Here is a 113255-nt window from a genome sequence, read left to right on the forward strand (position 1 = left end):
GTAAAGATCAAGAGTAAATACCTCTAAGATGCATTAGATATACTATTGGGCAAATGAATAAATTCCATGGCTTTCTGTTTTTGTTTTTTGTCTTTTTTGCCATTTCTAGGGCTGCTCCGTGGCATATGGAGGTTCCCAGGCGAGGGGTCTAATCGGAGCTGCAGCCGCTGGTGTACACCAGGGCCACAGCAGCACTGGATCCGAGCCACGTCTGCAACCCACACCACAGCTCATGGCAACGCCGGATTCCCAACCCACTGAGCAAGGCCAGGGATCGAACCCAAATCCTCAGGGTTCCTAGTTGGATTTCATTAACCACTGAGCCACGACGGGAACTCCGGATGCCTATCTGTTTTGGACTGAATCATGTCCTCCCACAAGTTCATACGTTGAAGCCCCTCACCGCCCCCCAGCCCACCCCACCAGTGTGACTTTTGGAGATTGAGCCTTTAAAGTGGTAATAAAGGTTAAATAAGATCATAGAGGTGGGCCTCTAATCTAACTAGTATCCCTATACGAAAAGGAAGAGACACCAGGAATGCTTGTACTCAAAAGAAAAAGGCCTTTTGAAGACACTGCAAGAGGGGCCTTGGGAGAAATCAAACCTGCCGACACTTTGATCTCGGACCTACAGCATCCATAACTGAAAGAAAATAAACTCTGTTGTTTAAGCTGCCCAGTCTTTGGTACTTTGCTATGGCAGCCTGAGCAGACTAATACAGCATCCTATAGGCTGGTTCAAATGATGGAGTTTCCCAAACAAGGTAGATGGAAGTTCAAATTATGTGCCTAGGAAACCTGCCAGAAAAGTGGCCCTGGTCCCAAGAAGCAAGTAACAAAGAGGTGTATGAAGAGTTTGAAACTGTTTCATAAAATAAGCATGAAAAAGGTAATGTTTTAAAAATATTTTTAATATTAAAATTTGACATTCAACTATTTCATATATATTCCTTTATCTACTTAAGTTGGCCAAAAAAAAAAAAACCAAAAAAACTTTTTTTTTGTTGAGCTTTTATTGGGGGAAATGGAAGATTATCTTGAAATTAAGTTTTCTGGAAATATAACAATTATTATTTAGCATAGGTGATCAGTCAAATGTTAGAATGAAAATGATTGTGTGTAGAATTCAGTTGAGTTTGAAAGAAATGCTGTTTGGATAAATTTGGTGGGAGTCGATCCTGTAGATATATAGTTATAAATAACTATTTTGGGTTTTTTTTTCTTTTTTTGGCCACACCCATGGCTTGTGGAAGTTCCTGGGCTACAGCTGCAGTAGTGCCAGATCCTTAACCCACTGTGCACAATGGGAACTCTACAACTAACCTATTTGTTTTAAAATAATACATTAAGTTAGAACTCTCTTCTTTATCCCATGCCCTGACATCAGTGGTCACTGCTTTCTGGTTCCTAGAAAATGCTGTTATTCACTGTGTATAAATGGAGATGTCTAGTGATATGTTGACATGTCTTTTTCCTTTTGGTGTGTGTGGTTTTTTTTTTTGTTTTTGTTTTTTATTCAGAAAGCATATGGATATTTCTCATCCTAACAAGTTACAGGTAGTCCCAAATTATGCATTTCCTTGAAATGTTTCTGCTGAAAAAAAATCAGTCTATTCCCAAGTTCCTCAGTGAAGATGTCACATTAGTGAGAAAGGACTTCACTATGATCTTGGACATGCTCCAAGGTGAAGACACATGAATCAGTGATTACAAACACAAGTTTTCTAGGCAAGTTACCTCTATGACAAAACTGACAAAAATGCATGCATATATGCTCTTCTTCAAAGTTTCCCTGACAGGGAAATTCCTACCCAAATCAGAAGCCACTGCATCAATCCAAAGAGCTTTTCCTGTGAAAAGGTGAAAACTCAGAAACCACAAGATGCAAAAAAAAGAAGGAATATTGTTGCCTTATATTGAAATCAACATGAGATGCATACAAAATAGGTAAGAGGCTATAAACTGAAGCATGAATTTTGATCAAAGTGGGGTTTTAGGTGTACGTATGTTCCATGTAAATGAACTCTAGCTGCTTACCAGTTCCCCTTGGTTCAGAGAATAAAATGATACTTATGTAAAGGACATGGGTCATATGACTAAGCATCTAGGGGGTCTAAAAGAGGTTGAACTACAGCACCCCCACACCACTCGCTTTTCTAGGGGATCCCAGTAACAACTCTGATAAGTTGCTCTGAGTATCTCTACCTGCAGCACCAAATATAATGCTGTGTATACAATAGGTGGCTCATCAGTGCACATTAAACCAGTAAGTGCCTTGTCAATGCAGTTGTGGAAACAGGGAGAAGGATGGGTCCTGGGAACTTAAATTATTTTTGAACATTCAGGTGCTTCTGTAGTACATATAGAAGAATGTGGAATGTATAGAATTACAGGCATTTATGAGAAAATCGACCAGTATATTAAATTGAATAAGATGTATGCGGCTGGAAAAATGATCCTCGAGTATTTATCAATGGCGTGGGTATCAATCCGCATGCTCACGTAGCTGCTCCTCTGGCTCTTCCTCCGGGGGGAGCTCCTCTCTGAGGCCAGAGTCAGCTGCACCATCATCCTGTCGGGCTTGTCTCCATTGTCAGGCGTGTAGTTGCCCAGGTCGTTCACCTCCCCGTCACTGTAGCTGCCGTCCAGCAGGACTGCACGCGGCTGAGGCAATCCGCAGGTGCAGGGCAGCTGCAGACACAGCAAACCACACATTGGGATAAGAGCTCAGCATCTTCTCTCAGAAGCCCTTCCCAAGACGTGGAGGGTGCATAGTGGCGGGTATCACCTTTTCCTAGTATCTTTTATGGAGCTGGGAAAATAATGGTGGCGCTGTAAACATTCTACAAGAGCAGGTGCCCGTTTTTGACTGGAGTCTACATAGCAACTGTTAGGAAACATCATGTCATATCAGAGACCCACAGAAAGGTTCATGATTAGATCCATCCCCGTGTTCTCCCTGAGATAATATTTTCATCAGGGCTCATATCAGTTTATTGGAGTTCCTGTCGTGGCGCAGTGGTTAACGAATCTGACTAGGAACCATGAGGTGGCCGGGTTCGATCCCTGGCACCGCTCAGTGGGTTAAGGATCAGGTGTTGCCATGAGCTGTGGTGTAGATCGCAGACGTGGCTCGGATCCAAGGTTGCTGTGGCTCTGGTGTAGGCTGGCAGCTACAGCTCTGATTGGACCTGTAGCCTGGGAACCTCCACATGCCATGGATGTAGCCCTAGAAAAGGCAAATATATATACTTACAGTTATTAACTGTGTGCTTATGCATGTATGAGTTAGAAAGATGGGGTGGCAATTTGAAAGGTGTATATAGCATTATGGGTTAGCTTCTCCATGGCTTAGTTTTTCAGGATAACTGTTGAACTGCAGGCAGGAGGTAAAAAGGGAAACCAGGTGGGAAGGAAGATGATCAGGGGAGTGATGGAAGATATATAAAGTCACATGTGAAGGAAAATTTCCTAGAACGGAGGATGTGCTTCCCTGGAAGTGTGTGTGTGTGTGCGTGTGTGTTTACGCAGCATGTATTATAGTGGCAAAAAATGGAAACAATATACTATCCATCAATAGGGGGATAAATCCTGTTACGTCCAAGCCACTGATAATTATGCACCTGTTAAGAAGAATGTTGTGGAAAGAGAAATCCTGGGAGCTTCTTTTATGATACCTCCATGTTCATAAATCATTTGTTCTACCATGATTTTTTTTTTAATCACTAAACTACCAACACCGCCAAGATTAAAGGTACCACATCTTGTCAGCAGCTCCTGGTATAGGGTAGGTGCTACATGTTTGAATAAATGAAAAGATGTAGCCCAGAGCAAATTTCACACTGTTTAAACACATTGTTTTGTTTGCTCTTGAGGAGAGGGTGTCATTACTGCGCTTCGCCGATCAGGTCCAACCCTAGGCTAGTCCAGCCCCGCCCGTGAGCAGACACTTGCGCTCATGATGGAGTCACCTTCTCCTGCGGCTTCCGCTCCTTCCGCTCCTGCACGGTGGTCAGGTAGTTGACGGCCGCGTACTCCAGCACCGAGAGGAACACGAACACGAAGCTGACCCAGAGGTAGATGTCCACGGCCTTGATGTAGGACACGCGGGGCATGGAGGCGTTCACGCCCGTGATGATGGTGGACATGGTCAGCACCGTGGTGATCCCTGCAGACAGTATGAGAAAGAAGCACGGGTTTGCTGTCACCAAACCCACTGGAGGGCTTCCTGCCTCTGCTCTCTCTCCCTCCTGCTCTTCTGGCCTAGAGTGTCTCCATCCCTTCTCTGTCTAGGAAACATCTGCTGACTTTCCAGTTCCAGCTTTTTTTTTTTTAAGTTCTGTCACTCCACCTCCTCTTGCTCACCCTCTGCCCCCTCTGTATCCCTGCACATTATCCCAGCACCTGCACCACTGCTCTTCCACGAGAGCCCCAGACATGTTGGCAGTAAGACATTTCTTTCCATTCAGCTCTTTAAGACAAAGATTGCGTATATACGAGCAGGTATGTATGTTTCTTGCAACTCCTCCAAAAAAGGAAAAAAGTGCACTGCCCATCAGCTTTGTCAACTTGAGGACTCAGGTGAATTTTACCAAAGATGATGTTAACCTCATTTATGGGAGACAGGTTTTTTTTAACTAGAATGTTTATTTATTGAGCACACTGTTTAAGCTACAGAACAACGGTTAAAGGATAGGGCATCTGTCAGCGGAAATTTCCCAGAGATTTCAAATTAAGCTCAGAACATTTGCTTGGCAAACAACAAATCACAAGGGATTGAGGTCATGGCAAGGGCCAGCTCCAATCCAGTTTCATGAAAACCTGGTGCATCACCCTCTCCCTTGAAGTCCCTGAAGTCTGAACAGTGGTGATGTGTGTGGAGTGGGTGATATATTTAAAGCAAGAAAGAGAGTCGATGGTAAATAGCTCTTGATGCAAGGCTGGTGCAGATTCTCAGATTGGAGTATGTCAGACTTACTGGGGGAGCTTGTTCAAAATGCAAATTCCTGGTCCTTGCTCAGAGATTCTGATCCTATGCATGTAAATGAGACCCAGGATTCTTCATTTTGAACAATTCCCCCCCGAGATTTGGCCACAAAGGTCCCTTGGGCCACCTTCTGAGAAGCCCTGTTATGGAATGTGACTTCCTTCTGTAACTGAGCAAAGAAAGCATCACAGATGAGGACCAGCCACCCCAGAATTCAGTGCTCACAAGCCCAAAGGTGAGCTGTTTGTGGGGGTGCCTGAGGGGAACTTTGCTACACAGTTGGTTTTTTTTTCATAGATTTTTTTTTTCTTTTTATAGCTACATCAGCAGCATGTGGAAGCTCCTGGGCTAGGGGTCGAATCAGAGTTGCATCTGCTGACCTATGCCACAGCTGTGGCAATGCCTGACCTACTGTGATCCTTAACTCACTGAGTGAGGCCAGGGATTGAACCCGAATCATCACGGACACAGTGTCAGGTTCTTAACCAGCTGAGCCACAACAGGAACTTCTTTCATAGGTTTTTTTTTTTTTTTTTTTTTTTTTTGTCTTTTTGCCATTTCTTGGGGTGTTCCTGCGGCATATGGAGGTTCCCAGGCTAGGGGTCAAATTAGAGCCATAGCTGCCGGCCTACGCCAGAGCCACAGCAACGCGGGATCCGAGCCGTGTCTGCAACCTACACCACAGCTCACAGCAACGCCAGATCGTTAACCCACTGAGCGAGGCCAGGGATCGAACCCGCAACCTCATGGTTCCTAGTCGGATTCGTTAACTACTGTGCCATAACGGGAACTCCCTTTCATAGGTTCTTAATGGTAGCATTTTACCTGTGAGTGAATAACTTGACATTGTTCCAAATTATAATGGCAACAGAGATTTAGGACCCATTTGAAAAGAATGATTTTATCTGTAAGGAATTACTTGTATTTTCAGATGTCCAGAATGCGCACTTGAACTGTTTCTTACCTAAAGGGACTCTAGCAGGCACGGCTCTGCGGTCGATCCAGAAGGACACCCAGGACAGCATGACCATCAGGGTGGCAGGAAAGTAGGTTTGGAGCAAGAAGAAGAAGATGTGGCGACGCAGTGTGAAGTTAATGTACAGACGGTTGTACCAGCCTGGGGGAAGATAAGAGAACACGCAGCCTAGCCACTCAGCGCCTTCATAAAACTAATTTTATTCAAGGAATCATAAATGCCTTAGACACTTCCCTGGAACCTTGCCATACCTTTATAAAGCGGACCTGAGAAAAACCATGGGAGAGAGTGATATGATAATTCACATCACATGGGTGAGCCCATCTCAAGGAATCTTTGGCCCCTGTCCTACGCATAGAGGGAGCCCCTTGAGAAGGCCTGTTAAGACTCTCATTACTCAAACTATGGCACAGAGCCCAGCAGCATCACTCTCACTTGTCACTCGTTGGAAATGCAGCCTCTCGGGCCCCACCCGAGATCTACTGAACATTCTGATTCAGAACCTCCTTCTAACACTCCTCCCCACACGATTCATATACACCCTAAAGCTTGAGATGCTTGGATTTAACAACCCCCTTCAGATTTCTTTATGGGGGAAAATGTGTTTGAAGTTAAAATACCAAGCTAGTTACAACTCTGCATCTAGGAACAGCATGAGTGATCACAGGTCTGTGGTCTATGCTTTAGCTCCACTGGGGTGTTCTTTACAAGGAAACAATATGCATGGAGGAGTTGAAAGGAACAGGAGAATAATGGAAGGAAAAGGAAAAGACAGTATAGATAGTATCAGCTTGATGTGATGAAGGCTAAAAGTCAATGGGGGCTTTGCAACATTAACTGGAAAACTTGGCATCCAGGACAATTATGGTTACATAATGGTTACAATTATAACAGTTCCATTTTCAGCAAGTATTGCTGGGAAACCTGGACAGCAGCATGCAAATCAATGAAACTAGAACACACCCTCACACCATGCACCAAAATAAACTCAAAGTGGCTGGAAGACTTAAATATAAGACAAAACACCATCAAACTCCTGGAAGAGAACACAGGCAAAACATTCTGACATCAACCTTGAAAATGTTTCCTCAGGTCAGTCTCCCAAGGCAATAGAAATAAAAGCAAAAATAAACCAATGGGACCTAGTCAAACTGACAAGCTTTTGCACAGCAAAGGAAACCAAAAAGAAAACAAAAAGACAACTTACAGAATGGGAGAAAATAGTTTCAAATGATGCAGCTGACAAGGGCCTAATCTCTAAAATATACAAACAACTTACACAGCTCAACAGCAAAAAAGCCAACAACCCAATTGAAAGATGGGCAAAGGACCTGAATAGACATTTCTCCAAGGAAGATATAGATGGCCAACAAGCACTTGAAACAATGCTCAACATCACTGATTATTAGAGAAATGCAAATCAAAACTACCATGAGATATCACCTCACACCAGTCAGAATGGCCATCATTAATGAGTCCACAAGCAACATGCTGGAGAGGGAGTGGGGAAAAGGGAACCCTCCTGCAGTGTTGGTAGGAATGTAAGCTGGTACAACCACTATGGAGAACAGTTTGAAGGTACCTTAGAAAATTATACATAGAACTACTATATGACCCAGTCCCACTCTTGGGCATATATCTGGACAAAACTCTACTTAAAAAAGACACATGCGGAGTTCCTGTCGTGGCGCAGTGGTTAACGAATCCGACTAGGAACCATGAGGTTGCGGGTTTGGTCCCTGCCCTTGCTCAGTGGGTTAACGATCCGGCGTTGCCGTGAGCTGTGGTGTAGGTTGCAGATGCGGCTCAGATCCCGCGTTGCTGTGGCTCTGGCATAGGCCAGTGGCTACAGCTCCGATTGGACCCCTAGCCTGGGAACCTCCACATGCCGCGGGAGCGGCCCAAGAAATAGCAACAACAACAACAACAACAACAAAAAAAAAGACAAAAAAAAAAAAAAAAGACACATGCACCGTATGTTCATTGCAGCACTATTCACAATAGCCAAGACATGGAATCAACCCAAATGTCCACTGATAGATAGGAAGATGTGGTATATATACAAAACGGAATACTACTTGGCCATAAAAAAGAACAAAATAATGCCATTTGCAGCAACATGGATAGAACTAGAGACTCTTCATCTGAGTGAAGGAAGTCAGAAAGAGAAAGACAAATACCATATGATATCACTTGTATCTGGAATCTAATATATGGCACAAAGGAACCTTTCCACAGAAAAGAAAATCATGGACTTGGAGAAGAGACTTGTGGTTGCCAAGCGGGAAGGGGAGGGAGTGGAAGGGACTGGGAGCTTGGGGTAAATAGATGGAGAACGTTGCCTTTGGGATGGATTAGCAATGGGATCCTGCTGTGTAGCACTGGGAGCTCTGTCTAGTCAATTATGATGGAACACATAATGTGAGAAAAAAGAATGTATATGTGTATGTGTAACTGGGTCACCATGCTATACAGTAGAAAAAAATATATATACAAAGAAATTAAAAATAAAAAATTTAAAAAAATTTTTTTAAAACAATTATAACAGTTCCAGAAAGTTATTATGGAGGTGCTGTAGACAGATGTCTGGGTCCTCCCCAGATGCATATATATAACCCTAACCTCTGTGTAATGGTTATCTGGAGGTGGGGCCTTTGGGAGATGATGACGTCATGAATGGGATTGGTGCCCTTATTTATTTATTCATCTCTCTTGCTTTCTAGGGCTGCACCCATATGGCTGAATCATATGGAAGTTCCCAGGCTAGGGGTCTAATCAGAGCTACAGTGGCCGGCCTACACCACAGCTCACGGCAACACCAGATCCTTAACCCACTGTGCCATTGTGGGAACTCCAAATTATTGCCCTTATAAAGCAGGTCTCAGAGAACTCCCTAGCCCCTTCCCCCATGTGACAACACAGCAAGTCTGTGAACAAGGAAGCAGGCTCCCATCAGACACAGAATTTGCCAGCATCTCGACCTGGGACTTCCCAGCCTCCAGAACTGTGCAAAATAAATTTCTGTTGTTTAAATACCATATAAAACAATGGTATTTTGTTATAGCAGCCCGAACGGACTCAGACAAGAGGGAATGTCACAAGGCCAAGGGTAAAAGGGATGGGTGTCTTCCAAAGAACCAAGCCTGGTGGGTGATGTATGCAGAGCTAAGAGGAGTGGGATGGCCCTACGTTAGAAGTGAGCGGTGACCTCTGTTGCAGATCAGAGACTTAAAAGGTGGCACTTCCCAGGGCACTCAACCATGAGATGTTCTAGCAGCAGAAACTTCACAAATGTTAGAGCTAAATCATCTTGAGAGGTGATTAGTCGAGAAAGAGGCAAGGGTCTGAGTGAAGCTCAGCTCTTAACCTCAGCTGCCAGGAGGAAGCCCACAGTGCGTGCCCTCAGGCATTGGCAGGCGGCAAGCCTGCCCAGACCCTTGGTTCAAAAAGCAACCACACTGCACACAGGGAAGGACCAGGAGTTCTTGCACCACATCTCCCAAGAGGGTCATAAGAGGGTTTATGCCAACTGTATAGCAGGAAGGGACTGATTAAGAAAGGATCATTCCTGGGAGTTTCCATCATGGCACAGTGGTTAATGAACTCGACTAGCATCCATGAGGACTCAGGGTTTGAATCCCTGGCTTTGCTCAGTGGGTTAAGGATCTGGTGTTGCCATGAGCTATAGTGTGGGTTGCAGATGCGGCTCGGATCCCTAGTTGCTGTGGCTCTAGTGTAGGCTGGTGGCTACACCTCCAATTGCACCCCTAGCCTGAGAACCTCCATATGCCATGCGTATGGCCCTAAAAAGACCAAAAAAAAAAAAAAAAAAAAAAAAAAAAAAAAGAGCATTCCGAGGGGCTAAAGCCAAGAGAATGTGAACAGGAGCAACAGTCCTGAAACTGTAGTTTGTTGCCTGTAGAAGAGAGAATTCTGAGAGTCCTATCAGAGTGAGATGCCCGCTGCTAAACTGGCAATAGGATTTTCTCAAATAGACCTCCCCACACCTCTCATGTTGGAGCCCCAACTAACATTTTCTAGGTTCTCACCTCTGATGCTTTGGTGGCATCAGAAAATCAGCTCCACACCATGTTCACCACCCTCTGGACTGAGTCCCACTTTTGGTTTCAAATGAAGGTGGTACAGGCTCTGCTCCCTTGACAACCAGGTCCCAGGCTTCCAGAGATAGAGGAAGGCCCGCCCCCTCCCCTAGCCCTGCCCCACCTGTGCTGCTGTAGAAGGCCAGTTTGGTGGTGGTGTGGAACTCTTGGATGAGGAACTGGGAGAGTGAGATCCGCTCATCTGTCTTTAAGGAGTCATTGCCTTTCTTCCAGTACAGCATGAGGTCATCTTCTGTGTAGGCATCTGAAAAGAGCCCAGAGTGTGCCCATCAGAGGAAGCGGTTTGGCAGAGCTTGGACCACAGGGCAGGGACAGAGAGAGCTAGAGAGACCTGCGGCTAGCCCCTAATGCTGACTTCGCCTTGCTCTGCCAGGGCGTGGTGTTTAACTTCTGTGTGTGGGGGTGTGTGGGTGTAGTGATGGGTGTCCTCAGTTGTACCTGAGCATCTGAACCACCCCCTGCACTCACAGTACCTGTTCCTGACAACTGCTGCCAAACTTGCTTTTGCCGGGAAATTCTTTCTTCAGTGGAAAACTTATTCAGAAGAGCAAAAAAAGAGATCCAAAAGGAGCTCTCTGGTGGACTGTGTGTATATGTGCCAGGCTGGGGGGCTTGGAAGGAGCCACATTTGCTGAGTCCTCTGCCCCCATCCTTGCCCTGAGGACCTGAGAAACATCCAGGTTCCTTAGAACCAAGTTTAAAACCATTGCCATGGGTGTTATTAAACTGGTCAATTATGGAAATAGGAGGTTTTTGCCTGCAAATTTGTTCCTGATTTTAAAAATTACCTGGGACTTAGCCTCTATTTATTTGTCTTTTTGGGCCACACCTGCAGCACATGGCGGTTCCCAGGCTAGGGGTCTAATCAGAGCTGCAGCTGCCAGCCTACACCACAGCAATGTGGGATCTGAGCCACCTCTGCGACCTACACCACAGCTCACGGCAATGCCGGATCCTTAACCCACTGAGCAAGGCCAGGGATCAAACCTGCATCCTCATGGATGCTAGTCAGGTTCATTTACACTGAGCCATAACAGGAACTCCCTAGCCTCTATCTAAAAAGTCATTTGGGGGAGTTTCTTGGTGGTCTACTGGTTAGGACTCGACCCTTTCTACTGCTATGGCCTGGGTTTAATCCCTGGTCTGGGAACTGAATTCCACATCAAGCTGCTGCATCCCACCAAGATAGACAGACAGACAGACATTTAAGAAGCATAGTCATGGGAGTTCCTGTCGTGGCTCAGTGGTTAATGAGTCTGACTAGGAACCATGAGGTTCCGGGTTCGATCCCTGGCCTTGCTCAGTGGGTAGAGGACCCTGCGTTGCCGTGAGCTGTGGTGTAGTTTGCAGATGCGGCTCAGATCCTGCATTGCTGTGGCTCTGGCATAGGCCGGAGACTACAGCTCCAATTAGACCCCTAGCCTGGGAACCTCCATGTGCCGCAGGAGTGGCCCTAGAAAAAGGCAAAAAGATAATAAATAAATAAATAAAAAGCATAATCATGAATTAGGAACACATATTGCTCCTGGTAACTTACGAACTATGTGGGGACGTCTGAGGACAAGTCTACTCACAGCTCTCAATTTCAAGCGAGCACGTTTGTGTGTCCAGTGGAAATCGGCTAAAGTCCATGTTGCACATTGCGGTCACCGTGACCCTAGAAAGAAAAAGACAAAATCCAAGTTTGCGGAGGTTGCAAAACACTAGTGCAAAATGGTAAAACAGATAAGGCCGCTGCTCCCTCCCAATATAACTGCCTCCTTCTTATAATTCATAAGCAGTGTGTCAGGATTTAGAGAGCCAAGTAGCTTATGAGTGATACCCACACTGGAGTACTCTTGGGTGTTTACATTTAATCTCAGGGTCAGTGTGGAGCAAACAATGTCTCCACTAACTGCCACTGTATGCAAGCATTTTAGAGAAGTAATGGGCTAAATGGATACAACAAGGTGAAATCACAACTCACCTGCTAGGGTTTCTTCAAAGAAACCCCAGGAGCATGTATTGCTCTTCAATTTTAGATTCTTTCAAGTTCTCCTGTTCCTTGTTTTTGTTTTGTTTTGTTTTTAGGGCTGCACCTGCAGCATATGGAAGTTCCCAGGCTAGGGGTCAAATCAGAGCTACAGCTGTCACAGCAATGCCAGACCTGAGCTGCATCTGTGACCTGTCCCACAGCTTGCAGCAATGCTGGATCCTTAACCCACTGAGTGAGGCCAGGAATCAAACGTGCACCTTCACAGACACTGTGTTGGGTTCTTAACCCACTGAGTCACAATGGGAACTCCCTGATTGATTTTACTGATAATCAGTATTTGTGTACAGTATGTTAGAAATAATATCAATGAAGCACTTAGACCAGTTGCCATATGACACTTTTTGATATAATGTTGATTTTTTTGTTGTTGATAATAAGAGCTACTAGTAGACACAGGTGTTTTTAGTGGAAAATTCCATCGGAGATCACAGTAATGGAAAAACCCTGGAAGATCTTACTGTATCAATATGCAAGTGCTTGCTGGCATCTAATGGTTTTTTTTAGCATTTACATGAAAAAATAGGCTCCTGCATCAAAGAATAAGCAAATATAGATCATTAGTCATTGAAGAAAGCTCTCCTGCCCACTATGGAATCCCACGGCAGGATGTGATTAACAGTCACTGGCTGCTGTTACATACTATTCTTCAACCACAGAAGGCTGCCTATGTATACATTGTGAAAATTATCTGGATAATTGGTGGCCAAAAAGAAACAAATCAATTTAAATGGAAATTTTAAGGAATAAGAATTTCTTGAAATGAAATTATCCAAATATTTTCCTTACTCCATTTGAATGTTGGAATGAGAAGGATTTTGTATTGTTAGCAGCTGGGCAGTCTTATCTCCCCTGGAAATACTGATATACGGGATGTTTCTGGTGGGGGGTTGGGCTGGCCCCTGACTTGGAAACTAATGGGTGGATTTCTATTTCTATGGGCACAGCAGCAGCATAACCATGCCTGATGCCACCACCATCAAGAAAGAAACTAAGGGGAGTTCCCATTGCAGCTCAGCAGGTTATGAACCTGACTAGTATCCATGAGGATTCGGGTTTGATCCCTGGCCTCGCTTAGTGGGTTTAAGGATCTGGCTTGCCATGAGCTGTGGTGTAGGTTGTAGATGCAGCTCAGACCCCATGTTGCTGTGACTGTGGTGTAGGGCAGCAGCCACAGCTCTGATTCAACCCTTAGCCTGGGAACTTCCATATGCCACAGATGTAGCCCTAAAAAGCAACAACAAAAAAATAAAAAGGAAAGAAAAGAAACTAGGAACTAATCTTGGGGACACTTGGGACAAACTTTGGGAACATGAAATGTCAAATGCAAACAGTGGTTGCTATGAACAAAAGGATTGAATAGCCTTTCCTCTTTGTATCAGCTGGTAAAGGAACAGTTGTTTTTAGAATCACAGACCTCATCAGACTGGTTCTTGGCACCCTGACTTGACACTTTTCTTTCTTTCTTTTTTTTTGGCTACAGTGTGCAGCAGCTTGATTTGGGATCTCAGATCCCAGACCAGGGACTGAACCTGAGCCACAGCAGTGAAAACACCAAATCCTAATCCCTAGACCACCAGGGAACTCCCAGATACTTTTCCACTTGTAACCTGCACATTGCACAAGCTCAGGGTGGTGGAACCTACCCATGTTTATTTTTGTTTCCTCCAAGACCTTTTAAATTGTTTCACCTAGAGGTTCTTCTCTTGTCTTGGATGGAAACTTAGCAGGCCCTGTGATTTTCCTGCTTATTCTCATGTAATAGGCAGTCAAATTCTCAGAAGTGACAAAACATATCTCAATTCAGAAATTAAAAGAGGGAGTTCCCACTGTGGCTCAGTGGTTAACAAGCCCAACTAGCACCCGTGAGGACACAGGTTCGATCCCTGGCCTTGCTCAGGGGGTTAAGGATCCAGTATTGCTGTGAGCTGTGGTGTAGGTCACAGAGGTGGCTCAGATCCTGTGTTACTGTGGCTCTGGTGTAGGCTGGCAGCTGTAGCTCTGATTCGACCCCTAGCCTGGGAACCTCCATGTACTGAGGGTGCAGCCCTAAAAATACAAAAAGACAAAAAAAATTAAAAGAATTTTGGTCCAGGGTATTAATCAACACTTCAAACTTCAGGAGTTCCCGTCATGGCTCAGTGGTTAACGAATCCGACCAGGAACCATGAGGTTGCGGGTTCAATCCCTGACCTTGCTCACTGGTTTAAGGATCCGGCATTGCCATGAGCTGTGGTGTAGTTTGCAGACGTGGCTCGGATCCCAGGTTGCTGTGGCTCTGGCATAGGCTGGTGGCTGTAGCTCCGATTAGACCCCTAGCCTGGGAACCTCCGTATGCCGCAGAAGTGGCCCTAGAAATGGAAAAAGACAAAAAACAAAACAAAACAAAACACACTTCAAACTTCATTCACACTGAGACTTCTGCTTCCCCTCTCCAGCTAAGGCACAGCTGGCATTTAAGTGGTCATTGTCTGATCACCTCCAGCACAAATGAAGTAAGAGGGAAGGTGGGATGCTTCTCTGGCTTCAGGTGGCTTCAGGCTCTCTGGGCCAGTTAAAGCTGAGACTTTCCTTCCTGGTCCTTCATTTCCACCTATGAGCACTTCCATCCTCCAGCAGCACCTCCTGTCCCATCCACTGTCCATTCCACACACACTTAACTATTTCCAACATCCTGGGAGTGTAGACCGACTCCACCACAGCCAAATTCCTCCTGGCTCTCGCCCTCGTGGTTAGACAGTTCTTTTCTCTGCCTTGAACTGCAGTGTCTGAACTGAAATGCACCATCAGCACAGCCCAGAGGGAGTAGATCACAGTCAGTAGCTGAGTCATTTCCTCATGAAGGCCTGTAGCCCATCTCCACATGTTCTCCCATAGGGAGGTGGGCACCATGAGTTTCTTTCTTTCTTTTTTTTTTTTTTTTTTTTGCCTTTTCTAGGGCTGCTCCCTCGGCATATGGAGGTTCCCAGGCTAGGGGTCCAATCAGAGCCATAGCCGACAGCCTACACCGCAGCCATAGCAACTCTGGATCTGAGCCGCGTCTGCAACCTACACCACAGCTCATGGCAATGCCAGATCCTTAACCCACTGAACAATTCCAGGGATCAAACCTGCAACCTCATGGTTCCTAGTTGGATTCGTTAACCACTGAGCCATGACTGGATCTCCACCACGAGTTTCTAAAGTGGGCATTCAAGGAAAGCCCCATTGCCATGTCTATGTTCAAGGAAAGCTTATCCAGGTCAATGCTTAATGAGCAATTAAACATTTCTAAGGCTACTGCACAACAAGAGAATATAGCCAATATTTTATAATAACTGTAAAGCGAGCATAGTTTATAAAAATCTTGAATCAGGGAGTTTCTGTTGTGGCCCAGCAGTAACGAACCAAACTAGTATCCATGAGAATGCAGGTTTGATCCCTGGCCTTGCTCAGTGGGTTAAGGATCCAGCTTTACTGTAAGCTGTGGTGTTAGGTCGCACACTCGGCTCAGATCCCATGTTGCTGTGGCTGTGGTGTAGGCTGGTAGCTGCAGCTCTGATTTGACTCCTAGCCTGGGAACTTCCACATGCCATAGGTGCAGCCATAAAACGCAAAAATAAAAACAAACTCAAATTGCTATGTTGTATACCTGAAACTAGTATAGTCTTATAAATAAATTGTGTTAAATAAGAAAATAAAGGAAGTATTTCTAAGGCCTCTGAGCTCATGAGATTTTATCTTTTATATTTTCAAAGTGATACTCAAAACACCATTTAAAATCATCAAGTGGCCCTGGGTGCCCATAATTTCTCAAGGAGGACACTGGTGAGAAGGGACATAAAACATGCTTGAACTGGCCAGGTGAGGTAAACAATTTTTTTTTTCTTGGCCATGCCTGTAGCATGCAGAAGTTCCCAGGCCAGGGACTGAACCTGTGCCATAGCAGCAAACTGAGCTAGGGAACTCCACGAATTTTTTTTAACCAAAGTTCCAAAATGGGAATCAGAGAAGTAAATGGAGGCAGGCCTTTGAAAAGAATACATTATCTATTTCTCTGACTCCTACTCGAGAAAGAAAACTTTTATGAAACACTTAAATGTGAATTATAATGCACAAGGCATAAATCATAAGTACAGCATGAGAAATTTTCCCAAATGTATATTCAAGACCAGATAATTCTTCCAAATAATTCAAGACCAAAAATTCCCCAAATGTTTACTCATGGGCAGAGTTAGATTTTCTGCATGTTGAAAAGTTAGCAGCTCCTGGAGAGTGAGAAGCAGATGGTTCAAAGCTAAAAAGCAAACCTCTGGGGTGTTGACCAGTGATGTTCTTGGTTGACAATGATTTGCCCTTCCTCCCAGGCTTCCTGGGTACCAGGACCCTGAGGAAAAGAGGCCCAGAAGGAGGCCAGGAAGGGAGTTCCCTTTGTGGTGCAGTGGGTTAAGAATCTGACTGCAACAGCTCTGGTGGCTGAAGAGGCACAGCTTCAGTCCCTGACCTGGCGCAGTGGGTTAAAGGATCCAGCATTGCAGCATCTGCAACATAGGTCACAGCTGGAGCTTAGATTCAATCCCTGGCCCAGGAATGTCCATAGTTCATGGGTATGGCCTTATAAAGAAACAAACAAATCAATCAATGGAGACGGCCAGGAAGGGGCCCACCTGAGGCTGTAGAGCACTTTGCCATCGGGCTGCACCCGCAGCATCACGTTGTCTGTGGTGGTGTCGTGGATGAAGGAGCGCTTGGAGTGCACAAAGAACATGTCGGGGACCCAGATCTTCTTCACCAGCCGGCCGTCGAAGGTCATGCTGAGGTTGTTGGTGCTCGGGAAGGACAGCCTCTCGTCCTTCCAGTAGTGCCTCAGGTACAGGGTCATCGTGAAGTCCTGGGGGCCAAGGGCAGAGAGAGGGGACCCTACACATTGAATGGCTGGGTGTCAACAGGACATCCTGTCCCCCATCACCTGGCCAGAGAGTGAAACTGAGCCTTTAGTCCCTGGGTTTGCTGCCCAGGGAGGGGAAAAACCTACAGGAGGGGACCTACCAACAGGCTATATAGGGGGTGGCCCTGACGCCCCACCCCATCACTTGCCTCCACTGGAGAAGGCTGCTACCCCAGCCCCCACACAGGGCCAGTGGCAAGTGCCCAAGGCAATGCCTCTGGAAGCAGCCCTCAACCAGGCAGTGGGGTGGAGGAAGGTTGGGGAATAGTAAGTGACCCAGCTCCCTGGCCCCCCTAGATTGGATGACCAGGAGGGCCAAGTCCCATGGAGATCTGGTCTGAAGACACAGCCCTTTTAGCCTCTTTCCCACCTCCTGTCTTACCTCCCCACCCTCTTGGTGTGTTTTCTGGGATCACCTCCCAATAAACGACTTGTACCAGAATGCTCGTCTCAGGTCTGTTTCTTAGGGACACTGAGCTAAGACAAAATCTGGTAAGTCAAGGAATTGTTGACTGTTCTATTTTTATCTAAACCCACTAAAAAAGAAAAAAGAAAAAGGAAATGTTTGCTCTTTCTGCATTTTCACAGTCAGACCCAGAATCCACAGCAGTGGCACAAATGGGTGCATGGACCCTGCTTCTTATGTTGGAGAGGCTTAGCCCAGCGAGCATATCCCCAGGGCAAGAGCCTAGACAGTGGGGTGGGGAAGATCACGCCTGTCCTCTGGCTCTGTTTCATATCAGATGGGTAGCTGTGTGCAAGCGTCTCCCTGAGCCATCTGTAAAACTAGTGAGGGAAACCCCACTGCCTGGGGAATTGTGAGACTGGATGAGTCCTTTTGTGCAGAGCTCCTGGCCCAGCATGGCCCCCGTGGGAATGCCCCCACTTGCAGCCCTGCTCAGAGAAGCACTTACCATGTCGACCTCTGAGATGCTGTCCAAGCTTCCACCTGCACGTCCACACCAACAGGAATGGCCGGGCCTGGGGACGGGGCATGGCAAGAACATTTATTGTTTTCACTTGAACTTTGACTATGAATGACACAACCATAGGGAACATTTTCCCTGGAACCTCTGTGTCTTGTCACGTGTGAAGGTTTGGTGTCCTCCATGCCAGGCTGAAGTAAAAACAGAGACAAAAGGCTGGCTCCCTGGATGATTCCAGTTAAGGTAAAAAAAAAAAAAAAAAAAAAAGTTTTGGTCTGAATCATCCAGATGCTTCTGAAACCATGAGATTAGTTCATCTTTGGTTACACACGCTCATCTAAAGGTAAGATAATGAAGATTTAGGTCAAAGTCAGGTCCCGTCAAAGGCATTACTCTATAACTTGAGTATACATACATTTTTGTTTTACATTTACTTCCTGATTTTGCACCCTCTTTCATCTTGGAAGCCAGTGCCTATGGCCTTGAGAAAGGCATTGTTTGGTAACTCGGTACCCAGAACCAAAGTCGAATTCAGAATATTAGCTAAGCCCACAGATGTGTATCTTTGTTACCTAATGGAGTAGCTTCCACAGGGGATGTGATCCACTGGGGTGAATATGAAAATATTAGATTTGGGGGGGGGGACATTTCTAGGCCATAAAAACTCAAATATTCACAAAGAGAGAGAAAAAGAGTTCCCGTTGTGGCTCCACAGCAATGAACCTGACTAGTATCCATGAGGACGCAGGTTTGATCCCTGGCCTTGCTCAGTGGGTTAAGGATCCAGCGTTGCCGTGAGCTGTGGTGTAGATCGAAGAGGTGGCTCGGATCCCACGTTGCTGTGGCAGTGGTGTAGGCCGGCAGCTGCAGCTCCGATTTGACCCCTGGCCTGGGAACTTCCATATGCTGCGGGTGAGGCCCTAAAAAGAAAAGAGAGAAAAAAAGTACACGAAGGGAAGGAGACTGCTGGCCCTCTCCTCCCTGCTTCCAGGCATGCAGGGCAGGCATGGAACACTCTTGGATCAGCACCAAGTGAAAAGGTAGGTTTGGCTCCAACAGCAGCCAATTGTGGATGCAGTAGGGCTGCCCTTTCAGAACCTACTTATTCTTTGGGCAAAGTGCCTGTAAGAAATAAAAGGCATGAGAATGATTTTTGAAATATTTCTCTCCCCCCCATCCCGCCCCGCCCCAGGGGAAATAAAAACATAAGGATTAAAACACCGCTTGACTCTAAGAACGCTGAAATATGGCAGCTTGCAGGCTAAACTTCCAAGGGCTTTGGCATCCCTCAGCACTAAATCACTATTTTCTCAAACTATTTTCATTTAATTAAACCCAGCAGACCACACTCCGCCCTCAGAGATGGACCCAGAGTTCTGTCTGCCAGCTTCTGGTTGAGAACAAATTTAGTCTGAGATTGCTATTTCAGAGCATTGGCAGGAGGCAGCTCTGGGCTGCAGCTGCCCCGTCTTCCCCTCGCCTTCCCCACAGCCAGCTGCTGGCCTCCCTGGTGCTGAGCGGTCCTTTTCGGGAACAGTGGCAGCTCGGCTGGCCTGGTCTGGTCACCAACCCACAGGCACATGTTCAGCAGAGCCCAGGGCAGGCCAACCAGGGCAAGAGCTCAGGCAGCGTGAGCTCAGGGCTTTGTCCACCAAGCACAACCCAGACAGACCTGATCAGCCAGCAGCAACGCTGGGTGGTCCCTTGGCTTGGTTTCTGCCCACAGACAGACAGATGGACCTGTAGAAAGAAGACGAGCCCCAAGAGTGCATGCCTCATACCTCCAAAGCCAGGCCTCATGCTGAAATCGTGGTCGTCTATCCTCAGGAGCTGTTCTGATTTCGTCAGGGGCGATTTGGTGATATCCGGGCTTCGTTTAAGAATTGGGCTGCAGGGAGGGGGAGAAGGCAGGTTAATCACATATCCTAATTAAGCCAGATAAAACCCATTTGCCTTCAGACTTGGTCTTGACGGGTTTGATGGGATGGGTTATTTCTTCTTTTAAGCTGTTAAGAATCCTCTCTTCCGTCCTCCAGCTCTCTGGATAAATGAACCGACCCAGAAGGTCCAAGACAGAGATTTAGAAGCATGAACGAGGAGCTTTAAAAATACCAGCGTCCAGGCCCCACCTCCCAGGTGCTGGATTGGGTGGTCTGGGAATGGGGACTGCACATTGGTGTTTTAAAAAGTTTCCCAGATGATTTGAATGTGTAACCAAGGCTGCTGGTCCTGGGCCTACTTAATTAGTCTAAATTCCCCCCCAAATCTCTTCAGCCATTGTGGGCAGGTTTGAGCTGGAAGGGAGAGGCAGTGAGTGTGGGCTGAGCTTGGCTGCCTTGGATTTTGTTGACCCATTCGGAGGAGGAGCATGGACTTGCCCTTGGGTCAAATGCCAACCATCCTGGCTCTCTGGGAGGCAGCTTCTTGTGCTTCTGCTTCCGAGTTGCACCTAGGGCCACTGTAATTTATTTTCACTTTTTCTAAATAGGCAATATGTTTGCAGGGTTTGACAATTTTCAAAAAAAGGAAATGCAGTGAAAAGTTGTCCTTCTACCTCTGCCTCCATCCATCCCATCTCCCCATCCACTGGTACCTGTCTTACTGGTTTCTAGTCCATCCATTCAGAGTATCTCATAGATACATGTAAATGCAAATATGTATTCTTTGATCTCCTATTTTGTCCAGTTTCATTGAGATAAAATTAACAGGTAACATGGTATTAGTTTTAGGTGTACAACATAATGATTTGATACATGTGTATCTTGTGGTAAAATTATTACCACTATAAATGGAATTAACATCCATCACTCACATAGTCACACTTTTTTTTTTTTGTCTTTTTTAGGGCTGCACCCATAGCATATGGAAATCCCAGGCTAGTGAATTGGGTCAGAGATGCAGCTGCCAGGCATAGCCACAACCACAGCAATGCCAGATCCTTAACCCACTGAATGAGGCCAAGGATCAAGCCCAAGTCCTCATGGATACTAGTCAGGTTTGTTACTGCTGAGCTATGGCACAAACTCCATAGTCACAATGTTTTTCCCCTTGTGATGAGAAACTTTATTTATTTATTGTCTTTTTAGGGCCACACCAGCGGCATATGGAGGTTCCCAGGCTAGGGGTCTAATCCAAGCTACAGCTGCCAGCCTACACTTCAGCCATGATAGATCCAAGCCGTCTTTGCAACCTACACCACAGCTCACAGCAACGACAGATACTTAACCCACTGAGCGAGGCCAAGGATTGAACCCGCAACCTCATGGTTCCTAGTTGGATTCATTTCTGCTCTGCCATGATGGGAACTCTGAGAAACTTAAGAGCTATTTTCTTGGCTGCTTTCAAATATATAATACACCATCGTAAACTGTAGCTATTGCTGTACATACATGCAGTCACTGCTGTACAGTGCAATGTGCATGCTGTAAATTATATTCCCAGGACTTACTTATCTAACAACTAGAAGTCTGCACCTTTCCATCCGCTTCCCCTATTTCGCCTACCCCGCACCCCCCACCTGGCTTCTTCACCTGAAACAAGGTGAAGCGCTGTGACCTGACAAGGGGTGCCCAGCGCAAATGAGAACATGTGTGTGCGATGAGCTTTTCAAACTAAGGTGGAACACAAACGGAAGAAGCCATTGTCGCCTCTGAGCCAACAAGGACGTTTCCTTCTAAAGGAAGGAAGTCTCTCTCTCTCTCCTCTCTCTTCTCTCTCCTCTCTCTCTCTCTCTCTCTCTCTCTCTCTCCTCCCTCCCTCCCTCCCTCCCTCCCTCCTCCTCTCCTCTCTCTCTCTTCTCTCTCCTCTCTCTCTCTCTCTCTCTCTCTCTCTCTCTCTCTCTCTCTCCCCCTGGAACCGGGAGCCCCCTCCTGTCTCTTTCTTGGCTCCCCCTTCCTCTTGTCCCCTTTCCTCTACTTCCTGCTCCTTAGCGGGGGGGACTGGGGGAAGGGGAAAGTTAGCGGAGCGGGATGGGAGCGCTGGTGCTGAAAATCTGTCTCTGAGCTGTGGGAAGAGCCCTTGCAGATGCTGCGGATACTGCGCATGCGCCCACAGACGTTGTCTGCCTTACTGGAGGGCATCTCTGGGCACTCCTGTCTTGACACTTACTATGAAAATTAAAAATAAAGGCGTCCTAGAGAGTCTAGATACTCAAATCAACAAAGCATACTTCACCTTCCAGATTTGCTTCAAATCTAACTAGCATAAAACGTGAAAGAAAAAAAAAAAAAAAAACCCAACCATGAAGCAGCCATGCATTAATTCAGCTTTTTGAGGAATATTTTCTCAGTACCCACAGGAGCAGGGACTGGAAGATTAATTGCTCAGAAGGCCTGATTTTAAAAGATCTGACCTAAATGTTCTCCCCCACTGAAACTGATGTCACTCTTAACCTGAATCTACCATGAAGCTGTCAGTACGGAGAGGGACATGTTGCCCCGTGGAGTGTACTTGGGCATCCTTGCCCTGGAGCTCAGGGATTCAGCCAAATGGGTACTGGCAGGAGATGAGAGACAGGGGTTATTCCTCCTGCTTTCCCTGCTTTGATGCCAAGGACTAGCAATGTCTGTGTAGCTCTGGGATTACAGATAATCACAGTATTTTCAATTAAGCTCCCATAACACAATTTCCCCTTCATGCTTACAGGTGGTCATGGCTTCTAGCTGTTCGCAATGCCGGGCGGCATCAGCCTGGCTGGCTGCTTCCCTGAACCCTGCCCACAGCTCTGCAAACAGTCCCTTTATTCAGTTACTGGTTAAGCCCTTTTGAGTATAAGGCTGTTTTCTGCCAGGACGTGACTGATGCACATCAGGGCTGATGTGTAGGGATTATGTCAACGGGGGCAGAGTAGATCTGGGATCAAGGTGAGCTCTACAGGAGCAGGTTTCTGGAGTGGGGGAGGGCTAAGGCAGGAGGGAGGGCTGCCCTTTGGGCTACAGGCCATCATGACAAATGGTCAACAAGGGCAAGGCAAGGCTGCAGGCCACTGAGAGCACAGTCCTTTTCATCTTCAGCATCTTGTGCAGAGCTAGGCCCCCGCAGGTTCTCAGCACATGTTTGTGGACAAAGAAAGGAATCAGCCCCTTAAATGGGGGCCAGAAAAGAGAGGCAGGAAGGACCCAAAGAGAAGGTAGGAAGGAAAATCACATTTGGCCCTGATCTTAATTGTGGCTTGTGGCCAGCCTGAAATAGAACTGAGCACAGAAAAAGGTTTGTCAAATTCTGAGATGTCACTGCCTTTGCCATCATGAAGCTTAGATTCTAGCTCAAAAAAAAAAAAGACTGATAAATAGGATGCCTTTCTATTGTTGTTTGATATATATATATATATATATATATATATATATATTTTTTTTTTTTTTGTCTTTTTGCTATTTCTTTGGGCCGCTCCCGCGGCATATGGAGGTTCCCAAGCTAGGGGTCCAATCTGAGCTGTAGCCCCCGGCCTACGCCAGAGCCACAGCAACGCGGGATCCGAGCCACGTCTGTGACCTACACCACAGCTCATGGCAACACCGGATGGTCAACCCACTGAGCAAGGGCAGGGACCGAACCCGCAACCTCATGGTTCCTAGTCGGATTCGTTAACCACCGAGCCACGACGGGAACTCCCCACTGTAACTTGCTTTTAATTCAAGTTACAATACAGCATGAAATATTTTTCATGTCATCAGCATCTTTTTGCCAGCTGAGGTGTGATTTTTTTATGTGTGTGTCCTTTTATTTTAGGGCTGCACCCATGGCATATGGAGATTCCCAGGCTAGGGGTCGAATTGGAGCCACAGCCTCTGGCCTATACCACAGCCACAGCAATGCCAGATCTGTGTCTTGTCTGACACAGCAACACGAGATCCCAGCCTCATCTGCAACCTACACCACAGCTCATGGCAACACTGGATCCCTAACCCCCTGAGAGAGGCCAGGGATTGAACCCAAATCCTCATGGATGCTAGTTGGATTCATTAACCACTGAGCCATGATGGGAACTCCTGAGGTGTGATTATTAACTTTGAAATGAAGTGTGACACACAGCAAATACTAGGGATAACTAACACTGCTTGAGTACTTACTCTCTGCCAGTTACCACGCTAACTATATTACATGTATTAACTTGGGTTGGTCCTCATAACAGCCCCATGAAATAGGCCTTACCGTTGCCCCCATTTTATACACAAAGATACTAATACACAGAGGGTTCGAATAACTTGTAAAAGTGTTGGAGCCAAGACTTAAATCCAGAGGATCTGGCTCCAAGGCTTGGAGGCAAAGGTGGCCACAGTGTCTTCTTGAAAGCTCTGGCTCCCCTTGCGTGGAATTTGGGTTAGATATGGAAGGTCTGAGCTTATTTTTCCCCTCACACAGAAGCCAACATGGACCTTGCGCAAAACAGGTGCCCATCACTTATTAAATTTTTTTTTGAAGGGGGCGAGGTACCTGCGGCATACGGAAGTTCCCAGGCTAGGGGTTGAATGGGAGCTATAGCTGCTGGCCTATACCACAGCCACAGCAATACTAGATTTGAGTCACATCTGCAACCTACACCACAGCTCATGGCAATGCAAGATCCTTTACCCACTGGGCAAGGCCAGGGATTGAACTCGAATCCTCATGGATACTAATCAGATTCGTTAGTGCTGAGCCATGATGGGAACTCCAGGTGGGCATTTTTTAACATCTGTTTTATTCTGTCCTCTTGGAGAGAATGAAAACTTCTGACTTATGGTACTTCTTGATATTCTCTTATATTTTTTTAATTTTTTTGTCTTTTCAGAGCCACACCTGCAGCATATGGAGATTCCCAGGCTAGGGATCTAATCGGAGCTATAGCCACCGACCTACATCACAGCTCTCGGCAACAAGGGATCCTTAACCCACTGAGCAAGGCCAGGGATTGAACCCACAACCTCATGGTTCCTAGTCGGATTCGTTTCCGCTGCACCACAATGGGAAATCTGATATTCTCTTATTTAGTTCCTAGTCAGTTTGTATGTGAACAACGTTTTCTCAGGACATCTCTCAGAGGTTAGACAGAGCAGAGATGGGGGCCTGTGAAGAGCAAGGGGTCTGCCAGAAAGCTCATTCAGCTAATCACAGAGCCCCTGATAAGTTACACATCACTTTTCTGATTAATTCATCTCTGATAAAGAACTTAATTTTGACAAGGAAGCAACAACTAGTTAATGAACCATATGACCCAGCAATTCCACTCCTGAGTATATAGCCATAGCCAAAAAAAGCCCAGAAACACTAATTTGAAGTGACATGTACCTCAGTGTTCGTAGCAGCATTATTTACAATAGCTAAGATATGGAAGCAACATAAGTGTCCATCAACAGACAAAGACGATGTGGTCTATATATACAATGGAATAGTACTCAGCCATAAAAAGGGGGAATTTTGCCTTTTGCAACAACACGGATGGATTTGGAGGATATTATACAAAGTGAAATAAGTCAGAGAAAGACCAACACTGTATGCTATTACTTATATGTGGAATCTGAAAGGTAAAACAAACTAGTAACTCTAACAAAAAAGAAACAGATTCACAACTGTAGAGGACAAACTAGTGGTTACCAGTGGGGAGAGGAAAGTGGGGGAGGAGCAAAATAAGGGTAGGGGATTAAGAAGTACAAACTATTATGTATCAAATAAGCTACAAGGATATGTTGTACAATACAGGGACTATAACCAATATTTTATAATAACTATAAATGGGGTATAAATTTTAAAATTATGAATCTCTGTATGGTACACCTATAACATAATATTGTAGTCAACTATTCTTCAATAAAATAATTTTTCAAAAACTATAAAATTTGGTTGTGATGGTTATTGTACAACTATAAATATAATACAATTCATTGAGTAATAAAAAAAAGAGAAAGAACTAGCTAACGAAATGCTCTTGCTTTTATGGCCTGTGTTATAGCCAAAGAGAGAAATCCTGCATGTGGTCTAAATCACCTGGATGTCACCCTTGACTCCTCCCTGGTTCACACCCTCATCCAGGGCCTTGGAGAGCTCTGGCTCCATTGCTTGCATGTGTATCTGCTCATCAAGGTGCCCTTCTGGATAGGCCAGCAGGAGCCCTGCCCACCCCAGGCAGTCAGCCCACCCTGGTTGAACCTCCTCCTCACCCTCTCCCCAAGTCCTGGCCTTTCTGTTCCCACTCCCTCTGCACCACCCTCTCTCACACGGGAACCAACAGGCTTCCTCATCCTCTAGCCTCACCCCACTCCAATCCTACCATCATACCAACCCCATGGCATGGAGATCACAATCATGCCACTTCCCCTCTTAAAACCCTTCACCCTCAAAGTAAACTCCATGGAACTTGGGCGCATAAGGCCCACAATAAGCCTCTTGCCCACCTTCCCAGCCTCAGCTCCCATTCGGCCCCCTCCCTCCACCAGGCCTTTGCTCTTGCCATCCCAGGTGTCTTCCCCCTATTCTTGCATTCCCAGATCAATATCACCTCCTCCGGGAAGAATTCCTGGGCTTCCTTCCTTCCCTCTGAAAGTGGTGCTTCTCTTCTTCACAGGCCTTTATTAGAATGCATGGCAGGGGGCTTTCTGTGCTCCATGCTGGAGAGACTCTATCTTATATGTCTCTGTAGGCCCAGCTCCTAAGAGTGTGCAGAGCTCAGATTTTACAAAGATATGCATGAAATATGGAAAGAGAAGAGCAAACCCACAGATATATTCCAAAAAGTTGAATGGGGCCATGAGAAATGTCAGGAGGCCAAGGTCTAAATAAGCTGAGACTCAAGAAAGGTGCGAATAACAAGTAGAATTTTTTTTTTAATGTCTTTTTAGGGCCACACCCTCAGCATATGGAAGTTGAATCAGAGGCCAGGGGTTGAATCAGAGCTACAGCTGCCAGCCCACACCACAGCCACAGAAATGCAGGATCTGAGCTGCATCTGCAACCCACACCAAAGCTCATGGCAACGCCAGATCCTTAAGCCACTGAGTGAGGCCAGGGATCAAACCCAAGTCTTCATGGATACTAGTCAGGTTCATTACTGCTGAGCCACAACAGGAACTCTGCAGAATTCTTTAAAGTTGTATTCTGAGCCAGGAGAGTCAATAGAAGGAATTATGCTGCTTGGAGAAGATGAGGCAATGTTGACAAACAATTATAATAAGGTGATGATTCTGCTAGCAGAATCCAATTTTGTTTTGATATTCTCCATCAAAGCCGATGGTCTTCAAATTGGAAACAGAAGAGTGAAAAGAATTAGTTGCTGCCCAGTGAGGTCAAAATGACAGCCTGAGATATTCTTACTCAGTGTTTCCCAGGCTTGATCAAACATTGGGTTCACCTGAAGTGTTTAAAGGCTCCCAGGCCACGCACCAGACCAAGGGTGGGACCCAGTCATCAAGAGCTTTCAGACCTTCTCAGCCAACATAGAGAACCACTGTTCTAACTTTTTAAGAAAACTCAAGTTTACAGACACAGCTGAATGACAGCTCAAGAAATTGAAGGATTCTGCTATAAAAAAAAAAAATCTGGGAAATAGTAGAGAAGCCAGAAGATGGGGGATGAGAAGGAGGCATTCTCTTTTTTTTCTTCTTTTTAGGGCTGCATCTGCAGCATAAGGAAGTTCCCAGGCTAGGAGCTGAATCAGAGCTACAGCTGCCAGGCTATGCTGCAGCCACAGCAATGCGGGATCCGAGCTGTGCCTGTGACCTACACCACTGCTCATGGCAATACCGGATCCCTGACCCACTGAGCCAGGCCAGAGATTGAACCTGCATCCTCATGGATACTAGTTGGGTTCTTAGCCCCCTAAGCTACAATGGGAACTCTGGAAGGAGGCTTTCTTGATATTCACAAAGAAGAAAAAAGAGTATCATGGAAACTACTGAGGTTAAGCTCCAGGTTGATTCCTGGCCATGTTCTAGAACTTTGATTACAAAGACATTACTGGATCCCATCATGTCAATAGAGTGTGAGTTTAGTGTGAGTTCAGATAGAGAAAGACACCCTAAAGTGGTCTCCTGTCCCTGGGTGGGACCTCCATGTTGGCAGATGAAGGGATACAGTGTCACTGTCCTCAGAGCAGACAAGGCCTCCGGGGCTCCAGGTGGATGAGGGTCTGCAAAGGCTTTTTTTTTTTTTTTTTTTTTGCCTTTTCTAGGGCCGCTCCCACAGCATATGGAGGTTCCCAGGCTAGGGGTCTAATCAGAGCTGTAGCCGCCGGCCTACACCAGGGCCACAGCAACGTGGGATCCGAGCCGCGTCTGCAACCTACACCACAGCTCACGGCAATGCCGGATCCTTAACCCACTGAGCAAGGCCAGGGATTGAACCCGTAACTTCATGGTTCCTAGTCATATTCATTAACCACTGAGCCATGACGGGAACTTCTGCACAGGCATTTCTGATCTGTGCCATTCCTGGGATGGCATAAGTGAGGCTCAGGATCTTTATGGGTTTATGAGCTTTACATTAGTCAAAGCACTTTCACATACATAGGCCCACTCAGTCTTTACAGTAACTCTGAGATGGTAGACATAATCGACTCCACTCTACAGAAGGAACAGACTTGAGGATGTCCAGCAACTTGTCCAAGGTCATGCAGGGAGGATGCGGCAGTGCCAAGTCCCAAAGCCAGGCCCTCTTAGTGTTTGAGTCTGACTACCTGCTCTTGTCCCTCTGTCTTGGGTGCTTTGGTGATAGATTCTCTGGGTGGCCTGTTCATGTCCAAACCAAAACTTCAATGGAAATCACCGTGGACCTACACCCAGGGCTCCATCTTACCCTATGGGAACATGAATTCAGGGCTGTGACAGGAAGCAGGGTTAGGGGTTAGGAAGTGGGCACTGAGGGGGTGTTTTCTATAGATGGCCAGGGCACACTTCACTGAGAAGGTAACAACAAAGCAGAAGCTGAGAGAGATGAGAGAATGACCTGCTGATGCTGGAAAAGAGTGGTCCATGCAGAGGCACAGCAAGGACAAAGGCCATGAGGTGGGACTTGCTTAGTGTGGCCAAGCTGATTGAACAGCAGAAGGGAGATGGGACAGGAGCCCCGCCCAGACCAGCTGCACTCGCTGAGCTGAACACAGACTAGACCCTGGGTTTTCCACACCAAGTGATGCTGCTGTGATGTTTGCATACCCTGCTCTTCTGCACATGTTTTTGAGGCAATGACCTGGTGCAGCACAAGGACCCTGGAAGTCAGGGAGCAACATACTGCCGGAGCCCTGGCTTTTTTGACCAATGAGAGAACACGGCATGTTCCTTCTCTCTCCAAGTGCTATGAAATAAGGGGTTGGGCCACAGGGAAGCTTTGAGACCTTTCCAGTCTATTCCAGAAGCATCATCTCTAAGATGGTAGAAGGACTTTACAGATCTAGTCCTACTGGCAGGTGGCCATATGGAAAGGGTCAGTCCACTGACAGAGTCCCACAAATGTGGTTTTGGTTTCCACATAGACCCACCAGTTTGGAGTGTGCATGAATGAATGTGTGTGTGTATTTAACTTTTATTTATTTAATGTATTGTCATTGTAATGTTATTTACATTGCATTCTTTTTTTTTTTTTTTTCCTTAGGGCCGAACCTGTGGCATATGGAAGTTCCCAGGCTAGGGGTCCAATTGGAGCTACAGCCTATGCCACAGCCACAGCAACACAGGATCTGAGCCACGTCTGTAATCTACACCACAGATCACAGTAATGCCAGATCCTTAACCCACTGAGCAAGGCCAGGGATCGAACCCGCTTCTTCATGGATACTAGGTAACTGGATCCTCTCCTTAAATGTTGCTCTTCCCAAGGCTCTGTCCTCTGTTCTGATCTGATTTCATGCTATACACTGTCTTTGGGTCACCATATCCACCACCATCTAGAAGGACTCTCTTTATTTATTTATTTATTTTTACTCATTTATCTTTTTGTCTTTTGTCTTTTTAGGGCCACACCCACGGCATATGGAGGTTCCAGGCTAGGGGGTCTAATCAGAGCTACAGCTGCCGGCCACAGCAATGCAAGATCCAAGCCGCGTCTGCAACCTACACCACAGCTCATGGCAATGCCGGATCCTTAACCCACTGAGTGAGGCCAGGGATCAAACCTGCAACTTCATGGTTCCTAGTCAGATTCACTTCCACTGCGCCACGACAGGAACTCTGGTTTTTTTGTTTGTTTGACTCTCTTTAAATCTACATCTCCAGGCCCCAGTACTCTGCTGAGCTGCAGACTAGAGGTCTTCCTGTCAACTGGACAACCATCTCTTGGTATCATGTGGGCACATCTAGGTCATGTGCTCATACTGAACTCATCACCTTCCCCGCTCCCCCGAACCTACTTCTGCTCCTGCTTTCCTTCCCTGGCACCACCCTCTACCCAGTACTACAATCCAAATACCTGCTGGACTCTCACCCCGTCTAATTCTGACAGTGCTCTCTCCTTCAAGCTCTCATCCATCTTCCCCATCCCTGTCCATCCCACCAACATTATCCTAGTTCAGGCTCTCACCATCTCCCATCTAATCTACAGCAGAGATGCTAGCTTACTTTCTGTCTTCCTCTGAAGCCAAACTGTCATCCATTCTTCCCATCCTTCTGCCAAATTGTCACCAGTGCCATTTCTCCAAAATGGAAATCAGCTGAAACTGTTCAGATTCTCTTTACCATCAGAGTAAATTTGCATTCTCTAGGACGACAAAGCAAGTATGATAACAGTGCTTTGCTTCTGGTAGAATCAGTTTCCCCTCTTAGAGCCTGAGCCAGCATTTGCCCAGGGGCCTGTGGTATAGACAGTCTGTATCTTCATTCCTCCAGGGAGGAGAGTAAGACCATGAATATTGATTCATTCTAGAAACATTGCCCAATGCCCAGGTGTTCTGATCTTTACCCAGCATTGTTTTGTGAAGGTAGGTCTCCCGGGATGTGCCTCCCAAGGAGATCTTGGGAAAAAACATAAATTATAGGCCAGGGCAGAGACTAGAGCAAGGCAAGAGAGACAGAAAATTCACTCTCGGGTCAGGCAAGGGTCTCCTTAAATTTTACATCCCAGGCACCTCACTGGCCTCACCTCCGTTTGTGTATATATTTACCTTGCTTCCCGTTATTAGTATGAATCATGAAAAGAGCCTGGATACAAATTACCAGCAGTTAATGGATTTAGAGTCTGGCTGAAAGTGAGTGAGCCCTTTAAAAATTTAGGCTACATAAAAATAAAAACCTGGCTGAGTTCACCAATCTAGAAAGCAATTCTGCCAGTTGTAATGGGGCTTTAAATGTTCCTGGGTCATTTGACCCAGGAGGCTTCCAGGAGTCTCTCCTAATTAAATAATCATGTATGCAGACAACTATCCTTATATACAAAGATAGTCATAGAGAATATTTACAATAACAAACAGAAAGCAACTAAATGCCCATAAATAGAGGAAGATGCTTAAATGGTGGTAATTACACATTATTACACATTGCAGTGCAACCATTCGAATGATAATTCTATAGACTTCAAATAAGTAAATATGCAGACAAAATCATATGAAATGCAATAAGGTTATAAAACTATATGCATAGAATAATCCCAGGCTGGTTAATATTCAATATAAGCTTGGGGGGGGGGAAAGACTGGAGGAAATACACAAAAATGTTACCGAGATTATTTCTAGGTTTGAGAATTATGAGTGACTTTTGTGTGATGAAAAAAAATTTATTCCTATGGCTTTTAAAATTATGGTCATAAAAGTTTTTCATAGTAAAAATGAAAATTCTTTTAAGCAATTTTTAAAAGAACATTTTTGGAGTTCCCATCATGGCTCAGTGGTAACAAACCCAACTAGTATCCATGAGGACACCTTGCTTAGTGGGTTAAGGATCCAGTGTTGCCGTGAGCTGTAGTGTAGGTCACAGACACGGCTCGGATCTGATGTTGCTGTGGCTGTGGTGTAGGCCACCAGCTACGCTCCAATTAGACCCCAGCCTGGGAATTTCCATGTGCTGTGGGTGTGGTCCTTCAAAAAAAAGAAAGCAAGAAAATAAAAGAAAGAAAGAAAATATTTCACTCTCCTTTCAATCTTTGGACATCTCTTTATCATTAGTATTTACTACTAGGCTGCCCCTCTAACTTTGGCTGGGAAGAAAGGCTGAGAAGTTTTTGGTGACAACCAATAGGATTTGTTGCTGTTGTCTTTAATCCTTGCAAGCACATTTGGTTCGAATCATTGCTATGGCTGTACTGCTCTACAAATTCCACAGTTTACCCAGCAACTTCTGACTCTTGACAGTAACAGGACACATGGCTTGTGCATAGCTATCTCTTTCTGTGCCATGGTTCACCACAACCACTGGAGAGTTCAGCTCCCAGCTTTGTGATGTTGCTAAAACAGCTTGAAACAAGGGCTGTGAGTCGCAGCCCACTGTTCCTGGAGCCAATGTGAGTGGAACTCTCTCAAACCCAGAGTGGGGATAGACTCTCAGCCCTCCCACTAGCCCCAGACTCCAGAAAGCTGGATTTCCTTTCACGTTAATTGATATTTAGGACCTCTCTTCGTATTTCATCCAGAGATAAAGAAAATCATTTTGGACCTCAGACTGATAAAGAACCAAGAATCAAGAATACTCTTGCTGCCTCCATCTCTTCATCAGTAAAAAGAGAGAGAGCTGGATAGATGGGTTCCAAAGGTCCTATTTTATTGAGGCATGTCAGGCAAGCAAGTGTGCGGGCGTGCATTCCCATTACCAGCGCTGTCACAGAGCCACCTAGGAGGCTGAGGCTGCAGGGATGGTCTGGCTCTGTCTAAGCATGGGCTGGGACAGCCAGGAAGGCAGGTACTGCACTGGCAACCAGCAGCAATGGGTCCACAGGCAGGTCCATCCCTGCACGCTCCCCGTTTACCAATGGGAAAGATTTAAGCATGTTCCTAGCCATACAGCTTGAAGAAAATTGTTTTGTTCACTTTCAGATGATTTTAAAAGGGACCCACAAATCTAGCAGAAATAATTAGAACTCACAGAATCATACTCACTAACTAGAGGGCCGATTGGTTATTTGAGAATTCCTAAATTTGTTTCCACCTAGGATGCAAACATCCAATAATTGCCCTTTTTAAAAAATGTGCATTTACTCTTTTTCCCCAATCTATCTTTCACCTAGGACAATTCATAAGAGATTTAAGAATAGGCAATGACAGCACTGTATCAAACCTAGCACTGTATCTAGCATCATTTAAAAAGAAAACATAACCCTACCCTCCTCATAGGAAGGGGGGGAAGCAGGAGAACAAAGGGAAAAGGAGGGGAAAGGCATCCACAGGAAACACCATATACTGGAAACGATTCTAGAACAAAACCAGAAGCTTGATTTATGCACCCTCATCCCTCAAATCCTCTGTCCCAAAAAGTCACTCACCTGCCTTTCTTTGACATTTCCGGCACCTCTCTTTTTTGCCAGTGCACTCTGCTTTCAGTAGCCAAAACCCATCCCCACCACAAAAGGAAAACGCCAGCTTTCATATTCTGGACAGCCAACATGGGTATCCAAATCCAAACCGTCCTCTCTAGAAACAGCAAAAAAAGGAAAAGGATGTTCTTTTTCTCTCTTAGGACATTATTGGTCTGTTCATTATTAGAAAGATGTTTGCTCATGCCAAAAAAAAAAAAAAAAAAAAAAATCAACCCACAGTCTGTAATCTGGAGAGCAGGAGAAAGCAATTTCCACTAAACCTATAAATCCTCCTACGTCAGATGTCAGGGATTTTCTGAACTGAGGTTGAAGTCCTGTGTCTCTGTCGGACAATTATTTTGGTTGGTCTAAATGAGTCCATCGTCGGATGTGGTGATTGCATGAGTAAAGGTCTGTCTTTTCTGGTCTAACGAATAGAAGGACGTAAAAACGAACCAAAGCAGTTTCCAAAAGGAGAAATGCCTGAGGTGCTGCACTGCTTCTTATGCCACGAAAATGAGCTCCTCCTTGGATCTATTTTTAGCTTCTAGCCATTATTATTTGCTTTAGCTGAGGGCTGGATTTGGACAGCTCTCTGCCCCCATTCCTTCCTGCGGTTGAATCTGTAGAAGTTGGAGCTCTGGACCTGGGCAGGTTGTTTGACTGAAGTTGGGAGGGCTGGGGGGGGGGGGCGGAAAGGAGTCTTCTTTTGGTCTTTGTTTGCATGGTTTGAATGAAAAACTCCTGTCATTTGTACGCTTCATATTGTGGACCTCATCAGACTTCCATGTTTGGAAAATATCAGTAATATATTAACAACAGCAATTAAGTCTGCATTGTCTATTGTTAAAAACAAGACCGCTGGCCCCAAACACAGCTGCTTATGCTAAGCTCCACTTCACCAAAACAAGATAACTTCATTAGCTTCAGCTCTCCCAGAAAAGGAATCTTATACCATCAATCGGGTGTCACTTGATGAGCACTGGTTCTGCAATCAGCCTGGCAGACCTCTGATATTCCCTAAACCAACCTGGATTTTACCTAGTGTTCCTGCACCCTTCTGCCCTATAACAGTCTTTTATTTCGTACAGCTCCTTGGAGCTCCTTTCTTTTTGCTAGCTTGTATGCAACCTGATTCATAGATTGTTGAATAAAGTCAATAAGATCTTCAAAATTTACTTGAATTTTGTCTTTTAACACTGTAGATAGTTCTTGTTTCCCTTTGATGCTTGCTCAAAGACTCTGCTGTAATATACAGGCCAGAATTTGTGTCTTCAACAAAGAAGGAAATCTCAGAGCCTGGTGGAAGTGGGCAGCAGTGTATATACTCCAAACTAATGGCTCTTCAAAACTTGGCTGAAAGGACTGTATAACTTTCAGGGCATTTTGGTGGATGGAGTCAGGATTTCTAGGACTCTTTTTGGCTGAAAAGCAGTCAGCTTCATCAAACTGCTAAGCCAAGATTCAACAGAACCAGAATTAATTACATAGAATGCAACCAACTGATGTAGGAAATTTTACTCAAGTTATGCGGACTATTATTGATCTGTTCCAATGTTCTATTTTCTGGATACGTAAAGAAGCCCTTTCTCTTTCTTCTTATGCTATCTGTAATTCACAATAATTTTGTAAGTTCTGCTGTTGCAAACCAAAATCAAACATTCAAAAATGATATATGGTGTACAGTGGGAAAATAAAATTAAAAAAAAAAAAAAAATGATATATGGGAGCTCCCGTTGGGCTCACCAGGTTAAGAACCTGACACCGTGTCGGTGAGGATGTGGATTTGATTCCCTGCCCTTGCTTAGTGAGTTAAGCACCTGGCGTTGCCACAAGCTGTGGCGTAGGTCACAGATGCAGTTCAGTTCTGGCATTGCTGTTGCTGTGGCATAGGCCGGCAGCTGCAGCTCCAATTTGATGGATATCCCAGGAACTTCCATATGCCTCAGTTGTGGCCCTAGAAGGGAGGCTGAGGTGGGAAAGATATATGAATCTCACTGACACAATTCCTCTCCTCCAAATTCAGAAAATCTTACCCAATATCCTTACTTCATGGCAATGGAGTGGCATAAGTTTATTAAGATTATGTCTTCCCTTTCACCAGGATATAATTGAAAGACTCAATCACACAATCACAGCTTTGCTTGAGTGGTATAGTTGAGAATGATGCTCAGTTAATTAAGTGTGACAAGGTCCTTTTTTTTTTTTTTTTTTTTTTTGTCTTTTTATGGCTGCATGCTCAGTATATGGAAGTTCCAGGGCTAGGGGTCTAATCAGAGCTGCAGCTGCCAGCCTAGGCCATAGCGACAACAATGCCAGATCTGAGCGACATCTGTGACCTATACCACAGCTCAGGGCAACACCAGATCCTCGACCCACTGATCGAGGCTAGAGATTGAACCTGCATTCTCATGGATACTAGTCGGATTTGTTACTGCTGAGCCCCAACAGGAAATCCATGACAAGCCATTTTAAAGAACAAGATTGGCTGTACTTAGAAAGCTAAAGGCCACAAATTCCTCCTGGGAAAACTGGCCTGGGACCAGTTTATATGGTTCAGCCAAACAGGTAAAGAAAGGTCATTTCCAGGCAGGCCCTTGTGATATTTTTTGAAATCTCAGGAAAAGAGAAATTCACATAAGCGTATAGATACTGCAGGTAAAATTGGGTGGAGTTTCTTGGGCTTGGTTTCCTGGAGTTGGGAGAGTACAGGGGAAGAAGAACTTTTCCTTTACCTTTCTAGGTTCTTCTGGCTGGTTTAAGAATTAAATTGAACATGAGACAGATTAACAGGAAAAAAAAATGAAACAAAATTTAATAACATATTCATGGGAGAGACCCAGGAAAACTGAGTAGTTCACTAAAATGGCCAAAATAGCTCCCCTTAAATATTACCTTCAGCTGAAGACAAAAGAAGATGCTGGGGGTAGTGGTTTGAAACTGCAAAGGGGAGGAAGGCCATTGACAAGGAGATGGAAAAGCAAATGTGTTTGCTAAACCCTTGTTTGCCGGCCATGCAGAGACAATGGGACACAGGAGAGGAATTTTAACAAACAGATTTTGCTAGGTTCCTCCCTACTTACACACTTAGTTTGTATGGTAGTTACCATGGTGACAGCATTGTCCTCTATCTACATTCTTTTAGGCATTTAGGTGGAAGTTCAAGAGTTCACGCTGAGTCCTCCAGGCCTTGATGATTTTCAGCTCAGAATAATCTACATGCCAAAGTGAGACATTTGGGGGTGGCAAATTTTACTCCCCGATAATAGCAGATAAAATTGCTTTTAAAAGTCAATCTAGGGAGGATAATGTGAGAAAAAGAAAAGTTTTACTATACAGCAGAAACTGACAGAACACTGTAAAATAACAATAATGGAAAAAATAAAAATCATAAAATTAAAAAAAAGTTCATCTGGGGTTCCCTTGTGGCACAGTGGTTTAAGGATCCAGCGTTGTCACTGCTGTGGCATGGGTTGGATCCCTGGCCCAGTAACTTCTGCATGTCATGGATGTGGCCAAAAATAAAGCCCAGTCTAAGCTTCCTGAGAATTTCCAGACTGAAGTTAATTTGCAATCCTGCAATGCTCTTATGACTAGATTTTGCAAAGCAAGCTGAAGGAGGTCTCTCTGGTGAGTGAGCACTCTTGATGCACCACCTAGCTCAGTAACCACCAGACCTAAGGCAACCAGCCTTTTTGATAAGCAAGAATAACCTTTCTTTGAAATCATGTATGATCACAAGGGAAGTGAGACTATCAGGAAAAAAATGTCAGATTTTGAAATGGGCAAAAAAGATTACTGGGTGTCCTTTCAATAGAAGGCTAAGCCTTGTCCAGTGGACACTCCAGGGATTTTCTAATCCTCTAGGGATATAGTTTTGATTGTCTTTGACTAGGCTATTTTACAATTCTGTGAAAGGCAGATGTTAACATGTACAAAACTGATGGTAATATATATCTTTCCTGTCCATGGCTAGGTGAATTATTCTTTTTGTCCACAAGAAATATAAACCTCTATAAATCAAACCCTCATTTGAACCAGTTGTAACATCTTGCTGGTCCCTTCACTAATTAATGAGTTAAAGTCTTTGACACATTCATTTTACAATTTTATGTGGTGTGTGATGAGATCCTCTAATATAATAAGCCTAAAGTACTTTTTTTTTTTTTTTTTTTTTTTGGTATTTTTAGGGCTAAACCTGTGGCATATGGAAGTTTCCAGGCTAGGGGTCAAATCAGAGCTGCAGCTGCTGGCCTACACCACCAATGCGACTAAAAACGCAAAAAAAACAACCAAAAAAAAGCCAAAAACAAAAATGTTTTTGGCAATTTTTTTTTTTTTTTGAACCAAACCTTCCTTTCCTTTTACTCAGTATTCCAATCTCTTACATTTTCTTCCTCAATCACAAAGCCACCAGGGTAGTAACTTCTGTGGAGAAAGGACGAGGCAGCAGTCAGGGCTCACTTACTTTCTCATTGCTTCTTCCAGGCTCTTCTACGGTTCCCTGGCCTCCAGCCTTCAGAGCCAGCCAACACTCCATGCCCAAGGCACTCACTGACTGAGAAGATCAACTTCAGACACCTCCCAATGACCCCCAGCTCACAGCAACTGTTTTCAAGTTGCTCCCTCTAGAACACTCTTTAGCTACATGCCACCAATTACCCCCTGGCTCGGAGTTCAGTGCCTAAATGTGGTCCCCCAGCATTGCACTGGACCCTGCCAGGTGGGAAATTAGGCATAAAGGAAAGAACAAAAGAAAGGAATCTGTTGAAATGACCAGAAGAATTCCTGATACAACTCACGGCATTGCCTAGGCTACAGATTAAGCTGCGCTCTAATCAAGACAATAACAATAACAACAACTAAAAAAAACCCCAAAATCAAAACAAAACAAAAACAAAAACAAAACAAAACAAAGCAAGACATTCAAAGATCAACAAACAGGAGAGAACACTGTTTCTTCCTCTTGTAACTGTTCAGAGGCTGATGGTGCCCTTTCTTAGTGTGCATCGTCTTAGATGCATGGTTACATTTGGGTTGCCACTGTGACAGTGGCCAAGGCCACTGGGAGAAGCAAAGAGAAGACATGAAAGGCAAGCAGTTTCCTTTTAAGCAAGTGACACAAGAGCTGTACTCATCACTTGTATACTTGTATTCACGTTCCATTGGCGAGAACTTGGCCATGTGGCCACAGCTAGCTGTGAGGAGTCAGAGAAATGCAGTCTCTGGATGAGTCACCAAGTGTCTAACTAAAATGACATCCCTATGGGGAAAAAGGAGAATAAATTTGAGGGAACAACAAGCAGTCTGCCAAACTCTCCAACTTTTCTTTCCATCTTAGGCATCAGGTAGCAGTGACTTGAATCCCAACTTCTATTCCTCTAAACCCCTTTTACCAGGGTTTCCTGAGCCCCTTTCCAGGAAAGGCCCATTTTATATGTAGAGTGAAACATTCCATATTAGTCAGAGCATCCAGACTAGAGAGAGAAGGGACAAAATGTCAGCTAGGAAGTTCCCGTTGTGGCTCAGCGGTAACAAACCTGACTAGTATCCATGAGGATTCGGGTTCGATCACTGGCCTCGCTCAGTGAGTTAAGGATCCAGCGTTGCTACGAGCTATGGTGTAGGTTGCAGACAAGACTCAGATCCCACGGTGCTGTGGCTGGGGTGTAGGCCAGGAGCTGCAACTCCGATTCCACACCTAGCCCAGGAACTTCATATGCCACTTTTGCGGCCCTTAAAAAAAAAAAAAAAAAAAAGTTACCTAGACCATTAATATGAGGCATATCAAGAAGGCTGTGGTATTAATGGTGAGTATCCACAGTAACCACCCCCATTCTATGTTGCTATTTTAATTCAGGTCAGAGTCCCTGATCCCTAGGTCTTTTAAAGCCCATTTGTAATGTGCTCTCTGTCATTCCCCTGTTGCCCCTTCCTTGTTGAACTACCAATTGCACTAAAAGCACTTGGATTATTTAATCCAAGTTATTTAATATGGCAATGACAATAGGCTATCTGGAGACTGCCCACCATATACACTGAAATTTTCATGATTGGGAGGAAATCCAAATTAACAAGAAGCTTCAGGTTACCTGGAAGTAACTTTTTTACAGGGTAAGTCTTGTGATCTGAATATACCCAGCCAAGTGTTCCATAACTGCTCCAAAGATAAATAGATGACCAAACTATGGTCATGTGATAGCAGAACTTAATTTTATCGATGCATATCTTTCTATCACAAGCTTGGTGCCTGACGCTTGGTAGAAATCAATAAACATTTTCTGGAGTTCCTGCTGTGGCACAATAGGACTGGTGGTATCTCTGGAATCCTGAGACACAGGTTCAATGCCCAAAGGGGTTAAGGATCTGGCTTCAGCTCAGATCTGATTCCTGGCCTGGGAACTTCAAATGCCATGGGGTAGCCAAAAAAGAAAAAAAAAAAAAATCTGCATGGCTATCTATGTCTAGGTTCTTTCTTCCCTTTTCTGCATAGGGATGTCCAACTATTCTAGCACCTCTTGTTGAAAAGACTGTCCTTTCTCCATTGAATTGCTTTTGCTTCCTTGTCAAAGATCAGATGACTGTATTTATGTGGATCTATTTCTGGGCTCTCTAATACTACACTGTTTTGATTACTGTCACTTTTTTTTGATTACTGACACTTTTTAGTAATAATCTTTTAAGACATGTTGGCTATTCTGGGTTGGGTTTTTGTTTGTTTTGTTTGTTTTTGTTTTGCCTTTCCATATAAACCTTAGAAGCAATTTATTGATATCCATAAAATAACTTGCAAGGATTTTGATAAGGATTGCGTTATATCTGTAGATCAATCTGGCATCTTAACAATATTGAGTCTTCCTATCCATCAACATTAGACAGGCTCTCCACTTATTATGTCTTCTTGATTTATTTCACTATATAAATAAATGAATTAATAAATACCCCCACAAAGACTTCATATTTGGAATTACTTCTGGACTATCAGGAACCTGAATCATACAGTACAGTTTTCTCATTTTCAATATTTTCTCCTTATGAATGACTAAGGAGGCAAACTAACATTTTTCTGAGCACCTATATCCAATAGGTAACTTGAATGTGTTCTCTCATCCAACTGCACTGCCACCACCCTCGTCCAGGCAGCATCAAGTCTTCACCGGACCACTGTAATAACTTTTTTTATTAGGGCCGTGCCCGCTGCATATAGAGGTTCCCAGTCTAGGAGTCGAATCAGAGCTACAGCCGCCGAACTACACCACAGCCATAGCAGCTCGGGATCTAAGCCACATCTGTAACCTACACCAGCGCTCATGACCATGCTGGATCCTTAACCCACTGAGCGAAGCCAGGGATCGAATCCGAAACCTTAGGTTACTAATCGGATTTGTTTCCACTGCGCCACAACAGGAACTCCCTGTAATAACTTTTTAACCAACCCTCTGAGTTCATGCTTGCCCACCTGCCACTTACCAGTTTATTGTCTCTCAGCCTCTGGAAAGGTATTTTGTAAACATTATTCACATCTGCAATCAGTTGACTTTAAGGAGTCACCCTTAATAATGTGAGTGGACCGCATCCAGTCAGCAGAAAAGGCCTTAAGTGTAAAAACCAAGGTTTCTCAGAATAAGAAGAATTCTGTCTGAAGACTCCAGATCAATTCCTGCCTCTGAGCACCAGCCTATTGTTCTGCCCGACAGATTTTGGACTTGACACAATTATATAAGTCAATTCCTTAAAATAAATAAAGAGATAGACTGATGATGGATGATAAATAGATAGATGGATGATAGATAGATCTATATCCTACTGGTTCTATTTCTGGAGAACCCTGGATGGTAGGCCTAAGTACCTCAAACTTACCCTGGGGGCCTACCTGGAATGCTGCTTCCTACTTTGCAAGGCTTGTTCCGCTTCTCTCTTTTTTTTTTTTTTGGTCTTTTTTTAGGGCTGCCCCTGGGGCATATGGAGGTTCCCAGGCTAGAGGTCAAATCACAGCCATAGCTGCCAGTCCAAGCCACAGCCACAGTATCATAGGATCTTGACCTACACCACCACTCACACCAATGCCGGAATCTTAATTCACTGAGAAAGGTCAGGGATCAAACCCATGTCCTCATGGATATTAGTCAGGTTAGTAAACTGCTGAGCCATGACAGGAACTCCTCCTCTCATTCTATGTTTCAATTGAGCATTGCCTTTTCAAAGAAGCCCTATTTGACCATCCTATCTAAACAGATTCCATATTTTTTCTATTTACTTTAAAAAAGTTGTAACTACTTGTTTATTGTTAATATATATCCCCAAGATTTTTAAACATTAGTGAGGCATATCCGTTTTCCTCATCACTTAGAACATTAGTTGGCTCACAGTAGGTTCTCAATAAATATTTAGTAAATGGATAAATGAACCTATTACATGACCAATGTTTTTATTTCCTACAGAAGATATGTATAAATATACTTACTTTTTTCCTAAGTTTATGTTGAAATATTCTAAAATATCGTAAGCAATTTCAGATGCTTTTGTATGAACAGATTTGGGGAAATCTTTAACAATGTGTGAAACAAAAATCACTAGTATTGATTTAATTTTCAAACACAATACCATAATTGTCCCAATTTTCTCACCTTGAAAATTCATCCAAATACAAACCATCCTCTTTAATTCATATCCTCCATAAAAACCTCTCCTGATCACAGTAGCTCACTCTAAGCCCCTTTCTCTGTGTACTGATAGCACTTATTCTGTACCTCTTAACTTTAGCATTTAATTATCCACTGCCTGAAATGGATGGCCACTTGTTTCCCATTTACTGTATGTCTTCTTTCTCTGAGGACAATACAAATGTCATTACTGTATCTTATTCCATCTTTTAATCAGATTAGCACCTAGCACAAGACTGAATACTGTTGGCTGAAAAATACATTCCTTTTTTTTTTTTTCTTTTTTTTTTTGCTATTTCTTGGGCCGCTCCCATGGCATATGGAGATTCCCAGGCTAGGGGTCTAATCGGAGCTGTAGTCCCAGTCTACGCCTGAACCACAGCAACTCGGGATCCGAGCCTCATCTGCAACCTACACCACAGCTCACGGCAACACCGGATCGTTAACCCACTGAGCAAGGGCAGGGATTGAACCCACAACCTCATGGTTCCTAGTTAATTCGTTAACCACTGCGCCACAACGGGAACTCCTGAAAAACTACATTCCTTTTGGATTCTTCATTTCTCATAATTATGGTCAAATAAATATTTCATGAACACTTAGACCATTTATCCTGTGATTCTCTGAACAATCCCTCAAACACTTGGCCAGAATCCGTGGGATGCTGGGCACCTTGGGATGCTGGGCACCTTGGTCTCCTTCCTGTGAGGCAACCACTACTTCCTGCTTTGGCAAGCTCTTTCTACCAGGAGCCACCAGGGGCTTTTAACATGTGGTTTTCAGTTTAAATTAATTAGAAGCTATGAATATAAACTAGCAATGAAGAATCAGTAAGAAGAAACATATATAGAATCCCCCACCCTTGAAAAAGAGAACAAAGGAAGGCAGCACTAATGATTTCTTTCTTTTTTTTTTTTTTTTTTTTTTTTTGCCATTTCTTGGGCCTCTCCTGCGGCATATGGAGGTTCCCAGGCTAGGGGTCTAATCGGAGCTGTAGACGTCGGCCTACGCCACAGCCACAGCAACACGGGATCCAAGCTGCGTCTGTAACCTACACCACAGCTCATGGCAACACCAGATCCTTAACCCACAGAGCAAGGCCAGGGATCGAACCCACAACCTCATGGTTCCTAGTCAATTTGTTAACCACTGAGCCACGAAGCACTAACTCCCAGCACTAATGATTTCTATTTTGTAAAACTACCATAGTTTGCCATTTTACTTATTTTTTATTTTATTTTATGGTTGCACCTGCAGCATATGGAAGTTCCTGGGACAGGAATTGAATCTGAGCCATAGCTGAGGCCACAACAAATATTTAATCTACTGCACCTGTCCAGGAATTGAACCCGCACACCTCTGTATCCACCTGAGTTGCTAAGTGGGATTCTTAACCCTCTGTGCCACAGCAGGAACTCCCATAGTTTACTATTTTAGACAACTTGAATTTTTCCCTCTACCTAGCTAGAACTAGAAATGGGAGGAGCACTTATGATGTACATGGTATCTTCAGCCCATCCATGGACCTCTTGGATGACCTTGGATGTGTTTTGGCTAGTTGTACGACAAAATCTCACTTGGAGATAACTTCTCTGAGCTACAGATCCATCTTGGATCATAAGTATCATAAATATCATAAATATCTCTAAAGTACTGTGTCATTGAAAAGAACATCAGAGGAATAATAGGCAATAACATTCTCAACAAGTGACCCATGGAATGAGTAGTCAGTTTAAAATAAAAAAATAGTCCAGGAGTTCCTGCTGTGGCTCAGCAAGTTAAGAAACTAACATAGTATCCATGAGGATGTGGCTTTGATCCCTGACCTCGCTCAGTGGGTTAGGGATCTGGCTTTGCCACAAGCTGCGGTGCAGGTCGCAGGCGCAGCTCGGATCTGATGGCCTAGGCCAGCAGCCGCAGCTCTGATCCTACCCCTAGCCTGGGAACCTCCGTATGCTACAGGTTTGGTCTTAAAAAGAAAAAAGAAAAAAAGTCCAACTTCGTTACTCTCAACACTGTTTCAACCCACACAATGGACTGGGTGGCTTTGGGGAAACTGAGGAGAGTTCATTCATCCATGTAATTACTGTATCTGCAAAAAATGGAAGTTTGACTCAAGCAGGTTTAAACAAAAATGCATTATCTCACCAAACAAGAAGTCTAGGTGACAGGGTTGCTGGGTTTAGTGGTGTCACCAAACCCCCAGGTTCTTTTCTTCCTGCTTTCTTTCTTGAGTCTGCTTTTCCCTCTGGCTGTCTTACAGCTGCAACAGGGCTGCCAAGAGCAATAAGTTCCCTCACTCAAATCCAGTAGGAGAGAAAGAGGGAATACTTCTTTCCAGGTCATGGAAGATAAGCCCTACCCTTCCATCTGACTGGGCCATGTAGGTCCCAAGTCCATCCCTGGACCAGTTACCTTTCCCAAGGTAGAACAGGCCCTGATTGACTTAGATTAATCATGATCCTCTTCCGGACTGGAAATGGGGCAGATGCTTGAACAAAACCAAGTTTCCCACTCAGGAAGAAGGAAAACAGGGTGAAGGCTGGCTCAGCCACCTGGGGGGGCTCATTGCCTACCACAGGTGTGACACATCCAGAGACAGTGCATTCATTGTGTACCTTTGCTGCTCTTTCCAAATGCCCTGGTGGCTCCTGGGATCAACGAAAAGCAAACCCATTTTGGAAGACTTTGGGAAGTGTAGCCGCATGCATAAATGGCTTTAGCCATACCTTTTCTCCACACAGAAATATCAAAATTATGACTGCAATCATCTGAGGAGAAAGGAAAGAAGGCAGGCTCTTCGGGGGTGTTACCTTTGAATTACACTGCAGTTCCTGTGGGAGAATCAGTGCAGCCCTGTCGCCCTCTTCTGGAATCACAGCAAAATTGTTTTAGGTAACTTCACTGGTTTCCAAGTCTGTTTTAACCCGCACACAGGCTTCTAGGTTCAAGTAGAACTTCGCAAAAAGTCGCCTAGTTTATTGTTGATGGACTTTGATATGCTTATCACCGCTCCAGAGAAGTATCTGTGGAGAAAAGAGGAAATACCATGAGATCAGACTAGGTCTAAAGCTACAGTAACCATGTGGAGCCCTGGGGGTGGAGGGCAGAGGTCTGCTGTGATGGAAGAGAGGGTGTGGATGTGGGGTCCCCTCAGAAGCCTTACATGGTTTGAGGACTGAATGTAAAACACAAAGGCTTCTTTTGTTGTCCCCAAAGCCAACCCAACTACAGAATACTTGTAGTTTGCAATTGAATGGTCCTCTGGCATTTACAAAACCTTTTACATCTATGATACATTTGGTCCCAAGAATGAGCTCTGGGAGTTCCACTGTGGCCCAGCATAAATGAACCTGACTAGTACCCAGGAGGACATGGGTTTGATCTCTGGCCTTGCTTAGTGGGTTAAGGATGCCATGAGCTGTGGAGTAGGTCAAAGATGCAACTCAGAATCGGTGTTGCTGTGGCTGTGGCGTAGGCCGGGCTGCTGCAGCTCCAATCCAGTCCTTAGTCTGGGAACTGCATAGGCCACAGGTGCAGCCCTAAAAAGACCAAAAAAAAAAAAAAAAAAGAGCAGGGGCAAAAAAGAGCTGGAAGCAGGCATAGCAGCAAGGAAACTGAGGCCCCAAGACACTAAGTTCTTTTCCCCAGAACACATGGTTAATAAATAGGAAAATATGTGCCTTAAATCTCAGGCCCTGTGCTTTTCCATTGACTATATCCTTTTCTCCCTTTTCGACTGGTCTGTAAAATGATTTTATTATCCTAACATGTTTCCCAAGGCATTTTGATGACAACTCAGATCTTTTACTTAATTAGTTCCAGATGATTCTCTGCTAATTAGAGAAACTGATTCATTTGAATGAACTAGAGGGGTTTTGGGCAATGGTAAGAATGAATTCATTGACTGAGAAGCCACTTTTGGCACTGTTCAACTCATAAAGAAAAGAAAGAATATAATTTAATTTATGACAAAATAAACAACAGGGTAAAACTGAATGCATGGGTAATTGTGCAGCAGAAAAAGATAGTTGTGCAACATAACGTATTTCAGGGGTAGAAAACATTCCCTTCTTCTGTTCTTGGTTCTTTGGCTGGTCTAATAAGTAAATTGATAAAAGGCAAATTAGCAGGAGGAACTAAATCTAATTTTGTAGATACAAAAAAATTTGAGATCTAAAGGTGACTTGGGCAATTGAGGCTTATATGCCATCCTGAGTTAAGGAATAGGAGAGGGGCCTAGGTGTTCAAAGGAAAGGAAGGTAATTCACAGGAGATAAGAGAGTGGGTGTTTGATGATCAGAGTTCTGGCCTGCCATGCAGATAGTTATATTCAGATAAATCTCTGGTAATAACTCTCTTTCTGGGCCAGGCCACCTATCTAAATTTTTTTAGGTAGTTAAAGGAGCTGTAAAACCTTCTCCAGGGTCTGCTGGGTCTTGATTGCCTTAGGCTCAAAATAATCCACATGCCAAAGTGGCCTCTTTGGGGGTGGCCTGTTCTGCTCCCTTTCGCTATTTAAGTTTTTTTCCGCATACCACCATCTTGGCTCACAGATTAACTTTGGTTGTGTATAATTTCTTTCTTTTCTTTTTTTTCCTTTCTTTTTGCTTTTCCTTTCTTTTTTCTTTTTATGGCTGAAGGTGCAGCATATGGAAGTTCCCAGGCTAGGGGTCTAATAGGAGCTGCAGCTGCCAGCCTACACCATAGCCACAGCAATGCAGGATCTGAGCCTCATCTGAAACCTACACCACTGTTTGTGGCAATGCTGGATCCTTAACCCACTGAACAAGGCCAGGATGGAACCCACATCCTCATAGACACTAGGTTGGGTTGCTAACCCACTGAGCCACAACGAAAACTCCAATGGTTGCATATAATTTCTTAAAATAAGTAAACATAAACTCCATTTTTTTCTTTGAAACTGTTGAAAAATTAAAAAAAAACAAACAAAAACCCAGCAAGCCTAAGGCTGTATTTTATTTGTTCCATGTTTTCAAATGACTTGGTTCTTTGCTTTGAGGGGAGAGAAACCACTGGAAATCTTCAAGAGTCAGTGACACAAAAAATTTTTGTAGATTTGTGGCCACCTTCTGCCCTCTGAGGTTTAGCGTTAGGATTTCTCTGGGCACTTCTGCAATCACCCTGACTCTTGCTCCATTCCCCCCACCTCGCCGCCAATCTGGGATGCGAGCATCACAGTATATGGAGGATTGCAGTCTGGGAACTCCCATCTCTTTAATATACAGTAGTGTGTATCTGTTAACTCTAAACTCCTAATTTATCCCTTCCCTCTGCTAGCAATTTTTAAATGAAAAAGAAGAAAATCTGAGCTGTCCCCATCTTTCAAGCTGCCGTTCCAACTCAGTTTACCCAGCCTCTCAGACAGAAGGAGGTGGAAACTGAGGGGCGGAGGTGTCTGTAAGGAGCAAGGCCAGGAGTTCCCCTTGTGGCGCAGCAGAAATGAATCTGACTAGCATCCATGAAATATGGGTTCGATCCCTGGCCTTGCTCAGTGGGTTAAGGATCTTGCATTGCCGTGAACTGTGGTGTAGGTTGATGACATGCTCGGATTCCGCATTGCTGTGGTTATGGTATAGGCCAGTGGCTGCAGCTCCAATTCAGCCCCTAGCCTGGGAACTTCTATATGCACACGTGCAGCCCTAAAAAGCAAAAAAACAGAAGCAAGGCCAAACTGTCCAGGCACTGAGAACAGAGACATTCAGTTAATGACCAAATGGACTTGAGTATGGAGATGATCCCTTCTTAGTATTCTGTGCCATGGGGCATCTCTCACCTCAGCTGGACACCATGCTGTGTGTCCTAGGAAAGGCAGCTGTGTGTAGGAGGTCATGGCATCTGTTCCAGCAGGTTGGTGGTTTTGATTGTTTTGCACATACAAAGTTTACACTAAGAATATGGCTGACTCAGCCATCTCACTGCAAACTAGGAAGGCCAAAATGAGAAATCATCAAGCTTTCAGGCAAGCTTTCAGCTTCCTTCTGTTACATCTAGTAGAAAATGTGCCAAAGAATTTGAATATTGCAACCCTCCCACGAGGAAATAAAGGCTGTGGATGAAGGCAGTTACTGTTAAGTGGGCTGCTAAGAGGAAATATAATGACATCTTCTTAGAAAGGCAGATGGCACAATAGTTAACAACTCAGATTCGAGCCAGTTCTACCTTGGTTCAAATTCCAGTGATGCCATTTATATCTGTGTGGCCTCTGCCAGGTAGACCCATCCAGACCTCAAATCTTCATCTGTAAAATGGAAATGATAGCAACAGTACTTACTTCTTGGGGAGGTAGCTGAGTTAATAAAAAAAATAGTGCATGACACGTAAAATGCTCCACTGTAGTCTCTCGATCAAAAACGGTATGAATTTGTCAGAGACACCACTACCTTGCTCTTAGAGCTTTAAGCTAACATTCTCCCATTTGCTCCTCACAACAACCCTAGGAGGTAGGCTAGGTAGGAAATAGTGCCTCCGTTTTACACATGAGAAAACCAAGCGCCTGAGAACATTTCCACTGTAAAATGGAATGATTAATAGCCCATCAGGAGTGGCTCATCTCTAACATGTAAACCTGCATTTTCATACCAAGCCTATTTTCTTCATCTGACTGCAGCTGATAGATAACAACTTTTTAATTTTGTTTTATTAATTTTTTTTTCTTTTTCAGCCTCATCACTGCATATGGAATTTCCCAGGCCAGGGAGTGTATCCTACGCCACTGTTGTGGCAATGCCGGATTCTTAACCCACTGCGCCAGGCCAAGGATGGAACCTGAGCCTCTGCAGCAACCTGAGCCGCTGCTGTCAGATCCTTATTCTGCTGCACCACAGTAGGAACTCCAAATAACTTCTTTAAACTGCAGGAATTATTTATTTTTGCTTCATCCTACCTACTTCTACAAATGCCCTCCTCATCCCTGTGTCCACCCAAAGCAACTTCAAGTGTATGTTCACCATTTCTGGGCTTTAGTTCAGTAACTTCTCCATGAGCATGTTTCTGTGTCAGGCCCACACTCATACACACACACCTGCCAATTTCTTTACTTACAGGTTATGAAGTCATTATTTATTTATTCAAATTATTATAATTTTTTTGGCCACACCTGAAGCATGCAGAAGTTCCCAGGCTGGGATCAAACCCAAGCCACAGCAGTGACAACACAAGGTCCCTAACCTGCTGAGCCATCAGGGAACTCCCTAAGTTTTTTTTTTTAACTTTTTTTCAATGAACTTATTACATTTGCAGTTGTACAATGATCATCACAATCCCCTAAATTATTTATTATACTTGTTATAAGAAGCCTTATTTCTCCAAAGTGGAGACAATCCAAATGCCTGTCACAGGAAAATGAAGAAATCATGATTTATTCAAACAAAGGGATACTTCTCAGCAGCAAATAGGAATGAAATACAGAGACATGTAACTACATGAATTCCTCTCAAAAATGTTATGTTGGCATTCCCATTGTGGCTCAGCTGTAATGAACCCGACTAGTCCCATGAGGATGCAGGATACTAGTTGGATTCATAACCCGCTGAGCCACAACAGGAACTTCCACAGTGTTGTTTTTAAATGTAATCTTCTTTTTTTTTTTTTTTTTTTGTCTTTTTGCCATTTCTTGGGCCGCTCCTGCGGCATATGGAGGTTCCCGGGCTAGAGGTCGAATCGGAGCTGTAGCTGCCAGCCTACGCCAGAGCCACAGCAACGCAGGATCCGAGCCGCGTCTGTGACCTACACCACAGCTCACGGCAACGCCGGAACCTTGACCCACTGAGCAAGGGCAGGGATCGAACCCGCAACCTCATGGTTCCTAGTCGGATTCGTTAACCACTGCGCCACGACGGGAACTCCGTAATCTTCTTTTTAAAAATTATTATTATTAAGAAAGAGGGAGTTCCCATAGTGGCTCAGTGGAAAATGAATCTGACTAGTATCCATGAGGATGCAGTTTCAATCCCTGGCCTCGCTTAGTGGGTTAAGGATCTGAAGTTGCCATGAGCTGTGGTGTAGGTCGCAGATGTGGCTTGAATCTGACGTGGCTGTGGCTGTGGCATAGGCCAGTGGCTACAGCTCTGATTAGACCCCTCACCTGGGAACCTCCATATGCCACGAGTGCGGACCTAAAAAAAGGTGAAAAGAAAAGAAAGAATCTCCAGGGAGTTCCCGTTGTGGCTAAGAGGGTTACGAACCCGACTAGTAGCCATGAAGATGTGGGTTCAATCCCTGGCCCCACTCAGTGGGTTAAGGATCTGGCATTGCCATGAGCTGTGGTGTAGGTTGAAGATGCGTCTTGGATCCCGATTTGCTATTGCCAGCAGATGCAGCTCTGATTCGACCCCTGGCCTGGAAACTTCCATATGCTGCAGCTGTGGCCCTAAAAAGTGAAAGAAAGAAAGAAAGAAAGGAAGGGAAAGAAAGAAAGAAGAGAGAGGGAGGGAGGGAGGGAGGAAGGAAGGAAGAAAGGAAGAAAGAAAGAAAGAAGAGAGAGGGAGGGAGGGAGGAAGGAAGGAAGAAAGAAAAGAAAGAAAGAAAGAAAGAAAGAAAGAAAGAAAGAAAGAAAGAAAGAAAGAAAGAAAGAAAGAAAGAAAGAAAGAAAGAAAGAAATGAAGAAAGGAAGAAAGAAAGAAAGAAAGAAGAGAGAGGGAGGGAGGGAGGAAGGAAGGAAGAAAAGAAAGAAAGAAAGAAAGAAAGAAGAGAGAGGGAGGGAGGGAGGGGGGAAGGAAGGAAGGAAGAAAAGAAAAGAAAAGAAAGAAAGAAAGAAAGAACCTCCAAAACAATAAACCCCAGCTACTTATCTCACTCTGGTATCGTTCTTATTTCCAAAGCATATATATCATATTTGCTTACCGACTCAATTTCTTAGAGAGATTCAAACTCAGAACAAGCTCTCCTCTGCTCTGTGTCACATTTACATCCTTTCAGCCCTCCAGACATCTCAGAATAACACAATATTGTTGACTTAGAGGATGGGTGACTCAGGGCAAACCCATCCCCACTCCTGGGAAAGCAACTAAGACTGTGAATCCCCTTGGAGGGAGCATCTTGCCCTCTTGAATCTGATAACCAACCTCTCCTTAGAGGGTTGGGTGGACAAGCCATCTCAGCCTCTGGAGAGAGCAGCTCAGGGAGTGGTCCAATCAGGTAGGGCAGCCAGTGGGAACGGGAGCTTTGGAACTCCACAGTCTATCCCAAGGAGAATTGCCTTAGATTTGCTGAGGCCATTGCTTGCCCCCAACATCAGCAGAGTTGAGGGAAAAGGGAGAAATTCTACCCTATTCCAAAATGCACAGTGGTGGGGACTCAGCGCCCAGGTCCTATTTCTGGGCACAGAAACATCCCAAGTCTCTCTGAACTCAGTTGTAACAGAAGCTCCTGGCAAAACACAGTGCTTTAGAAAGTTCCACTTACCTCTGATCTGCCCGCTTCACACTTGAGATAGAACAGGAAAATGTAAGCATGAGAGGCAGGGAGGGAGGAGGCAACGGCTACACATTTTGTCCTCAGATTTGACCTTCCCAACAATTCTCAGCTGGTGCTTTATGGAAACAAGTGGGTGTGTTGCTGGGTGGTGTGGCAGAAACTTTTCTACTCTAAGTTTTCCCTTTTCTTCCAGAATTCTGTTTTTGGCTAGGTATATACCTATTCAGAATAAATACATTTCCCAGCATTCTTTGCAGGTGAATGTGGCCAAGGGACCAAGTTCTGGCCAATGGGAAGGTGTGGCAGCCTCCTGGAACTTAAGGGGACACCTTGAGCATGCTGCTTCTTCAATGGCAGAAACGATGGCTTGAGCTCCTGCCACCATCTTGGACCACGAGATCAAGGGCCACACTCTATACGCTGGAAAGAGCCTGAGATTTCAGTCCCTGAGGACAGCATGGGGCAGAGTTGCTACATCATCCTGGGACTGCCACTCAAGATGTCTTAGGAAGCTAAGCTTGTGTTGGGTTTTTTTGGTTTGTTTGTTTTGGTTGTGGGAGAAGGTTGCTGCACTCTTGGCATGTGGAAGTTCCCAGGCCAGGGATAGGACCCATGCCACAGCAGCAACCCAAGCTGTTGCAGTGACAATACATGATCATTAACCCACTGCACCACAAGGGAAGTCCTAAGCTTGTATTCTTTTACTCGTAGCTGAGTATAATTGAAATTGAGGTAGGTTACATTCAGCAAATCACTGAAAGCAAATGCGTACATCTGGATGGCATTCAGTGACATCAAGCAAATTTTTTTCAAAGAAATGTTCCTGAGGCCAGAAACACACTCTAGGATGCTCAAAGGGAAAGCATGATTCAATGATGAATCCTGAGAGGTGTGAGCCATCTTATTCCATCTTCAGAGGGTTGCATGCAGTACCAAAGTCTGGGTATTCACAGGTGTTCCCTTGGGTCAGACGGCTGAGAGGAAGAAATCTGCAGCCAAAGTGAGAAGCCTCAACCCAGGTTGTATGCTGTCACAAATTTCCTGTGATTTGAACTGGCAGAAGAGGGTATCTGGGCCAGCATTTTCCTTTAAAAATTAGCATCTAATATCATACCCATTATTCAGTCTCTCTGACTCTGTCTTTTCATCAGCAAAATGAAGCGTGAGATGTTCCCCTAGAAAGATGGTCCCCCAAAGTTCCAGCAGATCCATGACGAAGTTTTCATCTGTTCTTTTGAGGAAAATATCAGGATAAAAAAGCAAACTGAAAGGATTTTATATTCTGAGATCAGGTCTTCCTACATTTTCAGGGTGCAATTTTTTGTTGTTTTAGAAATGATTGCAGTGATAGATGGATGTGCATTTTGGGTTGTGAGGTGGTTTTAAATGTTTTCATCTGGCAAAGTTAACAGATGCTCTTCCTCCCCTTCCTCCTATTCCTTCTCTTTCTTCCTCCTCCTCATTCCCTTTTCTCCTTAGTCTACTTTCTGTTTTCTCTGGGTCTAATAATGGGCTGACACATGACCTCACTCACTCTCACATCCACCCCAAGTGGCCGGAATCCCCATCTTTTTTTTTTTTTTTCAGATGATAGAGAAACTAAAACCCAGAGAGATTAAGTAAATTATTCAAGGTCACACCTGGCAAAATGCATTTACTTAATCTCCAGTTTCTTGTCTCCATCTTGAACATGAATAAGATACTGCAAGAGCTAACAGGAAGGGACGTGATGTAAATAAAACATCTTTTTTTAAATCATAAAGCTATAGGAGTTTTCTTGTGGCACAGTGGGTTAAGGATATGACACTCTCACTGCAGCAGCCCAGGTCACTGCTGTCATGGGTTCAGTCCCTGGCCCATGAACTTCCACATGCCTCAGATGTGGCCAAAAAGGAAAAATAAAATTACAAAGCTATAATGCAATATCTTTGAAACAATTTCTCTACAAACAGAAGGGTTAAAAAATTTTTTTCAAGTAAAAAAACATACCTGTGGATGGAGTTCCCATCGTGGATCAGTGGTTAACGAATCCGACTAGGAATCATGAGGCTTCGCGTTTGATCCCTGGCCTTGCTCAATGGGTTAAGGATCTGGCGTTGCCGTGAGCTGTGGTGTAGGTCAAAGACATGGCTCAGATCCCTAGCTGCTGTGGCTCTGGCGTAGGCCGGCAGCTACAGCTCCGATTAGACCCCTAGCCTGGGAACCTCCATATGCCGTAGGTGCAGCCCCAGAAAAGGCAAAAAGACAAAAAGAAAACAACAAAAAACAAACAAACAAACAAACAAAAACCATGCCTGTGGAGGTGGATCAAGATGGCAGAGGAGTAAGACGTCATGCTCACCTTCTCCCACAAACACATCAAAAAACACATCTACATGTGATAACAACTCACACATGTTGTTGAGAACTTAAACCTCAAAAAAGGGCAAGAAACTCTTGACATAACTGGGAAGAACAAAAGAAAAAAAGAGAGAGAAAAGGAATCAGGACAGGGCTTACATTCCCGAGAGGGAGCTGTGAAGGAGAAAAGGAACCCACATCCTGGGAAGCAACCTGACTGACAGGGAGATAAGCCAAGACCTCAGGAGGGACCTCAAAAGCGCCAAGAAAAGCACAGCAGCTGGACTGAAGAGGGCCAAGGTGAGTGACAGCCACACAGATCATCTGCACCACCTCCCGGAACACCACAGCCTGAGACGCTCAGGCGGGGGCTGGGCGCTGAGACTCAGGCTCCAGAGGTCACTTCCCGGGAGAGGACTAGGGCTGTGTGGGGACAGCCTGAGAGGCTAAGGAGTGCTGTGCAACAGGTGGGGGAGCAGTGTGCTGGGGAGTGGAACGCCACAGCAGAGGGAAGGGGGAGCAGGTCTGGGGCTGCAGGAGAAGCAAGGCACCACTGTTGGGCGGGGGCGGGGGGGGGGGGGAAACGACCATAGGAATCTCCCACGCATGCGCAAGGGATCTCAGAGGGTGGGGCAGCTCTGGTGCAGGTTAAGGGTGGGGAGATGCCAGTTGCTCAGGCTGTGGGAGACCAGAAGCTTCTTGTGCAGGCTACAGGTGGCTGGACACCTCTTACGTGGGCTAAGGGCAGCAGGGGCGTGTGTTAAGCGGGATGTAGTGCCTCTTGCGTGATCTACAGGCAGCAGGGATGGACCGCAGCCATCACCATGGAGGGTTGTATTGGAGGCTGGAGGGAGGCATGGCCTGCCACCATTGGGGGCCTGTGAGTGGGCTCCACCTGTGGCCCTAGTCACCTCGGGGTTGGCGTAAAAAAGAAGAGGGCACTGCAACCAAGCCCCACATGTTGTTGCTCTCACTCCCCCAGGAACACACCCGCCCTGCCGCTGCAACTGCCATATGCTCTGGGCAGTGCCTTCCCAAGACCCTACAATTAGGAGCAGCTGGTGCAGCACCTCCTACGTGGGCTAAGTGAGACAGGGTGCTTCTTGCGTGATCTGCAGGTGGTAGGGGCAAACCACCACAGTTATCTCTGACTCCAGAGGTGGGCATGGCCCACCACTACTGGAGATTCCTGAATAAGAACCACTTGCAGACCCAGCCACCTCAGAGGGCACCACAGAGGAGGACATTGCAACAGAACACCACCAGTTGTTGCTCTCACTCCCCTGGGAGCACGCCCACTCTGCTGCTGCCACTGCCAAATGCTCTGGGCAGTGTCCAGACGCTTGATCAAATGAAAAAACACAAAAGCAATATAAGAGATCTATGGGATAATATAAAGCAGGCCAATCTACACATAATAGGAATTCCAAAAGGAGAAGAAAAAGAAAAGGGGGTTGAAAATATTTTTGAAGAAATTATGTCTGAAAATTTCCAAATCTAAAGGAAACTGAGATCAAGATACAGGAAGCACAGAATGTCCCAAAGTTGAACCCAAATAGGCCCACACCAAGATACACTATAATAAAAATGGAAAAAGTTGAAGAGAGTATTCTAAAGGCAGCAAGAAAGAAAAACAAAGTATGAATTATGAGGGAACCCCATAAGGCTATCAGCTGATGTCTCTACAGGCCAGAAGGAAGTGGCAAGATTGATGACTGATTGATTGATTTATGAGGGGCAAGCGGATCCACTTTTAATACGGAGTCCGAAGGAAAATCTGATTTTGCCCCACAAAACCCACTCCTCCCAGTTGATTTCGGTTAATGCATTTCAGAATTTTAAGTAAACAGTTGCTGCAGTTGGGTGAGGGTAGCCTGGGGTCCATCCACCAGGAAGCACTGTCATTATCTGCAGTGCCATCCAGCTCTCAAGGGGGCTATCAGCTTGGGTATGCTCTGTAATTATTTCAGAGCTCCAGTTTGCTTCAGGCGAGTCAACAGCTCCCCTTTCTCATACATGCATCCCCCTATACACTCTTTACTGATAAAGACCCGGGGTACCATTCTGGCTCCTGTGAACTGTTGCAGATAATCTTGAATCTTGTTAATGTCACTGGTGGCTGTGATACAGACAAATTCCAGAAGCCCTTTTTTGAAGGGCAGTTGGCTGAGGAGCTCCTGGGTCTTTCTGCAGAAGGGGCAGGTGGCTTAATGAAAACTACCACCTTCCCAGGCTGGATTTTGCTGTTCACAAATGTTTGAGCCATGCTGACAGGTGGCTGCCTTCCAGGAGGAAACCTCAGCTGCAGATATTGCTCGGGTGTAAAACCAAGATATATTTAATGTTCTGAAAAGAAAAAATTTGCAGCCAGGAATACACTATCCAGTAAGAATATCATTTAAAGTAGAAGGGGAGAAGTTCCTGTCGTGGTGCAGGGGTTAACAAATTCGACTAGGAAGCATGAGGTTTCGGGTTCGGTCCCTGCCCTTGCTCAGTGGGTTAACCATCCAGCGTTGCCATGAGCTGTGGTGTAGGTCGCAGACGCGGCTCGGATCCCGCGTTGCTGTGGCTCTGGCATAGGCCGGCGGCTACAGCTCCAATTAGACCCCTAGCCTGGGAACCTCCATATGCCACGGGAGCGGCCCAAGAAATGGCAAAAAGACAAAAAAAATAAAAAAATAAAATAGAAGGGGAAATAAAGAAATTCTCCAAAAAACAAAAGCTAAAAGAGCACAGCAATACTAAACCCATTCTAAAAGAAATATTGAAAGGGCCTCTCTAAATAAAAAAAGAAGTAAGAAGACATAGGAGCAAGGGAACCACAATTGGAAAACAATCACTTAAATAAGCTAGCATACAGATCTAAAAGAGAAAAAAAACAAAAACAAAAAAACAAAAAACCACTGTAAAAGCAATGATCGACACAAGGAACAGCAAAAGAACAAACATGAAGATATTAGAAAAGGACTTAAAAATCATAGAATGTGGGGAAGGAAAGTAAGAAATATAGACTCTTTTTTTTTTAATAATGTGTTTGAGTCTATGTGAATATCAGACTAAAGCAAGCAGATACAGAAAGGGGTTAACATACTTAAAAAACAGGGCAACCACAAATCAAAACCAAACATTACATTCACAAAAATTAAAAAGAAAAGTACTCGAGCACAAAATAAATGGAAATCATCCAACAAAAAAAGAAAGGAACAAAGGAGAAACATAGAATCAACTGGAAAACAAGGTTTAAAATGGCATAAATACATATCTATTAATAATTACTTTAAATGTCAATGGACTGAATGCTCTAATCAAAAGACACAGAGTGGCAGATTGGATAAAAAAACAAAAACCTGCAATCTGCTGTCTACAAGAGATTCACCTTAGGGCAAAGGACACATATAGATTGAAAGTGAGGGGATGGGAAAATATAGTTCATGCCAGTGGACAAGACAGGAAAGGAGGAGTTGCAATACTTATATCAGACGAAATAGACTTTAAAATGAAGGCATAAAGACAAAGAAGGACACTATTTAACGGTTAAAGGATCCATTCAAGAAGAGGCTATTACAATCATCAATATATATGCCCCTAACATAGGAGCACCCGGATACCTACAACAAATACTAACAGACATAAAAGGAGAAATTGATGGAAAGACAATCATTGTAGGAGACTTTAACACCCTACTCACATCAATGGGCAGATCCTCTAGATAGAAAATCAGTAAGGCAACAGAGTTCCTAAATGACACAATAAAAAAGTTACTTAATCGATATTTTCAGGACATTACATCCAAAAATTCAGAATATACATTCTTCTCAAGTGCACATGGAGCATTCTCAAGGATCAATCACATCTGGGGCACAAAGCTAACCTCCACAAATTTAAGAGTATAGAAATTATTTCAAGTATCTTCTCTGACCACAATGGCATGAAACTAGAAATCAACCGCAGGAAAAGAAATGAGAAAAAAACTAACTACATGGAGACTAAACAACATGCTACTAAAAAACCAATAGGTCAATGAGGATATTAAGAAGGAAATTAAAAAATTCCTTGAGATAAATAATAATGAAGACACAACCCCCCAAATCTATAGGATGCTGCAAAAGCAGTGCTCAGAGGGGAATTCATAGAAATACAGCCTTGCTCAAAAAAGAGAAAAATCTCAAATCAACAACTTAACCTACCACCTAAATGAATGAATTAGAAAAAGAAGAACAAACAAAACCTAAAGCCAGCAGAAGGAAGGAAATTATAAAGATCAGAGAGGAAATCAATAACATAGAGATTCAAAAAACTATAGAAAAAATCAATCAAACCAAGAGCTGGTTCTTTGAAAAGGTAAACAAAATTGAAAAACCTCTGGCCAGACTCACCAAGAAGAGGAGAGAAAAAACCCAAATACACAAAATAAGAAATGAAAAAGGAGAAATCACAATGGATACTGCAGAAATACAAAAAAAAACATAAAAGAATACTATGAACAACTGGATGCCAACAGATTTGACAACCTAGAAGAAATGGACAACTTCTAGAGACTTACGGCCTGCCAAAACTGAATCAAGAAGAAACAGATCAACTGAACAGACCTATCACTAGAAATGAAATGGAATATGTTAATAAAAACACTCCCTACAAATAAAAGTTCAGGGCCAGATGGCTTCACAGACAATTCTACCAAACATATACAGAGGAACTTATACCCATCCTCCTTAAACTCTTCCAAAAGATCAAAGAAGAAGGAGCACTCCCAAAGACATTCTATGATGCCACCATAACCCTAATACCAAAACCAGACAAAGATACCACCAAAAAAGAAAACTATAGGCCAATATCTTTGATGAATATAGATGCAAAAATTCTCAACAAAATTTTAGCCAACCAAATCCAACAACATATAAAAAAGATCATACACCACGACCAAGTGGGATTCATCCCAGTACACAAAGATGGTCCAACATACACAAATCAAACGTCATACATCACATTAATAAAAGAGAAGTCAAAAACCGTATGATCATCTCAATAGATTCAGAAGAAGCATTTGACAAGGTTCAATATCTATTCATGATAAAAACTCTTACCAAAGTGGGTATAGAGGGAACATACCTTAAAAAAAGTTTTGTATAATAAAAGCATTTATGACAAACCCACAGCCAATATAATACTCAATAGAGAAAAGCTGAAAGCCTTCCCACTAAAATCTGGAACAAACAAGGATGCCCACTCTCACCACTGTTATTCAACATAGTATTGGAAGTCCTAGCCACAGAAGTCAGACAAACGAAAGAAATAAAAGGTATCCAAATTGGAAGAGAAGAGGTAAAATTGTCACTGTATGCAGATGACATGACACTATATATAGAAAACCCTAAGGACTCAACTCAAAAACTACTTGAACTGATCAACAAATTCAGCAAAGTAGCAGGATATAAGATTAACATTCAGAAGTCAGTTGCATTTCTATATACTAACAATGAGATATTAGAAAAGGAATACAAAAGTACAATGCCTTTTAAAATTACACCCCAAAAAATCAAATACCTGGGAATAAACCTGACCAAGGAGGTGAAATACTTATATGCTGAGAACAATAAAACATTCATCAAGGAAATTAAAGAGGATTCAAAGAAATGGAAAGATATTTCATGCTCCTGGGTTGGAAAAAATAATATTGTAAAAATGGCCATACTACCCAAAGCAATCTACAGATTCAATGCAATCCCTATCAAATTACCCATGACATTTTTCATAGAACTAGAACAAACAATCCAAAAATTTATATGGAACCGCAAAAGACCCAGAATTTTCAAAGAAATCCTGAGGAACAAAAATCAAGCAGGAGGCAAAACTCTCCAGACTTCAGGCAATACTACAAAGCCACAGTCATCAAGACAGTGTGGTAGTGGTACCAAAACAGACATACATACCAAAGGAACAGAATAGAGAACCCAGAAATAAACCCAGACACCTACAGTCAATTAATCTTTGACAAAGGAGGCAAGAATATAAAATGGGAAAAAACAGTCTTTTCAGCAAGTGGTGCTGGGAAACCTGGACAGCCGCATGCAAATCAATGAAACTAGAACATACCATCACACCATGCACAAAAGTAAATTCAAAATGGCTTAAAGATTTAAATATAAGACAAGATACCATCAAACTCCTGGAAGAGAACATAGGCAAAACATTCTCTGACATCAACCTTACAAATGTTTTCTCAGGTCAGTCTGCCAAAGCAACAGAAATAAAAGCAAAAATAAACCAATGGGACCCAATCAAACTGACAAACTTTTGCACAGCAAAGGAAACCAAAAAGAAAACAAAAAGACAACTTATAGAATGCAAGAAAATAATTTCAAATGATTAACCGACAAGGGCTTAATCTCTAAAATGTACAAACAGCAGCCAAAAAAAAAAAAAAAAAAAAGCCAAAAACCCAATTGAAAAATGGGCAGAAGACCTGAATAGACGTTTCTTCAAAGAAGATACACGAATGGCCAACAGGTACATGAAAAAATGCTCAACATCCCTGCTTACTAGAGAAATGTAAATCAAAACTACCATGAGGTACCACCTCACACCAGTCAGAATAGCCATCATAGTTTTAGCTTTTTTTTTTTTTTTTTTTTTTTTTTGGTCTTTTTGCTATTTCTTGGGCCGCTCCCGCGGCATATGGAGGTTCCCAGGCTAGGGGTCTAATCGGAGCTGTAGCTGCCAGCCTATGCCAGAGCCATAGCAACTCGGGATCCGAGCCGCGTCTGCAACCTACACCACAGCTCACGGAAACGCCAGATCGTTAACCCACTGAGCAAGGGCAGGGATCGAACCCGCAACCTCATGGTTCCTAGTCGGATTCGTTAACCACTGCGCCATGACGGGAACTCCAGAATAGCCATCATTAATAAGTCCACAAGTAAGAAATGCTGGAGAGGGTGAGGAGAAAAGGGAACCCTCCTGCACTGTTGGTGGGAATGTAAATTGGTACAACAACTATGGAAAACAGTAAGGAGGTACCTTAGAAAACTATACATAGAACTACCATATGACCCAGCAATCCCACTCTTGGTATATATCTGGACAAAACTTTCCTTGAAAAAGACACATGCACCCACATGTTCATTGCAGCACTATTCACAATAGCCAAGACATGGTAACAACGTAAATGTCCATCAACAGATGATTAGATTAAGAAGATATGGCATAGATACACAATGGAATACTACTCAGCCATAAAAAAGAAAAAATAATGCCATTTGCAGCAACATGGATGGAACTAGAGACTCTCATAGTGAGTGAAGTAAGTCAGAAAGAGAAAGACAAATACCATATGATATCACTTATATCTGGAATCTAATATACGGCACAAATGAACTTTTCCACTGAAAAGAAAATCATGGTCATGAAGAACAGATTTGTGGTTGCCAAGAGAGTGGGATGGACTGGGAACCTGGAATGCAAACTATTGCCTTTGGAATGGATAAGTAATGGGATCCTGCTGTATAGCCCTGGGAGCTATGTCTGGTCACTTATGATGGAGCACGATAATGTGAGAAAAAAGAATGTATACATGTATATGTGGCTGGGTTACCTTGTTGTGTAGTAGAAAATTGACAGAACACTGTAAACCAGCTATCATGGAAAAAATAAAAGTCATTACAAAAGCAAAAAGAAAATAACCAAACATAACCTGTGTCCTTATGTGTAAACATTTAACTATGAGGAAAATACCTTAGTTTGAGGAAGTTTATTGTTATATTTTTGCAATAATAAATGAAACACAACTATCTCCTGCTTCTCCAATATCTCAATTAAAAAAAAAGATGATAAGGAAAACAGTGAAATTAAAATTAAAAAATACAAAAGCCTAAGGTTTTTAGAGTGAAAAATGACTATAATCCACATGTACCACACTGTCTGGCACTTAGTGGGTATTTATAAACAGTACTTTCATTCATTCTTTCCATACATACTTACTGAGCATCTAGCATGTGCCAAACACTGTTATGCACTGTGAGAAAATAAGCCCACATAACAGCAACTAAGAAAATAGAGAAAAGCCCTGTCCAGTGGAGCTGATATTCCAGGACTTGTTACATCTGTGACTACATCCTCTGTTGAAGCTGTCAACCACATACACTCTCTCTGCTCCCAGGCTTATGGCTCACAGCCATGACCCACTCAGCTGCCCTTGCAATGCCATGGCAGTGCCGACATGGGGAGTTGCTGACATGGGGCTGGCAGCTGCCGGCTCCCAACTGGCAGCAGAGAAGAGATATTCTCTGGGGAAAAAGGAAAGGCGGTGGGGGAAGGAAGAAGTGGGCGAAGGGAGGACAGAAGGGGTTGGCAAACCAGAGGGTCAGGACCTGGGGTTAGAATCTTCCTCCAAGCAATTTGGGCCAATCTGATGTTAGAGCAGGGGGAAAAAAAAGAGAGTCAAATCTCAGCAGGTAATGGTGCCTGTCCCTCCACCTCGAGCCTCCATGCCACCAGGGCCAGGAGGCCAGGGACCTTCTGCATTGATCTGAGGAATGTTGATAGAAGATGGAAACTTCCCTTGGGCCCTTTGTGTCTCTGACCCCATAGCTCTCTTGTAGGAAACCATGGAAAGTGAAAAGGTTTGGGGGCCAGAAGTCCCAGTTCCACTTCTGGCCTATAACTTGCCATCTTTTCCTCTTACCTCCTCTAAACCCGACTTCACCAGGTTCTCGGAAGGATTAAAGGAGTGGGTTCCTGTAAAAAGCATCTGCTCAGAGCAGGTTAAATACTCTGCTCACAGCCAGTCAAATATCCCTAGTTGCACTGGTTTTGAAACTGACAACGCTTATGACTTGAGCCCAGCCAAAACCCAGATTGGGACTTGAACCCATGGTTTTTAAATTTGAATCACTTACCCAGTGTCTGGACTTAGTGAAGTTCAGGTTCTTCATGCCTCAGCACAGAAGGAATTCAGCAAGAGACAAAGTGATAGGCAAGAAATAGATTTATTAAAATAAGACGCTTGTGAGAGATGCAAGCAGGCAGGCAAAGAAGCTGTGCCCCGAGGATTCAGTGGGCTATACTGTGTCCCCCAAATCTACTAAATGAGAACTTGCATTTTAACAAGATGCCCAGGCTTTTAATAAGCATGTTCAAGTTTGAGATGCCTTGGGCTAAACAGACAAGGCGAAGGGCTTTCGCCCTTGTAAACTGGACCAGGCTAGAGCAAACAATGCTTTACTACACCTGAGGTTTGTTTTTCAATTTGTCTTTTAAAGTAATCCCAAACCTGATATTCTCAAAGGCTGACCCAAATGTCATTTCATGACATCTGCATGTCTGAAGGTGAGAGCTGAACGTTTTAGTCAGTTGGGAATGGGGTTTTGTTGTTGTTGTTGTTGTTGTTGTTGTTGTTGTTGTTTTGCCCACTACAGTGTAAGCGCTTCATGACTGAAAGGTACTTCCCATTCATTTCTTTACCTGCCACCACCCCATCCCCAACCGGGCACAAAGCCTTGCAGACAAGTGCACAATAAACATAGGCTCAACCATTGGTGTCAAAGAAGTATGTCTGATCAGCAGTTTCCATATACACCTATTTCTTTTATTCCAACATGCACATTTTTCACAATTCAATATAGGTGAAATCAGGATTCATCTTATAATCATTGGCATACTAGAATTTAATTAGCAGCATTTTTTCTTTCTTAGTGGCACATAAACTGCAGGTGTGTATTACATTTAATGGTGTCTTAGATTCAGCAAAATAGAGTACTATTCCAACACCAGTGATAGCAATTATGTTTACTCCCCTGCCTTCCTGTCTGTGAGTCGTTCCATTTTCTGAACATTTCCTTAGTTCCTGTTTTCTTCTCCAACTGTTGACCCCTCTTTACCTCATTTATTTTTCTACTTTTTTCAAGTAGAGTCAGGTTATTACACTGTAATAAGGCTGTGCTACATTCAATGGTGCCATGGTGTCACAGTCCCACATGATAAAAGTACTGTTTACAATTGTAAATGTTTTCTATGGAATGAATTCCAGTTCACTTTATAAGCTAGTTAAAATACATCTTTATTTTTTTTTTAAGTGTGAACAGGCCACCATGTTATATGAGCCCCCACTTATGAAGACAACATAATCAGAAGCAGCATAGTGTTAGAATTTCAGAAGACAACCAAAGCAGTATAATGCATTTGACAATGTCATTATCATTGTTTGAGCAGCATTGTGGCCTAGAAGAATCTCTAGAAAGTAAAGGTTTCTAAACATGTCTAGATGCCCCATACCATCTGACTTCCTTGTTGACATACCTTTAACCTTTGTTCATGAAGCTGGGAGAGCCATTGGTCTCAGACCAGACAACTCTGTGAATGGTAGCTGTCCTCAGTAGCACTGGTGTGGGGTGGGGCGGGCTGCTGTGCCCCCTGGTATTGCAGAAATAGCTGGTCTCACCTCCTCTTCTCACAGCTTAGGGTCTGGCCCGAAAACTCTGTACTCGGCCATCCCAAACTTTCCTGCCTCTCTCATGCCTTTGCTCAGGCTGACCTTTCATCTACAGCAACACGGGGCTGTAGTCTCACAGGGCTTTCTGTGACTGTGGAAATGTTCCAGAGAGCTGCACTACCCAGTACAGTAGCCCCTAGCCTCACGCAGCTATTGAGTAGAGCACTCAAAATGTCACAAGAAATGAGTTTTTAATTTTATTTAACTTAAATTTAAATAGATGTGTGGCCAGAGGCTATCTATCATATCAGCACAAATCTAGCACGTACTTTTCTACAGGTGCACCCAGCATGGACATTTCTTCTCCAAATCCCCAGCCTCTAAGGAGGAGCTCAGAAGCTCTTTGCCCATGAGATCCCATCTTCCACTGGAAATTGTTTTTCCTTACTCAGAATTCCCATCATACTTTGAATTCCCATTGAATTGAATTCCCATTCAAATTGAATTCCCATTTGTTGCACTGAATCCTTTTTCACTTATACTTAACTGCATATCATTTTTTTTTTTTGTCTTTTTGCCATTTCTTGGGCTGCTCCCATGGCATATGGAGGTTCCCAGGCTAGGGGTCAAATTGGAGCTGTAGCCACCAGCCTACGCCAGAGCCACAGCAAAGTGAGATCCGAGCCATGTCTGCGACCTACAGACCTACACCACAGCTCACGGCAACGCCAGATCCTTAACTCACTGAGTGAGGCCAGGGATCGAACCTTCAACCTCATGGTTCCTAGTCTGATTCGTTAACCACTGAGCCACGACAGGAACTCCTGCATATCATGTTTTCTACCAGTCCTTTCTCTGAGAGCTATGAATAAGACTACATCTTATTCTTAATTTGGACCCCACTGTATCCACTACAGGGATATTTAAAAATGTTGTGGAGTTCCTGTTGTGGCTCAGTAGGTTATGAATCTGACTAATATTCATGAGGATGAGAGTTCTATTCCTGACCTGGCTCAGTGGGTAAAGGATCTGGCGAGCTGTGGTGTAGGTCACATATGCGACTCAACATTGCTGTAGTGTAGGCCAGCAGCTGTAGCTTCGATTTTACCCCTAGACTAGGAACTTCCATATGCCTCACCTGTGGTCCTAAGAGAAAAAAAAAATGTTTATTACATGAATCTATAATAGCAGCACAGTAATTAATACTAACAATGATGAATTGAACAAGGATGCTTGTGCAGTCAAGGCTTAACCCTGCAAAATCATGCAGGTTGCCGGACTCATCCAGGTCAAGTCATTTCCTTTCTGGGATCTGAGTTGTTCTTTCCTGGGTAGGCACTTATCCCAATTGCAGGATATACAGATTTTTCAATTCCTGTTTTTTTTTTTTCTTTTTTGGCCACCCTGTGGCATATGGTGTGCCCAGACCAGGGATCAGATCCAAGCCACTGTTGTAACCTATGACATAGCTGTGGCAACACCAGATCCTTTAGCCCACTGTACTAGGTCAGGGACAAATCTGCATCCTGCAGCTGCAGAGAAGCCACTGATCCTGTTGCACAACAGCAAGAATTCCTCAATTTCCATTTGGCATCCTAATTCATGTCACCTATCCAGAATGCCCTTAAGCTTACCTTTCATTCTTCCCTTCCCATTACAACTGAATCCTAGGCTTCATAGGGTCTAGAATGTTCATCTGGGAGGCATTTGACTCTTTTGTTTGTTTGTTTTTAGGGCCGCACCTACAGCATATGGAGTTCTCAGGCTAGGGGTCAAATCAGAGCTACAGCTGCCAACCTACACCACAACCACAGCAACACCAGATCCAAGCCATGTCTGCAACCTACACCACGGCTCACGGCAAGGCCGGATCCTCAACCCACTGATCAAGGCCAAGGATCAAACCTGCAACCTCATGGTTCCTAGTCGGATTCTTTTTTGCTGTGCCAGGACTGAAACTCCCCTTTTTTTTTTTTTTTTTTTTTTTTTTTTTTAATTGGAGGGAGGCTCTCATGAGCCTGCTCACACACAAGAACAGAAGGAGATAGATAGTCCCAGAGAGGCAGGAAGTGGGACACAACGCAGCGTGAAGGACGAGCAAGCCCGTGGGGTCTGGGAAAGGGCAGCTGGAGGGCTCCAGGGCTCCTCCTGGAGTGGGGATGCTGCCCGAGGTGGTCCAGGAGCTGCTGCTCTGTCTGTGAGGGGACACGGTCAGCAGGTCCATGTGTGGGCGGCCAGCCAGACCCCATAGATGTCCACGCCCTTCCCCAGACACAGCCCCTGAGCCCCTAGGCAAACACTGACCAATAGATTAAGTTGAAAAATATGTAGGAGGCCGGGAATATCAAGCGGGAGTATTTGTCGATGGCATGGGTGTTCTGGAAGATGCGACGACCCATCTGGCCCTTCAGCAGCCCCTTCTTCCTGGAGGAGTTGGACTCATTGCTCAGGGCCAAGTGGACCACAATCTTGTCTTGTCTTTCTTCTTCTGTCAGAATATGGCTTCTTGGGTACCCGGCCAGGCTGTTGGCCTCAGATTCACTGTAGCTTCCATCCAGCATCATGGTTCTTGAGGGAAGCATTCCACACATGCATGAGAACTGCAGGCAGAAAACACAAGGGGAGGTATCAGGCACGCTTAGATCTGTGACAGGCCTAGAGGAGGCAGCCCAGACTGAGAGGAAAGCCTATGGCTACTGAGAGCCACAGAAAGGCAGAACCAGAAAGATCTCTAGAGATCATTTTGTCCAACGATGTGCTACCTTGGCATTAGAATCACCTGGGGAGCTCTTTACACTGCCATGCTCAGGCTCAGTATTACTCCACTCTAGAGTAATTTAAGATGCTCAGGTGGTTCTACTATGCAGCCAGGATCCAGAACCACTGATTTAGTCCAAATGCCCTTAATGGCTGAGGCAAAAACCGAGTTCAAGAGAAGCTATACCACTCTCCCCCGAGATCACACAGCTAGCGTCAGAGGCAGGACTTTAAACCACACATTCTGGTTCCAGTCAAGGGCCCCCAGCTCTGTGTGCATGAATCAAAATATGGTTAGGTAGGAGAGGGTCCTTATTTTAAAGAGCTACATTTAAAGGTAAAGGGTCATGGTGTCTGTCCATTTTTAAATAGTTTGTCTCCATCGACCAAATGTGAGATGTTTATGTGAGAAAAAACTCACATAAAAATGGCAAAATATCAACAATGTTGGATGGAAGGGCAGTGTGTATGGATGTGTGTTATGCTATTTTTTCAACCATTTCCCAAGTATGAAAATGTTTATAAAAAATAAGTTGGAGGAAAGGAAATGGCTTTGCTTAACTCCTCCTCACAATCTGAGTCAGCAAAGCATCCATATTTGTTGGATGAAGGCTTTGCTATATTTTGAATGACTCTATATAGGAAGGTCCATGAATTGTAAATCAAAAGTACTTAAATATAACCCAAAGGCATTTGGTAATGAGCAATTTACAGATCAATGAAAATTTATTTATTTAGTCTTTTTTTTTTTTTTTGCTATTTCTTTGGGCCGCTCCCACGGCATATGGAGGTTCCCAGGCTAGGGGTCGAATCGGAGCTGTAGCCACTGGCCTACGCCAGAACCACAGCAACGAGGGATCCGAGCCGCATCTGCAACCCATACCACAGCTCACGGCAACGCCGGATCGTCAACCCACTGAACAAGGGCAAGGAAAGAACCCGCAACCTCATGGTTCCTAGTCGGATTCGTTAACCACTGCACCACGACGGGAACTCCAGATCAATGAAAATTTAAACAAGGATTCACATACCCAAGTCAAAAAGGTTTGTGTTTGGTTGGTGTTGGCCAACTGACCGACTGAACTTGGGTTATTCTCTACACGTTGGCTTTAATATGTTTCTAACCTGGCTGTCAGCCCTATTATGGTGCCTCTCTTTTTCCATCAGGGAAAATGAAATAATGACATTTTGTACCCTGCTTTCTATTACCATGGATCTTCAAATACGAAGATGAATACTAGGAAGCTTTGGAATGCAAAAATCATTTGAAATGCAAAAAGTTTTGAATAAAATTTAAAATATAAATTCTTGGGAGTCCTGTTGTGGCACAGTGAGAACAAATCTGACTAGTATCTATGAGGATATGACATCAATCCCTGGCCTCACTCAGTGGGTTGGGATCCCATGTTGCCACAAGCTGTGGTGTAGGTCACAAATTCAACTTGGATCCTGCATTGTTGTGGGTGTGGTGTAGGCCAGCAGCTGCAGCTCCAATTCAACCTCTAGCCTGGGGAACTTCCATATGCCGAGGGTGTGGCCCTAAAAAGCAAAAAAAAAAAAAAAAAAAAAAAAAAAAAATTCTTAACCAATTTAGCATATTTGAAGCCAATGTGGAAATATTTAACAGCTAAGATGGGGGTATTAAAAGACTATTTTTGAGAGAGTTCTCACTGTGGTACAGTGGGTTAAGAATCTGACAGCAGCAATTTGGGTCACTGAGGAGGCTCAGGTTCAGTACTCCACTGACTGGGTTAAAGGATCTGACACTGCTGCACCTGCAGCATAGATTCAGTTCTTGGCCTGGGAACATCCATATGCCAAGGGTATGGCCGTTAAAAAAAAAGACTACTTTTGAAAAGGCAGCAAGTCCTCTTTCCTAAAATTTAGGAAGAGGATCCCTTGTACTAAGGATCTCCTAGCCACCTAGATACACAGAAATATGAGATTTTCACATCCCCTGATCTTCGGTGAACACCCCTTTTGGTCGGCAAGGATTTGGTAACAAGATGGCACTTTATTTCTCAATGTGCTTAATAAGAGTTTGCATATGAATAGAACAGACTTTCCCTCTGCCCTTGTGCATTGCCCTGAATTCTCCATTTACATTCCATCTCATAGGATAGTTTAATACCTAGGATCATACAGTGCAATACGTATAGACAGCATAGAATTTCCAATGAATTGAAAGGCTAAATTGTATGTGGCTGAATTTTCACTGGGCCAGGGCACTGATAGATACAGGAGATTTTTATTCTAGAAATTTGCTCTTGCCTGCTCACAGGCCATAGAGACATTTTCCCTAAACACATTCAGTAATAAGAGTGATACTTTATATGTGCCTAGAACCATACAGTTTCCAAACAACTTTCATAAAACATTATCTTGGGAGTTCCCGTCATGGCTCAGTGGTTAACAATCTGACTAGGAACCATGGGGTTTCGGGTTCAATCCCTGGCCTTGCTCAGTGGGTTGGGGATCCAGCGTTGCCATGAGCTGTGGTGTAGGTTGTAGATGTGGCTCGGATCCCACCTTGCTGTGGCTCTGGTGTAGGCTGGCAGCTACGGCTCTGATTCAACCCCCAGCCTGGGAACCTCCACATGCCACAGGAGAAGCCCAAGAAATGGCAAAAAGACAAAAAAATGAAACAAAAAAAACACATTATCTTATGTGACCCTTACAATAACCCTGAGAGGAGTGAGGCTTCTGTTTTACATTTTTTTTTTACAGACAAGGAAACTGAGACCCAACTTAACCAGCAGGGTTGGCCCAAAGAACCCAAGTCTTCCTAGTCTTTGTCCAAAGACGTTCTGGGATCCTTTGTGGGAGAAGTGAGACTATTCTAAAATAGATCCTCCTCCTTTTGCACAAGCATCTCCCTTTTCTCCAGGCAAGCTCCCTCCCCCTGCGCTCATCCAACCAGCAGTCTGGCCTCCAGGAAATGAATGAAACGTCTCTTGCCTTCTCCTGTGACTTCCGCTCCTTCCGCTCCTGCACTGTGGTCAGGTAGTTGACGGCTGCGTACTCCAGCACCGAGAGGAACACGAACACGAAACTGACCCAGAGGTAGATGTCCACGGCCTTGATGTAGGACACGCGGGGCATGGAGGCGTTCACGCCCGTGATGATGGTGGACATGGTCAGCACCGTGGTGATCCCTGCAACATCCAGCTTTAGGTCAGCCGCTGACATCAAGGCTACAAAACAGCCCCCACGTTTCACAAAGTCATATTCTCTCCCTCTTAAATCTAACAAGAAGGGCCTGGGGCATGTTTCCACCTCTTGGGGCCGAGCATCCCCCCACCTCGGCCATCCCTCCCACACTCGCTGCCTGTCCCCTTTCACGTTGAGCCCCTTGGTGCTTGGGTTCCTGTGATGTGGCTGCCAAGATCAGGGGTGCTTCCCAAAGGATCAGCTCAGGTGTGGAAATTAAAGCAGGGGCTGTGTATATTAACTGTACATCACTTGAAAAAGAAAAATTTTTAAAAATTAAATAGGCGTTCCCATTGTGGCTCAGTGGTTTATGAACCTAACAAGTATCCACGAGGATGCAGGTTCGATCCCTGGCCTCACTCGGTGGATTAAGGATCTGGTGTTGCCATGAGCTGTGGTGTAGGTCACAGACTTGTCTTGGATCTGGCGTGGCTATGGCTGTGGCTGTGGTGTAGGCCAGCGGCTACAGCTCCTATTCAGCCCTTAGCCTGGGAACCTCCATATGCCCCAGGTGTGGCCCTAAACAGAAAAAAGATTAAATAAAAGAGGCAAAACAAAACCAAAAACAAACAAACCAACCAAAAAAAAACAGTTGCTATGCTTCAAGGAATGAATGCACCATCCCTCACCTAAGTCCAGGAAGACTGGAAATTCCTGGAAGCCTATCATGCCAGTTTCTTATTCCCTAAGACTTGCTGGTTAAATGCTCACGTTTCTCAGGGCCCAGCCTGATTTTGCCCAAAGGGACAATGATGGGTTGCAAATGTTCACTCTGGAATTTCAGGGCATCTGCGAAGCACTAAACCACAACTCCAGGGGGTTCATCCCTTTCCTTCCCAGAAATAAAAAAATATGGGCCCTACCCCCAAACTCTTAGCCTATCTATTACATAAGGCCAACAAACCAAATGTTTGTCTTGACATGGTAAGTTTGGTCATCTGTCAAACTGACTTATTTATCAACATGCTGAGTTTTGACATTGCTGGTGGTAGGAGTCTACTCTGAAAATAGGCACCATCTCTCTGAAATAACTCAAGTAAAGCTGAGGTGGTCTGAGCTCCCTGTCGTTTCCACGGTGTGGTCTGGGGAACCAAGGGCAGAGTGCTAATGGAAGGCAAGAAACAGGAGGAAGGTTTGCTCCTTCTGACTCGGGCAGCCTATTGGTTAAGAGCCCTGAGTGATGTTTTTACATCTTCTTTACACAGTGATGGGTTGAAAGAAAATAACCACCCTGCCACACCATAGCAAATGCTTTTTTTACCCAGCGAGACTCTGGCAGGCACGGCTCTGCGGTCGATCCAGAAGGACACCCAGGACAGCATGACCATCAGGGTGGCAGGAAAGTAGGTTTGGAGCAAGAAGAAGAAGATGTGGCGACGCAACGTGAAGTTGATGTACAGACGGTTGTACCAGCCTGGGGGACACAGAGAAGCCAGTGAGCATCCATCGCAAACACAAACTCCATCCCGGGGAGCCCTTCCTTCCCTGTCATTGCTCACATCTTCAGCAGAAAGTTAAAAGTTAATGATCCATTTGCTTAATATAATACATATTCTTTCTAAAATCTAAGCCCTCTCTCCCATAAACAAGTACCTTGCCAATACCTAGTATATTAGTACATTCACTCTTTTATTTATTCTCTTTAATTGTTTGCCTTTTTTTTTTTTGCTTTTTATTTACTTTTTTAATTTTTTGTCTTTTTAGGGCCCCAGCTACAGTATATGAAGGTTCCAAGGCTAGGGGTTGAACTGGAGCTGCAGCTGCCAGCCTATGCCACAACCACAGCAACACCAGATCCAAGCCAAATTTGTGAGCTAGGCTGCAACTTGCAGCAACGCTGAATCCTTAACCCATTGAGCAAGACTAGGGATCGAACCTCCATCCTCACGGATACTAGTTGGGTTCATTGCCACTGAGCCACAATGGGAACTCCCTCTTTGTTATTATCTTATCTAACTTTGCTTCACAGTATTTTGAGGAAAGGTAGAAATAAACAGAGATCTAGGTTTAGTTGTTTGGTATTTGTTACTTGCAAACCACAATCATTTTCCTAAGTGACTCCCTGCTTAGGAGCCTAAGAATTTGGGCTGGTTCTATTTTGTTGAGGCTGAGGCAGGAGCCAGCAGAGCTGGGCCCTTGTCACTGTCCCCTTTATCGTGAGATGGGTCAGCTCAGTCACCTCCACATCCTTCACAAGAAAAAATAGGCCCTTCAATGATTCTAAAGTCTGACATCCTTCTACTCCTGACACTCCATCCACCTTGTGGAAGCTACCCCATCCACCTTGTACAAGTCCTTGACCATTTACTCATTTCTCAGGGGAAAAAAAAAGATGGTATAGTGTCTATTTCATGCTGGCAAGTGGAGAATCGTGATTAATAGTTGTAAAAAAGGAATGAAATGGTAAGGTTTCAAATGATCCACAAGCCCAACCACTGGGATCAAAGCAGGTGTGCATAAAAAAATCCTTTGTAAAACATACAGATTCCTGGGCTTCACCCCCCTGAGGTTCTAACTCTGTAGCCTGGAGTGGGGCCCAGAAATCTGCTTGTCCAACATCCTCTGCAGGTGGGGGGGGGGGAATGCAGGTGGACCTCAAGCTGCTCCCGGAAAAATACTGCTGAGGGACAAAGACAACAAAGACCATCTGGCTGGAGTGGAAAGTTAGCATTGAGTCAGGAAAGGGAAGGGCTGGGTCATAGGGAAAGGCTGGAACAATAGGTTGGGTCCAGACAAGCTTGACACAGGGTACCGTGCAGGTTTCTGGGTTGTTTAAAAGAGACAGGAGCTTTTAGTGGCGTGGATAAATAGAAAGTCATCTTTGAATGTGACACAAACTACTAATCATTTACTCATCCCACAGCCTTTGTTCAATTACATCAGCTTCACTTTCCCTACTTAAATTGGTACCCATGAGGGAAATCACTGTTCCTTAGGTTTGCACATCATCTTTCTCAAAGGGCCAATAACTCTGTTCTTTAAGGACTATTCCATTATCCTTTCCTTCTGTCTAAGAAAATCAGGGAGAGTTGTCTTGGAAACACTAGGAGGGAAGCAGGAACTTTGAAAATGTACACTTGGGTTCCAAAAAGATCAGTCTTGGGTGACAGTCCCTCTCCCAGCAGGAAGGTAAACCTGCTTGTTGGTACATAGTAAATACTGGGAGCGGAAGACAAGTTTTATTTATTTTTTTATTTGTGTTTTTGTTTTGTTTTGTTTTGTTTTTTTTTAGGGCTGCACCCATGGTGTATGGAAGTTCCCAGGCAGCTTTGATCCCTGGCCTTGCTCATTGGGTTAAGGATGCAGTGTTGCCATGAGCTGTAGTGTAGGTCGCAGATGCAACCCAGATCCTGCATGGCCGTGGCTGTGGCATAGGTGGGCAGCTACAGCTCAGATTCGTCCCCTAGCCTGGGAACATCCATGTGCTACAGGTGCAGCCCTTAAAAAGAAAAAAAAAAAAAAACCCTGGGGATCATATCTACACCATAGATTTGTTGGGTAAAAATTAATTCATATAAGGCACACAAAACAATGGCACATTGTAAAAATTATATAGGAAACTCTTAAAAATGATTTTAGAAAGAGAATCGACAGGAATTTGCCAAGAACAGATGAGAAAAGAACATTGTGTGGCAATAGAAATTAGAGTGAAAGAGAAGAGAGGGATGAGGATGGGCAGTGTGGGCGTAAAGGGACACAAGCATGGGCTATGCTGTCCTGAGCCAACGCCACCTTGGCTGGGGCTCCCCCTTCTCCAGTGTTTGATGTTGCGGACAGAGGGTGGGAGTCAGGAGGCGACCTGGGAGCTGGTGGCCATGCAGAGGCAGTCGGTCGCTAACTCCCGCTCCCTGTGAATGTGACCTTATTGAGCAGTAGGGTTTTTGTACACATGATCAAAGTAAGATGCGGTCATATTGCATTAGGGTGAGCCATAATCCAGTGACCGGTGTCCCTAGAGAAGAGGGAAATTTAGACACCAACGCACAGAGGCACAACACCATGGGAAGACCAGAGACACAGGGAGAATGCCACGTGACAATGGAGGCAGGGGTTGGTGGGTGTCTCAACAATCAGGAGCTAGGAAGAGACAAGGAAGGACTTCTCCCCAGACTCTTCAGAAGGAGCGTGGCACTCAGACTTCCAGCCCAGCACTGCGAGGACCAAGCATCCATGGTTGCAAGCACCCCATCAGTGGTACTTTGTTAGAACAACTTTAGGAAACTAATACAACTGCTAATGGTGAGATTAGAGAAAAGCTGACAGATGGATCCTCTCAAAACTTCAAACACAGCCCCAGGATCCAAGAAGAGGTTATCCTACTCACAGGAAAGGAATCTATAACTCTGAATGTAGGTAATAAATACATTTTCTCAGAAAGCTATCCAACCATATTTTTAAGTCAAATGAATCAGGTGGCGGAATAGCATGTCAAATCTGACCCCACTTTTGTAAAATTACATAATTTTTTAGAGGGGGGGAAATTCTGAAATATTTTTCTTTTCTTTCTTTTTTTTCTTTTGTTGGTAAAATTACATAATTAAAGCAAGATGTCTGCAAGGGTGTTAGCTGAATCATTCCAGCCGTGGAATTTCAGAGGGCAGTAACTTTTAAAATCCCTAACTTTCAGTGCTGTTTTTGTTTTGTTGGACTACATATTATCAGACTAATTAAAAATTCTTTGCATTGGAAAGGGAAAAGGTTGAGGCTGGAGAAGAATTCTTTTTTTTTTTTTTCTTTTGTCTTTTTGCCATTTTCTTGGGCTGCTCCCACGGCATATGGAGGTTGCCAGGCTAGGGGTCTAATCAGAGCCGTAGCCACCGGCCTATGCCGAGAGCCACAGCAACTCGGGATCCAAGCCGCGTCTGCGACCTACACCACAGCTCACAGCAACGCCGGATCCTTAACCCACTGAGCAAGGCCAGAACCCGCCACCTCATGGTTCCTAGTCGGATTCCTTAACCACTGAGCCACGATGGGAACTCCTGGAGAAGAATTCTAATGTGCTCTCTTCCACATTTGAATCCAACTGCAGCAAAAGTGAGCTACCGGTGCTGCTGTAGAAGGCCAGCCTGGAAGTGGTGTGGAATTTCTGAATCAGAAACTGAGACAGGGAGATCTTCTCATCTGTCTTCAGGGATTCGTCCCCATTCTTCCAATACAGCATCAGATCTTCATCTGTATATGCATCTTTGAGGAGAGGAAAAGAAGTTAATTTGACCCTTTTCTTCAGAGGGAGGGTGGGGCAACCAGGCAATCCTACACCAGCCTGGGAATAAACAGGTTTTATCACAGAGGAGCAGTTCTTAGTCTCACAGTTACTACAATGGCACAAAAGAGGGAATAAGGCAAAGATTTGTTTTTAGGAATATGGATACGTACAGCTTTCTAGCTCCAACGAACAGGTCTGGGAGTCCAGGGGAAAGTGGCTGAAATCCATGTTGCACATGGCGGTGACTGTAATCCTGGAACCCAAACAAATGCATTGGCTGGTTCAGTATTATTGGCTCATATGCCAGCCCAGAGACGGAAGGACACAGATACACCAAGCTGCCTCCTCACGTCTTCTTCAGGAGTTTGGAAACCCGGATCTCTAACTTAAGGTTTAGAGGGTTGTTTTGTTTTGTTTTGTTTTTCATCCTTTTTTTTTTTTTTTTTTTTTGGTCTTTTTAGGGCCACACCCATGCCATATGGAGGTTCCCAGGCTAGGGGTCAAACCAGAGCTATGGCTGCCAGTCTACACCACGGCCACAGTAACACGGGATCCAAGCTGCATCGGAGAACTGCACCACAGATCGAGGCAACACGGGATCCTTAACCCCCTGAGCAATGCCAGGGATCAAAACTGTGTCCTCATGGTTGCTAGTCAGATTCGTTTCCACTGAGCCATGATAGGAACTCCTCTTTTCATCTTTTTAGATCCGTACTTGCAGCATATGGAATTTCTCAGACTAGGGGTCAAATTGGAGTTGTAGCTGCTGGCCTACACCACAGCCACAGGAACATCAGATCCTTAAGCCACCGAGTGAGGCCAGGGATCGAACCCTCATCCTCATGGATACTAGTTGGTTTCATTACTGCTGAGCTGCAACAGGAACTCCCAAAATATATTTTTCTAACTCTTCTGTCTGTGGAGAAATTGTTTCAAAGATATTGCACTATAGCTTTGTAATTTTTTTCTGGCCACACCTGAGGCAAGTGGAAGTTCCTGGGCCAGGGATCGAACCCATGGCAATACCAGGTCTGAACAACATCTTTGACCTACACAGCAGCTTGAGGCCAGGGGTAGAACCCCCATCCTCATGGAGACTATGTTGGGGTTCTTACCCTGCTGAGCCACAACAGGAACTTCCTTTAAAAAAAAAAAATAGAAGGGGGATTTGGTTGTGGTTTTGAAACCAAGAGTGGACAAGCTAATTCATTCAGCAAGTACTGTTTTCTCATGTAGTGTGAAAAGCACAGTTTAGCTCTGACAATACAGTGGGAAATCAGTCAAACTATCCCTGGCATTGTCCACACATATGAGCATGGCATTGGACCCAGAAGTCATGACCCTGTGGACAGTTACCTCATGCTGTACAGCACCTGCCCATCCGGGAACACCCTCAGCATGATGTTGTCTGTGGTGGTGTCATGGATAAAGGATCTCTTGGAGTGAACAAAGAAGACATCGGGGACCCAGATCTTCTTCACCAGCCGGCCATCAAAGGTCATGCTCTTGTTGCTGGTGCTGGGGAAGGCCAGCCGCTCATCCTTCCAGTAGTGCCGCAGGTACAGGGTCATGGTGAAGTCCTGTAGGAGGGGGGAGCCGGGATGAGACCAGACCGAAGTGACTCTCTTGCTTTTCTTTTCGTCTTTTTTACAGCTGCATCTGTGGCATATGGAAGTTCCCAGGCTAGGGGTCAAATTGAAGCTACAGCTGAGGCCCATGCCACAGCCATGGCAGCATGGGATCCAAGCCATATATGTGGCACTGGAGCAACACCAGACCCTTAACCCACTGATCAAGGCCAGGGATGGAACCCTCATCCTCATAGAGACATCATCATGTCCTTAACTTACTGAGCCACAATGGGAACTCCAGAGATGGCTTTCAAAGCTCCTTTTCTGACGGTTAACCTTCTACCCACCCCTGGGAGGGACACCTCAGGCTCAGCCTCCAAAGTCAAAGATGACAATTCTGCAGCCCTGTGGGATGTCACCAGAGGCAATGGCATTGGTGACTTAAGAAAGAGATTGCCTCAGAGTTCCTGTCATGGCGCAGTGGTTAACAAATCTGACTAGGAACCCTGAGGTTGCAGGTTGGATCCCTGGCCTTGCTCAGTGGGTTAAGGATCCGGCGTTGCCGTGAGCTGTGGTGTAGGTTGCAGACGTGGCTCAGATCCCGAGTTGCTGTGGCTCTGGCGTAGACCAGCGGCTACAGCTCCAATTTGACCCCTAGCCTGGGAACCTCCATATGCTATGAGAGCGGCCCAAGAAATGGCAAAAAAAAGACAAAAAGAAAGAAAGCAAGAAGGAGAGAGAGAGAGAGAGGGAAAGAGAGAAAGAGAGAAAGAAAGAAAGAAAGAAAGAAAGAAAGAAAGAAAGAAAGAAAGAAAGAAAGAAAGAAAGAAAGAAAGAGGCTCACTTTCATGCCTTGTGGGGTTGGAGCCCAGGAGATGGCACAGCCCATGCTTCAGGCTTTGCGAATGAAAACAGCAGCTAAAATGCCTATCGCCAGACTTGGGGCCAACTTCCTCAAAGCCCTGCTCTCTCTCACACCTAGACCTTGGCACACACAGCTCATTACTTACTGGCTAACCTTCAATTCAACTTAGACACTTGCAGAAACCCAGACAGCCAGGTGTCCCATTTAGGTTTCTACCATTAGACTTATAAGACCTTCGAAGCAGAACTGTGTCCTGCCCACCACTGATTCTCTAGACCCTAGTTAGTGCCTGGCAAGACACAATAGTGGCTACTCAATAAATATTTGCAGGATGGACCAATGGGGGAAATGAATGGATGAGAAGATGGGCAGCTGCATACCTAGTGTAATTTCAGCCTGAAAGCTTATCCTGTTAAAAATTTCTCCTCATCTGCATAGTTGATGCCTTAAACCAAGAGTGTAGACTTTACCCCCTAGCCAGAGCTAACACTTGAGTGCAAACAACTACTGAGAAGAGCCTTGTCTGGGAGCAGGTGGAGGAAGGCTGGAAAGATGTAGTGGGCTCACTTCTGCTCTATGGACCACACCCAGACCTCTCATGGCTGTGCTGCAGGGCCCACCAGCCCACCTCTCCAGGCCCTCTCTTCCCCTTTCAGTTTGCAAACTCTGTTTCTTCTGCCTGAGACCTCCTACAACAAACTCTGTTTCTTCTGCCTGAGACCTCCTACACGCTCTTGCTGGGCCCTCCCCATGGCTGTCAGGTCTCAGCTGAAATGAGGCTTCTTCAAAGAGGCTCCCGGGACCACCCGATCCTCCTGGGCACTGCCAAAGAGTAGACAGGGGAGCTGTGTTCCCGGCAGGCCCTGGTGATCAGAAACCTACAGAATTTCAAGGTGAACGTGTCCACCTCCTGTGCTCCTCCAAGTGTGTTTCGTCTGACCACTCACATCTCTGGGAGTCATGTGTTCAAAACGAAAAGTGCTGGACTTCTCCCGGAGAACGTGGGACCTGGGATCTGCATTTAATCAACTCCCCAAGATATTTTTACCCATCAATCCAGAGAAGCCCTGCTGTAGATTTTACTGCCCCAGGGCTAACCTCCAAGCCGCAGCTGTAGCCCCTCTAGCTCTGGCTCCACACCCAGGCACAGCTGGCACCTGTGTGGCCCCACCCCCTGCAGGCTCTCAGAGGACCTCAGCCATACCATTCACCCTAGAGCTCCCGCCAGGGGCTCACATACCATGTCCACCTCTGAGATGCTGTCCAGGCTCTCTACCTGCACGTCCACACCCACTGGGATGGCAGGGCCTGCAGAAGGTCAAAGACAGCTGGTTAAGGTGCATTCCTCTCTAGCACTGGACCCGGAGGCAGCCGAACCCCCTTCCCCTAGGGAGCTCAGTGGAGCAGGAGTGAAGTGGTGGTTCGAATCCCATGAGGGTTCTCTTGCTGCTTCCTGGCTTTGGGGAGCCCAAGCTTTCTCCATGAGGGCAGGGGCTGTGTCTACCTTAGGTGCTTTTCGTGGGCCAAAGTGGGTGTTTAATCCATGCTTGTTGCATGAGTGGATGACTATATCATTACTTCCTACATCCCAGGGCTGCCTCTGCAGGATAAAGGAACTAATGTTACTCCAGTGTTGGAGTGGAGACCCTGGTGATTTGTCCTCCTGTGACATCTAGAAAGGACAGAGGAGTTCCCCCGGTGGCACAGTGGGGTAATGATCCGTTTTATCTCTGTGCCGGTGCAGGTTTGATCCCTAGCCCAGAGAAACAGGTTAAGGATTCAGTGTTGCTGCAGCTGTGGCATAGGTCACAGCTCTGGCTCAGATTCCATGCCTGGCCTGGGAACTTCTTTATGCTGCAGAGAAGTGGAAAAAATTAAAAATACGTAAAAATAAATAGAAAGGACAGAAACAGCCTCTATGCAGGTTTGGGGCACTTGCATGCCCAGGGCTGTATTCATTCATCGTTTGAATGGTACCTAAGAGCACCTAACAGAGAGCTGGGGTCCTGCCTGCTAGAAGACGTCAACCTGGGTGGACAAGGTCTTCTCTGTACACAGTTAGATCACAGTGAAAGACAACACTGGATGAGATTTTGAAATCCTTTCAGGACATGTCCATTGAGAACTATCAAAATACATGTAACACAGAAGCTCAGTGCTCAATTTTATCTGGCCTGTGACAGGATTTCTAATACTATGTTTATCTGTGGGTTCCTGTTCTCTTTCTTGGGCTGGGTGATGGTGACACCAATAAATTCATTTTGTGAACCTAGTGGGCTGTGAACTTATATAGTTGACCCTTGAACAACATAGGTTTGAACTGTGAGGGTCCATTGATGTGTGGGTTTTTTTCAATACATGTATTGGAAAAAATTTTGGAGATTTGCAACAATTTGAAAAAACTCACAGATGAACCACACAGCCTAGAAATGTTAACAAATTAAGAAAGTTAGATACTGCATGAATGCATAAAATATAGGTATAGATACTAGTCTATCATTACATAGGCATAGTGTGAGTGATATTTACTCTAAAACTAACAATGTATTTTATTTTCTTACTGCCTTATAACTTTGCTTTCAAAGAATTACATTACCATACAGGATGCCTCTCTCTCTCATAACTGGAGGAACTGCCTATCAGACTGTCATCACCAGTAAATGGGTTTTTTTAAATGGAACATTGTTTCTAATGCTGTATCATGAAATGACTGTGAAACCGCATGCAATAAAAATTTTATGATTCATTCATTAGTGTATAGGTTAGGTTACCCTGAAGCAGTCATATTGCTGCTTTCTCATTATACCTGTAAATAAATATGAATTTTTTTCATCTTTTGATTTTCAGTGTCTAGTAATATGTATAGCATATACAGTGTTTTGTAGCAAATAAGACAATATTGACATAAGTAACGATAAATGATTCCTCTTGTAAAAAGATAATGTAAACTTACAGTATTAATACGGTACAGTTCTATAAATGTATTTTCTCTTCCTTACAGTTTTACTTAATAACATTTTCTTTGCACTAGCTTTATTATAAAATCACAGTGTATAATATATTTGGCATACAAAATATGTATTTATCAACGGTGTATCAGGAAGGTTTCTGGTCAATAGAGGCTATTAGTAACTAAGTTTGGGGGGAGTCAGAAGTTATGTGCAGATTTGTGACTGCATGTGGGGTGTCTGCACCCCTCACTGTTCCATTTTTCAAGGATAACCTGTATTTTTTTCAATTTCTGTATGTATGTTATGCTTCCATAACATTTTTTTAGATTTTTTTTTTTTGCTTTTGGGGCCACACCCACAGCATATGGAGGTTCCCAGGCTAGGGGTCAAATCAGAGCTACAGCTGCCTGCCTACGCCACAGCCACAGCAACACCAGATCTGAACCAAGTCTGCAACCTATACCATAGCTCACAACAACGCTGGATCCTTAACCCACTCAGTAGCAAGGCCAGGGATCAAATCCATAACTTCATGGTTCCTAGTCAGATTGATTCATTTCCGCTGTGCCATGGCGGGAACTCCTAGATCTTAAGATTAAAAAAGGGGGAGTTCCCGTCGTGGTGCAGTGGTTAACGAATCCAACTAGAAACCATGAGGTGGCGGGTTCGATCCCTGCCCTTGCTCAGTGGGTTAATGATCCGGCGTTGCCGTGAGCTGTGGTGTAGGTTGCAGATGCGGCTCGGATCCCGCATTGCTGTGGCTCAGGCGTAGGCTGGCGGCTACGGCTCTGATTGGACCCCTAGCCTGGGAACCTCCATAGGCCACGGGAGCGGCCCAAGAAATGGCAGAAAGACAAAATATATATATATATATATTAAAAAATAAACAAAACTTAAGAATGGGGAAAACCAAAAACGTGTGTCTGTCAAGCATATTAATGAATGCTCTTCCACTCACAGGCAAAAATGTCCCTGACAGGCTTCCCACTGTGGCACAATGGGTTAAGGATCTGACTTCAGGGAGTTCCCATTGTGGGGCAGCAGAAAGAAATCCAACCAGTAACCATGAGATTGCAGGTTCCGATCCCCGGCCACCCCCCTGGGTTGGGTATCCGCTGTGCTGTAGGTCACAGACACTCGACCTGCTCGGATCCCACATTGCTGTGGCTGTGGTGTAGGCCGGCGGCTGTAGCTCCAACTGGACCCCTAGCCTGGGAACCTCCATATGCCGCAGGTGCGGCCCTATAAAGAAAAAAAAAAAAAAAAAAAAAAAAAGAATCCAACTGCAGCAGCTTGAGTCACACAGAGGCACAAGTTTGACCCCTGGCCAGGTGGCCCGGCACAGTGGTTAAAGGATCTGGTGTTGCTGCAGCTGTGGCATAGGTTTCAATCCCTGGCCCAGGAACTTCCATATAGCCATTAAAAAAAAAAAAAAAAATGTCCCTGAGGGAGTCAGGTGTTATCTGGGTAGGATCTTATGAGAGGAAGGAATTCTGAAGGCCAGCTCCCTGAACCTTAGTCCTCTGGGTGCTGGCCAGGGGGTGCAGGACCAGCACATGCTGACCCACAGTAGTCAGCTGGGCGAAGCTTGGGGTGGCAGGGGGAGTCTGGGTCTCAGGAATGAGGACTGGGAGGGAACTTTGGCCAAGGGCAGGGAAGGAGGATCAGAGATCCGAACATGATGAAGGAGCTAGAAGCTTCAACCCTCACATCCTGCCCCAAGGAGAGGGCAGGGGGTCCTCATGGAGGCGGACCAGGGACTGGATGGGCTCACTAACTCTCCCCCAACCTCCCCCTGTAGGTTCGCTCATGCTTGCAATCCCACCATGGAATATTTGGGGGTTTTGACTGAACCCAATAGAATGGGTGCATCTTCTTTATTACTCATGGGATTTAGTGGCTATTTTCTGTGTTCCTAAACATGAAAGCGAATGAGCACAATGCTTTATTTTTACTTTTCCCCCGCTCAGGTAAATTGGGTTGTAAGCTGATCTTTATATTTTCCTGTGCCCTCAGGTCAGGGCTTGGAAGAGATCCCTGCTCTCACAGCTGGGGACTCCCCTCACTCCAGGCTCCAGGAAGGCACTGAAATGGCCAGAACCTCTGGTTCTTTGTTAGCTTGAGACAGTAAATCAGCTCAAGGTTGGAGCTCTTCAACTGGCCTCTTAACCCTCATCACCTTTCCCCCTCATTCCCTTTCTCTCAAATGCCACAGGGCCTGCAACATCCCGTCATCCCAAGAGCCAAAGAGCAGAAACAAAATAAATCACCCTTTTTTTTTTTTTTTTTTTTGTCTTTTTACCATTTTTTGGGCCGCTCCTGCGGCATATGGAGGTTCCCAGGCTAGGGGTTGAATCAGAGCTGTAGCCGCCGGCCTACACCACAGCCACAACAACGCCAGATCTGAGCCTTGTCTGTGACCTATACCACAGCTCACGGCAACGCTGGATCCTTAACCCACTGAGCAAGGCCAGGGATCGAACCCGCCACCTCAGGGTTCCTAGTCAGATTCGCTAACCACTGAGCCACGACGGGAACTCCTAAATCACCCTCTTTAGACCAACTTCCCTGTGGTCTAGTTTTCAGATACTGGGCACAGTGTTTGACAGGCAGCTGGTTTGGGCAAAGGACATTTTCTAGATAAAATATATCAGCTTGCTTGGTGCCTGTTACTGTGCTTCTCTGTCCCCAGGGCTTGCCTCGCTCTCCACAGCTCCAGCTGCCCTTTGGAGAGAAATTTGATGCCTGTGAGGGTGGCAGCAGGGCTCTGAAGGTTCTGCCTACGTGAGGGTGAGGTCAAGTTCCAGGGATCTTGGGTTGTTGGAAACGACCTGTGTGTTGAGGATTCCCCAGAGCTGCATTCAGGGGCTCGCATCGCAAGCGTCAACAGGACCATCAGCTCTATCCTCCTTGGTCCAAGTGCAATGGAGGTGACCTTTGCCTTTGACAGCTAATGCTCCCAGGCTCTCCTGAACTCTCCATTCTGTGGCCCTTCCCCATTTAAATTTTGAGAAATTCTTCCAACTCCCTGGTCTTTCTCCTTCTTTCATGAACAATTTTACATTTTGAGTAGGACTGAGTCCTTTGAGATGTTAGGAAGAAAATAGTCTAGTTAAGCTAACTAGGCATTCATGTCTTGGCCGCTGAACACTGATGTGGGTTTTTCTGCTTTCAGAGAGGGATCTGAGTTCCCTGGTGGCTCCTTGGGTTAAGGACCTAGTGTTGTCACTGCCAGGGCTCAGGTTGCTGCTGTGGTGAAGGTTTGATTCCTGGGCCGGGAACTTCTGCATACCATGGGCATGGCCAAAAATTTTAAAAAAATTAAAAATAAAAAAATAAAATATAGAGAGGGATCTGGTCAACCAAATAAAAGGCATTGGTGGATTTTCAGCAGTATAGGCAGTGAGGCAGAAAAATTCAAGGCAGCATAAAGGAATTATATGTTTAGCCAAGGGCTTTTCTTGGTTCCCATCTTTCAGCCATTATTTCTCTTCAGCGGTCCTGGAAAGCACGCATTAGAGATGTATCCATTTTTGAAATAAAGATATATGCCATTTCTTCCATACTGACTCTTCAGAATAAATGTGAGATATAATTTTAAGACAAACTAAAACAAAGAGAATTTGCCAACAGGCATCCTGCCTGAAATGAAGGTGTTTTTGAAGCAGAAGGAGGGTGATCCCGAAAGAAAGCTGGAGAAACAAGGATGAATAAAGACCAGCAAAAATGGTAAATATATGCATGATTCTAAGGGAGCACTGACTATATAAAACAATATTAGCAATGTGTTGTAGTTTGGAAAAAATAAACATATGCAACAAATATATTTAAGAAGGGAATATGAGAAAAAGAATGTATAATATATATGTATGTATGACTGGATCACTTTGCTGTACAGCAGAAATTGGCAGAATGTTGTAAATCAACTATAATTTAATTTAAAAAAAAAAAGAAGAAGGGGGGAGTTCCCATTGTGGCTCAGTGGTTAATGAACCCGACTAGGAACCATGAGGTTGCAGGTTTGATCCCTGGCCTCCCTCAGTGGGTTAAGGATCCAGGGTTGCCATGAGCTGTGGTGTAGGTTGCAGATGTGGCTTGGATCCGGTGTTGCCGTGGCTCAGGAGTAGGCCGGTGGCTACAGCTCTGATTAGACCCCTAACTTGGGAATCTCCATATGCCAAGGGAGTGGCCCTAGAAAAGACAAAAAGGCCAAAAAATAAAAAATAAAAAATAAAAATAAAAAAAGAAGGGGGAGGCAGGCCACTTTGCTGTGCAGCAGAACATGGCACAACATTGTAAATCAACTATACTTTAATAAAAGAAAAAAAGAGGGGAGTGGTATAAATGTAGTGAAAGTGTTCTGAGGTCTTTGCACTGTCTGGAGGACAGTAAAAGTAGTTAATTAATATACCAGTACAAGTCAAAGATTCTTGTTGTTTTATGGGGAACCACCAAAAAATAGTCAGAACATATATTGTCAAAACTAAAATAGGAAAGTCAAAATAGGAGTAACGAAAAATAATCAATTCAAAGAAAAAAGGGGGAGTTCCTGTCGTGGCTCAGTGGTTAACAAATCCCACTAGGAACCATGAGGTTGCAGGTTTGATCCTTAACCCACTGAACTGTGGGTTAAGGATCCAGCGTTACCATAAGCTGTGTGGCTCTGGCATAGGCCATTGGCTACAGCTCTGATCAGACCCCTAGCCTGGGAACCTCCATATGCCATAGGTGTGGCCGTAGAAAAGGCAAAAAGAAAAAAAGAAAAAAGAAAAGAAAAGAAAGAAGGGGAGGAGAAAATAAAAAGAACATAAAATAGATTGGACAATGAAAGGACATAGTAGGATGATAGATTTAAAGCCAATATATAAATTATTCAATAAGTATGAATGGACTAAATTAACGAATATGGACTAGTTAATGAATATTTCCAGACCTGATAATTCAGAAATGTTGAAAGTTTCTCAAACTGGATCAAGAAACAAAACCCAACTTTATGCTGCTTAAAGATAGACATATTAAAAATATATGATACAGAAAAGATAAGTTACATGAAAAAATGCAAATATATAACATACATTAGTAAAAGAAAGGGTGTGTAGCTATATTATATCAAGTAAAGTAGATTTAAAGGCAGATGAAGTAGAGATGAGGATCATTTAATGATAATAAATTATTCAATTCAATAAAATGTAACAATTCTAAAACTGGGTGTACTTTTTTTTTTACTTTTTAAGACTACGCTTGTGACATACAGAATTTCCCAGCACTAGGGATTGAATTGGAGCTGCAGCCACCAGCCTTTGCCACAGCCACAGCAACTCAGGATCCAAGCCTCGCCTGCAACCTATACCACAGTTCCCAGCAAGGCTAGATCCTTAACCCATTGAGTGAGGCCAGGGATCAAACCTGCATCCTCATGATACGGTCAGATTCATTTCCTCTGCGCCATAACGGGAACTCCAAAAACTGTGTGTACTTAATGATACTGAAATAGCATAAACTAAGCACAAAAATATTTTGAAAATTGGGAGTTCTGTGGCACAGCAGGTTAAGGATCCAGTGTTGTTACTACAGTGGCTTAGGTCGCTACTGTGGTGCAGGTTCAGTCCCTGACCCAGGAACTTCCACTTGCCATGGGAGGGGCCAAAAAAAAAAAAAAAAAAAAGATATCACAGCAGACCATTAGAGAGGAAATAGAACCTTCACTAAGTAATGCTGAGACAATGTATATATGAAAATCATGCAACGTGCTAGACAACTCCAAATGGATTGTACATCCAAAGGTGAGAGGCAAAACAACAAATAGCAGGATAGCAATGTGCTTATTTTCAGGACACAAAAGATCAGCAAATTTATGTTAAAATAAGACTACCTGTCAAATCTAATTGTTGGTGTTAGAAGCCAGGATAATGGTTGTCCACAGTGGGGGGAGAGTGACAAGGAGAGAAGATTTCTGGAGTTCTGGAAATACTGTTTCTTGGTCTAGGTGCTGGTTGCATGAATATGTTCACCTTTTGATAACTCACTAAGCTGAACACGTTAATGTGTGTACTTTTCTGTGTACATGTTACAGTTCAATAACAAATTTTCAGCAAATAAATCAAGAACTCTTATTTATCGAAGACACCATAAAGAGAATGAAGAAGAAGCCACAGAGAGGGAGAAGATAGTCAGAAGATATAACTGGCAAAGAATTCATATACAGAATATAAAAATAACTCCTAAGAGTTCCACAAAGAAAAAAATCAGACAATCCAATACAAAAAGGGGCAAGAAAGTGGAACAGGCATTTCCAAAGAAAGAGAGATAAACATTAGACATATGAAAAAGTATTCAGTCACATTAATAGCTTGGTTAGAACTACAATGAGATATTACTACTATGTACTAACAGACTTGGCTTATGTGAAAGACTAATGACACCAGGTGTTGCTAAGGATATGGAGCAACAGGAACTCTGATACTTTGCCAGTGGTGGGTGTAAATTGCTACAACCACCTTACTAGGCATTAACGGAAGCTATAAAAATCCCACAACCCAGTCTATTGATGGTATAGGAAAAATACCTTATAGTATCTTCATATAACGGATTATTATAGTTACATGCAATGACATGGATGGATACACACTATGAAATTTTCATCACTGCAGTTTGCATGGCTTGACTCTGCATTTCCTCCATGGCCCTTCCCTTTCCTTGTAGGCTTCTTGCAAAGTCTGAGTTAATTTGAAATACCGATTGAGACGCTTTCCTCTCTTGGTAGGTGTAATTCAACCTTTCAGTTTTAAAATAGGTCTGACTTTTCCCATGGTGAGCACTACCTCCCGAGCAGACATTTAACCATCCATTTGGGATGGGGTGGGTGAGGCTGGACTACATCTGGGGTTCACCCTTCCACCAGCAACATCAGCATCACCTGGCACTTGTTAGAGATGCTATCCTTGGGCCCCACCCCAGGCCTCCTAGACCAAAGACTTTGGTGTGGGGCTCAGGAGTCTGCGTTTTCACAAGTCCTGCAGTAATGCTGATCCACAGTCAAATTTGAGGATCACTGGACAACTGACCTTTAAGGAAACTCTAGGAGTGAGATTTTGTCCGATGTCCTGATTACCATTTTCCTCTTGTTGTCAAAGTCATCCTCCACTAGCCCATTTCCAGCAGCTGTCTCCTTATCCATGCCTTCCTTCCTCCACTGCACCTGCCGAGTTGAGGACTCTTTTCCTAAGCCTCGACTTCCTGACCTCTCTCCCATGACCACCCTCCTTAGTTGAAATCCCCTCCCTCTTCTGTTTCTGTGAGCCAGCTCCTCCCTGGCTCCTTCTCTAAGGTCTTTGGGGCCCTTCTCTTTCCTGCAAACACTCAGCCCCTCCCACAACTAAAAGCTGATGATGACTCTCAGTCTCCCTCCTGGACCCAATCTCTGACCAAACTCCAAGGGAGTTCCCTGGTGGTCTAGCAGTTAAGCGTCCAGTGTTGTCACTGCTGTGGTGCAGGTTCTATCCCATGATCCAGAAATTGTGCATGCCACAGGCACAGCCAAAAAAAAAAAAAAAAAAAAAAAAAAAAAAAACAAACTCCGACCCTATTGTTGAAGTCTAAAAGAGGTCTCCACTGGATAGCTAACCAAGTTCTTAAATTTATCATCCCAAGCAGACTAGTCTAGTCAGGGCCCAGCCCTGCCCCACTGCCCCACATCCCATCCTTCAGGTGCATGGTGACTTCATTGGTCACTGGGCTTAGATGGGTCAGGGAGGGAAGGAGTGAGATTGTCCAGAGGGGATTGTGGAGGAGGGGCTGTTTGAGGAAGAGGGCAAGAAAAGAAGATTTGAAGGGAGGGAGCAAGTAGGAGTGAGACGGAGACCCCTGCCATGAGTTGATGATTAACTTTCTATCCAAAACTTTGTTCCCTTTCTTGTCCTGCTCTTGCTCCCCTCAGGATTGAGGAGTATCCAAGAAAAGTGAGGACTGACACTGAGCAGGACCCTGTGGAGCCCCCTTGGGTATAATAGCTACAACAGCCCCTCCATGTCCCCTGTTTCTTGCTTGTAGAAAAAGGCTTTAGTCTCCTAGGCCTTCCCTGAGTTTCAAAGAGCAGACTCAAGCAGTTACTAGTTAGGGAAGTGAGGGGAATGCAGAAACAAAGGAAAAGCAGTCAAGCAAGAAAAGTAATGATAGCTGAAGCAATAGCTCAGTGAAAAAACGGAATTCTAGTTCCTTCTCAAGGGATTTACATAACAATCTAACCCATATCCATGAGTTCTTCTGCAGAAACTAAGACCTCCTCTCAAGGGGAAGATGGTGACTACATGCAGACTGGAAGAACCAGAAGGTTGTGCATTAAGATTCCCAAACATCACCCTGTTACCTCACTGCTGACCAATCAGAAAAACTAGCCACAAGCTGCAAGGCTTACCCCAAATGATGCCATTAAAACCCTTCCCTGGAGTTCTCACTGTAGCACAACGGGATTGTCGACGTCTTGGGAGTGCTGGGACACAGGTTTTGATGCCTGGCACAATGGGTTAAGGATCCAGCATTGCCACAACTGAGGCTTGGGTTGTGACTGTGGCTTGGATCTGATCCCTGGCCTGGGAACTCCATATGACTCAGGGTGGCCAAAAATGAAAAAAAAAAAATTAAATAAAAATTAGTAGTTCCTGCTGTGGCACAGTGGAAACGAATCCAACTGGGAACCATGAGGTTGCAGGTTTGATCCCTGGCCTCGCGCAGTGGGTTAAGGATCTGGTGTTGCCATGAGCTGTGGTGTAGGTCACAGACACAGCTCAGATCCCATGTTGCTGTGGCTGTGGCATAGGCCAGTAGCTACAGCTCCAATTTGACCCCTAGCCTGGGAACTTCCGTATGCCAGAGATGTGGCCCTAAAAAGCAAAAAAAAAAAAAAAAAAAAAAGAATAAGGAGAGATTTGAAGCATGAGAAGGATTCGGTTTAAAATAAATAAATAAATAAATAAATATTGAAAACTCTTCCCTGAAAGCAATCAGAGTGTATGGGTCTTTTGAGCATAAGCTGCCCGTTTTCCTTGCTAGGCACCCAGCAAATAAAACACTGTACTTCTGGAGTCCCTGGTGCTCAGTGGGCTCAGGTCATTGCTGTGGGACAGGTTTGATTCCTGGCCTGGGAGCTTCTGCACACCATGGGCATGGCCAAAACAAAAACAAACAAAAATGCTATACTTTCCTTCACCACATCCCAGGGCCAATAGATTGGCTCTACTGCCAGGTGGGCAAGCAGACCCAAATTCAGTTTGGTAACAGGAACAGGGTGTGGGTAGCAAGTTAGGTTGTACTCCCAAGGGAACAGCCAAGGGCACTGAAGAGAGTCAGAGGGGTCTACTCCGAGGAAGAAGGCTGCCAGGGCCCCTGAATGTTCTTTATAATAAACTGGGAACAGTAGGTAAAGGGTTTCCCTGATTCTGTGAGCCTTCATAGCAAATTATCACAGCTGAGGATGGGGTAGTGGGAACCCAATTTTGCAGCCAAGTCAGAGAGGAGGGCAGATAACTTGGGACCTGCTACCTGTGAGTGGTGTCTGAAATGGGGCAGGCTTGTGGGACTGAGCCCTTAAGCTGTGGAATCTGCAAGCGCCACAGATAGTGTTAGAACAGCAGACCCAGGTGGTCTCTGCAGACAACAGAATTGCTTGGAGGGGAAAATCCACACATTAGAGTCAGAAGAGTGGTGAGTAGAACAGATCATAGCAATAGAGGCAGTATGAGAGGCATATGCTCTGTGTCTAGGAGGCCGGTCTTGTGCTCCCCAGGGCAGGAACCGAGTTTTTATCATGTTTGCATTCAGGACTTGATGCCCCGCCCCTGCCCACGGTCTCTGCAGCATCAGGCTCTGCTTAGCGCTTCCTAGAGGACACCTGATTCCAGCCTCATGCCAACCTGCTGTGGCGGCTACTGATATTACCCCCCTTCTACAGGTGAGAGAGAACCTGAGGACTAGAGAGGTGACAGAGGTCCCCAGCCAGAGGGAGGCACAACCACAAGTTGATACCAGGGACCCAACTCCAGAGCCCCTATTCCAGCGAATGCATTGTGAGAAACAGAGCATTCTTTTGGCTCAGGGGGTGGGGGGGGGGTGTGTGTGGCTTTTTAGGGCCACACCCACAGCACATGGAAGTTCTGGGCCAGGGATCAAATCAGAGCTGCACCTGCCAGCCACAGCCACAGCAACTAGGAATCTAAGCCATGCCTGCGACCTACCCCCACAGCCACAACAACACCAGATCTGAGCCATGTCTTCGACCTACACCACAGGCCATAGCAATACCAGATCTCACTGAGCAAGGCCAGGGATCTAACCAGCATTGTCCTCATGGACACTAGTCAGATTTGTTATTGCTGAGCCACCGTAGGAATGCCATCGAGCATTCTTAATCAATAAACACAGTTAAGGAGTTCCCGTCATTGCTCAGTGGTTAACGAACCTGACTAGTAACCAAGAGGTTTCAGGTTCGATCCCTGGCCTCACGCAGTGGGTTAAGATCCAGCATTGCTGTGAGCTGTGGTGTAGGTCGCAGACGAGGTTCGGATCCTGTGTTGCTGTGACGGTGGCGTACACTGGTGGCTACAGCTCCGATTGGACCCGTAGCGTGGGAACCTCCATATGCCGTGGGTGCAGCCCTAAAAGGACAAAAAAATAAAATAAAATAATAAACACAGTTAATGTTTCTTGAGCACTCCCTTTATTTTTATTTTTTTGGCTACCCTGCGGCATATGGAGTTCCTGGACCAGGGATCAGATGCGAGCCACAGTCGTGACCCATGCCACAGCTGTGGCATCACTGGATCCCGAAACCACTGTTCAGGGACTGAACTTGGGTCGCAGTCATCCAGAGATGCTGCTGATCCCCATTAACACAGACATTCTGTGGTAACTCCATCTTGAGCACTTCCTATGTGCCAGGCACTGTGCTGAAAACTTCACACGTAATCATCACTTAATCCATAGAACAACCCTCTGAGTACTATTATTACCTTCATAAATATGAGGCAGGTGAGGAACAGAGAGGCTCAGGAACTTGCCCAAGGCCACACAGCTACTGAGGCAGAGCTGAGGTCTGGACCAACCAAGTAGTATAGCCCCAGAATACTGGTTTTAAAACAAGTCTGTAAATTCTTCAGAACTCTTCCTATCAAAAGTGTAGTTCCTCGCCCTTGAACCTGTTGAGCCTTGGGGTCAATTCAATGAATAGAATGCACCAGGAGTAGCAATGCTGTGAAACATCCACTTTCTGCTGGTTTCTCTCCAGCTGTCAAGTGGCCAGATTAGAGACCAGAGAGAGAGAGAATGATGAAGATGATGTCTTGATGCCCAAGGAGCCCCAGCTGTACCCGGCCCAGCTTTGGCATGTTTCCAGTGCAGGCACCAGGCATGAGAAAGAAGACGTTTTTGTGGAGTTCCCATTGTGTCTCAGTGGTAACAAACCCAACTATTATCCACAAGGACATGGGTTTGATCCCTGGCCTCGCTCAGTGGGTTAAGGATCTGGGCTGTGGTGCGGCATAGGTCAGCAGCTGTACCTCCAATTCAACCCTTAGCCTGGGAACTTCCACATGCCCCAGGTGCGACCCTAAAAAGGACCCCCCCAAAAAAAAGAAGAAAAAAAGAACACACTTTTGAGATAACATTGTAGGGGAGCAAATCTTGCCACCCCCCAGTGTCTCCTTGGCATGTGGATCATTTCAAGCTGAAAACAATCAAGGCCCAAATGACTCAGGAAGGAACTTTGACCTTCCACCTACCTGCCGTAAAGAATTTACATGGAGGGCTTGTTACCATAGTAGAGCTATCGCCAGAGACACCTGCAAAGAATATGGGCTACGTGTGCGGGGCTGAGAGATCAGAGTCCACTTTATGTCTTCTGGTCTCTCAAGGCCCAGCAAACACTTTTTACAAAACATTGGCTTTTCCATCTCCATGTCAATTGCCTTCTTCTCCTTTGAAGCCTCAAAACACCATCCCCAATGGTTTTTTTGTTTGTTTGTTTGAGTCCGTAGCTAAAGATGGTACTTAAGGGGAGTTACTCCGTTTTCCTGGGCCCCTCCCACAGAGCCATGTTATTAAACTTGTTTGTTTTTCCCCAGGGAGTCTGTCTCGCCTCAATTTAATTCTTAGAACAGTTAGAAGAACCTGGAAGGCTAGAGAGTTTCATCCTCTCCAAGAACCCCATCAGCCACCACCGTCTGCCTGCATCCGTGTGAGAACTGCCTGGCTGAGCACAACTTGATTTGTGAGCAGATAAATGCCTGTTATTGTTTTGGGCCCCAGTCTTAGGTTGGCTGGTTACACAGGGTGGGTAATCAGAAACCAGAAACCTACAGCCCACATGCTTAACCACAACAACGTGAATAGGTCAATTAACGGACCAGTAAGTGAGAAAAAGAATGAGTCTGGGTGATGATTTCCTTTTTTTTTTTTTTTTTTTTTTTTTTTGTCTTTTTGCCTTTTCTAAGGCCGCTCCTGCGGCATATGGAGGTTCCCAGGCTAGGGGTCCAATCGGAGCTGTAGCCGCCAGCCTACACCAAAGCCACAGCAACACCAGATCCGAGCCGCGTCTGCAACCTACACCACAGTTCACGGCAACACCAGATCCTTAACCCACTGAGCAAGGCCAGGGATCGAACCCACAACGGATTGGTTAACCACTGAGCCACAACAGGAACTCCTGTGTGATGATTTCGAAGAAGGTCGTATGGTTCCAAACAGCCGAGAGTGTGCATTAGAGGAAAGGAATTAAACTAGGTTCTTGGCAGGACGGCCGTTGAATGAAGCAGGACGGTACATGAAGCATCTCCATGAACAGATGCTCGTAGGCAGATCAAGCATGGAGGTTCAGAGACAGAGAGCCTTGTAGGACAGAAGAGTCCTGGGTGGGGGGGGTAACCTGGGGGGGAGCTGGACCAGACCCTGGAGATCTGGGGACCCAGCTGGGTATTTCCAGAAGGAGAAATTGGCCACAAGGTGTGTGGGGACCATGGTGCTGGTGAAGGTAGTGCTTCCAAAACCTATCATTATCACCCACAAAAGAGAAATTTTTCATTGAATTGAAGTTTATGAATTCTATTTTTTTTTTTTTTTGTCTTTTTGCCTTTTCTAGGGCTGCTCCCATGGCACATGGAGGTGCCCAGGTAGGGGTCTAATTGGAGCTATAGCTGCCGGCCTATGCCAGAGCCACAGCAACATGGGATCCGAGCCGCGTCTGCGACCTACACCACAGCTCATGGCAACGCTAGATCCTTAACCCACCGAGCAAGGCCAGGGATCGAATCCACAGCCTCATGGTTCCTAGTCGGACTCATTAACCACTGAGCCACGATGGGAACTCCTATGAATTTTTTTTTTTTCTTTTTTTGGCTGCAGCGTGCAGCAGCTTGATGTGGGATCTCAGTTCCCAGACCAGGGATTGAACCCAGGCCACAGTGGAGAAAGCACCCAGTCCTAACCACTAGACCGCCAGGGAACTCCCTGAACTCGTTTAAGTTAAATACTAAGGAATACAATTTGGTCAGGGAAGGTGGAGATTTGAAGGGCCACAACCATCGTCACGTCTAAGATTTTTTCACCCCCAGCCCCAGGGAAGGAGTTGAGAGCATGTGGTGTGAAGGGGAGAGGCGGGGAGAGAAGGGGAGAATTTGAGAGACACTTTGATGCATGGATTGACTTGACCTGTTTGACGTGGAGTGGGGGAGGGCAAATCACCAAGGGCTCCACAGCCCGCTACCCAAGTCGCCTGAGAAAGAGTGACAGAAAGTTAGCAGGTTCACTGAGTGAAGGCTGGAAGTTATCTCAAGAAAGCACCTGAGCCAATGTTTCCTGCCCTCCTAAATTCAACCCTTTGTTGTTGGATTTAGCCCAAGAAGCATTCTCCTGCATTGTAGAAGCTGATATGAAGCATGGTTAGTGCCCCAACCTGCCCCACCCAGTCACAGGCTGGTCTGCCCCCACCCCCACTACCACCCCCTGCTCAGTCTTCCCCAAGTCTCCAATCTCAACCCTCCCAGCATGGCCCCTGCAGACACACTTGGCCCTGCTCTGTGCCAGGAACCACTCACGGCAGTGTCCACACTTACAAACCCACCCCCAGGAAGGAGTACAACTGGAGACCCATATATCACGTGCTGGAATATCTGAAGGTTCTAAGTCAGGCTAAGAAACTGCAAGATGACATATATGCTATCCTACTTCTTTGACTAATTCACCACATGTCAACCCAGAAGGCCAAGCCCAACCTCAGACTCCTCGGAGCTCTGGGCCAGACCATGGCAGGGCTGGGAGAACAGGCCCCAGCTCAGTGGCTGCCCTTCCTCTTTCCCCACTTCAGCAGCTCCCAGAGCAGAGAAAGCCCTGGCGTGTGGACACCCCCAGCCACAGTCTAACTCCATCCAACCCCTTCTGAGAGCCAGCCCTCAGCCCCTTCTCTGCACAGGGGTACTGCATGCAAGATGCAGCCCCACTGGGGACTCTCCTAGGGAGGAGGCCCCACAGGTCCTGGAGGTAGGCTCAGGCTGTGTGCACAGGTCATCCTGGGTCCCAGTACCCAAGTGCATCCTGGAAGGGAGACTCCAGTGGGCGTGTTCTCTTGCCCCACAGAGCAGATGAGTGATCACCCAGGACTCCCTTACCAGGGCCTACTGCCCTCCCCTGGTGCCCAGGACCAGAACCTGCTGCTGCCCACCCCACGTCACCAGCAGCTCTCACCACTGGACATCCTGATGGGAGGATTTCATAACACTGGTCCCCCACTGGAGCATTAACATTCCAGGCACGGTGGCAGTTTTGCTCACCACAGGGTCCCCAAGTGCCACAGAGCCTGCTTCACACATATTAACAGCTAAAAAAAGCCACAGCATTGGTCTTATAAATGAAACTGGAAGTATTTTGGTGGGAGAACCTAACCTACTTTGTGGCCACTTCCTGACCATCCTGACAAATTCCTTGGATGCAGTTCAAAAGAATCTGTGATGATATTACACCCCTCCTTCACCTCGCATCTCTGCAGTTTGATTTAAAAATCAGGAGTTCCTGTCGTGGCTCAGTGGTTAACAAATCCAACTAGGAACCATGAGGTTGCGGGTTCGATCCCTGGCCTTGCTCAGTGGGTTAAGGATCCAGCGTTGCCATGAGCTGTGGTGTAGGTTGCAGATGCGGCTCGGATCCCACGTTGCTGTGGCTGTGGCATCAATTGGCAGCTACAGGTCTGATTGGACCCCTAACCTGGGAATCTCCATATGCCGCAGGTGTAGCCCTAAGAAGACCAAAAAAAAAAAAAAAAAAAAAAATTCAGCATCGTTGGAATGGAAATGCTATAAAATTGGCTTGTGATGACTACTGTACAACAATAAATGTAATAAAATTCATTCCGTTAAAAAAATAAAAATAAAAATCAGCATTGTATGGATGCAACTAGAGATTATCATACTAAGTGAAGTAAGTTAGAAAGAGAAAGACAGGAGTTCCCGTCGTGGCGCAGTGGTTAACGAATCCGACTAGGAACCATGAGGTTGTGGGTTCGGTCCCTGCCCTTGCTCAGTGGGTTAACGATCCGGCGTTGCCGTGAGCTGTGGTGTAGGTTGCAGACGCTGCTCGGATCCTGCGTTGCTGTGGCTCTGGCGTAGGCCGGTGGCTACAGCTCCGATTCGACCCCTAGCCTGGGAACCTCCATATGCCGCAGGAGCGGCCCAAGAAATAGCAACAACGACAAAAAAAGACCAAAAAAAAAAAAAAAAAAAAAAAAGAGAAGGAGAAAGACAAATACCATATGATATCATTTATATGTGGAATCTAAAATATGGCACAAATGAACCTATCTACAGAAGAGAAACAGACTCACAGTCTTGGAGAACAGACTTGTGGTTGCCAAGGGGGAGGGGAAGGAAATGAGATGGACTGGGAGTTTGGGGTTAGTAAATGCCAACTATTACATTTAGAATGGATAAGCAATGAGGTCCTACTGTATAGCACAGGGAGCTATATCCAATCTCCTAGGATAGACCATGATGAAAATAAATATTTTAAAAAGACTCTGTGTATATACACATCTATGACTGAATCACGTTGCTGTACAGCAGAAATTGGCACAACACTATAAATCAACTATATACTTCAGTTTTTAAAAATCAGCATCATGCTGGTGGGAATGTAAAAACGATACAGCTGATGTAAAAGAAAATATGGATGTTCCTCAAAATTTTTAAGTAAAAACAAAGAACTACCATGTACTCCAGCAATTCCACTTCTGGATATATGTCCAAAAGAAGTGAAAACAGGGTTTTGAACAGATATTTGTACACACATGTTCATACAGCATTATTCCCAAGAGCCAAAAGGTAGAAGCAAGCCAAATGTTCATTGATAGACAAATAGGTAAACAAGACATGATCTACTCATACAATGGAGTATTATTTGGCCATAAAAAGGAAGGGAATCCTGTCACACGTTACAACATGGATGGACCTCAAAGACATTATGCTAAATGAATAAGCCAATCATGAAAAGACAAATACTGTATGATTCTACTGACATGAGGTACCCAGAGCAGTCAGATTCATAGAGACAGAGCAGAATGATGGTTTCCAGGGCAAGGGGAAGCGGGGAATAGAGAGTTATTGGTTAATGGATATAGAGTTTCAGCTTGGGAAGATGCAAAATTCTGGGATGAATGGTGGTGAGGTTTGCACAACCATGTAATATGCTTTAGCCACTGAACTATACACTTAAAGCTAGTTCAAATAGTAAATTTTATGTGATGTCTATTCTACTACATTTCTTTTCTTTCTTTTTTTAGGGCCTCTCCCGAGGCATATAGAGGTTCCCAGGCTAGGGGTCTAATCAGAGCTACAGCTTCCAGCTTACACCACAGCCACAGCAACCCTGGATCTGTGCTGCGTCTACAACCTACACCACAGCTCACTGCAACGTCAGATCCTTAACCCACGGAGCAAGGTCACCTGCAACCTCATGGTTCCTAGTCGGATTTGTTTCTGCTGCCCCATGACAGGAACTCCTATTTTACCACAATTTTCTAAAAATTAATTTTAATTTTAAAAAATCAGCATTGCGCTATTTCCCCCAACAAATGGAAGGGAAACCCCAGGCCTCTGGAGGTTCTTCTAACCAGGGCACACCACCAACCAGGCAGCTGGGAGCTTAGACAAGATATTTTTGTTTCAACTGATCCCTGGGATTATTAGGAAGCCGCTGGATTTTTAATCTTTTCTTTTTCCAGACCAAAAAGGTCATCCAAGGGCTATCTCATCTTAGGCAAATTCCTCTCTATTGATTATTTTTAAATGTCAGTCCATAAGGAAGCCCCTTTGGAGAAACAAGGTAGGAAGAGAGGACAGGGATGGGATATATAATTGTTGATGGATGGTTAGTGGGTAGGGCCCGCCCAGGGTGCCTGGCTGCTAAAGGCGGGAGGGGGGGTGTCAGGCTGGGCTGGCATGAGGGAACTTTGGGCCCAGGCTCTGTTTTGGGCCAGGGGCCTGGCCCCAGGGTGGCCCCCAAGGAAGGTGGGCTTTCTGTTATGTGCTGTCTGCCTCCTCAGAGACACACCCACCCCCTAGCCAGTGCCCCTGCCCAGGAGTGAAGGGCTGGATGGAGCAGAGACCCTCAGGAGCCCCGCAGGTAAGGCCTCTTGGGGCTAAACCATCTCCAGATGCTCCGAGGGCTTAGAGATGATATCATTCATTGGAACCCTGGGCAGTGGGGAGGCCTTCCCATGATGGCCCCATCCAGCCTGCTTGGCCAGGACTCCACGAGTTGCAAAGCTTATTTATGAGTTCATGCGTGTGTGCCTCTCCGTGTGCTCCCCTGGCCCTATTTCATCCAAGTGACATCATGACATCCAGGAAAGCCATGCAGGGGAGAAAAGGTGGCCAGAAGATCAGCTGCTCTGGGGGAGGGGGGTGGAAGGAAGGGAGAACAGCCCCCGCCCTTGGCTTTGGTGACTGAGCTCTTGACAGTTGGGGTCTTACTGCACCTGCTGGAGGGGACACCTCCTTCCTCTGCAGCTTTACCTAAAGTCAGGGATTTTCTGAGCCTCAGAGGCTTCCTCAGACAGGGGCGGGGGACTGTTTTGATCCTCCACACTCTAGGGGAGCTCCACAGATGGCCCCAGCAGTGGGAGGGATCAGGAGACAGGACATCCAATTTGCTCCTCAAACATGGCTTGAGGAAGGAACCCCATGACTGGGGCTGCAGCCTATTGGTTGATCCTACTCCGAGCTGGGTTTTCTGGGAATGTGGTGGGATTTCGATTACCAGTCCTGAGAGCTAGCGCCTGGCTTTCCTGGCTTTCTTCCAGAGGAGGAGGGCATTTCTATGTGGCTTTCACTTTTGCATCTGTCACAGCAGAAGAAACCCAAGTTCTGCCCCAGTTGGTCTTTTCTAGGACAGCACTCGCGCATATGGAAGTTTCCAGGCTAGGGGTCGATCAGAGCTGTAGCCGCCAGCCTACACCAGAGCCATAGCAACTCGGGATCCAAGCCGTGTCTGCAACCTATACCACAGCTCACAGCAACGCTAGATCCCCAACCCACTGAGCAAGGCCAGGGATCGAACCCACAACCTCATGGTTCCTAGTCAGATTCGTTAACCACTGAGACATGATGGGAACTCCCATCTCTTCCTTTTTTTGTTTTTTGCATTTTTGTCTTTTTGTCTTTTTTAGGGCTGCACCCTCGGCATATAGAAGTTTCTGGGCTAGTGGTTGAGTCAGAGCTACAGCTACTGGCCTATACCACAGCCACAGCAACACCGGATCCGAGCCACATCTGCAACCTACACGGAAGTTCACAGCAATACCAGATCCTCTCTCTCCTTTTTTTTTTTTTTTTTGTCTTTTTAGGGCTGCACCCTCAGCATATGGAGGTTCCCAGGCTATGGGTCAAATCGAAGCTGTAGCTGCTGGCCTACACCAGAGCCACAGCAACGCAGGATCCAGCCACGTCTGTGACCTACACTGCAGCTCACAGCCATACCAGATCCTTAACCCACTAAGCAAGGCCAGAGATCAACCTGCATCTTCATGGATGCTAGTCAGATTTGTTTCCGCTGAGCCATGATGGGAACTCCCAATGCCAGATCCTCAACCCACTGATCGGGCCAGGGATTGAACCCACGTCCTCATGGATACTAGTCGGGTTTGTTACTGCTGAGCCACGACAGGAACTTGCCCCTGCCTCCAGCTCTTCTGTAGACTGAACATCCTGACCAGGTGATTGCTCAGTCTCCTGCCAGCAACAATGACCTCCATTAGGAAGTTGCAATGTGTTACTCAGAAGATGACCCACACATGGACACACACCGTGTGTCCCACAAAACTGTGCATTGAGGCAGGACCACCCTGCAACTCCTGAGGGCCCAGAGCACATTTGCCTTCATGGGCCTGTCCACCAGAAAAAATACTTAAAAAAGCATATTTTACAAGTGCACTGGCATAAAGATGAATATATATATTAACATTTCCTCCTACTTAAATTATTTTTTTTCCTTCTGACTTTAAAATAAATTAAAATCTTTTCAGGGCCCCCTAAGAGTTTGTGTGCCCTAGACTCTACACCTACTCTGCCTTAACCAATACATGGGCCCTGAACTGGGGGACAGGTAGGTCAAGGGGGCAGGAAAGAGACCCAGCTAAGAGGGAGGGTCATGGCCACCTGAGCAGCCATGTCACCTGGGCCAATCACCTCACCTCTCTGTGCCTCAGTTTCCATCTGGGCATAATAATAGTATCAGCTTAATAGAGTTGTTGTGAGAACTGAAGATTGTGTCTGTACATACCCTCATTAGAATGCCTGGCATATGGAGTTCCCTCTGTGGCTCAGCAGGTTAAGAACCCAACTAGTATTGTGAAGATGCAGGTTGATCCCTGGCTTCGCGCAGTGGGTTAAGGATCCAGTGTTGCTGTGAGCTGTGGTGTAGGTCGAGGACGTGGTTGGGATCCAGTGTGGCTGTGGCTCCATGTGGGCCAGCAGCTCTAGCTCTGATTTGACCCCTAGCCCAGGAACTTCCATATGCCATGGAAGCAGCCTTAAAAATGCTTGACATAGAAATCACTGGAAAAGTGTTGGTTGTTATTCATGCTATTGTTTGTGGTTCTTGCTCCAGCCGCCTCACTGACCCTCTACAAGAAGGGCAGGTGGAGCTTGCTGCTTACAGGACATCTCGCTTGGATCTCCTGGAGCACATACAGCTATTTCAGAGCTGCTTATTCAGGAAAACTTTATTGAACTTCATTGACTCCTTTGGCATTTCCCAAAACAGCTCCCCAAGGGCACCAGAACTCCCAGAGAAAAGGCCACCTTCTGGCCTGAGCAGGAGCTCGGCACTCTGTGCAGGGCAGAAGGAAGAGGCAGGGGCTGCCGTCTGTCCCCTGCTTTCTCCTCCTGCTCAGCAGGTGTCAGAGCTCAGGGAACTGAGTGGGCGGCTTTGAAGGCTTTTAAAATGCCAAGGCCTCTGGGATAAATTAATGTCCTAATCCTCTAACAGTCACAGAAGAGGGAGGCCTGACAGCTGGGTTTTTCTAAGGGGCCGTGAACCCGTATGTGCCAGGGGCTTTACATACATTATCTCCTTTAATCCTGACAGCAACCCCGGATGGAGGGATTACTAGCCCCATTTCACACACCAGCAAGCAGAGGCTCAGAGAGGGTCGGCGACTTGCCCACAAGTCACCTTACTCCTTCCTGCCGTCCCAGGAGAACACTGCACCCAACTGAAGTTCAAGAGTGAGATGAGGGGAAACAGAAGCCAGCCTGCCTGGGTCTCTTGGGCCAGGGTCCGTCAGCTGCCATCCTCCCAGCCTGTTTCTCCACATGCTCATGGCCCATGTCTCCTGCCTTCTGCTCTTCTCATTCCTCTCCCTGCCTGGTGGGAGCAGATGACCGGCTTCTTTCCTGGCTCCCCTCCTGCCCCTGTGGGCAGCCAGTAGCCATGCCACGCCTCCCCAACCCCCCAAAGCAGGGAGGCTCCTTTGTGCACAAGTCTGCAAGGGGGCTTTGCAAGGAGTTAAATTCTTGCTGCATTGCCAGCTGGAGGCCCCTTCAGAACCCCAAATTCCCAGGCAGGCAGGGGGCAGAAGAGCCAGGGAGCCATTTTCTGTGCAAACGCTCCCTGACTACACTTTTTTTTTTTTTTTTTTTTTTGGTCTTTTGTCTTTTTGCCTTTTTGCCTTTTCTGGGGCTGCACCCGTGGCCTATGGAGGTTCCCAGGCTAGGGGTCTAATCGGAGCTATAGCTGCCAAGCCTACACCCGAGCCACAGCAATGCCAGATCCGAGCCGCGTCTGTGACCTACACCACAGCTCACGGCAACACCGGATCCTTAACCCACTGAGCAAAGTCAGGGATCGAACCTGCAACCTCATGGGTCCTAGTTGGATGCATTAACCACTGAGCCACGATGGAAACTCCTTTTTTTTTTTTTTTTTTTTTTTAAAGGAAGGTTGGCAGCAGCGGGGCTGGTCCTTCCTGAGTATGAACCGTTTAATCACCATCAGCTCCTCTTCTCAACAGCCCTCTCCACTCACTTGCTTCCACCTCCTTTCTCTTGGGAATAATCAGTGACTCTGGAGCCAGTGGGGCTGCTCTGGCTGTGAGTGGGAAAGTCAGGGTCCCTGGGGGAGGGCTGCACCTGAGGGAACAGCAGCAGGAGTCAGCCCTGGGACCAGACCCCAAAGAGCGAGGGGAGGACAGAGTCCTACCTCCAAAGGCGGGCCTCATGGTGAAGTCGTGGTCATCCACTCTGAGAAGTGGCTGGGGTTTTCCGTTTCGGATCTTGGTCATATCGAGGTTCTTCTTGTATAGGTGACTGCAAAATGAGCAAGAAACATTCTCCATCAATGCCAGCAAGGCACCGGGATGATCTGGGGAGATGACTTCCTGCAGGATCCCCCTGTTGGGCACATTTCCCCCATCTGACCACACTTTCTCCACTGGAGGGAGGTCCAGAGATAAAGGATCTGCCCCCGCTTGTCTCCACCACCCCAGGACCTCGAAGGCAGGCCAACCTGAGGACATGGTCCTTCCAGAGACCTCCTAAAATAGATCTCTCCCAGGCAGGACACCATTCTACTTTGGCAAGCTCTTGTTTTGTTTTGCTTTTTGCTTTTTAGGGCTGCACCTGTGGTATATAGAAGTTCCCAGCTAGGGGTCAAATTGGAGCTGCAGCTGCCAGCCACAGCCACAACAATTCAGGATCATAGCCACATCTGTGACCTACACCACAGCTCATGGCAATGCCAGATCCTTAACCCACTGAGCAAGGCCAGGGACCAAATTCACATCCTCATGGATAATAGTTGGGTTCTTAACCTGCTAAGCCACAATGATAACCTAATTTTTTTTTAATTGAAGTACAGTGGGGTTATAATGTTGTGTTAGTTTCAGGTGTACAACAAAGTGATTCAGATATATGTGTGTGTATCTTTTTTCAAATTTTTTTCCATTATAGATTATTACAAGATAATGACTACAGTTCCCTGCGATATACAGTAGGTCCTTGTTGTTTATTTCATATATAGTAGTTTGTGTCTGCTAATCTGAAACTGCTGATTTATCCCTCCCTACCTCCTTCCCCTTTGGCACCTGAAGTTTGTTTTCTGTCTGTGAGTCTATTTCTGTTTTGTATATAAGTTTATTTGTATCATTTTTTTAGATTCGACATATAAGTGATATCATATGATATTGTCTTTCTCTGTGTGACTTATTCCACTTAGTAAGTCATCTCTAAGTCCATCCGTGCAGCTGCCAACGGCATTGTTTCATTCTTTTTATGGCTGAGTAATATTCCATTGTTTGTCCCTGGCGGGGGGGAGTGTTGCAATGCTGAGCAGCTTTTCACCTGCCTCTTGGCCATCTGTGTGTCTTCCCTGGAGAAATGTCTATTTAGTGAGCTCTAATTCTTTTTCTTTCTTTTTTTTGGGGGGGGCCACACCAAAGGCATATGGAGATTCCCAGGCTCGGGGTCAAATCAGAGCTACAGCTGCCAGCCTACACCACAGCTCATGGCAAAGCCAGATCCTTAACCCACTGAGCGAGGCCAGGGATACAACCCAAATTCTCATGGATACTAGTCAGGTTTGTTACTGCCAAGTCACAAAGAGAACTCCAGTGAGCTCTAATTACTGACAGAAGAAAATAACCTAATAAGAAATCGGTGTTGGAATTCCCGTCGTGGCTCAGTGGCTAACAAATCCAACTAGGAACCATGAGGTTGCCTCGCTCAGTGGGTTAAGGATCTGGCACTGCTGTGAGCTGTGGTATAGGTTGCAGATGTGGCTTGGATCCCACGTGGCTGTGGCTGTGGTGTAGACCAGCAGCTACAGCTCCGATTCAACCCTTAGCCTAGGAACCTCCATATGCCGTGGGTACGGCCCTAGAAAAGCCAAAAAGACAAAAAAAGAAAAAGAAAAAGAAATCAGTGTTACTACAATATATTATGTGCTATTAAAGAGTTTTAAAAGTAAATGAAAAGGTTTTGTTTTTGAGTGTTTGTTGTTCATTTATCTATACCCCTATGAGCTTATCATATTTTGTTGCCCTTTTTTTTAGAGAAATAAGCATACTTCCCATTTAAACTCTGTAAGAGGAAAGCAACATATTTCCTGTCTTGAGATCCTGTTCTTTAAGACATCTTCCCATGAAATCCTTCTTAACTTTCATCCTCTACTGGGTCTGCCCTGATGGGAGGACTAAAGTTGTGCTAATTAATAAAGTAGCCACTAGTCACATGAGACTATTGAGATTTAGGCTAATTAAAATTAAATTAAATTAGCCTTCAGTTTCTCAGTTACACTAGCCATACTTAGATGCTCAAGGGCCACATGTGGCTGGTGGCTACTACACTTGACCCTGCAGATATAGAACATCTCCACAACTGTAACAAGTTTGATTATATCGTGCTGGTCTAAAGGTTGACCCATTCCCCTCAACCACCCTCCCACCCAAGAAGCAGATGCCCCAGTGAGCTGAGCCTTCCCACCTTCCAGTCCGACTCTGGGAGACCCCAACCCAATTTCTCACAGCTCCAGACCTCCCAAGCAGGCTCCTGCTTCTGCTGAGGGTTCTGGCACCACCTCTTTCTCTCTCTCTCTCTCTCTTTTTTTTTTTTTTTTTTTTCCTTTTTAGGACCGCACCCATGGCATATGGAAGTTCCCAGGCTAGGGATCAAATCTGAGCTACAGCTGCTGGCCTACGGCACAGCCACAGCAATGCCAGAACCAAACCACATCTTTGACCTACACCACGGCTCATGGCAACACTGGATTCTTAACCCACTGAGTGAGGCCAGGGACCAAACCCACATCCTCATGGATACTAGTTGGGTTCTTATCTGGTTGAGCCTATGAGAGGAACTCCTGTTTCTCTTTCTCTCCATTCAGTTTTCCCATCAACCTGGGGCTATCAACAGTAAGGAGAGTAAAATTTGTCACCCCAAAATGTCTCTTTGGCTTGTGGATTATTTCCAGATTAAAATAATCAAGGCCCAAAAGCCCTCAGAAGAAACTTTGACCTTCCTCCCTAAAAGAATTTACATAGATTTAAAAAATAATAATAAAAGAAAAAGAAAAAAGAAAAAGGTGACGGTTTCACCATTTGGGTGAGTTACTCAGTTTTCCTGGGTTTCTCCCATGTATATAGGTTATTAAACTTTTGTTGGATTTTGTCCTGTTAAGCTTTCTCATGTCAAATTATTTCTTAGACCAGCCAGAAGAACTTAGCAGGGTAGAGGAAAATGTCTTTCTCCTGGACAATATAGGCAGCCAGTCTGCACTCTGGTTGCATAATTCTTCAATTCTTTGACTCAGATTTACTTGCTCAACACATTTCTATGGAGCACCTATTCTGTCCAAACACTACTCACCCAAGGCATGGGAGGGCATATATTCACCATCCCCACAGAGCTGATAACCTAGTAGGGGAGACAGACAATAAACAAGTGGACAGATAAACAATATAAATTCAGAAAGAGTTAAGTGCCATTAAAATATAATAAAGCAGGGTAAGGAAGGAGAGAGAGAGAGGCTGGGGTGGAGGATGGGCAGGGAGGATTTCTGAGCCCTGGAGAGGCGAAGGGAGGGAGCCACGAGAGGATCTGAAGAACGTGCATTCTGAGAGCAGGAAGAGCATGTGCAAATGTCCTGGGGTGCGTCTGGCTTTTGTGTGGAACAGTAAGAAAACCAATGGGCAAAGAATAAACAGGTAGGAAGTGCAAATACGATGGGAGCAGCTCACCCTACAGAAGGCTGTAGTGGTAGCAGTATCTTCACTTCCTTCAGCCTTGTAGGTTCCAGGGTCCCCGGGGGCTGAACCTGACCCCTTCGAACTCTGTCCTCAAACACCCTCACCCAGCTTCCTCAGCCTCTCCTCTTCTTGCTGCTCATTCTCATCACCATTCAAACTGAATTCAAGTCCCAAAAGCTAAGCAGAAAAATCTGTCTAGACCACTCAAGAGTGATAGATGTAGTGATCTTATCCTTTTACTCCAGCAGAGCTCAGCTCCTGCCATGAACTTTCTCTCTGAAGTGTCAGGGGAAACAAGCTCCAATTTACTCAGCCTGACAAACCCCAGCTATTCTCAGCTCAGAGGCCCATCTACCTCCCACCTCAGTGGGACCAAAATCAGTTCCCTGAAAGCACATGTGGTCTTGGAGGGGCCCTTCCAAGGAGCTTCCGCCCTCCTGGGTCTCTTCCCCAAGTGGAGAGGGAGCAGGGCCGGCTTCCTGCACAGAGACTGGGGCCGATGGAGGGTGGGGGGCGGATGCATTCAGAAATCCCAGCAGAGATGCCCCAGGAACATGGGAATGCGGAGGCAGAGCTCAGCCTGAGGGCTTAGCAGCTCACAGACATTAAATTGTGAGTGCAGCCAGCTCATTGCCCCCCCCCACCCTGCCTTGCAAGGAGAAAATCCCTCCTGGTCAGCACGGCTCCCCCATTTAGAGGCAAGGATTAGGGAAGCGGATGTCGTGGCAGGCCAGCACCCTCGTGGGAGGAAGATTGAAATCCCAGGGCTATGAATATGGGCCCAGAATTTTTCTTAAGGGAGGGCCCATTTGTTTGATAATACAGGCCCCTGAGTTATCCCCAGCCTTGGGCTATCTGTGTGAGCTGGATTCCTGCATCCATCCTTCATAAGAATGCTGGGCACTGCCCAGATGCCTCAGCCCTTGGACCCCAAACTCCAGGGGCCATGTGCAGAGCCCCAGCCCCATGGTGGGTCCCGTCAGGACCTTCACTGAACGTCAAACGCAGCCATGTTGGGTTGGGGGAAGAAGAAAAATGTGTTCATGATGCTTTTGGGAAGCAGGGCTTGTGCCATCGTGTTGAGGGTTATTTCGCTGCAATAATAACAGTCATCATGACAACAGCCTTGTGAATCAGCCCTCCCTGTGCAGGTCTGGAGCTGCGGTCACTCCATCATTCCAGTGGGTTTCAGTGGGAGAAACGAGGTTCAGAAAGATCAGGAAACACAGCCAGGGAGCAGCAGAAGTAGGGCCTGAACCTCGTTTGCCCTGACTTTCCAACCCTACTTCCTTCCCCAGGCCCCTGTGGAGGGGGAGTTTGAAGGGGCGGCAGGAAAATGAAGCCCCTGGTGGGTCCAGCACAGCTGGAGCCATGATGCAAAGGGAGAGGAGGACAGCCAAGGGCAGGTGGAACCAAGGGGGCCACAGATGGGAAGAAAAAAAATGAAAGGAGACCCCAGGCTCAGGGACCAGGAGAGGCTGGTATTATCAGGGCAGAGCCCAGACTCCCAGATCTTGGTTTATTTTCAGATCTCAAGGGAGAAGGGCCTCTCTCGGCAGGAAAGCAGGCATGTGGTCAGGAGACTGACTTAGGCAGCAGGGTGGGGAGGAGTTGGGATAAAGCTGGGAGGCTGAGAGGCAGGAAGAACAGAAAAAAAGCAAATGACTAAGAGCAAACAGGCTCAGGGATTCAGTAAAGAGGGACGCGGAGGATCAGAAAACCCGAAGCAGTTTTGAAAATGCAGCTGCTGGGCAGAATAATCATTTTGTGAGGGTGTGTTGGCCAGGGTGACACAGGGAAGGTTTTCAGGTTAGAAGAGGTCCTATCAGTGTGTGAGTGAGAGTGTGCATGTGTGTGAATGTATGCGTGAGTGGGACCGGATATGTTACACGTGAATGTGTGACCGTGTGTGACACTGTGTGTGTGTGTGAGAGAGAGAGAGAACAGGACTTCCAAGAGAAGAAGCTCCTCTACAGATGAAGCTAACTTTTTAGTTAGATGCTTGGCTGCAAACTTTTACAGACAGACGTAGCTCTATGATTGTCTGAGTGTGTGCATGCTCTGGTGGATTGCAAAAAGACCTAAAACCATGTTCCCTGATGTGACATTTTCTCTATCCTTTTCACCTGCTTCTGTTCAATAATTATTTTTATATTCTTTGAATGTGTGTGTTCATCTTTTCAGGAACTTTAACACCTCAGGGGATAGATTTCAAGAAGTCCTCCTTACCCTTAAGGGTCAAATCAATCCATCCATAAATACTATGGAATTTCCTCAAAGAACTAAAAGTAGTTAACTACCATAGGATCCAGCAATTCCACTCATGGGTATATATCTGAAGAAAGTGAAAACACAAATTTGAAAAGACACATGCACCCCAATGCTCAGAGCAGTATTGTTTAAATGGCCAAGACACGGAAGCGACTTGTGTCCATCAATAGGTGAATTGATTGTATAGAGACCTATAAATAAAATGGAATACTACTCAGGCATGAAAAAGAATGGAATTTTGCCATTTGCAACAACATGGATAGACTTGAAGGGTAAAATGCGAAGTGAAATAAGTCAGACAGAGAAGGTCAAAGATTGTATGGTATCGCTTATATGTGAAATCTAAAAAATGAACAAACTAGTGAATATAACGAAATAGAACAGACTCAGATAATAGAAAACAAGCTAGTGGTTATGAGTGGGGAGAGGAACGATAGGGGGAGGAGATTAAGAGGTGCAATTATTATCTATAAAATAAGCTATAAGGATATATTGTAGAGCATAGGGAATGTGGCCAATATTTTATACTAAATATAAATGGAGTATAATGTATAAAGATTTTGAGTCACTATGCACTACACCTTAAATTAATATAATACTATAAATCAATTATACCACAATTAAAAAAATTTTTTTAAATCAATTCAGTCTGTCCACAAGCTGATGTAGGTGTCTGGGAATGAGACTATGGGTCTTCTGAGGAGTGAGAGAAATGCTGTAACTGCCCAGGCTGTGAAATCCCTGGGGTCCCTGAGAGTCTCATGCTGGACCCCAGCACCATTGTTAGAAAATGGGCAGGTTCAGACAATGCTTTTCTTCCGGTCCTGTCAAATCACCAGAAAGCTGTGTGAATTACTTGTGCCTTTGAGGCGATGTTTTGGCATCTATAAAATGAGACAGCATTTCCCCATGTGTTCTCTGTGGAATCAGAATTCCAAAAGTGTTGTCCTTTTTTTTGGTGGAAACACTGCCTCATTTATCCCCCTCCTCCGGATTCACAGTGTCTATTTGTGTAACAAAGGTTCTCTAAGTCCTACTCTAAAGACATTTGTTTAGAATGGTCTAAACCAGGATTTCCCAAGCTTCTTTGACCCTGGAACCCCCTTTCTGTACAACACCTGTTTGCTTTTCACAGAATTCGAACTCAGGGGGAATTGCTGGATTAGATGACCTCTGAGGTTCCTGCTAGTTCAATACCCTATGATTCTGGCGACATCACCAGGATGAGTTCCCAGAGCCATGCCTCTTTACTGTCACCCTGGACAATCTGCATCTGTTTCCTTCCTGACTGAGAAGAATTAGACTCCACTGAGTACTGACATCTCCCAGAGCAGCAGGCACTAAGGTAAGGCCACACCTGCAGGGCTCAAGATGGTCCACCGGAATGCAGGATATAGAGACTGTAACGCATATTTATAGTTCACTTTTATCTAATAATAAATAAATAAATTACCAATCTTTAATATTCCTATTTATCATAGTACAGAGTACATGTATGTAATCTGTGTGTGTGTGTGTGTGTGTGTGTATACATCTGAGGTACAGTTTCAAAAAATTGTCACTGATAGTGGTGCATGATTAAAAATGGAGACCTTTCCCATTCAGGCTCAGTGGGAACAAACCCAACTAATATCCATGAGGATGCGGGTTCGATCCCTGGCCTCGCTCAGTGGGTTAAGGATCCAGCGTTGCTGTGAGCTGTGGTTTAGGTCACAGACGTGGCTCAGATCCCGAGTTGCTGTGGCTCTGGTGAAGGCCGGCAGCTGCAACTCCTATTGGACCCCTAGCCTGGGAGCCTCCATATGCCAAAGGTGCGGCCCTAAAAAGAAAAAAAAAAATGGAGACCACTGACCTAAGATATCAGTGGTCTAATATGCCTCCAAATATTAGTTTATATTCGCAATCACTAGCTCAGGCAGCACTCAGTAGAATGAGAAACAGATGTGTAACATCTCACACATGGCATTGATATCTTAGCTGCTTATTCTTTTCTTCATGTTCAGCTGCTTGCTTTTCCTTATGTTTACATCAGGTCTCAGGTCTTGCCTTGGTACATCAGTTCGAAACAAACGTACTAAGGAAATTCATTTTGTGATATAACGATATTGCCTAACCAGTATTTCCTGGAAGTGTTTCTAATACATCATGAAGTGCTATTCACGGTGGTCCACACATGTGCTTCTGAGAGCCTAGCAAATTTCAAACACCTTTTCTAAGATTCAAAACCGGATACCATTATAAAATCGTTTATATTATAAAAGTAATTTTTAAAAGAGAATTCCCAGTGACATTTTTTCTTAATCATTCAAGCTGAATTCCTATATACAGTTTCTCTCAAAAAAAATTTGAGTATAATTCTTTAGCAGGTCCTCTATGGTCCCTGCAGGATATAATCCTGAGAAACAGAGCAGCGCAATCAGAGAAGCACAACAAACGATGCTTCACCTAGTAAATCTTCAGCTACCTGCCTTAAATCAGAATGCTTTTTTTTTTTTTTTTTTTGGCCAAACACACACATCGGAAGGAAAGGCTCAACCTAGTCTAGCTTTGCTCTCTCGCTGCTGGTGACATGGTAGCAGATTTGTGTCCAGTGAGAGGCCGTTTTTCAGTGAGGGTGAGGTCCTGTCTCCCTCCGGCTTGAAAACAGATTCCAATCGTACAATCTAACCCTGAGCCCTCCCAGGAGCTGTCCCACTGCGCTGTGTCACTGCCACCACAAGTGACCTCCCTCCCCTCCTGCCCATGACTTTACCTTGGCTTGGATGTTTCCAGCTGCCCTGTCCATCTCCTCTTCTTGGGCTTTCTGCTCTCCACAAGAACCAGCAGGCAAAATGAGAATAAAATGAGTCTGGTAAAATAAGGCATCCTGTGAATGTCTGTGATGCCCCAAGCTGCTTTCCAGGAACCTGCAGCGCGGCAGATCCCCCCCTGGGCTTCACCATTGATTCAGCCTGCTGCCTCAGGCTGGGGCTGCGAGGGCATGGCTGGCCAGGCTGAGTTTCCCTAATTAATTGATACTGCTGCCTGTCCCAACCCACCTCCCATCCCCATCCCTGGGACCGTGATACAAGCACCAAGGCTTTGCCCTCCCTGATACTTAGTGATTGGCTATTAGTCCTTAAGTTTGTCCTCCTGTGAAACTCAGCTTCTGCTGAGTCCTAGAACAGCTTTAGCTAAAACTGTTATATATAAAAAAAAAAATTAAATCTCTTGAGCATGCCAGCTTGTTGCTGAGATCATTAATCCATCTCTCGGGCGGCATAAAACCAGTCTGTCACATCCGCCAGGGAGCAGGCTGGATTCTGAGTGGATTTGCAGGGAAGACTTGTGGGCGTGGAGTTGAGCTTGTGAGCTCAGGAAATGCTGAGTAAACACACTAATGACCTGTTTCCACAGGGTTGCTTTATTTCTTGATCAATGAGCCTGTGCTTTGCTTATGACCAAGGGTGATGGTTCTTCCCCCAGATACCCATCTCTTTTTTTCCCCAATGAAAACGTATTAAACTATAAAACACACTTTGATTTTGAAGGACAGCATAAACCAAAAGAGAATTCATGATTATGGAAGCATGTCTTCCTAGTTTGAGCATCAGATTAATTTTGGTCTTTCATCCTAAAGATGGATAACGTCATAAATGAGGCTGGATTCCTAATCCTGGGATGTGGAATTATGAACATTAGCAGTGAGAAGATATGTGGAGCTATGTTTAATCTACTCAACAGAAGAAATGTTTAAAAACCACCTACCACTTGCCTGCTGTGTCCTGGGAATGGAGAGAGTGAGTGTGGTAGAGACACAGGAAGATGAGGATGGAGGTTAGGGGGAGCAATATCCAAAAATGAAACAGAATTGGAGTTTTCTTATGGAAGAAAGAATCGTAAGAAGGTCTTTTGATCCCTTTAAGCAAAGTGGAATGACATGATTCACTTTATTTTTTCAGGAATTCCTAACTGGGATCTGTTGGGTCAGAGAGGTTTTATAATAATAATAAAAGAGGATGAGGTCCCACCCTAAGGGGGGGGAAGGGGAGGGAAACAGGAGGGAAGACAGAAGAATGAGATAGTCAGGTTATCACTGCAGGAGAATATACATGGTGATTGAATAGAGTGGGAGGTGAGAAAACTCAGTGATAGGCTGGAACTCAAATTTGGAGGCAGGTCTGGTGGGTTAGTGCCACCATTATCCAATATTCCTTAGAGGCGGACAAGCTTAGTGGGAGATGAGACAAATTTTGACTTGTGGAGTTTGAGGTGTCATGGGACCGCCAGATGCCCAGGAGTCAGTTGGAGTATGAGCCTGGTACTCAGGAGAAAAGTCTGGATTGAAGAAATAGATGTAGAACCCTAAGTGTAATGTGGTAGTGGTTCCAGCTGTGGAGGGTTTGGAAGAAGGACCTCAGTCCTTTTCTTCTTTGAAGAAAGAATTTCGCCAAGAGACCAAGATTGCGAAAGAGAGGCAGCATTTATTAGAAGCAAAGTACATGCAGAAGAGCACAAGGGGGTCGTGGCGAGTGGTTACGATCGACTAGGAAGAGGTGCGGGGGTTGCTCAGGGACGATGGGGGGAGTGTGGTGGGGCAGACGGGCGGATAGGCGTGGGCGTAGGGGTGGCTACAGTCAAATCTGTAGCTGGAACTCATATGGCAGGAAAAAAAAAAAAAAAAAAAAAAAAAAAAAAAAAAAAAAAAAAAAAAAAAAAAAAAAAAAAAAAAGAAGAGCACAAGGGTGAACTCGAAGTGAGTTGCACACAATAGGGGCAACTTAGGTTGCTTACATGGGGGCAGTTTTCTGGGTTGTCTCTGGCCAATCATCTTGCTTGTAAACCAGTTGCAGCTGCTCAGCCCGGGGCCTCTCTCTCTCCTACTTCAGCAGTTGAACCACAGGAAAATGTGAGCTCTTCCAGGAGAACAG

At 45.1% G+C, this 113255-nt stretch overlaps 2 protein-coding genes and 1 pseudogene across 2 annotated transcripts; all 3 read right to left on the reverse strand.

Moving 5' to 3' along the window:
* GABRR1 (gamma-aminobutyric acid type A receptor rho1 subunit) lies at positions 960-64851 on the reverse strand. The gene is given in 12 exon segments (XM_013992686.2): positions 960-2691; positions 3972-4168; positions 5952-6104; positions 10188-10328; positions 11659-11741; positions 16763-16986; positions 17958-17986; positions 17989-18024; positions 19751-19857; positions 33339-33486; positions 44848-45060; positions 64106-64851. Coding segments are annotated over 10 exon segments (1386 nt in total). The 5' UTR covers positions 33461-33486; positions 44848-45060; positions 64106-64851; the 3' UTR covers positions 960-2397.
* LOC100156383 lies at positions 55774-56078 on the reverse strand (annotated as a pseudogene).
* On the reverse strand, positions 66198-111275 carry GABRR2 (gamma-aminobutyric acid type A receptor rho2 subunit). The gene is made up of 9 exons (XM_003121296.3): positions 111098-111275; positions 102534-102640; positions 79091-79158; positions 76771-76994; positions 75585-75667; positions 75252-75392; positions 71467-71619; positions 69954-70150; positions 66198-66838 (listed from the first exon to the last, which is right to left on the reverse strand). Exons 1-9 carry the CDS (start codon positions 111208-111210, stop codon positions 66527-66529), a joined length of 1398 nt encoding a protein of 465 aa, XP_003121344.1. The 5' UTR covers positions 111211-111275; the 3' UTR covers positions 66198-66526.

This window comes from Sus scrofa, chromosome 1 (genome assembly GCF_000003025.6).
Source record: "Sus scrofa isolate TJ Tabasco breed Duroc chromosome 1, Sscrofa11.1, whole genome shotgun sequence".
NCBI lineage: Eukaryota > Metazoa > Chordata > Mammalia > Artiodactyla > Suidae > Sus > Sus scrofa.

Bases quoted from the DNA above. Each gene is read 5' to 3' on its own strand.
- GABRR2 (XM_003121296.3), bottom strand. From the start codon at position 111,210: ATGCCTTATTTTACCAGACTCATTTTATTCTCATTTTGCCTGCTGGTT. The intron at 76,995-79,090 runs GTATGTGAGCCC...CCCCTCCTACAG, and splicing joins GCATCTCAGAGGTGGACATG to GACTTCACCATGACCCTGTA. The intron at 66,839-69,953 runs GCAAGAGACGTT...TTCTGCCTGCAG, and splicing joins AGCGGAAGTCACAGGAGAAG to TTCTCATGCATGTGTGGAAT.